This window comes from Triticum urartu, chromosome 2A (assembly GCF_056163025.1).
Source record: "Triticum urartu cultivar PI428250 chromosome 2A, HENAU_Tu73, whole genome shotgun sequence".
NCBI lineage: Eukaryota > Viridiplantae > Streptophyta > Magnoliopsida > Poales > Poaceae > Triticum > Triticum urartu.
In genome coordinates this window covers 434,528,333-434,672,511 of record NC_141874.1, presented here as the reverse complement: position 1 = coordinate 434,672,511, position 144,179 = coordinate 434,528,333, and the positions used below count along the sequence as shown (strand labels likewise).

At 47.7% G+C, this 144,179-nt stretch overlaps 1 pseudogene; it reads left to right on the top strand.

Annotated features, from left to right (window-relative positions):
• The first annotated feature begins 115,986 nt into the window (after positions 1-115,986).
• Positions 115,987-116,728, top strand: LOC147985370 (uncharacterized; annotated as a pseudogene).
• The last annotated feature ends 27,451 nt before the right edge of the window (positions 116,729-144,179 follow it).

Here is a 144,179-nt window from a genome sequence, read left to right as displayed (position 1 = left end):
AACGGAGGAAACAGACTTGTGTTGGAGCGCTACGGTCAAAACGGGGGTCCTGTTCATCGGGAGGGGTGTGGCGTACCGCAAAACGGGACTCCACGGGATACTGTTCATCTCCACCGTCGACCTCCTCCAGCCTCCACGGGCTCCTGTTCATCCAGCCTCCACCACGCGCTACTCCACCAGCTACTGTTCAACCACCCCTCCACCGTCTACTGTTCATCCAGCCCTCCACACCACGGGGGCCTGTTCAACCACCCCTCCACGGGCACCCCTCCACTGTCTACTGTTCATCCAACCCTCCACACCACGAGGTCCTGTTCAACCACCCCTCCACCATCTACTGTTCATCCAGCCCTCCACACCACGGGGTCCTGTTCATCCACCCCTCCACGGGCACCCCTCCACCATCTACTGTCCATCCAGCCCTCCACCACACCACGGGGTCCTGTTCATCCAGAGGCAACGCCACCGCTCACTGTTCATCCAACCCCCCCCCCCCCCGCAACGCTCACTGTTCATCCGATAGATCGGCTTCAGTTAGTAGCAGTAGCGAAGGAATCTCTCGATCGGGTTCAGTTAACAGCCATCGATTGATCACTCGGGTTCAGTAACGCGTAGCCTGCAGTGCAATCGCTCGGGTTCAGTTAGAGCCCAACGCCTCGCTCGGGTTCAGTTAGAGCCAACGCCTCACACACACGCGTGTATGTGTACGAGAGAAACGCGCATCGCTCGGCCCCCGACCTCCCACCGTAAACGGGAACTCCCCGAAATCCCCCCCCCCTTGCTTCTACCACGGTTTTTTCCGTCATGGACGGCCCAAAGAATGTCATGCAGCTGCGTCTCCGGCCCGCCCAGGACGAAAAGCCCATTTTCTGTCATGATTTTTTGTCATAGAAGTAGGATCCCACCACATCTATGATGATACCGGGTTTTGTCACAATTATCGCCATAGAAGTGTCATATGTATGACAAAATTTTTTTTCGTTCGGCCTAAAATGTCACGGATGTGTCTTTTTTTGTAGTGTCTTCACTGCGCGCTACGCGGCGCCAGCACACCTCGCAGTCGTGGCACTGTTGGGTGGCTCCCAAGCGCCTCCTTCAGATCACCACGTCAAGCCTTTCTTCTGTCAGATTGGGGCAACCTGCAAGTGCCCAGGGGCTCTGCCTGGTTGGGCTGCGCCGGAAGCCGACCTCACCTTCGACTCGGAAGACCACCTCGTCTCCACCGCCGGCTTAGGGACGCTCCCGATGCTCTGCATGCCCACCATCTGCAACGTGGCCGTCACCAAGACCCTCATCGACGGCGGCGCTGGCCTCAACTTGCTCTCCAGGGAAGCATTCAGCCTTCTTCATGTGCCGCTCGAACGGCTCGGCCTCAGCAAGCCCTTCACAGGAGTGGGTGGTGGAGCTGCTCACCCTCTGGGGCAGATCCGCCTCCCTGTCACCTTTGGCACGCGAGACAACTATCGCACCGAGATGGTGGACTTTGACATCGCCCGCATCGGTCTCCCGTACAATGCCATCCTCGGGTACCCGGCTCTCGCTCAGTCCATGGCGGCGACTCACCCGGCCTAAAACCTCATGAAGATGCCAGGGAGAAAGGGCGTCCTCACCATCAAGGGGGACACTAAGGAGGCCATGACAGCGCTCAGGCTCGCCTTCAAGACCGCGACAGCGGCGCAGCCAGCCGGCGCCGGTGCGCCCGAGGCCAAGGAGACCGCGCCCACCAAGAAAAAGTAGCTATTCACCCAAGACAAGGCGGGGACCAAACAGGTGCTGGTCAACGAGGATAGGTCTTCAGGAGCCACCTTCACCATAGGAACCAGCCTTGACCCGGGACAAGAAGAAGCTTTGGTGAGGTTTTTCCACGCGAACAAGGAGATGTTCGCGTGGGAGCCCAATCAACTGGTAGGGGTCCCGAGAGAGGTAATCCAGCATCATCTAAGGGTGTGCCCCAACGTATGCCCTGTGAAGCAGCGAGCAAGACGACAGTCCACTGAGAAGCATGCCTTCATCATCCAAGAGACACGCAAGCTGGAGGCGGCAGGTACCATCCGAGAAGTTCGATACCCCAAATGGCTGGCGAACCCCGTCGTAGTACCGAAGAAAGGTGGGAAGGAATGGATGTGCGTCGACTTCACCAACCTCAACAAAGCCTGCCCCCAAGATCCGTTCCCCTTCCCCGCATCATTCAAATCGTCGACTCCACCGCCGAGTGCGATTTGTTGTGTTTCCTGGATGCGTTCTCTGGATACCATCAGATCAAGATGGCGGTGGAGGATGTGGAGAAGACGGCCTTCTTGACACCATGTGGGGTGTACTGCTACACCTGCATGCCTTTCGGCCTTCGCAACACGGGCGCAACCTTTCAGCGACTGATGCACATCACCTTGGGGCGACAGCTCGGCAGGAACACAGAGGCCTACATTGATGAAATAGTGGTCAAATCTCGCGAGGCGAGGACGTTGATTCAAGACTTGGAGGAGACCTTTGAGAGTTTGCGCCGAGTGAACTTGAGGCTTAACCTGGAGAAGTGTGTGTTTGGTGTCCCCTCTGGCAAGCTGCTAGGGTTTCTCGCATCCCACGGAGGGATCGAGGCAAACCCGGAGAAGATCAAGGCCATCTAAGACATGAGCTCACCACAGACCATCAAGGAGATGCAAAAGCTGGCAGGACGGGTGACCGCGTTAGGGTGTTTCATCTCTAAGCTAGGCGAGCGCGCCTTACCCTTATTTAAGCTCATGAAGAAGAAAGGCCCCTTCGAGTGGACCCCAGAGGCCGACCGGGCCTTCCAAGACCTCAAGAAATACTCGCCAGCCCCCGGGTGATGGTGGCGCCACGGCCTCTCGAGCCTCTGGTACTCTACCTCGCTGCCACCCCGTACTCCGCCAGCGCGGCGCTGGTGGCGGTTCGGGAGGAGCGCAAAGACAAGGGTGTGCCGCACCAAGCCAGAGCTAATGCAGCGCAGGGTCAGGAAGGCACACCAGGGCCACCAGCGGTGGAAGATCAAGCCCGGTAGGGCAACGTCACAGAAATCTTGAGGATGGCCAAGTCTCAGGAAACCCTCCACCTCAAGATACGCCACAATCTCCGCAAGACCCAAGCCTCAACAGTGTGCCAGCACTCGCCGAGCACCCGGTGTACTTCGTCAGCACCGTACTGCGGGACACAAGGACACGCTACCCCATGCCGCAAAAGCTCCTGCTCACACTTTTGGTGGCCTCGCGCAAACTGTGGAACTACTTCTAGGGGCACCCATCAAGGTCGTCTCGTCTTACCCATTGGAGAGGGTACTCAGGAGCCCAAACTCAGCTGGAAGGGTCGCTGAATGGAACATCGACCTGCAAGCATTCCAGCTAGAGTTCAGCACCACCAGGGTCATCATGGGAGTCGCGCTCGCCGATTTTGTGGCAGAATGGACAGATGCCCCGACTCTTGAGTAAGGAGAAGACCAGTCCACCTCCCCAGGAAGTGAGGCGCCAAACGGCTAGGTCATGTATTTTGATGGCGCCTTTGCGCACCAGGGCGCGGGGGCTGGAGCAGTGCTCATCTCTCCCACTCAGGACAAGCTTTACTACGCCGTGCAACTATGCTTCTAGCACGGCAAGAAGGTCTCCAACAATATCACAGAATACGAAGGCCTCATAGCCGGCCTAAAGGCTGCGGCGGCTATGGGGGTGAGGCGCCTTACTGTCAAGGGTGACTCGCAGCTCCTCGTCAACTTCTCCAACAAAGTGTACGAGCCAAAGGACGAGCACAAGGAGGCCTACCTTGCGGAGGTGCGCAAAATGGAAAAGCAGTTCGCAGGCTTGGAGCTACAGCACGTGCCCCGGGGCACCAACAAGGAAGCCGACAACATCGCCAAGAGAGCATCCAAGCGGCAACCGCAAGAGCCTGGTGTCTTCGAAGAGCGGCTCTTCAAGCCGTCAGCCACACCACCTCTTCAAGCACGACTCAGCCTCGGGAGGAGTTCCCACAGCCCCCGGCCACGGGAGCCCCAGCTTGCGGCCCAACCTCAGGAGCTCGGCTACTCTTGGCGCTCGAGCCCCAGGAGTAGTGCTGGACCAAGGAGTTCAAGGAGTACCTAATGCATGGGACACTGCCGGAGAAGGAAGAAGACGCAGAGTGCGTGGTCCGACAGGCCACGACATACTGCATTCAAGACGGCGAGTTGTATAGGAAACGGCTGAACGATGTCATGCTGCGCTTCATCTCCAACGATCAAGGGAGGGAGCTGCTGATTGACATACACGGCGGGGACTGTGGACATCAGTCATCATCACGGACCCTCTTCGGGAAGGCCTTCCGCAGCAGATTCTATTGGCCCACAACACTCAACAATGCAGCCGAGCTGGTGAAGTCCTGCGAAGCTTGCCAATTCCACACCAAGCAAATCCATCAGCCTGCCCAGGGCCTCCAAACCATCCCGCTCACGTGGCCGTTCGTGGTCTGGGGGCTAGACATCCTAAGGCCGTTCCCACGAGCGCCAGGGGGCTACCATTATCTCTACGTCTCCATCGACAAGTTCACCAAGTGGGCGGAAGTGGAAACCGTCCGAACCATCCCAGCCGGCTCTGTGATCAAGTTCATCAAGGGCCTCGTTAGCCGCTTCGGGGTCCCCAACCACATCATCATAGATAATGGCTCGCAGTTTACTAGCAACCTCTTTAAAACCTACTGTGCTAACCTTGGAACGTAGATCTGCTATGCTTCGGTGGCCCACTGCAGGAGCAATGGTCAGGCTGAGCGCGCCAACGTTGAGGTCCTGAGGGGCCTCAAGACTAGGACCTTAAAGAAGAAACTGGAGGCCTGCGGCAAGGGCTGGCACGACGAGCTCCAGTCCGTGTTGTGGTCCATCCGTGCCACCGCTACCAAGCCAACGGACGAGACTCCGTTTTTCCTCGTCTACGGAGCTGAAGCAGTCCGCCCTCACGAGGTCCAGCATCGCTCCGCGCGGGTTCTGGCATTCAACGAAACGCAGCAGGACACCATGCGGGGGATGGATCTCGTGCTAGGGGAGGAACGTCGTCGCGAAGCTGCATTAAGGGCGGCAAGGTACCAGCAAGCGCTGCGGTGTTACCACTGCCGCAACATTCACTCCAGGACGCTCGAGACGAGTGACCTAGTCCTGAGGTGGGTCCTCTCTAGGGAAGGGTTGCACAAGCTTTCAACCATGTGGGAGGGCCCGTTCAGGGTCGTCCACATCTCCAAGCCTGGCGCCGTGCGCCTGGAGACGCAAGAGGGGACACCTATCCAAAACACTTGGAACATCCAGCACCTCCGGAAGTTCTACCCATGAAGCAAGGCCCAGAGCCTGTGAAGCAAGGCCCAGACCCTGTGAAGCAAGGCCCAAAGCTTGTGAAACAAGGCCAAGAGCCTGTTAAGCAAGGCCTAGAGCCTGTGAAGCAAGGCCCAGAGCCTGTGAAGAAAGGCCCAGCGCCTGTGAAGAAGGCCCGGTGCCTGTGAAGAATCGCTGCCCGTGACACTCTCACGTAATAATGAGTTGGGGCTGTACACGCCCCGGAGTCTCAGGAGCGCCGGCCTCAGGCCCTGGGGCTCCCTCCCACGCCTAGTGGACAGCACTTAGCCCCGTGCTGGTGAGAAGACTTGAAGACTAGATTAGGTGCCGGACGCGGCTTTTCATTTGCTTTCCGTAGTTGGCTTGCTTCCCCTTAATCGAGTTTGCCTTTGGCGTTCCTTGCTGATTTGGTTCCTTCGCCTTTTACCTCGTTTTTCGGCTCTAGTTTTCTCATGATCTCTCTCTCGCATACCTCGCGAGGGGGCTAGGCAGGTGCCCTCGCGAGCATTTTTCTTCTCTCTGCCTTCTCGCGAGTCACCCTCGTTCGAGCCTGGAAGCTGGCGCATCTCTCCTAATCCGTGCCCCTCGGGTACCGTGATGCAAAGCAGTGAGTCAAGGTTTGGGTGAATGGCAAATTCTCTAGCGCACCCCCTAACAAATTTTGTGCAGTTTCTGAGCAAACGCAGTCATCTCGTGAAGGAAAGGGCGTCGCGAGCGCGCCAGGTTAGGTTATCTTTGCGCAAAATAACAACACGGCATGGGAATAACACGCACGTTGCATTAACCAAGAACCACAGTTTGATACACGCCCCTCTGGGCCCATGCTGGTTTCATTTTATGATGCAGGAAAAAAAGGAAAAAAGCTAAACAAAGCGGCGTTTCAGCAATCCGCGGAGGCATGCCCTTAGCGACGCCCCGAGCCTAGCCAGACCCCTCCTCATGCTTCACGGAGGCGCGGCGACGAGATGACCCGCTGCCTCCTTCGAAGTGGGCGCGGCGGCTGGTCGTAGCCACCACTGGTGGAGCTGTCACTGGAGGAAGAGCCGCCGTAGCTGGAAGAGACGCGGTCGCCGCCGAGGGCAGGCTCGCCCTCATCCTCGTCACGACTGTCACCAAGGCCGAGCACCTCCTCACCGTCATTCGTCTCGGGGAAGCACCCGGCGCGGCGACCATCTTCCCCGAACACCCTCACATAGAGGGTCGACCCACCGTCATACTTGAAGTGGAGCGTGCACCGCCTGCCCAGGCCGCGCGCGCGGGCGAACGTCTGCCAGCCGTGGGCCAGGGCTATGTTGCCCGCGGTGGAAGTCTCGACCGTGACCCAGGAGGCCTTGCTCCAAGAACCATCCGCCTGCAACCAGAGCCCGCCTGGACCAGGGGCCTGTAGTGCATCGACAAGGAAGCGCGGAAGCTGGAGCCAGTTGCCGGCCGGGTTCTCTGACCAGACAACGAACTCTGGCGACACCTCCGTTGAATGGAAGCGTGGGCAGGGAGGCCGCGCCACCATCGCGCGCCTCCCCTCGTTAGCTGGACCGCCATGGTTGGGACGGTCCCCTCCGCGTGCCGCGGCGCCGCCTCGATGGTGGGCCACGGCGGGGGTTGCAGCGTGCTTGCATGGACGGTCGCGACCGCACTTGGGCACTGGGGAACCGGGGCCCTCGCGAGGGGCCTTTCCCTTCTCGGCGACAGAGAACTTCCTTCGTGGCGCCATCGGAAGCACTGCAAGCAATGAAGCAAAGAAGAAGCGAGCAAGCATGGAAGAGATGGGAAACGGAAGCTCCTCCCCTCTCCCAATTCATAGCAAGAGAAGGCCAACCGGCGTCTCCCACGATCACATGTAATGATGGTTTCCCTTGCATGTCACAGGGACTAGTCAAGTCGTGCAGTCGTCGAGGCAGCGTGGGGAAGCGGAGACACCCATGTCCAATCAACCGCCACGCGTCAACCGAGGCTGCAGGCTTTTGGGGCCCGTGGTGCTGCGAACTTGACCCTTGGCTTCGCCGCGAAGCCAAGCCCGTGTGCACCTTTGGCCCGAGGGCTACTATCAGCGTTCTGGGAACGGGGGTCCCCAGACTTGCCTGCCTACGGCCCGCGGCGTGGCGGAGCCGGCCGACTGTATGGCCCATCTTCATCAACAAAGCATCCAAGACCCTTGCGAGGGTCCAAGCCTCGCGAGGCGGACGATGCAAGACCTCCTCTGGAGCGGCCTGGTCAAGAAGGCTCGCGAGGAGCGGAGATATCAAGGCGAGGCAAACCTCACGAGGCTCTCATGATGTGAGCCATGATGATCGACACCAGGCCGGCGCAACGTCCTTGTTTCCTCTTTGGTGCAAAGGGGGCAAGCGCAACCGCGGAGTACCGAGGCCTCAGGCAAAGGTTTCCATTTCAGTGCAACAAGACCAAGACCATGGACTGCAAGACGGAGGTCATCGTGGAGCCCAAGACAGCGTCACTACCAGAGCTTTGTGCAGGCGAAGACTACTTTTGTCAGGATGGCTCGTACTAGCTGCCCCCTTCAAATTATCCCGCCATTGTTGGCTCCCTTCCCGCGCAATATTTGGGAAGAGGACCAGGGCCTCTATAAATAGGACTAGCCACCACCATAGTAGGAAGAGAGACCCAGAGACACACCACAAGTTCACACGCGCAAGAACACCTCAACCTCAGGAGGCTGTTCTTCCCTTGTATTGTTCAGCATCAGCCCAAGAGGCAATCCATCACCACCACACTGGAGTCACTACAAAAAAATACACTTCCGTGATGATACGTGTTTGTCACAGTAGGTCGCGTTTTTTGTCATGCATGTACATACATGACAAATTTATGACAAAATCAAGATAGTCATACTTGTGCTGTCGTAGAAGTGTTCCATGACATTACCAAAATTATCATCACGGAAGTGTCCACTTCCATGACGATAAATCGCGCGTCACAGAAGTGCTTTCGTCAAGGGTGACCGACACGTGGCATCCACCGTAACGGAATGACGTTAAGCTATCAGGTCGGGTTTTGGATCCGATAACCCATTAACAGCCCCGACCAATGGGGATTTTCCATGTGTAAAATCATCATTGGCTGGAGGAAACACGTGTCGGCTCATCATTGGGACAGATGTCATCCAATCATTGGAGAGAAGGCACCTATGGTACGTCGACATGTGGCACGGCCCAACAGAGGCCCATTCCTGTGAAAAGGCCGGCCTGTTTGACTTGGTCAAAAGGTGGCGGGCTGGCCCATGGAAAGCCTGTTAACGGCCTGTTCGGATATAGCCCATTTACAGCCCGCTAACCCAAGGCCCGTTATGCCCTATCCAAATTAGGCCTAGTAGCGTCATCTGGGCCATTCAATATGATTCCAGCCCGTTTTCACTTTTGGCCCATGTATGGCCCATGACGTCTTTCGGCCCATATGAGGCCCTATGTAACTCTTGGCCTATTAACGACCCGTGGTGAAACTGGCCCGTAATGAACAGTGTATCACTTTATACCCATTAACGGCACGTTATTCCATTGGGCCATTTCCAGCCCATGTTATCTTTCGGCCTTCTCAGAGCCCATTTATTCTTGGGCTCATTTCCAGCATTCGTTTACTTACAGCCCATTACTGTCATTTTCTACTAGTGGCCCAAATTCAGCCCGTGGTTACAGTCGGCCCGTTTGTGGTCCGTTAATACATTGGGACGTTTTCATAGTGTCATCAAATACGGTGTAACGCCCTCGATGCGGCTATATCTCCCACGTGTCGAAGCACGACTTAGAGGCATGACCGCATTGAAAGCAATGTCGCAAGTGGGGTAATCTCCACACAACCCATGTAATACATAAGGGAAAGAGATACATAGTTGGCTTACAATTGCCACTTCACCCAATTACATGAATAAAGCATTACAACAACCAAATACAATCAAGGTCCGACTACGGAACCAAAATAAAAGAAGAACCCCCAAAGCGACAAGGTCCCCGATCGACCCCAACTGGGCTCCACTACTGATCAACTAGAACGAAACAACACAAAGGACAAGATCTTCAGAGAGCTCCTCCTTGAGCTTGGTGGCGTCATCTGCTCGGTAACATCGGCACCTGCAAACTGGTTTTGGAAGTATCTATGAGTCACGGGGACTCAGCAATCTCACACCCTCACGATCAAGAATATTTAAGCTTATGGGTAAGGTAAAGGTATGAGGTGGAGCTGCAGCAAGCGACTAGCATATATGGTGGCTAACATATGCAAATGAGAGCGAGAAGAGAAGGCAAAGCACGATCGAGAAACTATGATCAAGAAGTGATCCTAGAACAACCTACGTCAAGCATAACTCCAACACCGTGTTCACTTCCCGGACCCCGCCGGAAAGAGACCATCACGGTTACACACGCGGTTGATGCATTTTAATTAAGGTCAACTTCAGGTTTTCTACAACCGGACGTTAACAAATTCCCATCTGCCCATAACCACGGGCACGGCTTTCGAAAGTTCAAATCCCTACAGGGGTGTCCCAACTTAGCCCATCACAAGCTCTCACGGTCAACGAAGGATATTCCTTCTAGCGGGAAGACCCGATCAGACTCGGAATCCCGGTTACAAGACATTTCGACAATGATAAAACAAATCCAGCAACACCGCCCGAATGTGCCGACAAATCCCGATAGGAGCTGCACATATCTCGTTCTCGGGGAACACTCAGATGAGCACTACGTACAACTAAAACCAGCCCTCGAGTTTCCTCGAGGTGGCGCTGCAAGTGGCTCTGTTTGGACCAACACTCAGAGGAGCACTGGCCCGAGGGGGGGGGTAAAATAATGATGACCCTCAGGAGCGCGACTCCCAACGGAAAAGAAAAGGCTAGGTGGTGAATGGTAAAACCAATGTTGGGCATTGCTGGAAGAGTTTTATTCAAGGCGAACTGTCAAGGGGTTCCCATTATTACCCAACCGCGTAAGGAACGCAAAAGCCGGGAACATAACACTGATATGATGGAAACTAGGGCGGCAAGAGTGGAACAAAACACTAGGCATAAGGCCGAGCCTTCCACCCTTTACCAAGTATATAGATGCATTAATTAAATAAGATATATTGTGATATCCCAACAAGTAACCAATGTTCCAACAAGGAACGAACTCCATGTTCCAACAAGGAACAAACTTCAATCTTCACCTGCAACTAACAACGCTATAAGAGGGGCTGAGCAAAGCGGTAACATAGCCAAACAACAGTTTGCTAGGACAGGTGGGTTAGAGGCTTGGCTTAACAATATGGGAGGCATGATAAGCAAGTGGTAGGTATCGCAGCATAGGAATAGCAAAAGAGCGAGCAACTAGCAAGCAAATATAGAAGTGATTTCGAGGGTATGATCATCTTGCCTGAAATCCCGCAAGGAAGAAGAACGAGTCCATGAAGAAGACAAACGGACGTAGTCGAACGGAACCTCACCAACGCGACATTATCGGAACCAACCCGAAGAAGCAACACCGAAAAGGAGCAAACAACATAGTAAACAACCACCACATAAACATGGCATGATGCACAATCAAGTATGATGCATGTCCGGTTTAATGAAGCATGGCATGGCAAAGTGCACAAGCAATCCTACAAATTAAGTGGAGCTCAATATGCAAAGGTGCATATTGACGAAACACCACGATAAGTTATTTAGTTCGATCTTGTTTATGTACCCAACAATATTAAATGTTGTTAAACATGGCAAGAGGGTGAAGCAAAGAAAACTACCTATCTAGTCAAGTTTAAATGAGGCCGGAAACAACAAACAACAATTCCGGTAAATCCCCATGTGCATATTATAGATTTGGTACTATTCTTCCCTAAACACACTTTTAGGGTTGTTAAACATGCAAAACAAGTACACCATGTTAAACTAGGCATTTTTCTACCCCATTTACATATAAAGTTTTCTGAGTTACGGTTATTTAGTTATGAATTAAACCATTTTAGCAAGTTATTTAAGCAAATTTAAACAAACAACATATTAAACATTTTAAACATGGAAGAAAAAGACATATTATGAAACTATATGAAATTCTAAGCATTTTACATGTTTAAACCATTTTAATCCGAAGCACGGTTCAAGAGTTATTAATGCATGAACATGGAGGGGGTAATCTGAAAATATGCAGACTCCTGGATAAATAGATAAATCACTCCGCAGAAAAAAACATGAGTCAGGCCAAAACTGGCCCGAACTAGGCTCTATAGGAGCAACCGAAGATGGGCTTCCTCACATTGGGCTTCACAGAGCCGGTCCTTGCTGGAGAGGCTGCTCACATGGGCCAAGGCCCGGTCGGTGGAGCTGACTGCAGGCTTGGCGGCTCGGGCTAACGAAGTGGGCGGCTTGGGCCTTGGCTGGACCGAACGAGGAGGTGGAGGGGGGGCGCAGTCAACGCTCGAGGACGAGCGTTCGCTCGATGCAGGATGCAGCTCGAAGCAGAGGAGGACGCAGGCGGCAGCAGCAGGTCCAGGAGGGGTCGCCGGGGCTCCGGTGATGCGGGAGAGGTGAGGGAGGCCAGAGTTGGGCGGATCCGGGCGAGGAAGGCCTTGGATGGGCGCAGAGCAATGGATCCAAGCGACGAGGCGGTGGTGAAACTCCAAGGCCATGGCGGCCTCCTTCGGTTCCCTGTCCAAAGCGAGACAGAGAAAGAGAGAGTTGAGAATGGGGAAGGGAAAGCAGGCAGAGAGAAGGAAGGGAAGAAGAAAGGAGCAGGGGAGGTCGGTCCTGGTAGCCGGTGGTCTGCTCTAGCGAGCTGGCCGGTGCTCGGGCGGCTGGAGCCTTGGGCGCTCGCGGCTCCAGGAGAGGGGCGACAGGCAGAGGAGCTCGGGCTCCTACAGGATTGGTGGTTGGACAGGAAGGAAAAATGAGGAGAAGGTGGAGGCTGTGGTTGGTCGGCGGCGCAAAATCAGGTCGGAGACGGGAGAGGATCTGGATCGGGTGCGGGCTCGGGTTGGTCCGATGCTGAAAACGAGGGAAGGAGAAGAGCGTGGCTGTTGGTGAGGAGGGGATCTGGGAGAATCCCAAGGAAGAAAGGGACTAGCGGCGATGGGACAAGCTCCCGAGGAATAAGGGAATGTGGGTGGCGGTGGCTGCGGGAAGTAATGGATGGATGGGATGGCCTAGGTCTAGGGTTAGGTTGGTTATATAGGTAGGTTGGATAGCTTAGGGAAAAACGGATCCTCCGATCAAAATCGAACGGTCGAGAATAAATAGGTTAGGGAGTCCAATTACGAAAACGGAGATGGTTTATAGATGTTTGAGGATGATCCGGACACGACGGTGACCACTGCTCGGGTCGGGTCCGGGACAATTTTTGGACGCGCGCGCGAGGAGGGCCGCGGGCTGACGAGAGAGGTTAGGTTGGACCTAGCGGTAGGTAGTGGGATGTGTAGACGGTCTCGAACTGAGAGAAGAGAAGAGAGGGAGGCCCGGCGACTGTTTCCGGAGACCGAAAACATCCGACGTTAGACCGGCTACACTACCGCTATAGTTATCCGTTGGGGCATCAAACGATCTCCGAATGCGATCAAACTTGACAGGCGGTCTATCTACACTATAATAAGACCACAAGTCAACTCTCATCCCATTCCGAGAACATCTTCCGGCCACTTATAAAATACTATTTCGGACATGCCGTGGGCGCGTGCAAGTGTGGTTGGGCTCAGAATGGACAAGGAAAGAACGAGGAGACCGGGATGGATGCAAGTTTTGAAAGCATGATGATGCAATGCACATGATGGCATGGTATGCAATGCATGACACGCAAGCACATGACAAGGCAACAACAGCGAATAACTGGAGGACACCTGGCACATCGGTCTCGGGACGTTACAACACTCCACCACTATGAGAGGATCTCGTCCCGAGATCTAGGATGGCACCGGAGGGACAACGAAAGAGAATGAGAAGAGGTAAAACTAAGTTGCTCCTTTGACAAACGAGTGAGACCAAAGAACCTTGAAAAGGTTAAGCCATTTCGAGGAAATAATACAATGGAGATAAATGAAGTTGAAAGCACTCCGTTGGCAAAGAGGAACCAGGAATAGCAACTTTGGGCGGCACTCTGGTAGAGAAGGGATGCAAGGCTTGATAAGGCGAAAAGAACTTGAGCAAAAAGGGCACAACACTCCGATTAAAAGGATAAGCAAAGAGAAGATCATGATCTTCATAAATCAAGATGATGACTGAAAAGAGCAACATCACAAAGCCTCTGGAAGAAAGAATAGAAGATAGATAATTGAGATAAACGAATGTAGAAGAAAATGCCAACTTCTGCGACAAAAGAGCTTGAAAAGGTATCCTTAGGAGAAGGGTCGAACGGAGTTGTTGGAAAACCAACAACGAAAAGAGTAAGCTTGATGTGGACTTATGAAAGACATCCCCAAAACTATGAGGAGAAATTCCACCACTAACGAAACTAAAAGATTTGGGTTGATATGAACACGGAGACGAGAAACTATTTCACCGGGAGGATAGATGAAGAACTTGGGTCATTTATAAGCACCATAAAGCAACAAACCTTAGGGAAGGCTTTAGGTGAAACACGACACAAGATAACTCCAACGAAGAGGTTGATGGATTTAAAATACCTCATTCTTAACAACATGTGTATCATGAAACATGAACTCAAATTATCAAAATGACATAATACCACCTCCAATAATATGGTAGAAAGAATTGCACTCTGGATTGCACGAAAAAGAATACTTGAGCTCCTTAGAAAAGAATGTTGATGAACACTTCGAGAAGGAAATTAAATCATTGATGAAACCATCATGTAGAACCTTCATGAAGAACTCCGATAACAAAAGGATAATGAGAAGAAAGAGAAGTTGAAAACAGAAGGTGAATCCTTGCAATGATTAGATGGATCTTCGCGATGAAATAAATTGAGAGAGCTTGGAACTCCGGAAAAGAAAAGATGAAACAATTGAAACCAAGAATTTTGATGAGGCTCCGGAATAAGGAATTAATCACTTGGATGAAACAAGAATAAGAATTACATTATGATTATCCTTCACCAATTAAATTGATGACAATCAACGGATTTGACATATTACTTATTCTCGTAGAAAAGATTAAGGGAGATATAACATAAACTTGGGAAGGTCTTTGACGAACCATCGGTAGGATTTGGAAAACAACGAATGAGTTGATATGATAACCATGGAATAGAATCTTGAGCAAACCACCGTAAGAATTGAAAAAGAACGAAGAAAAGATAAATAAACACGGGGAAGAATTAGAGAACGAATCAGGATACTTGAGGGAATTTGATACATGAGAACAAAAGGATCATGACTGATTAGAGAATATTTGAATGATGCACCGGTAAGATTGGAGGATGATAACTGAAAGCTGAGAAAGGAAAAAAACCCTGAAATGATGGACTCCGGCTACTCAAACTGAGAAGACTCTTGAATTGCTCCGGATGGGTGAAAAGAAATCTCACAATCAAAACCAATTATTAGAGGATGGCAGCAAACTAAAACCATGAATCTTGAAGAGAATGGAGCAAGATTAAGAGGAAAAATCTTCTTCGGTCTTCAAATGTAGAGAATGACGATGAGAAACACCACCAAGAATTGTCAAGATACTCCGGAATAAAGAAGAATGGAAAAGTTGAACCAACGATGAAAAGATTTTTAAAGATCTTGGAGAAAGGCATTTGACTAATGATAATTCATACTTACGTCAAACTTCAAAAGAATTTAGGATAGCTCCGGGAAAAATAGAAGAGTCAGCTAAGATCCTGGGAAAGACCTGTGGGTTAGGGCCCACTCAAAAGAAACACCATAGAATGATTTAAAAGAGAGAATGCAACGGTTGAATTAAATGGCTTGAATGAGGTGACATCCTCGAAAGGTCTTGAACGAAAGCAGAGTGGAAACACGAATTTTCTAAGATATCTTCGGCACTCCAAAACAAATGAATAGCGAGGAGTAGATGATTAAGAGGTGCACCGGCAAGATAAAGCATTAGAAACGAGGGAAAAAGGGATATGATCAACACCAAAAGGTTGATTTGAAACCGCCGGAGAAGAGAAGAAACGAAGAATGATAACTTGAAGCTCCGTTAGGATCTTCATGAGAATCACTGGATAAAATATTGACGGAAAAGGATGGAGAGACTTCGCAAGAATAAAAGGATACTTGATAAAGAAATCTTAGTCCTTTGAGAAAAAGGATGGGTGGGCGGGAAAACAAAGGCAAGCTTGGGGCAGATGACATGAACACCGTTGAAAAGAATTGATAATTGATCTTGCGGATGTTGAAAACAATCGGATTCACTTGAAGAGAAAACACGCCGGTTGAAAAAGGATTGACATGGCAATCTCGATTATCATGAAGGATTAGTGTTCACATTGGAGTATGAGAACACTAACGGTGTCCTGGACTAGGAGGTACTTACCACGTCATCTTCCGATCTGATAGATTGGGCCGAGAACCCCGTGGCCGTATACTCATGGGCCAGTTCGGACAACTACCGCATACAAGGAAGATTCCACAAGACTTGGCGATCAAGACAAGGACTTCTCCCCACCGGCGTATTCGGCTAGGACTCTTGTTATCCTAGGCCTCCGGTGCATTATATAAACCGAGGCCAGGCTAGTCGATAGATATACAATATATACATACAATCAGAACATAGGCTAGCTTCTAGGTTTTAGCCTCTATGATCTCGTGGTAGATCAACTCTTGTACTACCCATATCATCAATATTAATCAAGCAGGATGTAGGGTTTTACCTCCATCAAGAGGGCCCGAACCTGAGTAAAACTTTGTGTCCCCTGCCTCCTGTTACCATCGATCCTAGACGCACAGTTCGGGACCCCCTACCCGAGATCCGCCGGTTTTGACACCGACATTGGTGCTTTCATTGAGAGTTCCGCTGTGTGATCGACAAAAGGATCGATGGTTCGCCTGCAGATCAACTGCGACTTCGGCATCTTCGTCACCAGCTCGACTGGTCACCTTAGTTCGACCAGGAATTGCGCCCCGTGTTCGGATCACCATGTCCGGACGAGGGCCTTCATCAAACATCAACTCCGATCTCTATCAAGATCACGGAGGAATCATCTATGGAGCTCGGGGGCTCAACGTCAATATTGCCCTCAAGCGACCGTGCTGTTTTTCTGGACAGCGAAGTCGTATCTGCCACCACCACCTCCTCGAGTATCGCTTTGACGATCACTTTGGTAGAATTGTGCGGAATTGAGTCTACAACAACCTTGGAAAATTTCGTTGAGTTCCGATGGAGGAATCTCTGGCAATCCACGATATACCAGAGCCCTGTCAAATCTGGACGGGTATTTGGATGAGTTTAGGGCGTGGTGTCCAGCTTCTAGCTCGGACGTCCTTTGGAATATCCAACCGTTGATCGGCTGCGGAATTCCTATATCTACCACCTCTCAAAATTTCGGCTCGATCCGTCTGTCCAAACTCCGGGAACCTTCCGATTAGTGCATCACTTTTCGGATCTGTTTTTTGCGCGAAAACAAATCCGACCCGAGTTCATCTTTTTTATGAACAGGATTTCGGACATCCCTTTTGAAGGAAGTTTTGTATGGGGTATTGTGTTTTGTTCCCGAACACATCCCACTAACTGTAAGATCTTTTTGAATATGATCTTCAACATCGTGCTGGTGTCAAACCAGTCCGGCAATATTACTCCACGGCTGCCGACCTGCGCTAGACACGGCGTCACTTTGTTGAGCCGAGCTCAACTTCTTCGGATCATCATCTCGGCAAGCCGAACAAGAGCCCAACATCACGAAGGATAAATCATCACCAACATCGCCGCCCCACGGATTACACGGAGCGGGCATACCGGCATCGCCGCATGGTCGCTTCATCAAGCCGGCATCGACCACGTCACGACCTGCATCGACATGGCCGCACTATTGCTTCTTCAAGCTGGTGTCCATCACTCCGACCTACTTCGACTCATTGGCTGACATCTAGGCTTCGACATCTCGGCTGGACCAGGGGCTTCGCCATCTCTTCATCAACCTACTCCGGACACTTCGGCGTCACTAGCCGACCAGCTCCGTCACGTTAGCTGGGCCGAGGGCTTTGCCTCGGCGAGTCAACCTTACCAGCATTGCCATGCCGTCGTTTTATCGCCCATCAGGCAATGGGTGTGCGGAGCAGGTCCCAATTTTAGGAATCACCTTCCTTCGGATTGCTACAACAAATAAACCAGGTGCTATTAATCCCAGTATTTTTTGCTTGTTTGGGTTCATTTTTTCCAAGGAATTATTACTCTGGTTTGTCCGTCATATGTACACAGGTCTATCAAATGGTGGCTACATTAACGACAGTCGCATGGTGGTTCGGTCAGTTTCCGTACATAGTCCGGCGAACGCCGCACTCGGAGCTCGGACCGACCTGCGAATTCAGGCTTTGCCACGCCTTTACCGCACCACGCCGACACCCTGCATCGACTTGACTTCGGCACCAGGCCATATTTCTTTTATTAATCACTTTGCATAAATTATTTATTATGCAACAATTTTTTTTAATTATCATTATTACTATTATCTCCGGTTTGCACTATTTTTTGTGCATAGGAAAATGATCCGGGGACTTCGGCGTCACTCTGCCGGTCTGCATTGATCGTGCTATGTCACCACTTCGGTGTGTCAAGCTCTCCGCTCCACCACCTCGGGACCGGCTTGAGGGATGGAACCTTGCCCCGCATCAAGCTCGGACCGCGTCATCAATACCGAACACATTAACCAGCTAAGTCGCTTTCATGCTCAAAGCTTTAATTTCTAACTTGCGTTCGGTTCGACCAAGCATTATACTTTTTTGGAAAAAAGTTGCTTCTAAAAAATTTCCTTGTCCAAACTTTGTTTGTGACGCATAAATTCAAATACCCCGTTTACTTGGGGGCTTCCTTTATGAAGCTTTTCCTGTTGCATATGATTATACTTGTACGGCTTCGTTCCTTGTTCGTGTATTACGCCACAATATGCACCACATTGACTTAAGCGATTTGCATGCTGGGTTGCCTCGCTCCTGTGTTTACCCCTACGTTCCCGATTGTTCGGCTAGGGAGTAAAGGGAGCACCTCTGCGATTGTCATGATCGGGTCACCCGAGCCGGACCTCAGACTGGTGAAGCCGAAAGCTAGCGCTCTCATAGTTATTCAATGATGGTCGGCACACAACGGAACTCATGAGTACAAAAAATCTATTGCACAAGTCTCATAATAACAATGAGCACCGAAGAAAGGTATCGGTGGGGGTACTATTTTCTTCGAAGATGCTTCTTACTCTTTGCAGTAATATAGCATAAGTTCCCTGAGCGCGCTTTGTCTGTTACAGCCTTATGGCCTGATTGCCTGGTTATTGGAAACACCGTCGATATTCTCGACAGATGGAGTACATAACACTTTTCGGTCCTTGACCGAAGAGGGAGAAGCCGACGGTTGGTTAAGACACGTTTAAAGTTCGGTTGAACATAGATATGACATAAGTACTTCGGTACATGGAATCATTCTTTTACTCAAGTCACTTGGGGGCTCTTAAGTTTATTTGAGCCGTTTTATAATAAGTGTTCTTCTTCTTAGTCATTGCAAAGTTTTATTATTATTATTTATCACTCCTTTTTTCGACGCGAGTGTGCGGTCACTAGCCGGGGAGCCTAATTTCTCTCTCAAAGCCGCTAGAGTTTAGTTTGCTAAACTGGCCTAATGAGAAGTACTCCGCCCTCGGGATAGGAGGTTGAAGCCGTAGGCTGACCCGCTCGAAGTCTTGAGATAGGATGTATCATGTTAAAGCACGACAGAAGCACTTCTTTTTTCTAAGACCAATTTTCGGATTGGCACCGAACACTTGATCTTGTTCGGACGTCATGTTTTTACTGACGTTTCTTGGTTTTCCAAGCTTTTTGGCACTTTTAAACTATTTGTGCTTTTCCAGCATTAGTCTCGCAGTGCAACGCCGGACACCTTTAGGGATTCGGCAAAAACATTCTCAGATATTGCTATATATGCATCTATTTCGAATTGTGTCTTCGGTCAATAGTTGGGTTGCCCGGCTCCTGCACTTGCTTCCTACGTTCCGTTTTGTTCGGCTACGCGTGCAAAGGGAGAACCACTTCGATTGTGCTTCCAGCTCACATGGTTAAGCACCTCAGTGGAGAAAGCCGAAAACTGACTGTCACAATAAGCGTAAACTGGTCAGCGATCCAATGACTATGTTAAATGACGGGCCGTTCATAACATTGGCCGAAGTGTTTACGGCTTGACCCCGACTGTCGCCAAACACTACCGGGGGCTATTAACTAGCCTCCCAAACAAAATCCTCGATATTTTGCTCTTACATTAGAGCTGAGGTTTAATGATCATGCTTAGCATGACAACCCAAAGAAAGGAACCGATAGCGAGACTATTTTCTTTGGAAGACATTTCTTCTGTTAAACAGTAATATAACTCTCTGCGTACCTTTGTTTATAAAACCGTATGGCCAGATTGCCTTGTTTGTTGTAAATCTTTGCTCTCATAAAGGTTTTATAAAGTAGGACAAACACTTCTCGGCTACTGGCCAAGGAGGTGGAAGCCGATGGTCGGTCAACAAAGTTTTGTACAATGTGGATCCGAGCATTAATGACGTAAAGTACTTGGATACATAGAGTCATTACACATAATTTGTGATTTTACTATGGATATTGATCCTTATTTCGGCCACCCGTGCCCGCATTAAGGCTCGGGGGCTACTGGGCTTCGGGCTTATTATTTACAAATATTAAAGGGGCACATCGATCCACTGATCTGGTGTTGCCACCCGACCAGTGTCTCGGGGGCTACTGCATTGCTTGTCCAATGCAGAAAAATTTATGTGCAATATAGTTTCCGAGGAGATTTTGATCCTCAGGTTGGTCGGCCGCACCCAACCTGAGTCTCGAGGACTGAGCACGCCGCTTTTAGTGTCCCGAAGTATTCTACCGAGCTTGGACTTGATCCTCATGACGATTTTGCAAATCAACCTGAGTCTCAGCGGCTACTAGGATCAGCGGTCTTACGTCATCCTTCAGGTGCGTCTCGGGTTTTAGACCGATACACACCTTGTGGGCTACTGGCTATATATCTCGGCAGAGAATAAATTGCACCAACAAAAAATATTCACAAAAATCGGCCCACATTCGTGGTGGTGCACCACCTCGGAAGCAGTCCGGCATAAAGCTCGAGCGCTAGTGGCTGGCTCCGTAGAGGGCATTTCCGGTGTTAAGCTCGGCTAAACTCCTTCAAACTTTTTTGAACCAAGGTGATATGACACCTCGGATATAGTCCGACATTGGAGCCTGGACACAGTCCGGCGTTGGAGCTCGGATATATTTCGGCGTTGGAGCTCGGATATACAGTCCGGCGTTGGAGTTCGGATACATAGTCCGGCATTGGAGCTCGGATACATTCCGGCGCTAGAGCTAGGAAGCGGTCCGGCGTTGGTGCTCGGCTGCAAAAGATACCTCGAATGCAGTCCGGCGTTGGAGCTCGGACGCAAGAGGACCCTGCCTCCCAGGAACAACTTCAAACCTGAGGTGTGGCATAAAAATAAACAAGGCATTAATAAAGGCCGGAAACTTAAAGGGGCTCCTCGGATACCCGACGTGTAAACTCGTCGAATGCATTTCGGCAATCCTCAAGATCGAAGATAAAGAAGATTTGTTGAATCAGTTTTCAAGACCGGCAACCGAAGATGAAGAACAGTACGGAAGAATCGAGGAGCGTCTCTAACTTGAAGACCGGTTCAGGGGGCTACTGACGGTGTCCTGGACTAGGGGGTACTTACCACATCATCTCCCGATCTGATAGATTGGGCCGAGGACCCCCGTGGCCGTATACTCATGGGCCAGTTCGGACAACTGTCGCATACAAGGAAGATTCCACAAGACTTGGCGATCAAGACAAGGACTTCTCCCCACCGGCGTATTCGTCTAGGACTCTTGTTATCCTAGGCCTCCGGTGCATTATATAAACCGAGGCCAGGCTAGTCGATAGATATACAATATATACATACAATCAGACCATAGGCTAGCTTCTAGGGTTTAGCCTCTACGATCTCATGGTAGATCAACTCTTGTACTACCCATATCATCAATATTAATCAAGCAGGACACGGGGTTTTACCTCCATCAAGAGGGCCCGAACCTGGGTAAAACTTCGTGTCCCCTGCCTCCTGTTACCATCGATCCTAGACGCACAGTTCGGGACCCCCTACCGGAGATCCGCTGGTTTTGACACCGACAAACACCGTTTAGGAAAGGTATGGAATCACACTTGACTTCGAAGCAACTCGAATACGACAACTCAAAACAAACAAAGGATTGGCTTGCAGAATAAGCCGGAACAAACATATGATAGAGATTTCGTCCGAAGTTTTCGTGGTGGGGCCTACACGGGCTCGATCATACAACACCGTCATGTACAAGGCAGTGCACATGACATACGAAGCATCCCCGAGTCGGCATAGCCAAGGACTCTTTAAGACATAACGAGACCACCGTAAAACCAACCGTGAATAGGCGGACCACTAGACGTCGAACCCTAATTTCATATCGTACATCTGTCGGAAAGATATCCTAGGAGCTACTTGAATTCCCACTTATAAACTCCCGAAATTTTCCGGTTATGCAATCAGGTGTTGGGGATACAGGGGAAGCATAATATCTCACCCAAACTAGCAAATCCTACATCCAGCTGTATCCATCCTTTAACACATAACCAAGAAACCTTCGGAAATCGTCTACCTCAACCTTCGAAAAGCATCCGTTATACGAGTTATGGCAATACTCCCGAACTCCCGCCCCAGTACTGGGTGGCGTCGAGGTTATCTCACCAACAACTGCATAAAAGAGATTTTTGATGTCGACGAAACTAAACTCAGGTATTCCAGAACTGCAACGATAAAATTGTGATGACAACACCTCGGAGCTTAACTCCCCGGGACACTGCCACAACCCCAAAATGTCAGGAGGCACCAAGAACAATGTTCTCGTCACAAAACCATCGGAACGATTCCAAGATACCCGTGTGATCCTAAATTTTTTTTTGTGAAATTTGAGAAGAGAAGAGTCAAAACTCTACGTGAGGATGCCTCACTAGAGCGATGAAGGGACTGGGGAGTAAAAAGAATTCCTAACTCTCCAATATATATAATTCCTAAATAACTCAAAACATTTTTCTAGACTCAACAACGTCAGCTAATTCGATCAAGCAGGGGGGCTCCTAAGGTCGGGGAAGACTCTGATACCAACTTGTAACGCCCTCGATGCGGCTATATCTCCCACGTGTCGAAGCACGACTTAGAGGCATAACCACATTGAAGGCAATGTCGCAAGTGGGGTAATCTTCACACAACCCATGTAATACATAAGGGAAAGAGATACATAGTTGGCTTACAATCGCCACTTCACCCAATTACATGAATAAAGCATTGCAACAACCAAATACAATCAAGGTCCGACTACGGAACCAAAATAAAAGAAGAACCCCAAAAGCGACAAGGTCCCCGATCGACCCCAACTGGGCTCCACTACTGATCAACTAGAACGAAACAACACAAAGGACAAGATCTTCAGAGAGCTCCTCCTTGAGCTTGGTGGTGTCATCTGCTCGGTAACATCGGCACCTGCAAACTGGTTTTGGAAGTATCTGTGAGTCATGGGGACTCAGCAATCTCACACCCTCGCGATCAAGACTATATAAGCTTATGGGTAAGGTAAAGGTATGAGGTGGATCTGCAGCAAGAGACTAGCAAATATGGTGGCTAACATACGCAAATGAGAGCGAGAAGAGAAGGCAAAGCACGATCGAGAAACTATGATCAAGAAGTGATCCTAGAACAACCTACGTCAAGCATAACTCCAACACCGTGTTCACTTCCCGGACCCCGCCGGAAAGAGACCATCATGGTTACACACGCGGTTGATGCATTTTAATTAAGTTAAACTTCAGGTTTTCTACAACCGGACATTAACAAATTCCCATCTGCCCATAACCGCGGGCATGGCTTTTGAAAGTTCAAATCCTTGCAGGGGTGTCCCAACTTAGCCCATCACAAGCTCTCATGGTCAACGAAGGATATTCCTTCTAGCGGGAAGACCTGATCAGACTCGGAATCCCGGTTACAAGACATTTCGACAATGATAAAACAAATCCAGCAACACCGCCCGAATGTGCCGACAAATCCCAATAGGAGCTGCACATATCTCATTCTTAGGGCACACTCAGATGAGCACTACGTACAACTAAAACCAGCCCTCGAGTTTCCTCGAGGTGGCGCTGCAAGTGGCTCTGTTTGGACCAACACTCAGAGGAGCACTGGCCCGGGGGGGGGGGGGGGTAAAATAATGATGACCCTCAGGAGCACGACTCCCAAGGGAAAAGAAAAGGCTAGGTGGCGAATGGTAAAACCAATGTTGGGCATTGCTAGAAGATTTTTATTCAAGGCGAACTATCAAGGGGTTCCCATTATTACCCAACCGTGTAAGGAACGCAAAATCCGGGAACATAACACTGATATGAAAGAAACTAGGGCGGCAAGAGTGGAACAAAACACTAGGCATAAGGCCGAGCCTTCCACCCTTTACCAAGTATATAGATGCATTAATTAAATAAGATATATTGTGATATCCCAACAAGTAACCAATGTTCCAACAAGGAACGAACTCCATGTTCCAACAAGGAACAAACTTCAATCTTCACCTGCAACTAACAACGCTATAAGAGGGGCTGAGCAAAGCGGTAACATAGCCAAACAACGGTTTGCTAGGACAAGGTGGGTTAGAGGCTTGTCTTAACAATATGGGTGGCATGATAAGCAAGTGGTAGGTATCGCAACATAGGCATAGCAAAAGAGCGAGCAACTAGCAAGCAAAGATAGAAGTGATTTCGAGGGTATGATCATCTTGCCTGAAATCCCGCAAGGAAGAAGAACGAGTCCATGAAGAAGACAAACGGACGTAGTCGAACGGAACCTCACCAACGTGACGTTATCGGAACCAACCCGAAGAAGCAACACCGGAAAGGAGCAAACAACATAGTAAACAACCACCACATAAACATGGCATGATGCACAATCAAGTATGATGCATGTCCGGTTTAATGAAGCATGGCATGGCAAAGTGCACAAGCAATCCTACAAATTAAGTGGAGCTCAATATGCAAAGGTGCATATTGACGAAACACCATGAGAAGTTATTTAGTTTGATCTCATTTATGTACCCAACAATATTAAATGTTCTTAAACATGGCAAGAGGGTGAAGCAAAGAAAACTACCTATCTAGTCAAGTTTAAATGAGGCCGGAAACAACAAACAACAATTCCGGTAAATCCCCATATGCATATTATAGATTTGGTACTGTTCTGTCCTAAACACACTTTTAGTGTTGTTAAACATGCAAAACAAGCACACCATGTTAAACTAGGCATTTTTCTACCCCATTTACATATAAAGTTTATTAAATTCCGAGTTACGGTTATTTAGTTATGAATTAAACCATTTTAGCAAGTTATTTAAGCAAATTTAAACAAACAACATATTAAACATGGAAGAAAAAGACATATTATGAAACTATATGAAATTCTAAGCATTTTACATGTTTAAATCGTTTTAATCCGAAGCACAATTCAAGAGTTCTTAATGCATGAACATGGAGGGGGTAATCTGAAAATATGCAGACTCCTGGATAAATAGATAAATCACTCCGCGGAAAAAAACATGAGTCAGGCCAAAAACTGGCCCGAACTGGGCTCTATAGGAGAAACCAAAGATGGGCTTCCTCACATTGGGCTTCACAGAGCCGGTCCTTGCTGGAGAGGCTGCTCACATGGGCCAAGGCCCGGTCGGTGGAGCTGACTGCAGGCTTGGCGTCTCGGGCTGACGAAGTGGGCGGCTTGGGCCTTGGCTGGACCGAACGAGGAGGTGGAGGGGGAGGGCGCGGTCAACGCTCGAGGACGAGCGTTCGCTCGATGCCGGATGCGGCTTGAAGCAGAGGAGGACGCAGGCGGCAGCAGCAGGTCCAGGAGGGGTCGCCGGTGCTCCGGTGACGCGGGAGAGGCGAGGGAGGCCAGAGTTGGGCGGATCCGAGCGAGGAAGGCCTTGGACGGGCCCGGAGCAATGGATCCAGGCGACGAGGCGGTGGTGAAACTCCAAGGCCATGGCGGCCTCCTTTGGTCCCCTGTCCAAAGCGAGACAGAGAAAGAGAGAGTTGAGAACGGGGAAGGGAAAGAAGGCAGAGAGAAGGAAGGGAAGAAGAAAGGAGCAGGGGAGGTTGGTCCTGGTAGCCAATGGTCTGCTCCACCGAGCTGGCCGGTGCTGGGGCGGCTGGAGCCTTGGGCGCTCGCGGCTCCAGGAGAGGGGCGACGGGCAGAGCAGCTCGGGCTCCTACAGGATTGGTGGTTGGACAGGAAGGAAAAATGAGGAGAAGGTGGAGGCTGTGGTTGGTCGGCGGCGCAAAATCAGGTCGGAGGTGGGAGAGGATCTGGATCGGGTGCGGGCTCGGGTTGGTCCGATGCTGAAAACGAGGGAAGGAGAAGAGCATGGCTGTTGGTGAGGAGGGGATCTTGGAGAATCCCAAGGAAGAAAGGGACTAGCGACGATGGGACGAGCTCCCGAGGAATAAGGGAATGTGGGTGGCGGCGGCTGCGGAATGTAATGGATGGATGGGACGGCCTAGGTCGAGAATATATAGGTAGGTTGGATAGCTTAGGGCAAAATGGATCCTCCGATCAAAATTGAACGGTCGAGAATAAATAGGTTAGGGAGTCCAATTACGAAAACGGAGATGTTTTACAGATGTTTGAGGATGATCCGGACACGACGGTGACGACTGCTCGGGTCGGGTCCGGGGCAATTTTCGGACGCGCGCGCGAGGAGGGCCGCGGGCTGACGAGAGAGGTTAGGTTGGACCTAGCAGTAGGTAGTGGGCTGTGTAGACGGTCTCGAACTGAGAGAAGAGAAGAGAGGGAGGCACGGCGACTGTTTTCGGAGACCGAAAACGTCCGACGTTCGACCGGCTATACTGCCGCTATAGTTATCCGTTGGGGCATCAAACGATCTCCGAATGCGATGAAACTTGACAAGCGGTCTATCTACACTATAATAAGACCACACGTCAACTCTCATCCCATTCCGAGAACATCTTCCGGCCACCTATAAAATACTATTTCGGATATGCCGCGGGCGCGTGCAAGTGTGGTTGGGCTCAGAACGGACAACTGAAAGAACGAGGAGACCGGGACGGATGCAAGTTTTGAAAACATGATGATGCAATGCACATGATGGCATGGTATGCAATGCATGACACGCAAGCACGTTACAAGGCAACAACAGCGAATAACTGGAGGACACCTGGCACATCGGTCTCGGGGCGTTACATACGGCCTATTAATGATGGTCCGGTACAGTCAGCCCATGAACGGATGATTCCAACTCTAGCCCATTTACGGCCATAATGCGGCCTGTTATTGGCCCATGTTTGGCCAATCGATCATATGGCCCGTATAAGGCCCATTGATGATACGGCCCGTAGAAGGCCCATTGTTTCTACGGCCCGTAGAAGGCCTACTGTTTCTACGGCCCGTAGAAGGCCCACTGTTTCTACGGCCCGTAGGAGGCCCAGTGTCACTACAGTAAATATTAGCCCATGGTTATTGTGGCCTACTTTTAAAAAATAGGTTATTGCAGCCACTAGTTAACTGCGGAAAAAGAACTGCAATGACTACAAGCAAACAAATAAACAAGACAACAAGGAAATAAATAAGCAAGCAACTAACGCTAGGCTATCATGGCTATTACACATATTACATCCACTGGGCATCAAAGTTCGCCACTAGTGCAAATATAGGGAACAAAGCAGCATATCATATACACTGGCCGTCAAAATTGGCCACCAGTGCAAATAAACGCCGCAGCAAAACAAGAGGATAACTGAAACAACTTCAGAAGAGCTCAAGAAACGTTATCCTGGGTATCCACCATGCTGGCAATAAGCTTAGCAAGCTGATTAGCTTTGTCCTGTTTGGCGCTAAAATCCTCCAACGCTTGCTGTTGCACCAGAAAGTATGCATCTGAATGCTCCAGGGACTTTCGCAGTCCTTCCGCTTCTTGTCGCAGCACAACTGAACGATGTCTTTCAGCTTGTAGTTGAGACTCAAGAAACCGAACTGATTCAGACCGTGAGTTTGAATAGCTTGTGCAAGTGGTAGTGGCCCGTAACTCCAACACTAAACCAAGATAGGATGTGTCACTATCCTGAACCTTATCTGCATTACTTCCTTTACCATTGCTTAATAAGGCACTCTTCCCCAATATTCTGTCAGCATTCTAAAAGAAGAAACAAGCAGACACATAACAAGTTTAGCATGTACTAGTATATGAAACTCATTTCGGTGAACTAGTTCATTAGTAAGGTGGACAGGATTAAACTACCAAGTCTTCTATTGCCAAGTACTAGTACATAATAAAAGCATCAAACAAACATATATCTATGTCCTATGGTAGCAATGGAATCTTAAATTAGAAGAGTTGTTCTTCATGTTTAGGCACTTGTTCTACATGAACAGAGTACAGTAAGATGCAAGAATATAATACTTAAAAATAGCAAATGAGCTCATAGACCTTACCACATTCTTGGTTCGGGAACAGTACAGAACAAGGCGTTCCCATTCATCATCCAGTAAATGTGTCTCAGGAGAACGTAAGGGAATTTTATGAGTTTCTTTGCCGGTGAAGTACGTTTTCTTCAGGTAATTCTGATACTGCCACCAAGCATTCTTGAAGATAGCAGAGGTATTAGCACAGGTTACCTCATCCTGAGTTTGCAAATCGGTCCTTCTCTATAGAGAAAAATGGGAAAATTTGTTGTATCATAACCATCATGGAGGTAGGATGTATGGGACAAAGCAAAGTAATTGACATGAATAACATTACTTACACATAACTCCTGGACAAACACCTGCAACTGGCATTTTCCTTCATCTTTAGTATAATATTTCCAAGATGGGAAGATACGCACATACGATTTAACAACATCAAATGTGATAGATGCTAAACTATGACTAGCTGCTTGTGCTTCCTCCACAGGAATAGGCGTACTAACTGGTGGAGTTGGGGTTCGCCGTGATAGTACTGGCCCTTTGGGCACTGGAGCTTCCTTACTAACTTCTCTTGTTTGGGAGCTCTGTGGTGGAGATGGTGCTATGTCAACAGGAACTGGGTTACTATCGGCCGGGGTTTGGGTTAGATTGGGTGAAGCTGGTTCTCTGTCCATCGTAGTAGGGGTACAATCTGCGAGGGTTTGGGTTATGTGTGGTAGGGCTGGTTCTTGTGCATGTACAACTGGGGTGCTATCTCCACCAAGAGGTAGTACTGTTTTATTTGAAGACCGTGTTTTTAGTCCTCTAGATACTGGCATCACCCGCTCCAATTCAAATGGCTGATAAACAGGAAACATAGTTGAATGTACAGACATTGTATGAGAGACGGATGCAATAGATAGTGTGGAAAAAAGAGGGCATGAAATAGTTGACATGTATATTGTTTAACTAAAATGGATAGCATGACATAATTTCACATGTATGATGTCTATCTAAACTGGATAGCATATCATAACATAATTCAAAGATATGATGAATAACTAAACAGGATCGCATGACATAATTCACCTACATGTTATCTAAGTAATTAGGATCGCATCATTTAATTCACATATGTGATTTATATGCTAAACAGAGGGCATTCGATATGATGTCTGAACTAAGAACATGGTGTTGAATATTGTGTATATGATGTCTAAATTATGCAATGCAAGACACCGTGTGCATGATATGAGCAGTATAACCGTGCCAAGTTAGAGCATACACCTCAGTGGGGGAATAGGACTGGTCATCTGTTTCTGAATCCATCTCTGAGGAGCTATCGGGACCCAACAAGAGATCTGCTTCGACAGGTAGCACTGTCTGCTCTGAAGGCCTTGTTTTCACTCCAGATTTTTCCATCTCCCACCCAAATGGCTGATTCACAGGAAGAGTAGTTTAATGTACAAACATTGTCGACAAATGGAAATGTAATGAAGAAAAGGATGGGCAAGATATCATTCAAATATATGATGCCTGGTTAAACAGAATGGCATTGCACATTTCACATATATTATGGCTGGCTAAAAGACATGAGACTGCATAATTCCCATATATGATATAGAAACTAAATAGGTGGCATTACAGAACATGTCTAAACTAAGTAGATGACATATATGATGTCAAAAGTAGGCACTACAAGGCAACATATGCATGATATGACTAACATCATCATGCCAAGGTAGAGCAAACACCTTGGGCGGTAAATAGGAGTGGTCAGCGGCGTCCGAATCCGCCTCAGAACAGATATCTTCCTCTGGATTACAATCTGGAGAGGGGTGGGGAGGGTTTGCCATTGAACCCACCATGGAGCGATATCTGCATGACATTGTATTGCCGCGCAAAACTCTTCCCTTTTTCTCTACATGTTCAGCATGACTGTGTACAATATCTGACATGCATACGAAAAAAATATGGTGAGATTATGTAAGGAGAGCATGCAGAAATTTAGAGTGATGGTAACAACCAGTGGATCGATGTTTTTCTGTTGAAACAAAATAGCCCTAATGGATCGACATGAATGTATAGTAATAAGTGATGCAACAAGTGTACAACCTCTTTGCCGTAGCCGTGTCGACCTCAGCATCATTGGGTTGGTCGCTGAAGCAGTTGAGGTAGAGGTGGCTGTCGGAGGTGTGGAGGAAGATCTGAGGAATCTGTAGACGGCCTCCAGGGCACTGCTCTATTGTGATGGATCGTTCTGTCGTTGGAGCAGCTCCGGTGAGCCGTAAGACGTCAAGGATGAAGCAGCACAAGACAGACATCGTCAATCTCAAGTGGGATTCTAATAGCATCTCCAATAGATGATGTAAAATGGATGTAAAATTAACGTCACCAAAAACCACCTGACTACAACAGATGAGGTAAAAACTGTTGACTCTGAACTTAACTGTCGAAACTGAATTTTACTGTGGAATCTAAATGCTACTGTCGAAACTGAACGCAATGGTACCAGAGAGGCACTTGACATGTAGTTTAGGGAGGGCCTGCAGTTCTTCTTCAACCTGCACCCCCCTGAGCCGCCAGCCACCACCGGCCTCGCCGCCGGCCCCAGCGCCGACTCGCCGCCCCGAAACAACTCGCCACCACCGCCCCGGCCAGCCCTCTAGGCCCCCCGCCCCCACCCTGAACTCTAAGATAGATAGTGGGGTACCTCTCCGGAGAGCGCCCATCCCCGCTGCGGGTGGTTCTTCCTTAACTCCGGCGAGCCCCCCCAACCCCTGAAAATCGACTGACCCAAAAGTCGATTTAGTTGACTGAAGTGTGGCTTAATCGGAGCAGAGTAGCAGCATGAGCGAGGGGGAGAGCAGCAGCAGCTAGGCGAGCAAGCGATCGAGCGGGAGCCGGAGCAGCAACAACAGATCCGGCTGGTATGGACGCCGCCGCCGAAGGGGCTTCGCACTGGGGGAGAGCCGCCGTGGAGATGTTGCCTGCGGCGCCGGCTTCAAGGTAGCCGCTCCATGGGGGTGCGGGATGGAGCACCGTCGGCGCCGGGAGGTCGAGTTAAGGAGAAGGTGCGATGCGATGAGTGTACAACCTCTTTGGTGGCGCCGAGTAGGCCTCGGCTTCGTCCGAGGAGTCGGTGAGGATGCTGCGGTTCCGGTGGAGCAGGTTAAGGCGGCGCTGTGGGGATGGAGCAGCCGCGATAGATGAGGCGATCGTCAGAGCAGCTCCTTGGAGGTGGAGGACGGGGCGGCTGAACTGGCGGGACGACGAGATGGACGATGGATCCTCATCCGGGGAGGTGGACGAGGGACGTCCAGCAGTTGCGGTGGACGACATCGTCGGGGAAGAGGCTCCAGCTGGGCAGCGGTGACGTGGTGGATGGAGGAGGGTGGGGTTTCGCGGCTGGAGCAGAGAGGTTATGGCAGCCTGGGATTTCGAATGGCGAAAAGGGGGCGATGGGAGGGGTGAAGCATGACTTAGGAACGCGCTTGCCCAAAATGTAGGGCGTGTTACGAAAGTACCCCCCCACCGATTTGAACTAGCGGCCCTTTTGGCTCAGGATTAGAAGGGGGATTTCACGTGTCGGGATTTGGCAGCTGGAGGGAGTTTTCGCGCGTGTTGTAATTTCGGGATAGCAAGACGCGGGTTGTGAAGGAGCCAGTTTTGGGAGCACGATATCTGAATTTTCGGGATATAACAAGACGCGGGTTGAATTTTAGGGACAAGCCTAACGTGTAGTAATATTGTACTTGTACGTACGAAATCAATTCGCACTTCCCTCAACCAAAAAGAAAACGAAAAAATAAAACTATTCACACCACACAAAGAGAGAGTCTTGCCCCGTTTTACTATACAAATGCTATTCAAAGCTACTCCGTCCTTCCATCTATATAGGGCCTAATGCATTTTTCGATGCTAACTTTGACCAAATATTAGAGCAATGATATATGACATGCAACTTACACAAAGCACACCGTTAAATTCGTCTGTGAAAGGTTCTTTCAATGATATAATTTTCACATTGTGCATGTCATGTACTATTAATCTTGTCAATAGTCAAAGGCGGTCTTAAAAATCTCATTACGCCCTATATAGATGGAAGGAGGGAGTATGAATCCATATTATGTCCGATTAAATTTTTTCGCTTGATGTATAATGCATGTAACCTACTCATACCAACATTTTAGTGCATTCCAAATGTCTATACTACCGCTGCAATTCGAACTAAATTTGAATTTGTTTCTCTATTTCAATAAGAATCTACAATCATGATTGTTGCCAACTTGAACCATCATAGTTTCCTTGGTATCTGCCAGATATAAATCAGACGGCCTATAATGCAGGATGGCAGGCACACCATCATCAACAACTCCGTTTTTTATAAGAGTAGAGATAAAATATATTAAATGTAGTATACCATGTTCATAACCACACCATGTGTATCACCATTATATATATTCACACATCAGTCGGTTTGAAACACTATGATAAATCCTTCAAATATCCGAATTCGCTTTTTATAATGAAGTATATATGATCTCTATTCGTCTTTTACATCCACACAACCCTCTTATCTTTGTAGCTAGTGCTAACTTTCTCTTGTGCATGCACACGCCCGCATCCCTCTCACCCTCCCTCAGCATTCTCTAGCTCCATCGCGCAAATTCGTCTTTTCACTTTAGGTCGTTCACCCATGGTGTGTGTAGGCCCCCCAGCTCCTTCTTTACGGCATACATCGATCGATATGCCTCTCTAGCCAGGTGTGCCTAGCACAAACACAAGCTTCCCCTCTTCTCTTGTCGCCGTCCATGCCTCACTCCCACCACTCTTTTCATCGTTCTCGTACTCGCACACTCCTCCTCCTCGATATAGTATGCCTCTCGTACCACCTCCTACATGCATCCCTCTCTCTCTATCCTTCTCCTCATGCATCATTTGCTTCTAACACACACATGCATGTATACCGATCGATCTCCCAACATATACCTAGATCGACTTTAACTACCCCCCCATCGATCGACGTACCTCACAAGTTATGTCTCTCCTTTCTCTTACAAAGGGCGATTGATCTTCCTATGTAGTTACGTCTGCTTACCACAGCCACATCGTCCCCCCTCATCATTCGTGCATTCCTCCTGACCCGTCTCTCACACGCACGTGCACAGACAACAAGTAGCCATCTCCTCTCTTATTGATATTGCGGGCGTGCCCTCCGTTTGTCTAGCAAGCCTATCCCACCATTTGTTAGAAGCAACTCCACTACCACCCCCTCCAACACTCTAGCTCTGTCTCTCTCCCAACCTTATTCATCTCCTGCACATATGCATGGATGCCGATCGATCTCCCTTAATACATGAGGCAGATCGATCTCCTTAATACATGAGGTAGGCCTCTCTCCTCCTCCACACATATACCAGCCATTGTACCTCTATAGTTAATTGGGACTCCCTCTTCCCCCACCACACACCGATAGTCGAGCGCTGCAGGTAGGTATCCATGCCACAGAGACAAACTGCACATGTCCCATCTCACGTTCCAGTAGGCCAGCCACTCTATATCTTAGACGTGGGCACACACAAATTCAATGACACTCTTTATCGATCGCGCGCGCGCACACACACACACATCATCCCTCTCTTCGATTCTATGGACACCTCAAGCCGATGATACCTCCACTCTCTTCTCGTGGATCGCCCCGTCTATATATATGTTATATCCAGGACTCTATTTCACACACATTGCATATGTTAAATTTTTTGATTAACCCCCCCCCCCACAAAAAAACTCTCAAGAACCCACACACTATATCTCTCTAGGTTTGTATCTCTCTCACGCAACCCCACGTAGGTGGTGTACATATACAAGAAGAGAATAGGTCCACCGTGCACATACTCACGCTTCGTGCCCAGCCACACCCGTGCGGGTACACCGTGGAGCTCATTTCTCCATAGAAGCTGAATTTGTTTTTGAAACATCAAGTGGCCAGAGACTCAAAAACTTATTTGCCCATTAGTGACTTGTCAGGGCGGTGGATTTTAGTTTGTACGATAATGCTGCATCCACCTAAAGTAACGAAAGTTCTTACGTAAACTTCCTAGTAATCCCCTCTTCGTAGGTGCAGCATTACTCCTAACATTTGTAATATCAGTTTGAAACTTGTAATATTGCCGTGTCCTATTCCTGCATTTTCAAAATCCTGCGAATCAAACAGGTCCTGAGTTGGTGATGATGTTGTGCCTCCCATCTTTCACCAATAGCCGTCGGATCTAGATCTGACGCATACAAACCAAGCTTCTCCATTTTTTCAAAAAGATGCCCACACTTGTTCCCTATTTACAAACAACTCCTTCTCTCTCACAATCAGCCCCATCTCCTCCCCACCACATCTAGGAGTAGAAGGCCGTGGAAAAATCTGGCGCGATGGCCGCTGCCGGAGCCGTCCACCCCCAATCTTGGTGTTCCGTGCAATGCACGGGCATCTACGCATGGGAAATTATGTCGAACAGGGCTAGTTGTAAGCAGACTAGCTCTACAGCCATGATGATAGTGACTGCAGACGGTGAGGCTGACTATGGTATGCCGAAAACAGTGCCTATACTCAGGTGTCATCTCCGACGCAGGGTCTTGCCACTTCACTGTGAGGAGCAGCACATGATAATTTGACCAACGGATATTCACTATGAGGAACTGCCTTTGGGTGAATGACACGTGGCCCTAGGGGGTGGCTGGCCCACCTCTCATACAGCCAAAGGCAGGTACAGTAGGGGGTCGAGGAGTAGTACGAAATCCTACGCACCTACGCACGCTAACCTAGGGCTGAGTGATCACTCGAATCGCAACATCAGTTGACTAGAAGCTGCGCTAGACCCATGGAGGCAATGAGCGCGAGCATCAGCCGGCTGTGCCAGATGGTCCACGATACCGGCCTGCGGCCCGACACCGAGGAACGTCTCCAGGTAGTATTGCTTGAGGCCGCTAGGGCGAGTGGCCGCTTGGACGACAGCTTCGTCTCCTTGTTCGATGAGGTCCTCGTCGGTTTCCTCGACAAGTTCACCATCGTCAAGAAGCTTGCGGACGACTTTGATGTAAGCCTCCAGCTGACGCGCCCAGGCTCTGTGATGCCTGCCACCCTCAATGGCCACTATGGTAACAACCTCTTCGACGCACTGGTGGCCCTGTGACTGCCCGCCGTCGCGCCGGAGAATGTCCACCTCGAGGTCGCGCTCGCTGTGCAGCGCCTGGCGCAGCAAGACACCATCGACATAATCACCCACGTCTACGCGCAAATCGTCCACAAGGACTACTACATGCAAGAGGAGGACGATGGGACGCTGGCCTTCTTGGAGCGCAGGGCAACCTTGGACGGCATTGTTGAGAAGCACGTTGAGCTCGCCGCCAACGCTGCTGCTCCTCACACGTCGGTTGGTGACCCGGCGCACTAGGGCGTGAGGATGTCGTTGAACGTTGATAGATCCGTATGTATTTATATCTTTCTATCAAATCCATGTAGTAGTATATGATACTACAGTAATTATCTTACCTTTCGCATCAACTTCATAATTTTCGTACGTACTCCATGCATGAACAGCGCCAGAACCAAAGTTCTCATTACTCTAGGCAAAATCGTTATTTTCTATCTATCGGTCGCGCCATGGAGCAGAACCAAATTTTATAAGTTACGAGTTTAAAAGGGAAAGCCTGTCGTGTTCACGTCGCACCCCCACACGGTTGGTCCGGCACACCGCTCAAGCGGGAATGCGTGCGGTGTTGCATTTTCACTTACAAGTGGGACCGCAGTTGAGCAAACCGACTATCGGCAAACCCCCACCCCACCCACCACGCGATGGCTGAGAAAACAGGAGGGAGAAGAGATGGCTGTAGCATGGACTCCAAGAAAATTGGTGTCGGATGGGACTCGTGTGGGTGGCGTGTGCCGTACTGCTAGACTGAATGCTAGTTATGGCCCATGCCACCCCACTATATCGAGCCTATATCGAGGTACGTAGAAAAAATTTCCTGCAGTCCGTGCTCAACCCTCCTCTATCTCTCTTCTCAGCCAGCCAGCGGACGTGCGGAGCCCATCGTCTGTTTGCTCACATGCGGCCCCACATGTCAGTGAAAACGCAAGAGGACCCACTGAACCTGCACATCTTTCACCTCGACGTGCTGGTGATGAAAAAAAATCCAATAAAGATCTTCGGTGGCCGCTTTTGGAGTTACTCAAGAGCAGTAAGATTCTATTTACAGTTTAACCCAAGATGCACATCTCGTGGCTTCAACTACCACTCTATTTTCTTTCATGACATGACCTGGATGCTGGATGTCCCACGTATCGGCAAAAGGAGGAAGAACCCGACCAAATCTTCGGTTCTGCTCTCGGATTAGATTAGTGCACTTGTTGATACTCCTACTAGAATAGAGGCTAGACAAGAGACTAGATGCGAGGAAGCAACGTCTACTTGTTTACACTCGAAGAAGAAAGAAGCACGCAAGATTGAGCCTCCGCAGATCAACAATGAATGCATCGAGAAGGCACAAATCCAACTTACAGGAGTAGTAAAATGTATTCTTGTGGTTCTTGTTTTCTTTGGTCTTGCTTTTCTAGTAAAAATTATTGTTGGAGTTCGTGCAAAACGGAGGTGCGTTTGGGGTCGTGCGTTGGAGTTGGCCTTACAAGTGGGACCGCAGTTAAGGAAACCGACTATCGGCAAACCACCACCTCGCCCGCCACGCGATGGCTGAAGTTAGTGAAACGACGAGGTTGAAGAGATTGCTCTAGCACGGACTCCAAGAAATAATATGGTGTCAGATGGATGTCGTGGTGGTGGCATGTGCCGTACTCCTGGATGTGAATGCTTGTTCTGGCCCATGCCACCCTAATACTCCTACTACTTACTCCTACTAGTATATAGTATACAGTAGTATCGAGGATTCGAGGTGCTGGTTATGTACAACGAACACATTAACATATGGCTACAGTAAAAACACCCGCCCGACGCGCGAAGCATGTGAAGCTAGTACAAATTTAGAGAAGTGACTCGAAAGCCATTCATAAATTTAGTAAGTTTATCACAGGCATATCATTTTATTACATACAACAGGTCATCAACCCACATCGACAACGAGGATACATTATAAATACTAAAGTTTTCACCACACAACAAATAACAAGCCATGAAATGAACTTCAACTCAACCATTCCACGGCATTGGAAACGCTTGCTTTGAACCACAAGTGATTCTCTGGGATGGGCCATCCGTTGTCGATCTGGAGACCAACGCAGGACCGATCATCCAGGCTGAAGTGGCCTACTATATCAGTACCAGGGTAGGGAACAACCCAAATGTCTGAGGTATAGACACAGTTGCTTCACATAAATGTGTCAACATTAGTTGGATCGCCTTTCACCATCATTAGATAGTTTTGTCCAAGGAAGAGCGAGTTTTCTCCAAGATTATCAATTCTATGCCAGGGAGAAGGAGTTGGCGCTAGCACACTAGTATCCATCCCGAATACCATGCAACGGGTGTTGGAATAGGTCCGAGAGTGCGACCATGGGAGACACCTGCTTCCTTAGCAGTAACATCATCAGTGGGCTGTATACACACAAGAAGAGGTGATCCATCAGAATTAGTTGCCAGGCGCCACAGACTATATGGGCGCTGCTCGTCCTCATGCTCGTGATCATCACCATCGGCATCTCCCCCTTGGTTATAAAATTTTTCAAGTATAGGTGCTGGGATGTTCACAGGACCTTGGAAACACAAGAAGAAGGTTAATTAGTAAAGGGAAACTTACTAACCCGCATGCATGTGGATGAAACAATTATAATTACGATGGAAGACAAACGTACCGAAACTACTAGGATGCCATGCAAAAACAGTGCCACGAGTGGTGGCAGCAAACACAAGGCCCTCGTATTGAATTGCATCACAATACTCATCCGTGTACATAAACTGATTTTTGAGCAATATCCATCGAGTCGAACCACGAAGGACGGAAACAAGCTTGTCGAAGATAGCAACAACTTGATAGTTGTTGTAATTCCAAGAGCGGTTGGGAACTCGAAAAATTGCTATCTTCCATAGAAGACAGTCACCATGATCGTATTTGAACGTGCGTACATTACCGGTGTGCTCAACCTCTGGGCAGTGTGCTGTGATTTTTGGAAGTGGAACCCGGTGACGAGTGTACACATTCACAAGTTCCCACTCGCTGTTGGACCCAATGTAAACAACCCAATCTCCATTTGCGCCCGCCCAAGCCTTGCCCTCAAGCGATGGCATCTTAACATCATACATATCATTATCAAGCGGCATCAACTGGCATAGGGAGAGGCCTCCGTCGTGTCGGTGCCAGTCATCAGGGTCACGGCGAAGAAGATAGGGGAGATCAAACCGCTCCTTGACTCTTGGGTTCTTTGTAATGATGTTATTAGTTGAGTCGAGAATGGGCTTGAACGAACCTGCCATGCTAGCCGAGGTGATGACGTCGCACCGTTCAATCAGTTCCTCCACCACTTCATCTTTCCGATCGGGGCAAGAATAACGGGGTCGTTTCTGGCCTGTTCCCTCCATGGAGAAGACGATCGAACAATGGCAGAAGAAAGGGTGAAGGGCTGAAGGAAAATGGAGGAGGGAGAGGAAGAGCGTGCGATAGCAGTTCCAAATCGAGAGGGAAAGGCGAAGAGTCGGTGGATGGTTGCAAGTTTGCCACGTTTCACGAAGAGGCGCCCCGGCCTACACTTCCGTTCGGAAATACTCCTACTACTTGCCGTAGTCTCACTGATATGTTGGAATGGGACCACATGTCAACGAAACATGGTGTGTAATTTCTCGTGCAAAATGCGATCTGGCCGCGTTGGCCTGAGGTGCCGCATTAGTTATCGACCTTTATTTTTTTAATGGCGTGCCGATCAGTTTTGAAGCATGACTAATTGGTACTGTACGTGGAGAGGATGACAGCAGGGACCCGCCAAGGTCATGGCAGTACGCAAGCAAGTGCCTCCTTATTTCAAGCCAATAAAAGAAATGGCTCCTCCTAGTGGATTTCTGACATCTGGGTCCCATGCCATTGTCAACGTAGTCAATAAACGAGAGAATTGCATAATGAGCGACTGACACCAGGGACCCAGCAGCTCGCCCAATTATTTTTGTATTGGGTTAATTTGATAAATGCCACTCCAAATCTGGTGTATCTGAGAAATGCCACTACAATTTCCAAACTTTGAAAAATGCCATTTCATGCCATTTCTAGTGGCATTTTTCGAAGTCCGAAGTGGCGTTTTTCAAAGTTTGCAAACTGCAGTGGCGTTTTTCAAAGTTTGCAAAAATTGCAGTGGCATTTTTCAAAGTTTGGAAATTGTAGTGGCATTTTTATGAATCGCCATAATTGGAGTGGCATTTATCTAACTTGTTTTTGAGACGGAAGCAGGGTGTCAACTGGGCTGTGCGGGACACTCTGGCCTGTCTAGACAGCCTTTTCTTTTATGTTTACCACAGACCAGCCCAGTAGTTTTTTCTTTCTGAAAATGGCTAGCCCAGTTCTTTTGTGATTTGTCAAGTAAGTCGCTTTATCAGGCCTGTTGGGCTGCAAATCTTTCAAGACGAGGAGAGCTTCATTGGGCTGGCCGAGAAAATGGCCTATCAGTAATGAGAAATGGGTTGTACATTTTTAAAACACATAAAACCGGCAATTATTTTCAAATATCTTTTTTTCATTTCGAGATTTTAAATTGCATTGATTTTTATGCGTCAAAAATTTATTGGATTTTATATTGATATACATTTATTTTTAAAATCAGTCTGAATGTGACTCGAAATTTTGGGATTAAAAATAGTTCAGACCGCACCGACATATGCAAAATTTCGTATAATTTTTTAACCGTGGCCACAATATGGGCTGCAATGCTAACATAAAGAATATGGGCTCCAAAAAAACTCGTAAGAATTAGCAAATGGGCTGTAAATTATTTGAAATAATGGCAGATGGGTTGTATGCTGTTTTCCACAGATTTGAGGCTTTCCACAGATGGCCTGTATACTGTTGGATGTCCATCCAACGGCCGTCGTGCTTCTTCAATCTCTGCTCTTCCTGCTCCAGCTGCTCAAAAAAGCGCCAGCGGGACTGCCTGCTCCCTCGTCCCCGCGGCCGGCTGTGCTGCCGCGCAGGCCTAGCCATCCCTCTACTCACCCACACCTGCTTTTATTCTCTAGTGACGGCAGACGAACCAGTAAACCCTCGTACAGTCGTACTCCCCTCCGCGTGGGAAACAAAAACAACGGTCGGGTCTTCCCTGCTGAGGGAGTCCTGGATTAGGGGGTCTCTGGACAGCCGGACTATCTCCATTGGCCGGACTGTTAGACTATGAAGATACAAGATTGAAGACTTCGTCTCGTGTCCGGATAGGACTCTACTTGGCGTGGAAGGCAAGCTAGGCAATACGGATATGGATATCTCCTCCTTTGTAACCGACCTTGTGTAACCCTAATCCTCTCTGGTGTCTATATAAACCGAAGGGTTTTAGTCCATAGGACAACAACCACAACATACAATCATACCATAGGCTAGCTTCTAGGGTTTAGCCTCTCCGATCTAGTGCTAGATCTACTCTTGTACTACCCATATCATCAATATTAATCAAGCAGGACGTAGGGTTTTACCTCCATTAAGAGGGCCCGAACCTGGGTAAAACATTGTGTCCCCTGCCTTCTGTTACCATCCGGCCTAGACGCACAGTTCGGGACCCCCTACCCGAGATCCGCCGGTTTTGACACTGACATTGGTGCTTTCATTGAGAGTTCCTCTGTGTCGTCGCCGTTAGGCTTGATGGCTCCTACTATCATCGATAGCGATGCGGTCCAGGGTGAGACTTTTCTCCCCGGATAGATCTTCGCGCTCGACGGCTTTGCACTGCTGGCCAATTCGCTTGGCCATCTGGAACAGATGGAAAGTTACGCCCCTGGCCACCTGGTCAGGTTTGAAAGCTTAAACTACACAGCCGATATCCATGGAGATTTGATCTTCGACGGATTCGAGCCTCTGCCTTGTGCGCCACGCGGTCACGATGAGCATGACTTAGCTCTCCCATCAGATAGTGTTAAGGAGATCCACCGGCAGCCACTCGGACCCTCAATTCGAAGCCAGCCGCACCTTCCGCGGATGGGTGGATGGACCCCGCCATGAAGGCCTTACCCTCAGCGGCGATCAAGCCGAACATCGACCTTGCCTTGCACGAGAGCCGTGTTGTTAAACTGCCGGATCCTTCTCCGGCCACGGACTCCGAACCGCCTATGCCCGTTCCTATCGAATCCAATTGGGCGCCGATCATGGAGTTTACCTCCGCGACATACTGAACTCATTAAGGTCTCTCTCCTTGTCAGGAGAATCCTGGCCGAACTATGTCCGGCAGGACTAGGATGCGGACAACGAAGAAATTCGAGGCCCACCCACCACCCACCTGGTAGCCACTGTCGATGACTCAACCGACATGCTCGACTTCGACTCCGAAAACATCGACGGTATGGACGACGATGCGGGAGGCGAAGAGGAACCACCGCCCACAGGGCGCTGGACGTCCACCTCATCATATGACGTATACATGATGGACACACCAAAAGAAGACGACGACGAGGAACGGAAGGATGCAACGAAGGCTTGTCCCCTCGAGAAGCAGTCAAAGCGGCGGCGTAACCGCCGCCCCAAATCCCACATCGGCAGAAATAACGATCATACAGACCTAGCGTTGGAGCAGTGTGAACCACTGCCGGACCACGGCAATACGGAGAATCAAACCGAACAAACCAATTTTGTCAAAGATAATAGTCCGGATGACATAACGCCGGACAGGCACGCGGAGCAGCAGAATGCCCGTCAAAGGCTTGTTGCCACCGCGAGGAGTCTGAAAAAGCAGAAGCAAAGGCTCAAGGCTGCGCAGGACACACTCCAAATCAGATGGAGTAAAGTACTCAACACAGCAGCGAAGTATGGTGGTAATCGCCCCACCAAGAGCTACCCAAAGCGGAAGTTGCTACCCAAATTCAATGAGGAGGCCCTAGATCCCCCACAACCAAAAATCAAAACGGCCACCTGGCCGGATAGATGACCTCACGGCCAACATGGAGCGGCAAACAACTCCACTCACAAGCCAATAAGCGATCCACATGAGGGCTCGCACCAAAAGGATGGCGCAGCCAGATCCATCTATGGACCACGCAAGCGCGCCCCAGCATATGATGTAACACAACAAACATCAGAACAACACGGTACACCCAGATACAGGGGTGCCGCACACCCCCTATGTTTCACCGATGAGGTGCTGAATCATGAATTTCCAAAGGGATTCAAACCCGTAAACATGGAAGCATACGACGGAACAACAGACCCTGGGGTCTGGATTGAGGACTACATCCTCCATATCCATATGGCTCGAGGAGATGATCTCCAAGCCTTCAAGTACTTACCCCTCAAGCTCAAAGGGCCAGCTCGGCACTGGCTTAAAAGACTCCCCGAAAACTCCATTGGAAGCTGGGAAGAGCTCAAAGACGCTTTTCGGGCAAATTTTTAAGGGACTTATGTCCGACCCCCAGATGCGGACGATCTGAGTCATATAACTCAACAGCCCGGAGAGTCAGCCCAAAAGCTTTGGAACAGGTTTCTTATTAAGAAGAACCAAATAGTTGACTGCCCGGACGCCGAAGCCTTGGCAGCTTTTAAGCATAGCGTCTGCAACGAATGGCTTGCCAGACACCTCGGCCAAGAAAAGCCAAGAACAATGGCAGCATTAACAAGCCTCATGACCTGCTTTTGCACGGGTGAGGACAGCTGGCTAGCCAGATGCAGCACCAGCGAACCAAGCACATCCGAAGTTAGAGATGAAAACGGGAAATCCTGACGCAGCAAAAATAATAAGCGTCGGACTAAAGAAGACAGCCCGAAGAGCACGGCGGTACACACCGGATTCCAAAGCTCTCGGCTAGGTCAGCAAAAGCCGCCCTTTAAAGGCGCTAGAGATGAACTGTCTAGCCTGAAAAAAATTCTGGACCAAGTATGTCAGATCCATAGCACCCCTGGTAAACCCGCTAATCATACCCACAGAGAATGTTGGGTCTTCAAGCAGCCCGGCAAGCTCAACGACGTACACAGGGGGGAGGATACACCAAGCGAAGATGAGGATGAGCCTCTCAAGCAAGACACTGGGGAACAAAAGAAGTTTCCATCAGAAGTCAAAACAGTCAACGTATTACACGTGATCAAGGGAAGCAAAGCGGCCCTCCCAGATAAATATGCCCAAGGGCCTATCACCGCGAAACCCTGCCACTTGTCATCTCAACCGATCACTTTCAACCATCGTGATTACTTAGCAAGTATCCGGCGGGCAGGATGGGCTCCCCTAGTATTAGACCCTATAATTGACGGATACCACTTTGCACGAGTCCTGATGGACGGTGGTAGCAGTTTAAACCTGATATACCAGGATACAATCCGCAAAATGGGGATAGACCCAACGAAAATTTGCCATAGCAACACTACCTTTAAAGGAGTAACGCCAGGCCCAGGGGCTCACTGCGCGGGCTCCCTGCTACTAAAGGTTATATTCGGCTTCCCCGATAACTCCCGTAGTGAACATTTAACCTTCCACATTGCTCCATTCCAATGCGGTTATCAAGCACTACTTGGACGCGAAGCTTTTGCTCGCTTTAATGCAATACCGCATTACGCTTCCCTCACACTCAAGAGCCCAGTCCACGTGGCATCATTACAATGAACGGAAGTATTAAGCAATCTTTGCGCACTGAAGAGAATGCGACTGCCTTGGCAGCCGCACACTAAAAACGGCCTCACCAACTAAAGCATTTGATAGGTCGTCAAGATCACGGACGCGGTTAGACAAGTCCAGCGCTTCTATATGTAATTTGTACCGGATTGATGGCCACACCCTTATTACAAATACAAGGGGCTCAACGCCCGCAGACAAGTGGCAATTTCTACTCATTTCTAGTTATACATGGTTTCTTTAAAAAACCAACTTTTTGCACGACAACTTTTTCACCTAAGTTCCTCTCTTTTACAGATGACCATCGTGCTACACCCGTCCAGGATACGGCACAACGGAGACACAGGCGCAGACGTGCAGCAGGGACCCGCTCCAAGGATTCTTTTTAGATTAAGACCCTGCATAAACCTTTTTTACTGTCTCTTGTTGATACACATCCACCGAATTCTCAGCATAATTGAGAAGGATGCTGACGTCTTGGCATGTGGCCATGTCAGAATAATGCACGTACCTAGACACAAGGGGCTTCTTACAAAGGGCACTATTTAGGCCTGGTTTATACCATAAAGACCGAATACCTTAGGGAGTGTTCGGCGTCGCGAGTTTGGCCTTATATGCATCAGCTCCGAATCATTGTCTTTGGTCAAATGTTGGGTTTTCCCAGCTCCTGTGTTTTGGTGCCTTACGTTCCGCTTTATCGGCTAAGGCAGCACCAGGAGAACTACTGCGATTGTGCCCTGGTTCATCCGGACGAGCACCTCAGTAGAGAAAGCCGAAAACTGACTGTCATGATATAGCGTGAGACTGGTCAACCACTCGACGACCTATCAGAATGTTAGAATTCCTCCGCCTTAACGAAGGGCCGTTTTCCGGCCAGGCATGTACGCACCCCGAGATCGGGAGAGTGCGGAGCCACCAGGGGATATCTAGTAGCCCCACTGTCAAACTCCTATGGCTAAGTGAAAGTGTTAAAGCATTATAGTCCAGTTGCCTCGTTCGCTGCGCTATCACCTCCTTAATAGGACCAAGACGTTGGGTTAAGTGTGAACACACGTTTTTTGCGAGCACCTTCGCATTATATGCGTGGGGGCTGAAGCCGACGACTGCAATCTTTCAAGTTATACACATGTATACATAAACGGCCGCACAGGAGGCATCATATTACTTTCAGGAAAAAGTATAAACACGGCCTTATTAAATTTCGAAAAAACATTGTGTTTACAATGGGAACACATATCACTCAAACATAATATTCTTCGAGCACTAGGCCTCTATCAAATGAGCACCCTCGAGAACCTCCTCGAAATAGTGCTCGGCAGCCACTCGGCCTATGGTCGAACCCTGCGCCGCAACAGTGGTAGCGTCCATCTCTGCCCAGTATGCTTTAACACGGGCAAGGGCCATCCGCGAGCCTTCTATGCACGCCGACCTCTTCATCGCATTAATGCGCGGCACCGCACCAAGGAACTGCTGCACTAAGCTGAAATAGCTGTTCGGCTTTGGCTTTTTCGGCCATAGCTGATCCACGACAGATCTCATGGCGAGTCCGGACAACCTATTTAGTTCGGCCCATTCGACTAGCTGATCAGTCAATGGAAGCGGACGGTCTAGAACGTTGAATTGCGACCAGAACAACTTGTCCACCTCACGATCTGTTTGACCTTGGAAGTATTTGGCCGCATCGGCAGCGCTCGCCGCCAAGTCCATATATGCATCTGCCGAACTCCACAGTCGATCCAGAGGGGCATACCGTGGATCTCCGAACTTCCTCCGTAGCATGAAGGGCTTCCCAGCCGCAATATCCCCGGCTTCCCGCAGCTCCTCCATCTTCACTCTCATAGCAGAGCGGGTGTCTTTGTCCGCCATCGTGGCCTTCTCAAGGTCCGTTGCCTTCGCTCGGTTTTCTTTCTCAAGGAGCCGGCAATGGTCGGTAGTGTCTTTTAACTCTACGGCCATCTTGGCCATCTTCTCTTTGCTCTCGCAATGTGCGGCCTTCTCGGCTTTCAACTCTTCGGCCGCCTTCAAAGCAGTTGCATTACTAATCCTCGCTTGTTCCTTGGCTAGGGCAAGTTCTGCCCGCAAGGTTTCCATGGTGGCAGCTCCATATGCAGTCACAACATATTAAAGATACTGGCATCATGCTGCTCTTACTACGTGGCATTCACCAGAAAATAACACTTACCATGTGCCTCGTCAAGCCTCCTGTTAACAAGCTCGATGTCGGCGTCTACCGCATCCAGTTGCCGTTTTAATTCGGCAAACTCACTAGTCCGGCTAGCCACCGGAGCTTCCACCACCTGCACATAAAGGCAGTCTTGTTATTGCCTGGGACTATGATCCTCTATTCGCCACCGTTCTTGACGACAACCAGTCTCTCAGGGGCTACTACCTACACAGGGCACACCTAACATGTGCGATACTATCACATATTATCTCACGTACCTCAAAGCCTGTCAGTAGACTCATAAAGGCTTCATGTAATCCGCTTTCAGCGGACGAAATTCTCTCCATCACCGTACCCATCAGCGTATGGTGTTCTTCTGAGATGGCTGCTCGCCCCACCAGCTCCCTCAGAATGTCCGACCGCATACCAGATGGTGCCGAACTCTTTTGTTTGCTCTCTTCAAGAGCTGGGTGCTGGGGACTTCGGGGGTCTATGGGATTATCTTCTGGCCTCACCGGATCCGAAGAGGCCCTCCGAGATGACACTTCGGGGTCGCCCGCTTCTTGAGCGGAGGAGTCCGGGGGAGGCGTTTCGCTCTCCATCATCTCCAGAAGAAGATCCCCCGAAGACGAGCTCAGCTGAGACGGGCTAAGGCCCGAACTGCAAGATATATGCGGCGGTCATTTTCTCAGAAGAAAGATAGTATACCTTCACTATTAAAGTATTTTTTGGATCACTTACGACTCGTTGGAGGGCTGACCCCCTCGCGGACTTTGTGCGGCAAGAGCACCCCCCGAGGCGGGACCCTCTGTTGGAGACTTCTTCTCCCGTTTGGAGGCCTCGGCTTCCGGATCCTCGGAAGCAGTCCTTTTCCTCCCCCGGTTATCCTCCTTCATGGAGGCACTCATTCCCTCGGTTGGAACTGGTAGCAATGGGGGCCCGCGTCTGCCCGTATTATTTCCCCATGTATCTTCCTTCGAGGGCTCCGGGCAAGGTGCGAGCTCGAGCATCTTTTCCAATACCGGATTTTCCAAACCCTCAGGGAGGGGGGCCAAACACTGAATCATCTTCTCCTTTGTTAGCCAGTCCTGGTCAAAGAGCGAACTCTCAGAAATAACTTCATGATGAATAAAAGACGGTGTGTTCGGCTAGAGGATTTCTTACTTGTTCGGCTGCGCGGTTACTGCTCAGGCCCACGTCCTCGGTAGTATTCGGACACTCTATTTGAGGTCCGAAGAATGACTTGTACATCTCCTCGTGCGTCAGGCCGAGGAAACTTTGAATGGCACACGGTCCTTCTGGGTTGAACTTCCACAAGCGAAGGGGCCGGCGTTTGCAAGGCTGGACTTGACGAACCAGCATAACCTGCATTACCACAACCAAATTAAAATCTCCCTCGAAGAGATCTTGAATGTGGCTTTGCAGTATAGGCATGTCCTTGGCTGGACCCCAGCTCAGACCTCTGCTAATCCATGACATCAGTTGTGGTGGGGGGCCCGAGCGGAAGGTGGGGGCAGCTGCCCACTTGGCACTTCTGGGAGCCGTGACGTAAAACCACTCCCGTTGCCATAATTCGGACACCTCTGGAAAAGAACCTTTCGACCATGGAGCTCCTGCCATCTTGCCTATTGATGCGCCTCCGCACGCTGCATGTTGCCCCTCGATCATCTTCGGCTTCACTTCAAAGGTCTTGAGCCACAGGCCGAAGTGAGGGGTAATGCGAAGGAAGGCCTCACACATGACAATAAATGTCGAGATGTGGAGAAAGGAGTCCGGAGCTAGATCATGGAAATCTTGCCCGTAATAGAACATCAAACCCCTGACGAAGGGATCCAGAGTGAGGCCTAGGCCTCAGAGGAAGTGGGAGTAGAACATGACGTTCTCGTTGGGTTCGGGAGTAGGGACGACCTGCCCTCGAGCAGGCAGCCGATGCGAAACCTCGGCGGTCAGGTATCTGACCTCCCTCAACTTCTTGATATCCTCTTCCTTAACGTAGGAGGGCATCCATCGGCCTTAAAGGCTGCATCCGGACATGATTGAAGATCCGGAGCACCTGACCTGGGCCTTGGGTGTTAGAACTCGAGGCGGGGGAGGGGTTTGATTGAGCACGAGAGGGAAAAAGCAAAAACCTTGTCCCTTTATAAAGAGGATGAATATCAAGCGTCCTCTCCGTAGCTGTTTGGGACTTGCCTATAATCTAGGAGTCCTAGACACGGTTGGGTTACCCACAACCGTATTAATGAGAATCCCGTAATTGGGGGAACACGATCTCTACTTTGACAAGACGTGTCAAGAAACCGCCTCGCGTTATGTGTGGAGCTGGTTGAAGAAAAATGGTTTGAATAATCACCGGGCCATGACATAACATCATGCTGCCAAAACAAGCCAGCAAATTAGATCTGCAAAAATATTATTCTCTCTACGGTGGTATGTGGAACTTATTTTGCAGGGTCGGACACTATCCTCGTATTCAAATTCTTCTGTGATGTATTCAGAGAAGGAACCCCCCTTGCAATGCCGAAGACAATACTGCGCGCCGGACTCATAGTCATTGAAGCCTGGTTCAGGGGCTACTGAGGGAGTCCTGGATTAGGGGGTCTCCGGACAGCCAGACTATCTCCATTGGCCGGACTGTTACACTATGAAGATACAAGATTGAAGGCTTCGTCTCGTGTCCGGATAGGACTCTACTTGGCGTGGAAGGCAAGCTAGGCAATACGGATATGGATATCTCCTCCTTTGTAACCGACCTTGTGTAACCCTAACCCTCTCCGGTGTCTATATAAACCGAAGGGTTTTAGTCCGTAGGACAACAACCACAACATACAATCATAACATAGGCTAGCTTCTAGGGTTTAGCCTCTCCGATCTCGTGGTAGATCTACTCTTGTACTACCCATATCATCAATAGTAATCAAGTAGGACGTAGGGTTTTACCTCCATCAAGAGGGCCCGAACCTGGGTAAAACATCGTGTCCCCTGCCTTCTGTTACCATCCGGCCTAGATGCACAGTTCGGGACCCCCTACCTGAGATCCGCCGGTTTTGACACCGACACTTGCCTCCGTGTCGTTCCCTTCCTAGGCCTCGTGGTTGTCCACCGCCCTGGTGCTCTCGGCGTGGCGTGGTTAGCGTGGTCAACGACCGACATGCATCTGAAGTGGACTGTACGTGGAGAGGCTGAAAGCTGGGTCCACGGCCGCACACAAGGAAATGCCTCCTTATTACGCGCAAAATAATGATTTTATCCACCTGACATCTAGGACCCACCGAAACGGCCTCTGTATTTCACGAAAAAATGTTACCGCCGCTGACAGCTCAGACCCACCAGCTATATCTTCGCATGCAAGGAAGTGCCTCCTTATTACGCACAAAAAAATGAATACTCCCCCTGCTAGCTGGGACCTAGTATAGTGGGCCTACTAAGTTGACGGGGACGAAGGGCTTTGTCAACTTAGTCAATATGCACGATTCTAGCTTGACTGACCATACAATGTCCATCCAACGGCCGTACTGCTTCTTCAACCTCTGGTCTTCTTGCTCCAGCCGCCCAAAGTAGCGCCGATCGTGCCGCCTGCTCCTGCCTCCCGTGGCCGGCTGTGCTATCGCCGAGGCCTCACCGCCCCCATACTACTCCCACCGCTGGCCAGGGCATCCCTCCACTCCACTCACCCACACCCCCTGTTATTCTGCGGTGACGGCAGCGCAGCCGAACCAGTGAACCCTCGTACTCCTCTCCGCGTGGGCATCCACTGCCGCGTCTTCCCCGGCTCCGCGTCGTCCCCTTCCTAGGCCTCGCCGTCGTCCACCGCCCTGGTGCTCTCAGCGCGGCGTGGTCAACGTGGTCAAGGAACGGCTTCCATCGGACGTGGACCGTACGTGGAGAGGCTAACAGCTGGTTCCATGGCCGCAGCAAGGAAGTGCCTCCTTATTACGTGCAAAATAATTATTCCTCCACCTGACAGTGGGGACCCACCGGACGGGCCACCGTATTTCATGAAAAAAAACATTTGCCCTTGACTGCTGGGACCCACCAGCTACATTTCGCACGCAAGGAAGTGCCTGACAGTCGGGACCCACCTGGTCGAAGCGTACGTAGCGTTGTCATTCTGGTCGCGAACGTGTATGTACATATATACTGGTGGATGTAGAGGCGCGCACGTAGCATGTACACGTACGTACAGTGGCCAGGGTGCAAGAAAGAAAATACGGCCACGTATGTACATACGGGAGGGGTCTCGAACACCTACTCACGCATACGTACGGCCAGGGCTCGTGTACATGGCTGGGTCGGAACAGAGAAACAGCGTCGTCGTCGTGTTCATGCGGAGGCAACGGAATGCGTCGTGTTCATGGGGAGGCAACGGAATGCGTCGTGTTCATCGGGAGGGCTTGGACGGAACAGGCGATGGAAACGAGGCCTGGCGTACCGCAGAACGGAGGAAACGTCCTTGTGTTCGACTGGCCACGTTCGAAACGGGATCCTGTTTATCGGGAGGGGTCTGGCGTACCGCAAAATGGAGGAAACGGACCTCCTACGGTCGAAACGGGGGTCCTGTTCACCGGGAGGGGTGTGGCGTACCGCAAAATGGAGGAAACGAACTTGTGTTGGAGCGCTACAGTCGAAACGGGGGTCCTGTTCATCAGGAGGGGTGTGGCGTACCGCAAAATGGGACTCCACGGGATACTGTTCATCTCCACCGTCGACCCCCTCCAGCCACCACGAGCTACAGTTCATCCATTGTCGACCTCCTCCAGCCTCCACCGGCGACTGTTCATTGATAACCCACAAGTATAGGGGATCAATTGTAGCCTCTTTCGATAAGTAAGAGTGTCGAACCCAACGAGGAGCTAAAGGCAAAACAAATATTCCCTCAAGTTCTATCGACCACCGATACAACTCTACACACGCTTGATGTTTGCTTTACCTAGAACAAGTATGAAACTAGAAGTACTTTGTAGGTGTTGTTGGATAGGTATGCAAGATAATAAAGAGCAAGTAAATAAAAAGTAGGGGCTGTTTAGATGAAGACACAACTAAATTAGTTTTAGTAAAGAGCTTTTGTCAACAAGAAGGTTATTTGTCTATAGGCAATCGATAACTAGACCGATAATCATTATTGCAATTTTATTTGAGGGAGAGGCATAAGCTAACATACTTTCTCTACTTGGATCATATGCACTTATGATTGGAACTCTAGCAAGCATCCGCAACTACTAAAGATTCATTAAGGTAAAACCCAACCATAGCATTAAAGTATCAAGTCCCCTTTATCCCATACGCAAACAACCTACTTACTCGGGTCTGTGCTTCTGTCACTCACGCCACCCACCATAAGCAAATCATAAGCATATTGCAAACCCTACAGCGGGAACCCCTCACGCTTGCGCGACATGGAGAGCACCATAGGACAGCACCAATAATAAAACATACAACTCAAACCAATCACGATCATCAAATAGCCATTAGGACAAAACAGATCTACTCAAACATCATATGATAGCCATACATCATTGGGAAATAATATATAGCGTTGAGCACCATGTTTAAGTAGAGATTACAGAGGGTAAGAGAGAGCTTACACCACTGCATAGAGTGGGGAAGAGTTGGTGATGATGGCGGTGAAGTTGTTGGTGAAGATGGCGGTGATGATGATGGCCCCCGGTGGCACTCCGGCGCCACCGGAAGCGAGGGGGAGAGAGCCCCCCTTCTTCTTCTTCTTCCTTGACCTCCTCCCTAGACAGGGGAAGGGTTTCCCCTCTGGTCCTTGTCTCCCATGGCGTGGGAGGGGCGAGAGCCCCTCTGAGATTGAATATATCTCTCCGTCTCTCTCTGTTTCTGCGTTATGTTCTGGCTCAGTTTCATCGTTTCGTATATATATGGAGATCCGTAACTCCGATTGGCCTGAAACCTTCACCGTGATTTTTTTCTGAATATTAGCTTTCTTGCGGCAAAAGAAGAGCATCAACTGCCTTATGGTGGGCTCACGAGGGTAGGGGGCGCGCCCTAGGGGGGCGTGCCCCCCTGCCTCGTGACCACCTCGGGCACTGGTTCGCGTTGATTTTCCTTCCAAATTTTCCATATTTTCCAAAAATAAGCTCCGTCCGTTTTTATCCCGTTTGGACTCCGTTTGATATGGATATTCTGCGAAACCAAAAACATGCAACAGACAGGAACTGGCACTGGGCACTGGATCAATATGTTAGTCCCAAAACTAATATAAAAAGTTGCCAAAAAGTATATGAAAGTTGAATAATATTGACATGGAACAATCAAAAATTATAGATACGACGGAGACGTATCAGCATCCCCAAGCTTAATTCCTGCTCGTCCTCGAGTAGGTAAATGATAAAAAAATAATTTTTGATGTGGAATGCTACCTAGCATAATCTTGATCATATGTCTAATCATGGCATGAATATTAAGACACGAGTGGTTCCAAGCAATAATCTATCTTTTGACATAAAGACAATAATATTTCAAGCATACCAACCAAGCAATTATGTCTTTTCAAAATAACATGGCCAAAGAAAGTTATCCCTACAAAATCATATAGTCTGGCTATGCTCCATCTTCACCACACAAAATATTCACATCATGCACAACCCCGATGACAAGCCAAGCAATTGTTTCGTACTTTGGACATTCTCAAACATTTTCAACTTTCATGCAATACATGAGCGTGAGCCATGGACATTGCACTATTGGTGGAATAGAATGGTGGTTGTGGAGAAGACAAAAAGGAGAAGATAGTCTCACATCAACTAGGTGTATCAACGAGCTATGGAGATGCCCATCGATAGATATCAATGTGAGTGAGTAGGGATTGCCATGCAACACATGCACTAGAGCTATAAGTGTATGAAAGCTCCAACTGAAACTGAATGGGTGTGCATCCAACTTGCTTGCTCATGAAGACCTCGGGCATTTGAGGAAGCCCATCATCGGAATATACAAGCCAAGTTCTATAATGAAAATTCCCACTAGTATATGAAAGTGATAACTCAAGAGACTCTCTATATGAAGAACATGGTGCTACTTTGAAGCACAAGTGTGGTAAAAGGATAGTAACATTGCCCTTTTTTCTCTTTTTTTGCAGGCTTCTTTGGCCCCCCTTTTTTATTTAGGCTTCTTTGGCCTCTCTCTTTTTTTGGACAATGCTCTAATAATGATGATCATCACACTTTTATTTACTTACAACTCAATATTACAACTGGATATCTAGAACAAAGATATGACTCTATATGAATGCCTCCGGCGGTGTACCTGGATGTGCAATGATCTAGCGTAGCAATGACATCAAAAAACGGACAAGCCATGAAAACATCATGCTAGCTATCTTACGATCATGCAAAGCAATATGACAATAAATGCTCAAGTCATGAATATGATGATGATGGAAGTTGCATGGCAATATATCTCGGAATGGCTATGGAAATTCCATGATAGGTAGGTATGGTGGCTGTTTTGAGGAAGGTATAAGGTGGATTTATGGTACCGGCGAAAGTTGCGCAGTACTAGAGAGGCTAGCAATGGTGGAAGGTTGAGAGTGCGTATAATCCATGGACTCAACATTAGTCATAAAGAACTCACATACTTATTGCAAAAATCTATTAGTCATCGAAACAAAGTACTAAGCGCATGCTCCTAGGGGGATAGATTGGTAGGAAAAGACCATCGCTCGTCCCCGACCGCCACTCATAAGGAAGACAATCAATAAACACCTCATGCTCCGACTTCGTTACATAACGGTTCACCATACGTGCATGCTACGGGACTTGCAAACCTCAACACAAGTATTTCTCAATTTCACAATTACTCAACTAGCACGACTCTAATATCACCATCTTTATATTGCAAAACTATTGCAAGGAATCAAACATATCGTATTCAGCGATCTACAAGTTTTATGTAGGATTTTATGACTAACCATGTGAATGACCAATTCCTGTCATCTCTCTAAACAGATATAAGTGAAGCAAGAGATTTTAATTCTTTCTACAAAAGATATGCCTGTGCTATAACAAATATAAGTGAATCAAAAGAGCATACTACAAATGGCGGTTGTCTAAGTGAAGAGAAACAGGCAACCCAAACTTCAAATGATATAAGTGAAGCACATGAAGCATTCTATAAAGCCATACTCAAAAGATATAAGTGAAGTGCAAAGAGCATTCTATAAATCAACCAAGGAATATCTAATACCAGCATAGTGCATAAAATAAAAATAAAAACCTAAATGCAAAAGACGCTCCAAGACTTGCACATATCGCATGAACGAAACAAATCCGAAAACATAGCGATATTTGTTGAAGAAAGAGGGGATGCCACCCCAGCATCCCCAAGCTTAGACGCTTGAGTCTCCTTGAATATTTACTTGGGGTGCCTCGGGCATCCCCAAGCTTGAGATCTTGCCTCTCTTCCTTCTTCTCACATCGAGACCTTCTCGATCATCGACCACTTCATCCACACAAAACTTCAACAGAAAACTCGGTAAGATCCGTTAGTATAATAAAGCAAATCACCATTACAAGTACTGTTGCAAACAAATTCATATTTTGTTTTTGCATTGTTTCTACTGTAATATAACTTTTTCTTGGCTTAATCACCTTATATGAATTGATAGTTTCATCAAAACAAGCAAACTATGCATCAAAAACAGAATCTGTCTAAAACAGAACAGTCTGTAGCAATCTGAACATTCACCATACTTCTGATACTTGAAAAATTCTGCCAAAATTAAGAAAAAAATTATAGGAAGACAGTGCAAAAAGAATCAGAACCATTTGATGTTCCAGCTAAAAATGTAAAATCACACACTACAGCCAAAGTTTCTGTCCTGCACCGTACAATCCATCAAGCAAATGTAAACATCCTAAAGGCAAACCTTGGCACATTATTTTTATAATACAATGGAATTGTACAAGGGGATAATTATTTTTGTTGAAAAGTTTCTGTAATCAAGATTCACAAAGTTGCCGTGAGCATGAACAAAGTTCAAGGAGCTCTCCCACTTCAACAGTGCTTGTCTTTCTCACTTTCACTTTCACTTTCCTATTTGAAAATTTTTGGGTTCCCCTCTTTATTTTTGTTGTTTTTAAATTATATGAAATCACTCAACAGAAATAAATGACTCTCTAATACTTCCAGGTTGTCTCCCTGGCAGCGCTTTCTTTAAAGCCATTAAGCTAGGCAATAGTGCTCAAGTAGTGGATCCACCCGGATCCCAAGGTATATCAAAGCCAATTTTAATTAACAATGATTTGTAATTTAGTAGTGAGCACAAAGCAACATATATCAAGCAATGACGAAGTCTAACTCTCTTCCTATGCATCGGCATGTCATAAAAGAACAATTCATGCACACCTAGTAAAGGCCAATGCATAGTATAAACAGTTTCTTGCAATTTTATCATGTTGGAAACATAGAGAGGTGGAGATATAGTTCCTCTCTCATAATAATTTCTAGTAGGAGCAGCAAGCACATGCATATTATATTTATCGAAATCATCATGTGCAACGGTAAAAGGCAACCCATCAATGTAATCCTTAATAAGTGCAAACTTCTCCGATATAGTGTAATTGGGAGAATTCAAAAAGATAATAGGACTATCATGCGTGGGTGCAATAGCAACAATTTAATGTTTAACATAAGGAACTCTAGCAAGTTCATCTCCATAAGCATCATTCATATTGGCATATTGGCCATAAGCATAGCAAGCATCATCAAAAAGGGATATTTCAAAAGAATCATAGGGATCATAACACTCATCGTAGCAATCATCCTTCGGTAAGCACGAAGGGGAATTAAACAATGTATGAGTTGAAGAGTTACTCTCATTAGAAGGTGGGCACAGGTGATCAATCCGTTCTTCCTCCTTTTGTTCTTCGCTCTCCTCATCATCTTTTTCATCCAATGAGCTCACAGTTTCATCAATTTCTTCTTCCATAGACTCCTGCAAAATATTAGTCTCTTCTTGGACAGCGGAGTATTCCTCAATATATTGTTTAACATAGGTATTAAAAGCATAATTATCATAGCAATGTTTAAGTATAGCAAAATTTTCAGATTTGTGAAAAGTAGCATCATACTTTTCAATCAAAGAAGCAATTTCATAAGCACCCTCAAAAGCAACAAATTCTTCAATTTGTTGAACATCATAGTAATTGTAAACACCCTTACCATACGAAGATAGGATTCCATTATCACTAAACTCACATTGATAGGGAAGGTGTTTCTTAGGGTTTTTAGAACAAAAAGTAAAATCATATAATTCACATAAATTCCAAGCATAACATTGTAAACGTTGAATTTGAATCCATAATAGTTTCCCTTTTTCAGATATACGGTGTCGTACATAACAAGCATGCTCATCTAAAGATTTGCCCTCAACTAAGCTAGTTGGGGTTTCGGCATGAGCACAAAGGGATCGAAGATGATCCAAGTAATAAGCTTCAGCAGTGCGATAGATTTTGATTGGTTCTTCAACCATTGGTTCAGTAGGTGTAAGTGCATCTAGTGCCACCCCTAGTTGGTTTTGGAGAATTGACGACAAACCTAGTTGAGGGACTAATGTGTTTGTGAGAATTGTAGGATAACACAGGTAGAAGTCCCTCATTGATTCGGTTTTCCTACCAGAGATGACCCCTAAAAATGAATGAAGACATTGAAGTCAAAGGTGGTATGTGAAGACATTCACATTGAAGACTATGACAAGAGAAGACATCGCATGAAGACTATGGAGCGTGAAGACTTAGTTCTTTCATCGTTCTTTTTCTTCTTTGTTGAGTCATAGGAACCATCATACTGTTAAGTGGGGTCCAAGAGAACCAGTCAGAATGACTGAAGTGATGCTTAACCAAAATCCTATGTCTTCGAGTAAAGACTATGAGAGCAAATCTTGTCCAGAGTTGGATAAGTCAGTTTTGCTTGTAGCCCAAGTAAAGTTGCCGTGTGTGTTTGAAATCTGACCGTTGGAACACATGTCAGTTCCTTAGTGACCGAGGGTCATTTCAGACAAATCAGGTCGGGTTGCCTAGTGGCTATAAATAGCCCACCCCCTACAACCATAAACAGTTGGCTGCTCAGAGTTAGTGCACGGCTTTTGTCGTTTGAGAGCAACCCACCTCGAAGCCTTTGAGAGAGAATTCCTTGCGAGGATAAAGCCCTAAACACCAAGAGCCAAAGAGTGTTAGGCATCACTTAAGTCTTCATGTCTGTGTGATCTGAAGACTTATTACACTTGAGGACTGTGAATCCTCCAGCCGGTTAGGCGTTGCGTTCTGAGCATCCAAGAGTCATTGTGGATCGCCGGTGAACAAAGTCTGTGAAGGTTTGGAAGTCTACCTTGAAGACTTACCAGAGTGATTGGGCGAGGTCTGTGTGACCTTAGCTCACGGGGAATACGGTGAGGACTGAGTGTCCTGAGCTGCGTGTTCAGGACTGGGTGTCCGGGACTGTGTGTCCTCAGGTTTAAATACCTAGCCGCCCTAACCAGACGTACAACTGTCACCGCAGTTGGAACTGGTCTACCAAACCTTTGTCTTCACCAAGCTCATTGGTTCTGTCCTTCCCATCTCTTTATTTACAGTTGGTCCTTGTGAAGTCATTGCCTATTTGCATTGTCCATTTGTCTTCACTGTGTGACTGTTTGTTCAGATTGGTTTCATATTATCTTCCATCCTGATCCGTACTGCCTAGCTACTGTTAGTCTTTGTGCTTTCACTTCATTGAATACTTGACTATGGCTTGTCTAGGGTAGTCTACCTTCCGCTGCATGGTTATAGGTTCATTTCTATCGTTTGTCTTCAAAACTCTCATGTTTTGAAGACTTTCGTAAAAATCGCCTATTCACCCCCCTTTAGTCGATATAACGCACTTTAAATTGGTATCAGAGCAAGGTACTCCCTTGTTCTGTGTGATTCGGTTTAACCACCTGGAGTTTTAGCTATGTCGACTGCAGGGATAATTAAAGTCTCTGCTGCGTGCCCCGTCTTTGATGGAACTAAATATCCCTACTGGAAGAATAAGATGCGCATGCATCTTGAAGCCATTGATGTCGACCTATGGTATGTCGTCGAGAATGGCGTTCCCAAGGCTGGAGAAGGTGTCACTGCTGCTGATGTCAAGAAGTTTGTTCAACTGGACTCTACTGCCAAGAACATCATCTGTGGTCATATGACCAAAGGACAGTATGGCCGCGTGAGTGCATTGGAAACTTCTAAGCTAGTCTGGGACTAGCTCTCCAAGGTCAACGAAGGCGTCTCAACCCAGAGAGATCAGAGAATCAGTGTCCTTCGCAACCTCTTCAACCGCTTCAAGAGAAATGACAATGAGAATGTCCAGCTCACGTTTGATCGACTCACTGACATGACAAATGAGCTTCAAGCCCTCGGCGCTACTGAGATCACCAAGCATGAAGTCGTCAAGACACTCCTGAGATCACTTGACAGCTCGTTTGACACCCTAGCCCTGATGATTCAAGAACGTCCTGACTTCAATACACTCGATCCGTCTGACATACTTGAGAGGCTCAACACACACGAGTTTCAGCTTTCTGAGAGAAGAGACATCTACGGTCCCAACTATGGGCGAACTCGGGCCTTGAAGGCAAAAGCTGTCTCCTCATCTGAAGAAGAATCTGACAGCAGTTCTGATGATCCTGAAGACATTGGAAAGGAGCTTGCTATGCTTGTGAAGAAGTTCCAAAAATTCACCAAGAAGAAAGGCTTCAGAAATTCTTCACGATCAAGCTCAAGGAATGATGAAGCTTCTGCTCATGACTACAAGAAGAGCAAGGAGTATGACTCTGACGACAAGAAGAAGAAGAAACACTCAAAGTCTTCTTCCAAGTCTTCCTCAAAGTCTTCATCACACAAGAAGAGCTCATCTGGCAAGGCACGTGCGTTTGTTGGCAAGGAAATGGATTCAGAGGAGGAGTCCGCTTCTAAGGAGGCAGAGGTGGAGTCTGAGGAGGAGTCCGATTCTGGCATTGCGAGTCTGGCTACAGCATACGTTGCCAAGTCCATCTTCAACACTGAAGACAATGACTTCATCACCGACACCGATGCAAATGACAAGGACTACTCTACTCCTTTCTACTGCTTCATGGCACGCGGTGCCAAGGTAAACACACGCACTACTCACTATCAAACATCTAGTGACGATGACTCTGATAGTGGTTCCAAACCCAGCTACAAAACACTTGCTAAAATTGCAACTGAACAACAGAAAGCTATGGAACATATTCAAGAACTGTTAGAAAAAAGCGATGATCTGTTAGACGCTGAAATGACTCGATCTCAGTCCTTAATTCAAGACATAAAAAATCTTCACGTTAAGTATGAGGAACTTGAAAGTCGTCATGAAACGCTCTCAACAACTCATGAAAAGCTTTCCTATGATTATCTTCAAGGAAGCAAGATCTTGATAAATTGAGAGCGGCTCATGAAGATCTTCAAAAGGAAAACGAGTCACTTCGCGCCGAACAGATCAGTTCAGCTCAGGAAGGATTTGAACCACCATGTCTTAAATGCATTGAGCGTGATAACGCTACTTCTGTTGCTGAATGTTCTACTGCTGCTACTATTGCAATATCTTCAACTGTTGATGTGGTAACTAACCCCTCTGCTGAGGATACCACTCTATTGCTGATGAGAATGCTAGGTTGAAGACACTGCTTGAAACAGGGATGTACAAAAGTCTCAAAGGCCATAAGACACTATGTGATGTCCTCAAAAGGCAGATCCTGAACCGAAACCCTAGGAAAGAGGGTGTTGGGTTCGAAAGGAAAATGAATGTTGATGGCTCTTACTAGAAACCTGAGCAGTACCCCAAAACCACATGGGTTGCTGCAAAGGGACCATTAGTGGATCCATCCACTCTATCTGGCTTCACTTGTGCTAATCCCATTGTTATTGATGAATCCTTTGATGCAAACTATAAACTGTTTAAGAATCAGAATGGTGAAGTGTTTGCCAGGTATATTGGTACTAACTGCAGGAATGGGCCGCCTATGAAGAAGGTCTGGGTGCCGAAAAGGTGTTTGGAGAATCTTCCTGTGAATGTCGTCATGACACCACAAGTGAAGAAGACAAAACCCAGACCACAAGCTTCATACAGCCCAAAGGCTTCATATAGACAGAGGACTCACCTGAGTCGCACTAATGCAAATGTTTTGCATGGAAGCCATACTCAGGCCTATGAATATGAGCGCGGTTCATTAAACCGCCATGTTCATAAGACCAAGAACTATTCTGCTTATTCTTATGAGTACTATTGTCCACCTACAAGACTTTTTGCTAGGGCTCCAAAGCCGAAGTTCTCAGATGCTGCACTTAGACTCATTGCTTCGAAGCCACCCTTGAATATGTGGGTGGCTAAGACAGCTTAACTCTCTTTTGCAGGGAAAGGTCTCCAGCCGAAAACCAAAATCATCTGACGCTATTGCTGGGGACCTTAAACATCTTGTAGGGCGCAAGATCAAATGCCCAAATGGTCTTATTATGTACTTTGTTCCTGAGTCGCTTGCTACTTGCCCTATCAGTCCTAATCTCGATCTAAGCTTTCATAATCCACTGGCTTGTCAAATGTTTTTGCTTCACAATTCTCTTCGTGAAGCCTATCCCCCTAACTGCACTGTAGGGTACGACACCAGCTGCTTCAGAATGGATTATTGATAGTGGGTGTACCAATCACATGACTGGCAAGCGAAGCCTTCTCATGGACTCAACCTTATGTCCATCTGACAAAAGTCACATCACATTTGCTGACACTGGTAAAAGCAAGGTATTGGGTATAGGTAGAGTTGCAATCTCAAAGGATCAACACATGGATAAAGTCATGCTTGTTGAATCCCTTGGTTTCAACTTAATGTCTGTCTCAATGCTTTGTGATTTAAACATGATTGTGATGTTTGGAAAATATCGTTGCCTTGTTCTAATGGAATCTAACAAGTCTCTAGTGTTTGAAGGGTATCAGAAATATGATTTGTACGTGGTAGATTTCTCAGCAAGACCACAACTTGCAGTATGTCTTCTAGCAAAAGCTTCTGAATGCTGGCTCTGGCATCAGAGGCTAGGGCATGCTGGCATGAGGAACCTCCACACCCTTGCAAGGAAGAAGCATGTCATAGGAATCGAGGGTGTCAAGTTCAAGAAGGATCACTTATGCGGTGTCTGTGAAGCAGGAAAGATGACGAGGGCCAAGCATCCCTCGAAGACAATCATGACAACGACTCAACCGTTCGAACTGCTTGACATGGACCTTTTTGGTCCCACTCATTACTCAACTCTTACTACTACTACTTTTCTCTATGGCTTTGTCATTGTTGATGATTATTCAAGATATACTTGGGTGCATATAATCCTCTACAAGACCGAAGTGCAGGATGTCTTCAGACGCTTCGCCAATCGAGCAATGAACAACTATGGCATCAAGATAAAGCATATCAGAAGTGGCAATGGCACTGAATTCAAGAACACTGGCCTGGATACATATCTTGATAATTTGGGCATCACACATGAATTCTCAGCTCCGTACACGCCACAGCAGAATGGCGTCGTCGAACGCAAGAACAGAACACTTATTGAGATGGCTCGGACGATGCTTGATGAATACAAGACTCCAAGAAAATTTTGGCCTGAAGCCATTGATACCGCATGCCATATCATCAACCGTGTTTATCTTCACAAGCTTCTGAACAAGACATCCTATGTGCTCCTTACTGGCAAGAAGCCAAATGTCAGTTACTTCAGAGTATTTGGTGCCAGGTGCTGGATCAAGGATCCACATCACACTTCAAAATTTGCACCAAAAGCACATGAAGGCTTTATGCTTGGATATGGAAAGGATTCGCACTCCTACAGAGTCTTCAACCTTTTTCACTATAAAGTGGTTGAAACAGTAGATGTGCGGTTCGATGAGACTAACGACTCGCAAAGAGAGCACCTGCCAAATGTGCTAGATGAAGTTCCATCCAGTGAATCAATCAAACTTATGGGAACTGGAGAAATCATACCTTCTGAAGCTCAGCCTGAAGAGGAACTTATCATCTCCGCACCTGATCAACCTGAAGACAATGATCAACCTGAAGACAATGCTCAGCCTGAAGATATTCCTTCTAATGATGACAATGATCAGCAAGAGCAAAATCTTCGTCCTGTACATCCTCGTGTTGCAAATGAAGTACAGATTGAGAGAATAATTGATAGCATCAATGCACCAGGTCCACTCACTTGTTCAAGGGCAACACAGCTAGCAAATTTCCGTGGGCACTTCGCATTTGTCTCAATATCTGAACCCAAGAAAGTTGAAGAAGCCTTCATGGAACCTGAATGGATTCAAGCTATGAAATAAGAGCTTCAACAGTTTGAGCTGAATAATGTATGGGAACTGGTTAAGCGTCCTGATCCTCGCAAGCACAATATAATAGGCACCAAATGGATATATCACAACAAGCAAGATGAGCATGGTCAAGTTATCAGAAACAAATCTTGTCTCATTGCTCAAGGATACACTCAAGTTGAAGGGATTGACTTCGATGAAACATTTGCTCCTGTGGCTAGACTTGAAGCCATACGCATGCTGCTGGCCTATGCAAATCATCATAACATTCTTCTATATCAAATGGATGTCAAGAGCGCTTTTCTCAATGGCAAGATTGAAGAAGTGTATGTTGCACAACCGCCTGGCTTTGAAGATCCAAAACATCCTGACATGGTGTACAAGCTCAACAAGGCACTGTATGGCCTCAAACAAGCCCCTCGGGCTTGGTATGACACACTCAAAGACTTCCTGAAGAGCAAAGGCTTCAAACCTGGTTCCCTCGACCCCACTCTCTTCATGAAGACATATGATGGTGAACTATTTGTGTGCCAAATATATGTGGATGACATTATCTTCGGCTTCACCAATCAGAAATACAGTGAAGAGTTTGGATATATGATGCAAGAGCAATATCAGATGTCCATGATGGGTGAGCTGAAGTTCTTCCTTGGTCTTCAAATACGTCAGCAACGCAACGGCATCTTCATATCTCAAGAGAAGTACCTCAAAGATTGCCTGAAGAAATTTGGGATGCAAGACTGCAAAGGCTTCACGACGCCAATGCCAGCCAAACATCATCTGGGTCCCGACGACAATGGTAAAGAGTTTGATCAAAAGGTATACCGCTCCATGATTGGTTCTTTACTTTATCTATGTGCATCTAGGCCAGATATTATGCTTAGTGTTTGCATGTGTGCTCGATTCCAAGCGGCACCAAAGGAATCGCATCACTTAGCTGTGAAGCGAATTCTTCGATATTTGGCTTACACCCCAACACTAGGATTATGGTATCCAAAGGGCTCAGAGTTTGATCTGGTTGGATTCTCGGATGCTGATTATGCTGGTGACAAGGTGGATCGCAAGTCTACATCAGGCACATGTCATTTTCTGGGACGATCACTTGTATGTTGGTCTTCAAAGAAGCAGAACTGTGTATCTCTCTCGGCTGTTGAATTTGAATACATTGCTGCTGAATCTTGCTGCGCTCAGCTTCTGTGGATGAAGCAAACACTCAAAGACTATGGCATTCATCTGAAGCAAGTGCCACTCTACTGCGATAATGAAAGCGCCATCAAGATTGCCAACAACCCAGTTCAGCACTCAAAGACAAAGCACATTGAAAATTGTCATCACTTTCTCAGAGATCATGTTGTGAAGGAAGATATTGATATCATACACATCAACACTGAAGAGCAATTGGCAGATATCTTCACCAAGCCCTTGGATGAGAAGAGATTTTGCAAGTTACGGTGTGAACTAAATATCTTGGAATCCTCAAATGTCATGTGATGAGGCACACATCCTAACACTTATGCATATTGATGACTTAAATGTGCAACACACGAAGTAAAGTATATCTTCAATCAATGAAGACTTACATTCTAAGTGTGAATATATTAATGTGGAATTTGACTTCGGAGCGCCATGATAATGGTGCGCCGTGTCTGGGTCTAATACTTCCTATACGGTGGGTAACGCCACCACCAAATTCTTCTGTTTGAAGTGTTTTACCTAAGGCGTTACATTTGCTATGTCTTCACATTTTGTTTGTCTTCATTTTCAACTTGTCTTCATGATTATCGTTACTATGTTGATTTGATTGTCTTTCTCATATATATATATATATATATATATATATACATACTAGTGTTCTGTCCTCTACAGCATTCACTTATAGCTATGTCTTCTTGTTGAATCTTTTGAACTAAGTGAATGTGATCGGACCCTAACCTCTCTATGCTTTCTATCTCAAACTCTATCTGTCTAAATCATATGCATTCTCTTGAAACTGTCGAATGTCTTCCCTGCGTCCTTGTCAGCAGAAGATACAGAGACAAACATTAAGTCCATTTTCAATGCTAATTTCTTCACCTGAAACCTGGAGAAGTAGGAACGACCACCCGATAATCCAGGTGTGCGTGGGAACATGGAACAACCTCCGATATGTTGCATGATGGCCACGTGTCCTTCAGATGTGAATCGCCAGGGGCACCTGTGTAATAACACTGTGCCGTCCCTGTCCCTATAAATACACGCCTCACCACAGTCATTATCCTTTCTTCCACTCTCGCACAAACCCTAGCGCCACCGCTAGCCCTCGACGACGTCGGCGACGAAGCGCTTAGTTGTCGCGACCTCTCCGACGCCGTCTTCACGCCAGCCGCGGACATCGTCTTCTCCACCGTCGCCGTAGGTGTCCTCTGTCGCCAAGTTAGGGCACGGACGATCGAACTGCTCGACCTCCTCTTCCACTCCGTCTAGCAGTTCTTCGTGTGGTAAATAAAACTTCCTTTTTACGGCCCCTTTGATCCTATAGATTCATCACTTTCTGCCACAAGAAGTTTCTATTCACACAAGTTGGATCTATTTCATACTGCATCTCATAATATGCCTAGTATGTTCACTTATGCTTCACAAAGTAGTTAGATTCCTCACTTGTACTGATCCATGGATTCGTACAAATCTGGAACCAACTCTTTATCTATGAGTGAATGTCTTCGCACGATGAGGTCAATGTCTTCTAAACTGATTTATCTTCAAAATATTCTGAGAATGCATATGACCTCTTCCCCTTCCCTCGCACCTTAATGCTGTCACAGGTACATGTCCGTGGGAGAATCCCTTGTTTCTCATAGTCTGCATTCATTTGCAGAATTCTTACAGCATCATATAAATTCTCCCGAAGCCAGTTCCTGTTTGACCCGCAGGCGGAAGCCTTTGAAACCTTTGAACGTGTTGAAACCATTCAGTTTGAAGTTCATGGCTACAGAGAAATCTACAAGGAAGGGAGGCAGACAGCGCCGTGGAAACACTGCTAAGGACCTGCCACCAGATCTATATGAGCAATACAAGTCAGATCCAGAAGAAACCTATGGAGAACGCAAGAACCGAATCCAATGGACTCGAAGACATTGGGCAGAGGAATGGTTCAAGTACAGATTCGTCACTGACGAATATGCTGAGAAGAGTGCCATCAAGGGACCATGGGGAGATATCGCATACAAAGGTCTTCAGCCCAAATCACAGTCCGAAGCTATTGCTCAAGGCTTTTACCCATGCATGCTTCGTGGACCTCAGCCTGCTAATGCTGACCCATCCTCTCTGTTATGGTGTCGCGAAGACAATCTCTTCAAGCGCAACTATCAGTTTGCACAGAACTCTGCCAAGGAAAACAAGAAGTCATTGGGATTAGACTTCAACCCAGGCCCCTCTGCGCCACGTGCTGATGGCACACGAGAAGCTAGACCCAATCTGGTTGGGCCCTTCTACAACCTAGAAGGTCTCATCACTCATATTATGGTTCAAGGGGTAGTCATGGCTCAACCTACAGATGATGCTGAATCTGATGAAGCACCTGCACCACCGAAGCCACAGAAGCAGAAGAAGGCTAAAGCTTCAAAGTCTGCCTCAGCACCAAAAATCTTACGGGCGAAGCCACTGGCTACTGCACCTCATGAAGACAGTGTGCAGTCTGAAGATCTCTCATGTATCTCCAAGAAGACTGAGATGAGAAAGAATACTGATCAGGCACTGACTGCTGCTGCTATTCTGCGCAATGACGCCATTGATCTGTCCAGCGATGAAGAGCTTGCAGATGACGCTCTTGAGCAACTGATCAAGAGCAAGGAAGAAGCAGAGATCTTCAATGATTTGCCTCTCTTTGATGTGGCAATCATCCATAACTTCATTGATGAGTGGTTTGACACGTCCAACCTCAGCTTTGAAGATCTACAACTTCCAATTGGCCTCAGTGTCGCCTTCACTGGCGCCATTGCTTCAGAGCTAGCTCTAGCTCAGCGCATTGTTGAACTGAAGCAAAAGATCGACTTTGAGAAAGCTCAGTTCAAGAAGCACATGGCCAAGCTCAGCATGCAAGATGTGAAAAACTTCAAGATTATGTTGCACGAGCTCAAGGAAGCCTTTCTCAAGAAGCGTGAAGAAGCTAAAGGTTCTCGTGAGCGCATGAAGAGCCTGGCTGACAAGTGTGTGCAAGCCTACAACGAGGCTGAGAAGCGCAAGGCTCTTGGTCGTCCTGGCATCGACCCAAGAATGGCTCCAAAGAAGAAGAAGCCATCAATAGACCAATCTGCACCTTCAAGGCGGGAAGAGCCACGCATAGTCTTTCCATGCAGCATGACTGGCTCAAAGCCAAAGGTCCGGTCAACCGCTTCAGAACTAAAGAAGACGAGGACTGCTGAGTCTGAAGCCAGAAAAAGGAAATATCCTGATGCTTCTGATGTTGCTCCCTCCAAGAAGAAGCGCAGAACCAAGAAAGATCGGGCTGCTCCCACAGAACCTCTTGTTGTAGAACCCATCTCTGTTGCTCGCCCTGATTCCTCGCATCAAGAACGACGGATAGTAGTTCATGAGCCTGCTTCCACAGAGGCTCCTGAAGCTGAAGACATTCCAGCAGCTGACCTCACCGCTGCTGAAGACATTGGTCACCATGACAATGTTGAAGATGATGAAGTCCTTCCTCAGATCGAGCACCAACTGGTATCATCGCCTGTGCTCATGCACAGCGAACTCATCAGCATTGGTCGTCCTCTGACGCCAACCTCTTAGGATGCATCATGGGCTGATCACCCACAGAGACAAGACACTCCAAGCTCTCCCCAACCACAAGCTACCCCGACAGTGCAAGATGATGATGACTATGAGGCCCAGCACACTCCATCTCCACAAGCGTCGCCCGTGTTACGCAGGCTTCGCAAAGGATCAAGGCCCCAAGTCACTCCCACAATGCACGTATCTGAATCCGAAGCCAAAATGGCTGAAGATGTTTCGGCTGCATCAGCCGATGAAGAAGAAGCCCCAAGAGTTGCTACACCCCCGTCTCACCAAGATGTTGTTCTCGAGGAGAACGTGACCGACCCTCCAGCTTCTGCAGTGGAGGTTGAGAATCGTGAGGCTGCCACCACTGACACCACTGAAGCCAATGACGTGGTCATGGATGAAGACACTGTAGAGCCTGCACCTAACACTATGCCAGAGGCCAATGAAGCCAATGATGCACCTGCAACAGATGTGCAGCCTGACGCCTCTGTTGATGCCACTACTCCTGTTCCGCCACCAAGGCCACACACTATCGAGCAAGCATTCAACTATGGCCAACTTCTCACTGTCAAATGGCCTTTTCTGACTCCTCCACCTGCTGCTGGTCCTTAGTTTGACTATCACGTTGAGCACAGGCCTCAGGTACAGAAGCCAATGCCAAGGTTGCCCAGGTTTCCAGGTCCTGCATCGGCATCCGGATCTTTTAATATCAATGGCTTCAAAGCACACAACACCTTCTTTAATAGCGCCAAGAACCCCTACTCAAGGGCAAGAATATCTTCTGATCGGTTCTGGAGCTATCAGCAGCGCAGTTATTACTCATGCATTCTGTACAATCAAGGTCGCATTTTCCCACATATGCGTCTTGACACTGAAGGCATAACTGGTCTGCCTTGCTTGGAAGAAGCTCTGGATTGCTTCAAAGAGTCTGGATTGTTGCCGTTCGTCACCGACAAAGAGCACTGGAACGAAGAATTGCTGCTCCAATTCTATGGCACTCTTCATATTCGTGGCTACAACAGAGATCCGAAGACGTGGGTCCTTGAGTGGATGACCGACAATGTTCATCACGAAGCCAAAGCCTTTGATATCATTGAGCTCACTGGTCTGCCCACTCGAGGAGATCTTTATGAACCTAGTTGTCAGCTTCATAGTGCAGCTATGGAGAGCATTTTTCAAAAGCCTAAACCAAACATGAGTTAGATTCTTAGCATGATGAAGCCTTTGCCTCCAGATGCTGCATATCCTAAGGAGTTCTTTTTTGAAGACCTTGAGTATCTGCCACGCACTATCTATCACATTATAAGGCGAACTCTCTGGCCCATCAAAGGACATTCTCCACATGCAACGCTGGAAGGTGCAATGAAGACTTTGGTCTTCCATATTCTTCACGGCAAATACTTCAATGCACAAGACTTCTTCATCCGCCAACTTGCTGCATCAGGATCTGATCTCTTTGGCTTGAAGTTTTACGCTCCATGGATTATGCGGCTGATCAAACTACACTCAGCTGTCACCTATCAGCCCTCTGCTCGCAATCATCGGATCTTTATGCCTGACGTCGATATGTCAGTTGAAGCCATCTATCCAGAGCCTGGCAAGGAGCCCCTTAGTCTTCAAAATGCTGAGAATCAAAGCTTCTCTCAAAACATTAAAGGAGTTCAAGTAGTCACTCGTGTTTATCCTCTGGCTGGTACTACATGTGCACCTCATCGTGCCCTCACTGAAGCCACTGAAAGCACCATTGCCCAACGGCCCAAGAAGCGATCTTGTGTTCTCAACGACAGAGAACTTCTGGTTTCCCTTCATCAGAAACAGGATAAGCATCATGACTGGCTGAAGCGCCAAACGCAAAGCCTCTTGGTGGACGTAAACAGGATTCACAACCTTGCCACAAGAATGCCTTTGTTGCCCATGAAACCTGTCGGCGTACATGGAAAGGGCTGACGCTTATGTGTTCTGAAGATGATCTTCAAGAGGATGGCTTTTCTGAACGCTTCAAGTTTGACTCAACACCTCCAAGAAGGACTGTGCTGCGACATACTCCGTCTCTTGAAGACTCTGAGTTCTCCTCCTCTGTTGCAACAATGAATGCACGTGTCATCAATGATGAAGATGATGCTACTTCACCACCTTCAGCGCGAATCAACACTGCACCGAGTTCGTCTGCACCGCCAACCAACACCAAAGACCCTGCTGCTTCACCAACTCCTCACGGGGACGAGTAGGTGCTCTATGTCTTCAAACCTTTTTGGTCCTTACTGACAAAAGGGGGAGAAGCATATGAGTTTGATAGTCTTCAAGTGGGTTCATATGAGCGGTAGTTTTATATTTTGCCTAGTGTTTACAACTCTCGCGTCTTGATACATTTGGTTCTTTGAGTTGTAACACTCAAACTCGATGGTCGTCTACTACTTAGTTGCTATTCTGTGATGCGATGATAAATTCTGCATGTGCGACGATAAATTCCGCACTTAGATCATTTTGCAGACGTCCATTTTTCATTGTGCATGTCATTATCTTCACATACTTTTTATGCATGATAAATTGTCATCATAAGTTGAAGAGGATCTCCACAAGTGCAACCTGCCATGTGCATTTGCATACCAAAAGCAAATTACTTATATGCACATCTTCAGGGGGAGCCTTTGCCACTTATGAAGACAATAACCTATCCTTTACAATTTCACATATTTAATTCCCCGTTGAAAACTTCAACTAGTTTGTCATCAATCACCAAAAAGGGGGAGATTGTAAGTGCATCTAGTGCCACCCCTAGTTGGTTTTGGAGAATTGACGACAAACCTAGTTGAGGGACTAATATGTTTGTGAGAATTGCAGGATAACACAGGTAGAAGTCCCTCATTGATTCGGTTTTCCTACCAGAGATGACCCCTAAAAATGAATGAAGACATTGAAGTCAAAGGTGGTATGTGAAGACATTCACATTGAAGACTATGACAAGAGAAGACATCGCATGAAGACTATGGAGCGTGAAGACTTAGTTCTTTCATCGTTCTTTTTCTTCTTTGTTGAGTCATAGGAACCACCGTACTGTGAAGTGGGGTCCAAGTGAACCAGTCAGAATGACTGAAGTGATGCTTAACCAAAATCCTATGTCTTCGAGTGAAGACTATGAGAGCAAATCTTGTCCAGAGTTGGATAAGTCAGCTTTGCTTGTAGCCCAAGTAAAGTTAACGTGTGTGTTTGAAATCTGACCGTTGGAACACGTGTCAGTTCCTTAGAGACCGAGGGTCATTTCGGACAAATCAGGTCGGGTTGCCTAGTGGCTATAAATAGCCCACCCCCTACAACCATAAACGGTTGGCTTCTCAGAGTTAGTGCACGGCTTTTGTCGTTTCAGAGCAACCCACCTCGAAGCCTTTGAGAGAGAATTCCTTGCGAGGATAAAGCCCTAAACACCCAGAGCCAAAGAGTGTTAGGCATCACTTAAGTCTTCCTGTCTATGTGATCTGAAGACTTATTACACTTGAGGACTGTGAATCCTCCAGCCGGTTAGGCGTCGCGTTCTGAGCATCCAAGAGTCATTGTGGATCGCCGGTGAATGAAGTCTATGAAGGTTTGGAAGTCTACCTTGAAGACTTGCCAGAGTGATTGGGCGAGGTCTGTGTGACCTTAGCTCAAGGGGAATACGGTGAGGACTGAGTGTCCTGAGCTGCGTGTTCAGGACTGGGTGTCCGGGACTGTGTGTCCTCAGGTTTAAATACCTAGCCGCCCTAACCAGACGTACAACTGTCACCGCAGTTGGAACTGGTCTACCAAACCTTTGTCTTCACCAAGCTCACTGGTTCTATCCTTCCCATCTCTTTCTTTACAGTTGGTCCTCGTGAAGTCATTGCCTATTTGCATTGTCCATTTGTCTTCACTGTGTGACTGTTTGTTCAGATTGGTTTCATATTATCTTCCATCCTGATCCGTACTGCCTAGCTGTTGTTAGTCTTTGTGCTTTCACTTCATGGAATACTTGACTATGGCTTGTCTAGGGTAGTCTACCTTCCGCTGCATGGTTATAGGTTCATTTCTACCGTTTGTCTTCAAAACTCCCATGTTTTGAAGACTTACATAAAAATCGCCTATTCACCCCCCCTTTAGTCGATATAACGCACTTTCAGTAGGTACAACTAATTTTTTTGGTATTTTGCGTTTCCTACCCATAACTAAAGATAGGAAACAACTAAGAACAGCAAATAAAAATTATTTAGTGATAAAGCAAACAAGCGCACACAAGAATATTCACCCCATTCTATTGCTCCCCGGCAACGGCGCCAGAAAAAGGTCTTGATAACCCACAAGTATAGGGGATAAATTGTAGCCTCTTTCGATAAGTAAGAGTGTCGAACCCAACGAGGACCTAAAGGCAAAATAAATATTCCCTCAAGTTCTATCGACCACCGATACAACTCTACGCACGCTTGATGTTCGCTTTACCTAGAACAAGTATGAAACTAGAAGTAATTTGTAGGTGTTGTTGGATAGGTATGCAAGATAATAAAGAGCAAGTAAATAAAAAGTAGGGGCTGTTTAGATGAAGACACAACTAAATCAGTTTTAGTAAAGAGCTTTTGTCAACAAGAAGGTTATTTGTCCCTAGGCAATCGATAACTAGACCGGTAATCATTATTGCAATTTTATTTGAGGGAGAGGCATAAGCTAACATACTTTCTCTACTTGGATCATATGCACTTATGATTGGAACTCTAGCAAGCATCCGCAACTACTAAAGATTCATTAAGGTAAAACCCAACCATAGCATTAAAGTATCAAGTCCCCTTTATCCCATACGCAAACAACCTACTTACTCGGGTCTGTGCTTCTGTCACTCATGCCACCCACCATAAGAAATCATAAGCATATTGCAAACCCTACAGAGGGAATCCCTCACGCTTGTGCGACACGGAGAGCACCATAGGACAGCACCAATAATAAAACATACAACTCAAACCAATCACGATCATCAAATAGCCATTAGGACAAAATAGATCTACTCAAACATCATAGGATAGCGATACATCATTGGGAAATAATATATAGCGTTGAGCACCATGTTTAAGTAGAGATTACAGCGGGTAAGAGATAGGTTACACCGCTGCATAGAGGGGGGAAGAGTTGGTGATGATGGCGGTGAAGTTGTTGGTGAAGATGGCGGTGATGATGATGGCCCCCGGTGGCACTCCGGCGCCACCGGAAGCGAGGGGGAGAGAGCCCCCCTTCTTCTCCTTCTTCCTTGACCTCCTCCCTAGATGGGAGAAGGGTTTCCCCTCTGGTCCTTGGCTCCCATGGCGTGGGAGGGGCGAGAGCCCCTCCGAGATTGGATCTATTTGTCTGTCTCTCTCTGTTTCTGCGTTCTGTTCTGGCTCTGTTTCACCGTTTCGTATATATATAGAGATCCGTAACTCCGATTGGCCTAAAACCTTCGCCGTGATTTTTTTTCTGAATATTAGCTTTCTTGCGGCAAAAGAAGAGCACCAACCGCCTTACGGTGGGCTCACGAGGGTAGGGGGCACGCCCTAGGGGGCCCCCCTGCCTCGTGACCAACTCGGGCACTGGTTCGCATTGATTTTCCTTCCGAATTTTCCATATTTTCCAAAAATAAGCTCCATCCGTTTTTATCCCGTTTGGACTCCATTTTATATGGATATTCTGCGAAACCAAAAACATGCAACAGACTGGAACTGGCACTGGGCACTGGATCAATATGTTAGTCCCAAAAATAATATAAAAAGTTGCCAAAAAGTATATGAAAGTTGAATAATATTGGCATGGAACAATCAAAAATTATAGATACGACAGATACATATCATTCATCCACGGGCTCCTGTTCATCCAGCCTCCACCGCGCGCTACTCCACCGGCTACTGTTCAACCAGCCCTCTCCACGGGCTCCTGTTCAACCACCCCTCCACAGGCTACTGTTCATCCTGCCCTCCACCGTCTACTGTTTATCCTGCCCTCCACGGGGTGGTCCTGTTCATCCAGCCCCAACCGGCTCGATCGATCGGGGTCCTGTTCATCCAGAGGCAACACCACGGGGTCCTGCTCATCCACCCCCACCAAGAACTGTTCATCCACCCCCCCCCCCCCCGCAACGATCACTGTTCATCCAGAGGCAGCATCGATCGGCTTCAGTTAGCAGCAGTAGCGAAGGAATCGCTCGATCGGGTTCAGTTAACAGCCATCGATTGATCGCTCGGGTTTAGTAATGCATAGCCTGCAGTGCAATCGCTCGGGTTCAGTTAGAGCCCAACGCCTCACTCGGGTTTAGTTAGAGACAACGCCTCACACACACATGCGTACGTGTACGAGAGAAGCGCGCATCGCTCGGCCCCCGACCTCCCACCATAACCGGGAACTCCCCGAAATTTTCCTCCCCCTCGCTTCTACCATGGTTTTTTCCGTCATGGACAGCCCAAAGAATGTCATGCAGCTGCGTCTCCGGCCCGCCCAGGACGAAAAGCCCATTTTCTGTCATGATTTTTTGTCATAGAAGTAGGAGCCCACCACATCTATGATGATACCGGGTTTTGTCACAATTATCGTCATAGAAGTGTCATATGTATGACATAAATTTTTTTCGTTCGGCCCAAAATGTCACAGATGTGTCTTTTTTTGTAGTGAGTAGGGTATTACACCACAACGGTGGCCCAAACCAGTATAAACCCTGTGTCTTTCTGTGTTGCGAGTTTATCGAGTTCGTCCGCAAGATCTTAGCGAGCTAGAGCGTAGATCGGTAGGAGGGAAACACTTCGCACGCACCCCAGTGTTCGAACCTTAAGGGTTAGCCGGAGCCCCACATCCGACAAAGACGGCGACCCTCGGCGGGATCCTAGCCAAGGAAATCCACAAGACCCCCGGCAAGACCCTTGCCGGGGACGACTGTGTAACACCCCGGATGTAACTTTCCCAATTTGTACTCCAACTCTTGCCGTTTCCGGCATTAAGTTATATTTATTTCTTGGGTTCGGGTCTTTGTCTCCGTGTGTTGTTTTCGTTGTCATGCATCTCATATCATGTCATCATGTGCATTGCATTCGCATACGTGTTCATCTCATGCATTCGAGAATTTTCCCCGTTGTCCGTTTTGCATTCCGGTGCTTCGTTCTCCTCCGGTGGACAATTCTAGCTTTCTTTTGTGTGTGGGGATTAAACATTTCCGGATTGGACCGAGACTTGCCAAGCGGCCTTGGGTTACTACCGGTAGACCGCCTGTCAAGTTTCGTATCATTTGGACTTCGTTTGATACTCCAACAGTTAACCGAGGGACCGAAAAGGCCTCGTGTGTGTGCAGCCCAACACCTCTCCAATTTGGCCCAAAAATCCACCAAACTCTTCTCCATGTCCTAGAGCGTTCGATCGCGATCGCGTGGCCGAAAACCGCACCTCATTTGGACTCTCCTAGCGCCCCCTATGCCTATTTATACACCCTCCTCCAAAAATTCGCGGATCCCCCTTCCTCAAACCCTAAAAAAATCCTCTCTCCGCCGCACCGGACGTGTCCGGACGAGCCGGACAACGTCTGGATTCCGCCGCCGCCAATCCCGCATCGCCACGTGGCTCCCCGCCCCACATCACCGCCGAAGCCCGCCGGGCCCGAGGCCGGCCCTCCCCGCGAACCGCCCGGGCCAGAGGCGCCCCGCCCGCGCGCCTTCATCCTCCTCCTCCGCGGCGCCCGAGCCGCCGCCTTCCTCCGCCTCGACGCCGGCCAGTCGCCGGACCGCGCCGCCCATCGCCTCCGGTGGCCGCGCCGCCGCACGCCAGCGCCGCCCCACCGCGCCACCTCGCCGGCGTCCGCCTCCGCCTCGGCCGCGCCGCCCGGCCTCTCTCCGGCCACCTCCCGACGAACTCCGGCCACCACCGTCATCTCCGGCAACCTCCGTGAATAGTGAATCCGGCCGTCCTCGTAATCCGTGCCAGATCTGGATCTGGATCCCGGAGGGTTGACTTTTTCCCTCCGAACCCTAATTTTTTTGCATTCTTGCACATGCTATATCTCCGCATCCGTAGCTCCGATTCATGCATATAGCATATCAAAATGTTCGTCTCGATGAGTACATAATTTCATTCCATTGCATTATTTTCATTTGAGTTTATCCTGATGCCCGAAATGCTGTTAGAAGGAGGCTTCGTGAGTAAATTGTCAGATCTGCTAGTTCATCTTAGACTTCTGTCATTTTTGCCATGATTATTGTGTGCATGATATGCCTGTGAGTCCTTCATATGTTTTGTTAAGGATTGTGTTATCTTTCGAGAGGTGCAACCCATGCATTTTTAGGATGTGTGTGGTGACTTGGGCAAGCTTGCAAAGTGAGGCACCCGGTAAATCTGTTTTTAGGGACTTAGTAGTTTACACTAGGTCTGGTATTATTTAGTTCATGATGCCATATGTTCTTGTTGTTTCCTAGTGATCCGTGCCTCTTTTGAGGATGATCAGTAAGGGAGTTTTGTTAATATTGTAGTTCTCTATCCATCCATGTCTTTGTTTGCAATTATGGAGCACCCTAGCTTGAGTCAATCGAGCTCTACTTTTGCTTCGTTGTGAATCTGGGCAGATCATCAACTTGTTTGCGATTTTGCCGGTGTTATTGTAGTTGATCCGTGCATGCTATGCCATTGTTCTTGCCATTTATAGCTTGTATTTTGTGCCTTCTTGAAGGATGTATGCTTGTCTTACCATGACTTGCACCGTAGTGAGTGCATCGAGCTCGTAAACATGCCTTCGTGAGTTATGTTTCGGCATGTCCCAGTTTTCACTAAGTCTGAAAACTGATTATGTTTTGCTATGTTCGTGTGCTTGTTAGTATATTTTGTGATCCCTTTTGGCTCAAGGTCACTAAGGGAATTTTGTTAAGCTTGTTGAGTAGCTCCATGCCATGTCTTTCTTTGTCATGTTAAGGTCCTGTAGCATGTTGTTTTGTTGCTCCGAAGAGGGCTATATGATCTGAAATTCCAGACAAGTGTTAATTTCACTAAGTCTGAGATCTGTTTTACCATTTGCGTTTTTGCCATGCTTGTTCGAACCTCCTAATGGATGAATTGGCCGTAGCTCAGTGCTAGATTTTTGTTAAGCATCTTGTGTGCATCCCTGCCATGTTTTTTGTTGTCTTGTTTGGGTGCTGTAGCATGTTCATTTCATTGCATTTAGATGCCTACTTGCTGTAAATCGCAGACCGATGTCATTTTTGAAACGCTTGCAATTTCCAAACCGTAACTCCGATTCCGGCGTTCTTTATATCGTTTTCAAGCGATTTCATCTCATATTTCCAGTGGCACCCTTGGAATTCCCAGTTGAGGCCAGATTCATGCATTTCCTGTCATATCTTGCATTTTGCAACCCGCATCGCATCCCGCATAGCATATCATCATTTCATCATATTGCTTGGTCTTGCACGTGGTTGATTGTATCCTTGTTGCTTGTTTGTCTTGTTTGGGTAGATCCGGAGACGAGTTCGCTAACGAGGAGCCCATTGAGTTTGCTCTTGAGGATCCAGTCAACTCTGACAACTGTGCAGGCAAGATGATCATACCCTCGAAATCACTACTATCTTTGCTATGCTAGTTTGCTCGCTCTTTTGCTATGCCATTGCTACGATGCCTAACTTTTGCTTGTCAGCCTCCCAATTGCCATGTCAAACCTCTAACCCACCATTGTCCTAGCAAACCGTTGATTGGCTATGTTACCGCTTTGCTCAGCCCCTCTTATAGTGTTGCTAGTTGCAGGTGAAGATTGGAGGCCGTTCCTTCTTGGAACATCTTTTATTTAATTGTTGGGATATCATTATATTGCTATGTTATCTTAAATGCATCTATAGACTTGGTAAAGGGTGGAAGGCTCGGCCTCTCGCCTAGTGTTTTGTTCCACTCTTGCCGCCCTAGTTTCCGTCATATCGGTGTTATGTTCCCGGATTTTGCGTTCCTTACGCGGTTGGGTTATAATGGGAACCCCTTGATAGTTCGCCTTGATTAAAGCTTTTCCAGCAATGCCCAACCTTGGTTTTACCATTCGCCACCTAGCCTCTTTTTCCCTTGGGTTACCGGAGCCCAAGGGTCATCTTATTTTAACCACCCCCCCGGGCCAGTGCTCCCTCTGAGTGTTGGTCCGAACTGAGCTGCCTGCGGGGCCACCTCGGGGAAACTTGAGGGTTGGTTTTACTCGTAGCTAGTCTCATCTGAGTGTGCCCTGAGAACGAGATATGTGCAGCTCCTATCGGGATTTGTCGGCACATTCGGGCAGTGTTGCTGGTCTTGTTTTAACCTGTCGAAGTGTCTTGAGTTACCGAGATACCGAGTCTGATCGGAACGTCTTGGGAGGAGGTCTATTCCTTCGTTGACCGTGAGAGCTTGTCATGGGCTAAGTTGGGACTCCCCTGCAGGGATTGAACTTTCGAAAGTCGTGCCCGCGGTTATGGGCAGATGGGAATTTGTTAATGTCCGGTTGTAGATAACTTGAACCTTAATTAATTAAAATGAATCAACTGAGTGTGTTACCATGATGGCCTCTTCTCGGCGGAGTCCGGGAAGTGGACACGGTGTTGGAGTAATTTTTGCGCAGGTTGCTCTTTAGTTTCTCGCTCACGCTTTGCCTCCTCTTCCCGCTCTCTTTTGCGAATAAGTTAGCCACCATACTTGCTTGTCACTTGCTGCAGCTCCACTCATATTTTACGTTGCGATACCTATAAGCTTGAATAGTCTTGATCGCGAGGGTGCGAGATTGCTGAGTCCCTGTGGCTCATAGATTACTATTACACCAGGTGCAGGGCCTGATGATTCCGCTCCAGGAGACGCGTACGAGCTCAAGTGGGAGTTCGACGAAGACTCTCAACGATACTATGTTTCCTTTCCCGATGATCAGTAGTGGTGCCCAGTTGGGGGTGATTGGGACCGTGTCGCATGTTGGGTTCTCTTTTCTTTTGGCGCCGTAGTCGGGCCATGAGTGTTTGGATGATGTACTGTTATTTATGTACTTGATTGACGTGGTGAGTGTAAGCCAACTATGTTTTCTCCCCTTTATTATTTTCATTACATGGGATGTTGTGAAGATTGCCTAACTTGCGACATATGCCTTCAATGCGATTATATCTCTAAGTCGTGCCTCTACACGTGGGAGCTATAGTCGCATCGAGGGTGTTACAGACTGCAACGCCATGACAATACCCTTTCCGGGCCTCTGGCAAGACCCTTATCGAGGACATCAGCAGGGCACTGCCAGGCCCGCGCTAGCCAAGACTCCACCATCGTCCCCGAGCAGCTACTAGCTCAACCAGTTGGGCAGGCACCTACGTGGCGACGGACGGCCTCTACACCGACTCAGCAAGCACCTCCGTGGAGGCATGCGACCCTTCATGAAGGTTCCACCACCGCGCCAACCCAGCAGCCAGCCAACGTTGCGCCGCGATGCCTCATCAGCTCGGACACGTGTCGAGGCCAGGCGAGGCGGCGACGGCTGGGACGTGCTTCCCTGGCGTCCCCGATAAAGCAAGGGGGGCACGTCGGCAGCGCATTAAATGCGTTTGTCCGACGGTCCCAAAGGATAGGCTTATCGAGTGTAGACCTTTCCACCTCCTGTGTGCCACTGTGGCAGCCCCTTTTCCTATAAAAGGAGACCCAAGGCGACCAGGAGGGGGATTTGGCTCTTTTGGGCAAGTTGCACCCCGTAGCTAGCTCAAGAACACAAGAACACTCAAATACATCCACCAAAGCAGGACTAGGGTATTACGCATCTTCGCGGCCCGAAGCTGGGTAAATGATCCATGTGCTTCCTGTCAGACCCGCTCTTTGCACAACCTCGCGCTCGCCAACCGTAGAAGGGATCCCAGTGACCCCATAGGTGTCGTTTCCACTGACATCCTTGGCGCGCCAGGTAGGGGCGCAGTTGTGAAAATCCGGTCTGGCAGTTAGCCTAGCGGTTCTTCATCGTCATGGCTCCCAAGAAGAAGAAGGCCACGGCGGTCGGTTCATCGGGTGCCAGACGGCCCGTACCGATGCGGGCGAGCAGTGAGCCAGTCACGGACAGGACCCGAGGTGCGGCCCGCGAGCACGAAAATCGCTCTGGCAGTTAGAGCCTGGCGAGCGGCGTTGTTCGTGCGCAAGGCGACGGGCCACACGTGATACGTCTCCATCGTATCTACTTTTCCAAACACTTTTGCCCTTGTTTTGGTACGTCACCAATTTCATGATGCTCACCGTTGTGCATGAGTAATTTCATTGTAGGCTTGCTAGACGGTGATGGGTTGGATGAGATTTATCATGTAATCGAGTTAGTTTTGTTAGGGTTGGATCCCTAGTATCCACTATGTTCTGAGATTGATGTTGTTATGACTTTCCTATGCTTAATGCTTGTCACTAGGGCCCGAGTGCAATGATTTCTGATATGAACCTATTATGTTTTCATCAATATATGAGAGTTCTTGATCCTATCTTGCAAATCTATAGTCACCTACTATGTGTTATGATCCGGCAACCCCGAAGTGACAATAATTGGGACCACTCCCGGTGATGACCGTAGTTTGAGGAGTTCATGTATTCACTATGTGTTAATGCTTTGGTCCGGTACTCTATGAAAAGGAGGCCTTAATATCCCTTAGTTTCCACTAGGACCCCGCTGCCACGGGAGGGTAGGACAAAAGATGTCATGCACGTTCTTTTCCATAAGCACGTATGACTATATTCGGAATACATGCCTACATTACATTGATGAATTGGAGCTAGTTCTTTTTCACCCTAGGTTATGACTGTTACATGATGAACCGCATCCTGCATAATTCTCTATCACCGATCCATTGCCTACGAGCTTTCCATATATTGTTCTCCGCTTACTTACTTTTTCGTTGCTATTGCTATCATCACTACAAAATACCAAAAACACTACTTTTGCTACCATTACCTTTTGCTATCATTACCACTACTATCATATTACTTTGCTACTAAATACTTTGCTGCATATATTAAGTTTCCAGGTGTAGTTGAATTGACAACTCATCTTCTAATACTTGATAATATTCTTTGGCTCCCCTTGTGTTGAATCAATAAAGTTGGGTTGAATACTCTACCCTCGAAAACTGTTCAATCCCCTATACTTGTGGGTTATCAAGACTATTTTCTGGCGCCATTGTCGGGGAGCATAGCTCTATTCTTTGAGTCACTTGGGATTTATATCTGCTTATCATTATCAAGAACTTGAGAGATCCAAAAACCAAGATTTATCCCTCAACTACGAGGGGAGGTAAGGAACTACTGTCGGTGTCAAAACCGGCGGATCTCGGGTAGGGGGTCCCGAACTGTGCGTCTAGGTTGGATGGTAACAGGAGGTAAGGGACACGAAGTTTTACCTAGGTTCGGGCCCTCTCGATGGAGGTAAAACCCTATGTCCTGCTTGATTAATATTGATGATATGGGTAGTACAAGAGTAGATCTACCACGAGATCGGAGAGGCTAAACCCTATGGTATGATTGTTGTTGTGTATGTTGTCCTACGAACTAAAACCCTCCGGTTTATATAGACACCGGAGAGGGTTAGGGTTACACAAAGTCGGTTACAATGGTAGGAGATCTGCATATCCGTATCGCCAAGCTTGCCTTCCACGCCAAGGAAAGTCCCTTCCGGACACGGGACGAAGTCTTCAATCTCGTATCTTCATAGTCCAGGAGTCCGGCTGAAGGTATAGTCCGGCTATCCGAACACCCCCTAATCCAGGACTCCCTCAGTAGCCCCTGAACCAGGCTTCAATGATGACGAGTCCGGCGCGGAGATTGTCTTCGGCATTGCAAGGCGGGTTCCTCCTCCAAGTACTTCATAGAAGATTTTGAACACAAAGATAGTGTCCGGCTCTGCAAAATAAGTTTCCACATATTGCCATAGAGAGAATAATATTTACAGAAATCTAATCTGCTGACGTACTCCGTAGTGTGACATCACACTATGGCCAAGCTTTTATTCGAACCGTTTTACTGTCCCATCTTAGCGCGTTATGCGAGGCGGTTTCCTTGGCACGTCTTGTTAAAGCAGAGATTGTGTCCCCTTATTTCGGGATTCTCATCAATACGGGCGTGGGTAACCCAACCGCGCCATTGATTACGGCGCTTGGAGATAAGCGAGTTTTACCAGGCTGGTGGGGACACGTAGTTGCGTCCAGCCATATAAGGGGATAAGGATCCACCTTTTCACCTACGCCTTCTTCCTCCCTTGCTTATCCATTCTCGCACACTCGAGCTCCAGTGCCCAAGTCCGCACTCCCCACCTCAACCTTCTCCAGCCATGTCCGGAGCGGGAGGCAAGTGGATGGTCTCCTCCGTCACGGAGGGACACATCAAAAAACTGAGGAAGGCCGGATACTTGTCTAACGACATTGCGTACCGGCTTCCCGAAAAGGGGTAGCTCATCCCGACCCCTAGGCCCCGTGAGAGGGTGGTGTTCCTCCCCCATTTCCTCCGCGGAATGGGCTTCCCTCTTCACCCATTTGTCCGGGGGCTCATGTTCTACTATGGCCTAGATTTCCATGATCTGGCCCCGAACTTTGTCCTCAACATCTCGGCGTTTATCGTCGTGTGCGAGGCTTTCCTCCGCATCCGCCCCCATTTCAGCCTATGGCTCAAGACTTTCAATGTCAAGCCGAATGTGGTGCGCGGCAACCAGGCGGAGTGCGGAGGAGCCATGGTAGGCAAGATGGCCAATGTCTTATGGCTCGAGGGCTCCTTTGTGGAGACCCTGAAGGGGTGGCAATCGGGGTGGTTTTACATCACCGAGCCGCGCAACCCCGAATGGGTCGCAGCCCCCGAGTTTCGATCCGGACCCCCTACGCGGCTCACCTCCTGGAAGGAGACGGGCCTGTCGTGGGGTAAAAAAGGAGAGCTGACCAGACTCCAAACATGCGTCCAAACCCTGGTGGACAAGAAGCTCAAACTTGTCAACGTAGTCCAGGTTATGCTCATCCGCCTGATCCTCCCGTGTCAACAACGGGCTTTCAACCTCTCGGAGTTCGACCCGGCACGGCACCAAACTCTGAGCAGGCTCTTCGACACGATGTACGAAGATGCCTGGAAGGTCCTTTTCAAGGGTGCCGAGGCTCCCGCATCCGCCACCGAGGATCGCGGATTCAGCGTGCAGCGTCATGCTAGCGCGGTAAGTTGTTTGTACCTTTTACAGGGTACTACTTTTCCATAGTTTAACTCAATGTGGGATCTAAGCTCCCTTACCCTTGATAGAGTTGGAAGGCGAAGTTCGGACAGATCAACTGTCCGGCTCCTTTGCCCGAAGACCCAGCCGATGCCCATTTGGCGAATCTGCTGGTTCCGGCACCCTATGTGGTGCCGGAGAAGAAGGTCGCGAAGAAGGCCGCGGGGACTCGAAAGAGTGCCTGGCGCCAGGAGGTGTCGGGTTCACCATCCGACGGCTCCGAGGTGCATTCCTCCCGTGAAGATGAGGAGGAAGAAGAAGAGACCTCTCCCCCTCCAGCGGGAGGAGAGAAGAAAAGGAAGGCCGCCCTCTCTGGGGAGGCCGGAGAGTCCAAGAAGGGGAGAACCCTTCTCCCGGACTACTCCACCGACGCCGACGACGGCGGAGAAGAGTGGCCGCTCAGGGCTAAGCCCCTGGCGAAATCGTATGTATCCGGATACCCGAGTAATTCATAGTATTCCTTTATTGCACAGCTTTCCCTTATGTCGAATATGATTATGCAGCCCACCCAAAGACCGGCTCGACGCATCGTCGAGCGGTTCACTGGACTCGTCAGATGTGAATTCGCTTCCGACAGCTTCCTCCCCCCGCCCTACGGACGACGCCGAAGTGTTGTCCCAACAGGTTCCAAGCCGGGAGGAGGTGGTCCTGGAGGCACCGCAAGGCGACCTCCCGGACTCCAGGAGTAAAGGGGATAAAACCCCCCAGGGCTCCAAGTCCGGCTCTAGGCCGGACACCGCTCCGGAACCTTCAAAGGTTCCAGAGTCCGGCAGGGGACCTCCTTCCAAGAGGAGCAAGCCCACCGTGCCGGTGACCCCTGTCCAACCGGAGGCACCGGACAATATGTTGGAGGCGCTCCAAGGCGCCTCCACCGACGAGGAGCACCGCACCATTATGAGTGCGGTGGTCCAGAAGGTTCAGTCCGCCAAAAGCGGACTGACTGAAGCTTGTACTAGCCTTTTAACAGGCTTTGAGGTAAGTAAAGAATGTGTGAATAATATTACCGCATAGACAGTAGCCCCTGATGCTCTGTTTGGCGTTCAGGAAGAAAAGCCGAATAGAGGATCAAATAAAATTCGCAGGAGTCTAACAAAAAGGAGTCAATATGCATATGCAGGCTTCTCTACTTGTGTCCACCGCAGTGACTGCGGAAGTGGACACGCTAAAGCAGAACCTCGAGCGGTCCGAGCAAGAGCTCGGGCGTGCCAAGAAGCAGCTCAAGGACAATGAAGGTAAGAAATACCTTGTTTAAATATATATAAAAAGGTGCAATTGCAAAAAATGACAGGATTATCATGGCTATTGTAGGGGCCACGTCTGAGGTGGCGACCCTTAAGCAAGCGCTGCTCGAGGCCGAGAAGAAGGCGGCCACGGAGCGCACCGAGCGGGAGAAGTATGAGGCCCGGGTTGGCAAGGTGCGGCAAGAGCTCCAGGTTCTCATGAAAAAACATGAGAGTTTGGAGCTTGACTCAAAGACGCGAGCGTCCGAGCTCGCGGCGGCTATTGAAAATGCCAAGTCTGCCAAGGCCGAATCCCAGAAGACCCTCCAGGAGTTGGATTAGGTGAAGAAGATAGCGGCGGGTAAGGCATTCTTTATGCAAAGCAAACACATAAACGTGAGTTACTTGTTACTTACCCGAATCCGGAGCTCTCCAGGAGCGTTCGCAGATCTTCCCCGGAGTGTGTCCGATGCCGCCGCATTCTATCGAGCCAAGGAGGGCAGCTCGACAGAGAAGGTGTTCTGGTCTCAGTATGCTGAGGCCGGACACCCCGTGCCCCTGAGCGACCAGCTGAAGCAACCGGTCGAGCTCCACAAGGCGGCCGAACAGGCCATGAAGGGCCTCCTAGTTCGGCTATGGCCTGGAGAGGCTCTGCCTGGGAGCTATTTCGGGCTGGTGCGGCGGCTAGTGGAGGCCTGTCCAAGGCTCGAAGTCATCAAGCGCTCCGTCTGCATTGAAGGTGCCCGTAGGGCTCTTGCCCGTGCTAAGGTGCACTGGGGCAAGCTGGATGCTGAGAAGCTTGTGAAGGACGGGCCACCGCCGGGGAAAGAGCATCGCAAGCCTGAGAATTACTATAAGGATGTTCTGAAGGGTGCCTGCCTTGTGGCGGATGAATGTTCCAAGGATGTATTTTTTGAGTAAAACTCGCTCGTTTTGTCCTGTGCGCTGAAAATTTGTTCATATGTGCTAAGCAATGCTGTTGGAATTTAAAATATTACCTTCTGTTTGGCTGTTTATCAATTCTGAGAGATGGCGAGTCACCGGCGTCTGCCCCCGTGCCGCTAGTGCTGGGGTGTTCGGGGATAAACCTGAGCGCTCTTTTTCCCATGTTTGGGTCCTTCGAGGGAGGCGCTCAGCCCAACGAACAAGGCAATCGGACTATAATGCGTGAACAATCTCACTTAGCCATAGAATTCTATAATTTTAAATTTCGGCGAAGCCCCTGGTATTCGGAAGACCGAGTTCGGGGCGCTATCCATGCCTTGGCCGAACAGAGCCGACTCCTCGCTCTAAGCGGCATAAGTCTTTAGGGACTCGAAAAACCTCTCGAACAGCAACCAGCTCTCGCTTCATCATGACAGTCAGTTTTAGCTTTCTCCACTGAGGTGCTCGACCCAGCTCAACTGGGGCACAATCGCAGTGGTTCTCCTAGTGCTACCTTAGCCGATATAGCGGAACGTAAGGCACCAAAACATAGGAGCCGGGCAAACCCAACTATTGACCCAAGACATGATTCGGAGCCGATGCATATAATGCTATAAGTTCGGGGTGCCGCACTTGTTAAAGTGTTCGGACTTCTCACACCATATTGAGGGGCACTAAAGCCCCTGGCGTATTTTGGCCGTACCAATGTGTACGGGTGCAACATGTCGTTAAGGAACATATATATATATATATAAAGAAAAAAAGTAATGCAAAAATAGACAAAAGCTATGCACTATTTATTAAAGAGGGCTGTGATCAAAGCAGAATGATACAAATAATGCGATAAGCAAAAGGTTGGACTATGTAACATGTCCATTCCAGGGGCAAGCTACGGAATAGTATGCAAAACAGGTATACTGCTCGTGATAGAGACCACCTGGGAGTTCCGTAATGCGGCGTGGCTTGTCTGCTTCCCTGGTTCTTGCATCGTTTGTGCGGCAATTGAACTGCTGAACAGGCCTTTCGAAGAGTGGAGTCCTGAAAGTAAGAGAACATTAAAAAATCGGCAGCCCCTGGTGCAGTTTAAGCCGTGTTTCGGGAATGCCGTGATGGTGCCCCTCCCCCTGTACCCATGGTATTTCTAGAGCGTAGTTATGTACGCGAAGTACTGGTGTCGCATTTTTGTGAGGGCTGGGGTTGGGGCCGCATTGCTACGCCTGCTCGGATCGTGCCAGGCGGTCTTGTTGTAGGTTACTCCGAGCGCGCTTGACGGTGTCCAGTTGTTTAATGGCCGGACTGGAGAACTGCCTGGAGAGGCTGCTTTGTACTTCCGCTGCAAGGGCCTCCGTGTGCTCCTCCGTTCGGAGGGAGCGTTCGGTGTTTCCATTGACCGTAATTACTCCTCGAGGGCCTGGCATCTTGAGCTTAAGGTATGCATAGTGCGGTACCGCATTGAACTTGGCGAATGCGGTTCGCCCGAGCGGTGCATGATAGTCACTGCGGAATGGGACTATGTCAAAGATTAACTCCTCGCTTCGGAAATTATCCGGAGATCCGAAGACCACTTCAAGTGTGACTGAGCCTGTACAGTTGGCCTCTACACCTGGTATTACGCCTTTAAAGGTCGTTTTGGTGGGGCTTAATCCTCGAGGGATCTATGCCCATTTTCCGTCCTGTATCTTGGTAAAGCAGGTTCAGGCTACTGCCACCATCCATAAGGACTCTAGTGAGATGAAATCCATCAATAATTGGGTCTAGAACCAATGCGGCGAATCTGCCATGACGGGTGCTAGTGGGATGGTCCCTTCGATCAAAGGTGATCGGGCAGGAGGACCATGGGTTGAACTTTGGGGCGACTGGCTCTACCGCGTATATGTCCCTTAACGCACGCTTCCACTCCCTTTTGGGACGTGGGTTGCGTATATCATGTTCATCGTCCGCACTTGTGGGGGGAAACCCTTCTGTCCACTGTTGTTCGGCGGCCGGGGCTCCTCGTCGTCATCGCTATGCAGCCGCTTGTCTTCATTTTCGGCATTTAACTTGCCTGCCTGCTTGAACACCCAACAATCCCTGTTGGTGTGATTGGCGGGCTTTTCGGGGGTGCCATGTATCTGGCACAAGCGGTCGAGTATTCGGTCCAAACTGGACGGGCCCCTAGGATTCCTTTTGAATGGCTTTTTCCGCTGACCGGATTTAGAGCCTCTGAATCCGGCATTAACTGCCGTATCCTCAGCATTGTCGCCGTTAATGCGGCGCTTCTGCTTGTTGCGACGCGATCTGCCACTACTGTCCCTGGTATCCGAATTACCAGGGTTCTTGGTCATATTGTTGCTACGAGCAAGCCAGCTGTCTTCTCCCGCGCAAAAGAGGGTCATGAGTGTCGTGAGTGCTGCCATAGACTTCGGCTTTTCCTGTCCAAGGTGCCGGGCAAGCCACTCGTCATGGATATTGTGCTTGAAGGCTGCTAGGGCCTCAGCGTCCGGACAGTCGACTATTTGATTTTTCTTTGTTAGGAACCGTGTCCCGAATTGCCTGGCCGATTCCTCTGGCTGCTGAATTACGTGACTTAGGTCATCGGCGTCTGGGGGTCGCACATAAGTGCCCTAGAAATTGTCGAGGAATGCGGCTTCCAGGCCCTTCCAACAACTGATTGATCCTGTTGGCAAGCTGTTAAGCCAATGCCGAGCTGGTCCTTTAAGCTTGAGTGGGAGGTATTTGATGGCGTGGAAATCATCGCCGCGGGCCATGTGGATATGAAGGAGATAATCCTCGATCCATACCGCAGGATCTGTTGTGCCATCATATGATTCAATATTTACGGGTTTGAAACCCTCAGGGATTTGATGATCCATTATTTCGTCTGTGAAGCATAGTGGGTGTGTGGCGCCTCTGTACTGGGCTATATCACGACGTAGCTCCAATGATCTTTGTCTAATGTGTTCGGCCCTGCCGAATTTGTGGCCTGCGTGACGGTTACCGTCTCGAGCCGTGGGGCGCCCACGCGATCCGTAGATCGATCTTGTTGGCCTTGCCTTGTCCTCCAACATATCTCGTAAGTCTGGCGCATATTCCCGTGCCTTGGTACGGGGTGCGGCTTGAGTGGAGGGCCGAGAGGCCTCTCTGTCGCGGCCACGAGGTGGCCGGTCGGCCGCATCAAGTGCTTCCTCCTCTAATCGGGGTAGCAACCTGTGCTTTGGGTAGCTCTTGGAGGGGCGTTCGAGTTTATGCTCTTCGGCCGCAAGGACTTTAGTCCATCTGTCGACTAGCAAATCTTGATCAGTTCTAAGCTGTTGCTGTTTTTTCTTGAGGCTTCTTGCCGTGGCCATAAGCCTGCGTTGAAAACGCTCTTGCTCGACGGGATCCTCTGGCACGACGAATTCGTTGTCGTCGAGGCTTGCCTCGTCTTCGGACGGAGGCATATAATTATCGTCCTCGACCTCTCTGTCTACCGCTCTCTCATGAGGGCTGGTTTCTCCATCCTCCTGTGCTAAATCTTGCTGGAGGGGGTTTTCTTTAGCACTTTCCGGAGTTTTATTATCTCCCGTGCTGGAATCACCGTATTTGTTTTGGCGGGATTTTGAGTGGCGCCGCTGACGCCGGCGCTTAGGCTGTTTCTTGGAGGGGTCATCCTCCGCTGTTCCATCGCCATCTCCTTCTTTTGGGGTGTCCACCATGTATATGTCATATGATGAGGTGGCTTTCCAGGGCCTGATAGGCGCTGGTTCTTCATCGTCTCCTTCATCGGCGTCCATACCGTCGATGTCTACGGAGTCGAAGTCGAGCATGTCGGTTAAGTCGTTGATAGTGGCTACAAAGTGGGTGGTGGGTGGGCTTTGAATTTCTTCATCGTTCGAATCCCAACCTTTCTGACCGTAGTCCGGCTAGGGCTCTCCTGATAAAGAGAGAGACTTCAGTGTCTTCAGAATATCGCCGGAAGGCGAGTGCTGAAAGATGTCCGCGGCAGTAAACTCCATAATCGGCGCCCAATCGGATTTGATCGGCAGGGGCGTGGAGGGTTCGGAGTCCGGAGAGGAGTCCGGCTCCTTGGAGTCACGAGTCTCGCGGAGTGCGGGGCTGGTGTTCGGCTCGATCGCCGTTGGACGCAGCCCCCGAGGCGGCGTCCAACCACCCATCCTCGATCGGCGCAGTTGGCTCCGAATTAAGGGTCGAAGCTGATGCGGGTGCGGCCTCCAGGGCACTGTTCGGCGGCAGAGCTAGATCATGCTCGTCGTGACAGTGCGGCACGCTTGGCAGTGGCTCAAATCCGTCGAAGATCAAGTCCCCGCGGATGTCAGCCATGTAGTTTAAACTTCCAAATCTGACCTGACGGCCAGGGGCATAGCTTTTGATCTGCTCCGGATGGCCATGTGAATTGGCCCGCAGTGCGAAGCCACCGAAGACGAAGATCTGTCCGAGGAGGAAGGTCTCACCCTAGACTGCATCGCCATTGATGATCGTAGGAGCCATCGAGCCTGACGGCGACGACACAGAGGAACTCTCAATGAAAGCACCAATGTCGGTGTCAAAACCGGCGGATCTCGGGTAGGGGGTCCCGAACTATGCGTCTAGGCCGGATGGTAATAGGAGGTAAGGGACACGAAGTTTTACCCAGGTTCGGGCCCTCTCGATGGAGGTAAAACCCTATGTCCTGCCTGATTAATATTGATGATATGGGCAGTACAAGAGTAGATCTACCATGTGATCGGAGAGGCTAAACCCTAAAAGCTAGCCTATGGTATGATTGTTGTTGTGTATGTTATCCTACGGACTAAAACCCTCCGGTTTATATAGACACCGGAGAGGGTTAGGGTTACACAAAGTCGGTTAAAATGGTAGGAGATCTGCATATCCGTATCGCCAAGCTTGCCTTCCACGCCAAGGAAAGTCCCTTCCGGACACGGGACGAAGTCTTCAATCTCGTATCTTCATAGTCCAGGAGTCTGGCTGAAGGTATAGTCCGGCTATTCAAACACCCCTAATCCAGGACTCCCTCAACTGCCATCTAGCTCTGCACTTGATTCACCTTCTGTTTTGAGTAAGCTTGCGACACCTAAACCCGCTTCTACTATTCATTCTGATATGTCGCATGTTATTGATGATGCCACTTCTGCTATGCATGATACTTATGATGGAACTACTTCTACGCTTGATACTACTATGCCACTTGGTGAATTTCTTGATGAACAACTTGCTAGGGTTAGAGAGAATGAAATTACTGAAACTGATAATATTGACGAAAGTGATGATGAAGACTCTCCCCCTAATAAATATGAATTCATGTTGTTCCTGAGGGTTATGTTCTGGATGAAGAATCTGCTAGAGCTATTTTAGCTTGCAATGATAGATATGATCTAAAGAGGTTATTAGCTAAATGGAAGCAACAATCCCTTAATGCTAGAATGAAACCTGACCTTGCTTTTGCTACTTCACCTATCTGTGTTACTGATAAGGATTATGAATTCTCTGTTGATCCTAATATAATTAATTTGGTTGAATCTGATCCTTTTTATGTCTATGAATCTGGAACTGTTGTGGCACATCTTACTAAATTAAATGATATAGCTACCCTGTTCACTAATGATGAGAGAACTCGTTACTTTTATATCCTTAAAATATTCATGTTCTCATTAAAGGGTGATGCTAAGATATGGTTTAGTTCTCTTGATCCTGGTTGTGTGCGTAGTCCCCAGGATATGATTTATTACTTCTCTGCTAAATATTTCCCTGCTCATAAGAAACAAGCTTCCTTAATGGATATATATAATTTTGTGCAAATTGAAGAAGAGAGTCTCCCACAAGCTTGGGGGAGGCTTCTCCAATTACTTAATGCTTTGCCTGATCATCCCCTTAAGAAAAATGAAATACTTGATATCTTTTATAATGGACTAACAGATGCCTCCAGAGATTACCTGGATAGCTATGCTGGTTCTGTTTTCAGGGAAAGAACACCGGATGAAGCTAAAATTCTATTGAATAATATGTTCACAAATGAAATTAACTGGACACTTCCTGAGCCAACTCCTAAGCCTATTCCTAAACCAACTCCGAAGAAAAGAGGTGTTCTATTTCTCAGTCCTGAAGATATGCAAGAGGCAAAGAAATCCATCAAAGAAAAGGGTATTAAAGCTGAATATGTTAAGAATTTACCTCCTATTGAAGAAATACATGGTCTTAATTTGCCGCCAGTTGAAGAAATATATGGTTTTAATCCATCACCTATTGAAGAAACACATGGTCTTGATAACTCGACACAGGTAGTAAAGGTAAATTCTCTCTATAGATATGATAAAGCTGAAATCCCATTTACTAAGTTTGCTAGCCCATGCTTAGGTGAGTTTGATAAACTTATGGTTAAGAAAGAAGACTTCAATGCTTATTTTGGTAGAGAATTAAAACGCAGTGTTGGTATGCTTGAACACTTGGGTGATTATATGGCTAATGTCAAAGGTGAACTTAAACTTATCAGCAAACATGCTTCTTTGGTTACCACTCAAGTAGAACAAGTACTTAACGCTCAAAATGATTTGCTCAATGAACTGAATAGTAAGAATAATGATAATGTTGTTAAAGTTATGACTAGAGGTGGTAAAATGACCCAGGAACCTTTGTATCCTGAAGGCCATCCTAAGAGAATTGAGCAACATTCTCAGAGAAATAATATAGATGCACCTAGTCCTTCTAAAAGGAAGAAAAATAAAAATGATAGGACTTTGCATGCTTCTAGTGAACTTGTTATTGATACACATGAGAATCCAAATGATATTTCTATTTATGATGCTGAAACACAATATGGTAATGAACCTGAAACTGGTGATAATGTTAATGATAATGTTCATGTTGATGCTCAACCTAGCAATGATAATGATATAGAAATTGAACCTGTTGTTGATCTTGATAACCCACAGTCAAAGAATCAACGTTATGATAGGAGAGACTTTGTTGCTAGGAAACACGATAAAGAAAGAGAACCATGGGTTCAAAAACCCATGCCTTTTCCTCCCAAACCATCCAGGAAAAAGGATGATGAGGATTTTGAGCGCTTTGCTGAAATGATTAGACCTATCTTTTTGCGTATGCGATTAACTGATATGCTCAAAATGAATCCTTATGCTAAGTATATGAAAGAAATTGTTAGTAATAAAAGAAAGATACCGGAAGCTGAAATTTCCACCATGCTTGCTAATTATACTTTTAAGGGTGGAATACCAAAGAAACTTGGGGATCCAGGAGTACCCACTATAGCATGCTCCATTAAAAGAAACTATGTTAAAACTGCTTTATGTTATCTTGGAGCCGGTGTTAGTGTTATGCCTCTCTCTTTATATCATAGACTTGATTTGAATAAGTTGACACCTACTGAAATATCTTTGCAAATGGCTGATAAATCAACTGCTATACCTGTCGGTATTTGTGAGGATATGCCTGTTGTGGTTGCAAACGTTACTATTTTAACGGACTTTGTTATTCTTGATATTCCCGAGGATGATAGTATGTCTATTATTCTTGGAAGACCCTTTTTGAATACTGCAGGGGCTGTTATTGGTTGCAACAAAGGCAATGTCACTTTTCATGTTAATGGTAATGAGCATACGGTACACTTTCCGAGGAAACAACCTCAAGTCAATAGTATCAATTCTATTGGAAAAATTCCATCGATTATTTTTGGAGGTTTTGAATTTCCTCTTCCTACTATCAAGAAGAAATATGATATTCTTATTGTTGGGGATGTGCATATCCCCGTTGAGGTAACCTAGTGTTATTCGAAGATTCTCCGGTTCCATGTTATTCGGAATGAGTTTGTTAACAAGACTTGATCAACCTTGTTAATGGGTTCCTTTTGATGATCATGAAATGGATGAATTTAGAAAACACAACTCTCTGTACCCTCCTTTTACTTTATGTTATTTATATTAAATAAAAGAAAAATAAGTATTTTCCGTCTATTATTTGAATTATCCGTGCAATATAAAATTACCCCGAAAATAAAATTTCTCCAAATGCCCTGAAATTTAAATATGATTTTTTCTGGAATATTTGAGAATATTTGGCACTGAGAACACATCAGGGGGGCATCCACCTGGCCACGAGGGTGGAGGGCGCGCCCTACCCCCCTAGGCGCGCCCCCTGCCTCGTGGGCCCACGGTGGCCCTCCTCCACTTATTCTTGCACCCACACACTCGTTCTTCCTCCCACAAACACGATTATCCAGTTCAAACCCGAGTCCAAGCTCATTTTGCTGCCATTTTCGATCTCCTTGCTCAAAGCACCTCTCACAAAACTGCTTAGGGGGATTGTTCCTTGGTATGTGACTCCTCCATTGGTCCAATTAGTTTTTGTTCTAGTGCTTTATTCATTGCAAATTTGTGCTGCCTAGGTGACCCTGTTCTTGAGCTTGCATGTCAAATTTATGTGGTTTCAAGTAGTTTTGATGCATGATATAGGCTCTAGGCACTTGTAGGAGTAGTTGCTATAAATTTTGTTGAGTTTGGTTTACTTTTATTTGAAGTTACTTAAAATTTCAGAAATTTTTCAGAGGAAGAAATATGTTTAGGAAAATGTACCAAGGTGGCTCTTCAAGGAAACAAGAGCCCAGGCTTGCAATGCGTGATGCTGATGATGAGCCACCAAGGGACGCTCCAGTGCAGCCCTATGAATGGCCTTTAGATGACTTTATGGATCGAGCGGAAATCAAGGAAGAATTTAACGCATATTTGCGTAACACTGATCTTGTGAGCTTCGAGGAGGAAAAGTGCCGCCAATACCACTATCTCACTAGTTCCTTTGTGAGGAGGTTTGAATTTTCATCTTCACGCAATTCTCCAACTGTCTCGTTTGATCTTTATGAAAAATCTTATACGATGGAGTTAGAGGATTTTTACACTGCTTGCAAACTTCCACAATGGGGTAGTGTTAGGGAACCTCACAAATCTGAATTTAGAGATTTTCTTGCTAGTATAACTGTGGGGGAATCTAGAGTTATAACACAAGCTACCATAGGGAGCATTCACTTTCCTGCTATACATTATTTTGCTCTCTTCATAGGTAGATGCATTAATGGTAAAGATGAGGCATGTCACATGTGTGTCTCTGACCTCAGTATTCTTAGGAGTGCTGTGTTAGGTGATAAATCTTATAATTTGGGAGCCATTGTTGCACGTAGGTTGCATCTTAATAGATTTAATGGAGATTTCTTTGGTGGAATTTATGCAACCCGCATAGCTAATTTTCTTCGTATAACCATACGTGAAGACGATATTGAGTTGCCTCCTGCTTATTTGCATTATGAGGCTATGGTTCATCATCAGTTTGTTGAGAGGAACAATCAATTCCTCCAGTACCGACTAATCTTTGACAGACGACGCACCTATCACGCCGCTCTCCCTGCTTCTACTTTCTTTGACTTTCAGGTAAAAAGGGGATATTTTATAACCAGAGAGGAGGGGGAAGAGTATAAGAGGAGAGCTAAGATAGCTCGCCTCGAAGCCCAACCCACGATGCAATGACTGCTGCATCGTAGTACGACCCCAACTATTACTATGGATATCCGCCAGGCCAACCGTGGCCATAGACCAACTTAGGCCAAAAGCCTAAGCTTGGTGGAGTATGTATTTCTCACCGACATTATATTCATGTCCACACACTCATTGCTAGATGTCGGTGCTCATACTTTTTCATTGTATCATCCATGCTAGTTTATTTCCTTTTTATGCTTTCTTCTTGTGTGTTTAATAAACCTTAAGAAAAACCAAAAAATTAGTTGTAGCTTTTAGCTAGTTTTAATTTCCATGCTTGTAGTAGTAATTAAAAAGAAAACCCAAAAAGATTTCCTGTTCTTCTTTTGCTTGTTGGGAGCTTTCCCGTGTAAATAGTTTTATTTCTTTTCTTTTCTTTGGGTGTCGATAGGAGAAGACCATGATTAAATTGTTGAAGTGACTCCTATATGCATTATTGTTGATCTGACAAAAGAGCCCATATTGCCTTGTCTTCTCTTGTTTATTGAATGCTTGCAGATTCAGCTTAGTCCAATGCACGTGCACTATTATTATTATCCACATCGTTCGGTCGTGCAAGTGAAAGGCAATTATGACGATATATGATGGACTGACTGAGATGAGAAAAGCTGGTATGAACTCGACCTCTCTTGTTTTTGTAAATATGATTAGGTCATCGTTCCTGATTCAGCCTATTATGAATAAACATATTTGCAATGACAACTAGAGATCATAGTTTCTTGTGCCATGCTTGATTAGCTAGGAGCTTATAATGGTTTACCTTGCGTGCCAACATGCTATTAAAATGGTTGTGATGTGGTATGATAGGATGGTATCCTCCTCTGAATGATTTAAGTGACTTGACTTGGCACATGTTCACGCATGTAGTTGAGACAAAATCAACATAGGCTTCACGATATTTATGTTCATGGTGAATTATATCCTACTCATGCTTGCATTCGGTGTTGATTAATTTTAATGCATGTTCATGACTGTTGTCGCTCTCTAGCTGGTCGCTTCCCAGTTTTTTTCTAGCCTTCACCTGTACTAAGCGGGAATACTGCTTGTGCATCCAATCCCATAAACCCCAAAGTTATTCCATATGAGTCCACCATACCTACCTATTTACGGTATCTACTTGCCGTTCCAAGTAAATTTGTATGTGCCAAACTCTAAACCTTCAAATAAATATCCTGTTTTGTATGCTCGAATAGCTCATGTATCAACTAGGGCTGTCCGTATCTTCCATGTTAGGCGGGTTATTCTCAAGAGGAGTGGACTCCGCTCCTCACTCACGAGAAAATGGTTGGTCACCGGGATGCCCAGTCCCATGCTTTATGCAAATCTAATCAAAATAATTGCAAACAAAACTCCCCCTGGGACTCTTGTTAGTTGGAGGCACTCGTTGTTTCAAGAAAGCCATGGATTGATGCTTGTTGGTGGAGGGGGAGTATAAACTTTACCATTCTGTTTGGCAACCGCCTATAATGTGTGTAGCATGGAAGATATAGCCATCTCTTGGTTGTTATGTTGACAATGAAAGTATACCGCTCAAAATATTATTCACCTCTATTTCAAAACCGAGCTCTGACACCTCTACAAATCTCTGCTTCCCTCTGCGAAGGGCCTATCTATTTACTTTCATGTTGAGTCATCATCCTCTTATTAAAAAGCACCAGTTGGAGAGCACTGTTGTCATTTGCATTCATTACTATTAGTTTACATTGAGTATGACTTGACTGGATCTCTTTTACCATGAATTACAATGTCTAGTCAGTCCTTGATATTTAAAGGTGCTCTGCATTTATTTTTGCGGTCTCAGAAAGGGCTAGCGAGATACCATCTTGTTATATCATATTAGGATTGTTTTGAGAAAGTGTTGTCATCCAAGATTTATTATTATTGCTCGCTAGTTGATTATGGCATTGATTTGAGTAAACATGAGACCTAAACGTTATTGTGAATATGGTTAGTTTATAATCTTTACTGAAAACTTGAATGCTGGCTTTACATATTTACAACAACAAGAGCAAACAGAGTTTGTAATAGTTTTTGTTTATCACTTTTAGTTTGTCAACTGAATTGCTTGAGGACAAGCAAAGATTTAAGCTTGGGGGAGTTGATACGTCTCCGTCATATCTACTTTTCCAAACACTTTTGCCCTTGTTTTGGACTCTAACTTGCATGGTTTGAATGGAACTAACCCGGACTGATGCTATTTTCAGCAGAATTGCCATGGTGTTATTTATCTGCAGAAACAAAAGTTCTTGGAATGACCTGAAACTTCACGGAACATCTTTTTGGAAATAATAAAAAATCCTTGCAAAAGATGAAGACCAGGGGGCCCACACCCTAGCCACGAGGGTGGGGGGCGCAACCCCTACCCCGTGGGCACCCTAGAGCTCCTCCGACCTCAAATCCAACTCTATATATTTGCTTTCATGGAGAAAAAATAAGGGAGAAGGATCCATCGTGTTTTACAATACGGAGCCACCGCCAAGCCCTAAAACCTCTCGGGAGGGCTGATCCGGAGTCTGTTTGGGGCTCCGGAGAGGGGAATCCGTCGCCATGGTCATCATCAACCATCCTCCATCACCAATTTCATGATGCTCACCGCCGTGCGTGAGTAATTTCATTGTAGGCTTGTTGGACGGTGATGGGTTGGATGAGATTTATCATGTAATCGAGTTAGTTTTGCTAGGGTTTGATCCCTAGTATCCACTATGTTCTGAGATTGATGTTGCTATGACTTTGCTATGCTTAATGCTTGTCACTAGGGCCCGAGTGCCATGATTTCATATCTGAACCTATTATGTTTTCATCAATATATGAGATTTCTTGATCCTATCTTGCAAGTCTATAGTCACCTACTATGTGTTATGATCCGGCAACCCGGAGGTGAAAATAATCGGGACCACTCCCGGTGATGACCGTAGTTTGAGGAGTTCATGTATTCACTATGTGTTAATGCTTTGGTCCGGTACTCTATTAAAAGGAGGCCTTAATATCCCTTAGTTTCCACTAGGACCCCGCTACCACGGGAGGGTAGGACAAAAGATGTCATGCAAGTTCTTTCCCATCAGCACGTATGACTATATTGGGAATACATGCCTACATTACATTGATGAATTGGAGCTAGTTCTTTGTCACCCTAGGTTATGACTGTTACATGAGTAACCGCATCCAGCATAATTCTCTATCACCGATCCATTGCCTACGAGCTTTCCATATATTGTTCTCCGCTTATTGACTTTCCGTTGCTATTGCTATCATCACTACAAAATACCAAAACACTACTTTTTCTACCATTACCTTTTGCTATCATTACCACTACTATCATATTACTTTGCTACTAAATACTTTGCTGCAGATATTAAGTTTCCAGGTGTGGTTGAATTGACAACTCAGCTGCTAATACTTGAGAATATTCTTTGGCTCCCCTTGTGTCGAATCAATAAATTTGGGTTGAATACTCTACCCTCGAAAACTGTTGGGATCCCCTATACTTGTGGGTTATCAAGACTATTTTCTGGCGCCATTGTCAGGGAGCATAGCTCTATTCTTTGAGTCACTTGGGATTTATATCTGCTTATCATTATGAAGAACTTGAGAGATCCAAAAACCAAGATTTATCCCTCAACTACGAGGGGAGGTAAGGAAATGCCATCTAGCTCTGCACTTGATTCACCTTCTGTTTTGAGTAAGCTTGCGACACCTAAACCTGCTTCTGCTATTCATTCTGATATGTCGCATGTTATTGATGATGCCACTTCTGCTATGCATGATACTTATGATGAAACTACTTCTACGCTTGATACTACTATGCCACTTGGTGAATTTCTTGATGAACAACTTGCTAGGGTTAGAGAGAATGAAATTATTGAAACTGATAATATTGACGAAAGTGATGATGAAGACTCTCCCCCTAATAAATATGAATTGTTTGTTGTTCCTAAGGGTTATGTTCTAGATGAAGAATCTGCTAGAGCTATTTTAGCTTGCAATGATAGATATGATCTAAAGAGGTTATTAGCAAAATGGAAGCAGCAATCCCTAAATGCTAGAATGAAACATGACCTTGCTTTTGCTACTTCACCTATCTGTGTTACTGATAAGGATTATGAATTCTCTGTTGATCCTGATATAATTACTTTGGTTGAATCTGATCCTTTTTATGGCTATGAATCTGAAACTGTTGTGGCACATCTTACTAAATTAAATGATATAGCTACCCTGTTCACTAATGATGAGAGAACTCGTTACTTTTATATCCTTAAAATATTCCCGTTCTCATTAAAGGGTGATGCTAAGATATGGTTTAATTCTCTTAATCCTGGTTGTGTGCATAGTCCCCAGGATATGATTTATTACTTCTCTGCTAAATATTTCCCTGCTCATAAGAAAGAAGCTGCCTTAAGGGATATATATATATAATTTTGTGCAAGTTGAAGAAGAGAGTCTCCCGCAAGCTTGGGGGAGGCTTCTCCAATTACTTAATGCTTTGCCTGATCATCCTCTTAAGAAAAATGAAATACTTAATATCTTTTATAATGGACTAACCGATGCCTCCAGAGATTACCTGGATAGTTGTGCTGGTTCTGTTTTTAGGGAAAGAACACCGGATGAAGCTGAAATTCTATTGAATAATATGTTGACAAATGAAAATAATTGGAAACTTCATAAGCCTATTCCTAAACCAACTCCGAAGAAAAGAGGTGTTCTATTTCTCAGTCCTGAAGATATGCAAGAGGCAAAGAAATCCATGAAAGAAAAGGGTATTAAAGCTGAAGATTTTAAGAATTTACCTCCTATTGAAGAAATACATGGTCTTAATTTGCCGCCTGTTGAAGAAATATATGGTTTTAATCCATCACCTATTGAAGAAACACATGGTCTTGATAACCCGACACAGGTAGTAAAGGTAAATTCTCTCTATAGATATGATAAAGCTGAAATCCCATTTACTAAGTTTGCTAGCCCATGCTTAGATCAGTTTGATAAATTTATGGTTAAGCAAGAAGACTTCAATGCTTATTTTGGTAGAGAATTAAAACACAGTGCTGGTATGCTTGAACACTTGTGTGATTATATGGCTAATGCCAGCGATGGAGGGGCCAGAGGCGCCGCGGCCACGGTGCACTCTCCTCCTGCACGCCAGCCACCACAGATGTCGGTCCGTCGTGATGACGCTTGTGATAACATTTCCACAGTGTCGTCCGATCCAGGGACCCGCCGCGACCAACGCCAGGTTCTTTGGGAGAGAGCCCATGAAGACGCTCGAACCACCATCGAGCGCCGGCGCGATACATGCCACCAGTCAGATAGGCGGGCGGGGCCCGCCATGGACCACCCAGTGCCGGGAGGCTCTGGCGGCCTACCTTACGAGGTGGGTTGCCTCGCCTTTACCCGTGAGCTGCGGCAGTTCCAATGGCCGTCCCACCGCACATTCAAGCCCGATGTCGGCGAGAAATATAATGGCAAGACTCACCCGTCGGAGTTCCTCAGCATCTACACCATCGCGATGCAAGCTGCTGGGGCCCGCAATGTTAAGGTTCTTGCCAATTACTTCCCGTTGGCCCTGAAATCCAATGTCATGTCTTGGTTGATGCACTTGCCGGCGGATTCCATTTCTTGTTGGTCGGACCTGTGTCATGAGTTCGTTGGTGCCTTCACTGGAGGCCACCAAGCTCATGGCCAGGCGAGTGATTTGCATATCATTCCCTAGAAGGAAGGTGAAAACCTGCTCAAGTACATACAGAGGTTCAGCCGAGTGCAATACAACATCCCAGATGTTCACCCTGCCACCGTGATCAGCGCATTCCATCAGAATGTGCGCAGCCGCAAGATGCGTGAAGAGCTGGCAATGAACAAGGTCAAGGATGTGACCGAACTTTATGTTTTGGCCGATAGATGCGCCCGGGCAGAAGAGGTGAGGAAACCGACTCTACCGACGAAGATACCGCCACCCCGACGAAGAAGGGTCGGTGTCGCAACAGGAAGCGCAAGGGCAAGACCGTGCTTGCCGTCGAGGGATCCGATGACACCGGTGCCGCCAAGAAGGCCAAGGCAGACGACCCCGGCAAGGAGATTGCCGGGTGCGCCGCTTGCCGGGCCTTGGCGGCTGCCGACAAGCCAGGGGGCTCCGACAAGCAGTACTGCAAGATCCACTGCACCAAAGGCCACGACCTCCCGAACTGCCGACAAGTCGAGCTACTTGCTGAAAAGCAAAAAGCCAAGTATGAGATACGGGACAAGGAGAAGGGCCGAGATGGCGTTGAAGGATCCGGCAAGAAGCGTGGCGGCCAAGGAGGTCGCCGTGGCAAGGGTAACTAGCAAGAGAGGCCCGCTCGGGGCCGCGACAAGAAGCAGGAAGACGATGATCATGACGAGGACGACGAGTCTGGCGAGCATGAGTTCCAGAAGGCTACAGAGGCCATGTGCGTCGATGGTGGCGCCTCGCTGCATACTTCTCATCGCCAGCTCAAATAGTGGGCTCATGAGATCACAACAGCGGAGTCCTCGTTCGACGCTCAGAAGCCACTGAAGTGGTCCAGCGTGCCCCTCATCTTTGACGCCAAGGACCGCCCTGACCGCACAACTGCGGTCGGGTCTTTGCCGTTGTTGGTCTCACCAACGATACGCAACCTCAAGGTGAACAAGATGCTGGTTGACGGCGGGGCCGGTCTGAACTTGATCTCACCCGTTGTGATCAAAATGCTGCAAATTCCTGATGGAGACCTCGAGGAAATGGGCACGTTTCAAGGGGTCAACCCGGGAAGGAGCCAGCCGAAGGGGAAGGTCACATTTCCTGTGACGTTTGGAGGCGAGTTGAACTACAGGACGGTGAGGATTGTCTTCGATGTAGCCGAGATCCCCTTGCCCTACAATGGGATCCTCGGCCGCCCGGCACTAGCCAAGTTCATGGTGGCGTCGCACTATGCCTACAACACGCTGAAGATGCCTGGGCCGATGACCATCATTACCGTCCCCTCCGACAAGAAGGACGCACTGATCTGCGCTGACCAACTCTACTGAGAAGCAATTGCAGCAGCTGCCGCCAAGGCACTTGCTCCTACCACTGAAGCCCCGGGAGGGAAGAAGAAGACCGGCAAGACCTCTCGCACCTCTTCGGAGTGTTGTGCTACCGTCGAGGACGTGCCAAGAACTCCACTGGTAAGAGCAAGAAATCCAGAGCTGCACTACCAGAGACCAAGAGGGTGTTCGTCAAGGAGGATGGCACGGGAGGGGCTTTCACCATAAGCTCCACCCTCGACAGCAAATAGGAAAGCGCGCTCGTCACTTTCCTGCGGGCGAATGTCGATGTGTTTGCATGTCAAGCATCCGACATCCCCGGCGTCCCCAGGGAAGTGATTGAGCACCATCTCGTTGTCTGTCCCCATGCACGACCCGTCAGGCAGAAGGTCAGGAAGCAAGCTTTGGAACGATAGGAATTCATCACAGAGGAGATCAGGAAGTTGGAAGCGGCAGGCTTGGTGAGAGGAGTGCTCCATCCAACGTGGTTGGCCAATCCGGTGGTGGTGCGCAAGGTGAACGGGAAGTGGAGGCTGTGTATTGATTACACAGATATCAATAAGGCTTGTTCTAAGGACCCCTTCCTATTGCCACGCATTGACCAGATTGTTAACTCCACGGCCGGGTGTGATCTGTTATCATTCCTCGATGCCTACTCGGGCTACCACTAGATATTCATGGCAAAGGAAGACGAAGAGAAGACAACATTCATCACCCCATGTGATACGTATTGCTTTTTATGGAGGCCTTTCGGGTTGAAGAGTGCTGGCTCGACATTCACAAGGGCAGTCCAAATTGGTTTTGAGCCCCAGCTACATAGAAATATGGAAGCCTATATGGATGACATAGTGGACAAAACCAAGGACGAGGCAGCCCTTGTACAAGACTTAGAAGAGACGTTTGCTAACCTACGCAAGATCAACCTCAAGCTGAACCCTGAGAAGTGTGTCTTCGGCGTTCTGTCCGGAAAACTTCTCAGGTTCTTTGTGTCGCAGCGTGGATCGAGGTAAACCCGGAGAAGATCAAGGCTATCGAGAAGATTGAGGCACCCAAATGGATCAAGGATGTGCGTCGGCTCACTGGCTGCGTTGCCGCCATGAGCAGATTCATCTCCAAGTCCGCTGAGCGTGCCCTTCCCTTTTTCAAGATCTTGAAGAAGGCGGGCCCAATGGAGTGGACCCCAGAGGCCGAGGTAGCGTTGCATGATCTAAATAAATACCTTTCCTCTACACCAATATTGGTTGCGCCTAAACCACAACAGCCATTGCTGCTGTATCTGGCGGCGACGAATCAAGTGGTCAGTGCCGCGCTAGTGGCGCAGAGGGAGGTCGGTAAAGAGGCAGTGGCAATGGCGGGACTGGCGGATGGCAAGCCAGAGATTCCCCCAGCAGGGCCCGATGCCGGCAAGGCAAGGCCCCCAGCGGAGTCTAACGCCATCAGGACAGGCCCCATGCAATCAAATGAGGTGGTGTAGAAGAAGATGATGCAGCACCCGGTTTACTTTGTTAACTCCCTCCTGCAGGGGGCTAGGTCGAGGTACTCTGGAGTGCATAAATTGCTCTTCAGCCTCCTTATGGCCTCGAGGAAGCTGCGTCACTACATCCAAGCAAATGAAATCACCGTCGTCACCAGCCTCCCGTTACAACGGATACTGCACAACCCATACGCGACCAGAAGGATTGTGGAGTGGGCCTTGGAGCTTTCGAGCTTTGGTTTGAAGTTTGAAAGTACTTCGACAATCCAGAGCAGAGTCTTGGCAGAGTTCATTGCAGAATGGGCCTCAACGCCTGACGAGGAAATCCCGGAGACCACCCTCCCCGGCAAGGAAACAAGTCACAACTGGATCATGTACTTTGACGGGGCTTTCCCACTGCAAGGCGCTGGTGCTGGTGTGTTGCTCGTCGCACCCACCGGAGAGCACCTCAAGTATGTAATCTAGATGCACTTTCCCAGGGAGATGTCCACCACCAACACTGTTGAGTACGAGGGGTTGCTTGCCGGCCTCAGGATCGCGGCGGACCTCGGGGTCAAGAAGCTCATCGTCAGGGGTGATTCACAGCTTGTCGTCAGACAAGTTAACAAAGATTGTCAGAGCCCGTTGATGGAGGCCTACGTAGATGAGGTGAGGAAGCTGGAGGAGCGCTTTGACGCTATACAAGCCGAGCACGTTCCTCGAGCAGAGAACGACATCGCCGATTACCTGTCAAAGCGCGGTGCATTCAAGCTACCCGTGGAACCAAGTACTTTTTTTCTTCGGTTAACTAGACCATCTATCGAACCATGAACGGAGGAGAACAAATGGAGGAAATCAGGCCCCGACAAGTACTTTCCCGTTGAGCCCCCAAGGGCCGCCGGCAAGGGTGTTGCCGCGGATTCTGAGCCTACCGAGGAGCGACTGAATCCGGCGGGCCGTCAAGCCCTGGCCGTAGAGACGGCCGCTCCCATGGCAGAAGAAATGCCTTTGGTCCTTGCCGTTGAGCCCCAGGCTCCGGCATGGGCACAATATACCGCCCGATTCCTCCAAAGAGGGGAGCTTCCTGAGGAGCAGGAAGAAGCAAAGAAAGTAGCCCGTCGGTCTGCCATGTATCAGTTTGTCGATGATGTCCTGTACAGGAAGAGACCGAACGGTGTGAAATTGAAGTGCATTCCCCGGGAGGAAGGACTGGAGCTGTTGGCGGAGAAACACGGAGGCATATGTGGCTCCCACATAGGGTCGAGGGCCTTTGCTGACAAGGCATTCTGGCAGGGTTTCTTCTGGCCCACTGCCCTCTAGGATGCAACGGCACTAGTAACCAAGTGTGAAGCGTGTTAGTTCCATTCAAAGAAGCTTCATCAACCAGCTCAAGCCCTTCAAAGAATTCCTCTTTCCTAGCCATTCTCGGTCTGGGGGCTCGACATCCTAGGCTCTTTATCCCGCACTGTCGGGGGCTTTGAGTACTTGTACGTTGCGATCGACAAGTTCACAAAGTGGCCAGAGGTGGAAGCAGTGAGGAAGGTGACATCACAGTCAGCCGTCAAGTTCTTCAAGGGGCTAGTGTGCTGTTTTGGTGTGCCAAACAAAGTCATCACCACAACGGCACGCAGTTCACAAGCCACACCTTCATGCAATACACCCAAGACCTCGGCAGCAGGGTCTGTTTCTCTTCCGTGGCACACCCACGGAGCAACGGCCAGGCTGAGAGGGCAAATGCTGAAGTGTTGCGAGGCCCGAGGACAAAGACTTTTGACAGGCTGCACAAGAGCGGAAAGCGCTGGATTGGTGAGTTGCCGGCGGTTCTTTGGTCGATCAAAACGACACCAAATCGAGCCACCATCTAGACACCCTTTGCCCTAGTATACGGGGCAGAAGCAGTTCTCCCCACGGAACTCATATACGGGTCACCTCGAGTGCTCACTTACGACAAGCTTAAGCAAGAGCAATTGCGGCAAGATGACGCAACGCTCCTTGAGGAAGATCATCTTTGGGCGGCTGTGAGAGCAGCACGCTACCAGCAAGCCTAGCGCCGCTACCATAGCCGCAAGGTTCATGCCCGAAGCCTTGAGGAAGGCGACCTTGTTCTTCGGCGCGTTCAGTCAGCCAAGAATTCCAACAAGTTGATGCTGTAGTGGGAAGGCCCTTATCGGGTAATACGAGTCACCAGGCCTGGCACAGTCCGCCTGGAGACCGAAGATGTTGTTCCAGTGAGCAACTCCTGGAACATTGAACATCTTCGCAAGTTTTACCCATAAGGTGCGGTTGCCGGGCCCCCCCGCAACCCACCTTTTGTACAAGCCTTGCCGGCAAGGCATGTAACCCTCTGTACAAAGCTAGGTGTAGACCTTGAGCATAAATAAATGAAGCGCTGGCACCCTAAGTTTTAGCATGCATGCTAGGTTAAGTCTCTCCCTCAGTTAGGGTTGATAGTGCATAGCGGCGACTAACCCCTAGCCTAGAGGCCGAGTATGCATCTTTCTGTCTTCTTTGGTTCGCAGGGCACGTGGACACTTCTGCTGAGCCGCTTGGGAGAAAGAGAACGAATCGGCGCTCCGGCCCCGGTGTGACGCCCCCGACTCAATCGTACACTAATCATACACGCAAACGTGTACGATCAAGATCAGGGACTCACGGGAAGATATCACAACACAACTCTACAAATAAAATAAGTCATACAAGCATCATATTACAAGCCAGGGGCCTCGAGGGCTCGAATACAAGAGCTCGATCATAGACGAGTCAGCGGAAGCAACAATATATGAGTACAGACATATGTTAAACAAGTTTGCCTTAAGAAGGCTAGCACAAACTGGGATACAGATCGAAAGAGGCGCAGGCCTCCTGCCTGGGATCCTCCTAACTACTCCTGGTCGTCGTCAGCGGGCATCACGTAGTAGTAGGCACCTCCGGTGCAGTAGGAGTCGTCGTCGACGGTGGCGTCTGGCTCTTGGGCTCCAACATCTGGTTGCGACAACCAGGTAGAAGGGATAGAGGGAAAGAAGGAGAAAGCAACCGTGAGTACTCATCCAAAGTACTCGCAAGCAAGAAGCTACACTACATATGCATGGGTAAATGTGTAAAGGGCCATATCGGTGGACTGAACTGCAGAAAGCCAGAATAAGAGGGGGATAGCTAATCCTTTCGAAGACTACGCTTCTGGCAGCCTCCGTCTTGCAGCATGTAGAAGGGAGTAGACTGAAGACCTCCAAGTAGCATCGCATAGCATAACCCTAACCGATGATCCTCCCCTCGTCGCCCTGTGAGAGAGCGACCACCGGTTGTATCTGGCACTTGGAAGGGTGTGTTTTATTAAGTATCCGGTTCTAGTTGTCATAAGGTCAAAGTACAACTCCAAGTCGTCCTGTTACCGAAGATCACGGCTATTCGAATAGATTAACTTCCCCGCAGGGGTGCACCACATACCCCAACACGCTTGATCCCATTTGGCCGGACACACTTTCCTGGGTCATGTCCGGCCTCGGAAGATCAACACGTCGCAGCCCCACCTAGGCACAACAGAGAGGTCAGCACGCCGGTCTAAACCTAAGCGCACAGGGGTCTGGGCCCATCGCCCTTAGCACACCTGCACGTTGCGTACGCGGCCGGAAGCAGAACTAGCCCCCTTAATACAAGAGCAGGCTTACGTTCCAATCCGGCGCGCGCCACTCAGTCGCTGACGTCACGAAGGCTTCGGCTGATACCACGACGCCGGGATACCCATAACTACTCCCGCGTAGATGGTTAGTGCGTATAGACCAAATGGCCAAACTCAGATCAAATACCCAGATCTCGTTAAGCGTGTTAGGTATCCGCGAACGTCGACCAGGGCCAGGCCCACCTCTCTCCTAGGTGGTCGGAACCTGCCCTGTCGCTCCGCCTCAAAGATCCACTCGCGGGTGCTCCTCAAGCCGACCCGTCTTTAGTCAACACATGTATCATGTATAAAGTATATAGTATATACCTGTGATCAACTCCCGAGTGATCACGGCCCGATAGTATAGCATGGCAGACGGACAAGGATGTAGGGCCACTGATGATAAACTAGCATCCTATACTAAGCATTAGGATTGCAGGTAAGGTAACAACAGTAGTAGCAAGGACAGGCTATGCATCAGTATAGGATTAACGGGAAGCAGTAACATGCTACACTACTCTAATGCAAGCAGTATAGAGAAGAGTAGGCGATATCTGGTGATCAAAGGGGGGGCTTGCCTGGTTGCTCTGGCAAGAGAGAGGGATCGTCAACTCCGTAGTCGTACTGGGTAGCAGCGGCGTCGGTCCCGGTGTCTAGCGAGAGAAGAGGGGGGAGAAACAATAAATATTTAAGCAAGCATATGCATAGTGATGCATGACATGACAAGTAGCGGTGCTAGGGGTGCCCTATCGCGGTATGAGGTGATACCGGTGAAGGGGGGAAACATCCGGGAAAGTATCCCCGGTGTTTCGCGTTTTCGGACAGATGAAACAGAGGGGGAAAGTTGCGCGTTCGCTATGCTAGGGATGCGTGGCGGATAAACGGGCTGCGTAATCAAATTCGCCTCGTCGTTCTGAGCAACTTTCATGTTGAAAATATTTTAATCCGAGTTACGGATTAAAAGATATGATTTTCTAAAGATTTTATTAATTTCTGAGATTTAATTAATTCAAAAATGATTTAATGACATCAGCATGATGTCATGCTGACATCAGCAGTCAACAGAGTTGACTTAGTCAACCTGACATGTGGGTCCAGGGGGGACCCACCTGTCATCCTCTAATTAGGTTAATTAGGGTTTAGGTTAATCTAATTACAGTTTAATTAAACTTAACTAGTTAATTAAATTAATTAAACCGGATTAATTAACTTAATTAATTTCTTAATTAATTAATTAATTAATAATTAATTTAATTAAATCATTTTTATTTTTATTAATTATATTTATTTTATTTTAATTAATTTTTTTTTATTATTCCTTTTTTTTAATAAAACGTTCTGGGGCTGGGGCCCCCATGTCAGTGGCCCCAGGGGGCCTAGCGGGTTCGGGCGCTAGCGGGCGCGGTTGCTGGGGCGAAGCCCCCGTGAGCGTGCGGGCACCCGTATGGGAACCCGGGGCGCAGGCGGAGGCCACCGGGTCGCCCGTATGGGAAGGGCCGGCCAGCTCCGGCGAGCGGCGGGGCCGCGCCGACCACGCGATAGGGGAAGAGGCCACGGGCGCGGCCATGGCCAGCCGGCGCGAGGGGGGGGCAAGCGGGCACGGCCTGGGCGTCACGGGGAGGCCGGAGATGGCGATGCGGGGCGAGGGGGCGAGGCCATGCGAGCGGTGGCCGGCGCGGGCGGGTGCAAGAGAGCGCGGGGCCGCGGCGGGCACTAGCCGGTCGGGAACGTGGCGCGGGCGCGGCCAGAGGTCGCCGGGCGTGCGGTCGGGCGCGCGCACGCGGGTGGAGCTCGACCGCGTCGACGGGGACGAGGGGGAGGAAGAGGCCGGGGGCCTCACCGGGAGCCTGTAGGGAAGTGGCAGCGGGGGTTTGAGGAGGAAGACGGTGACGACGAGCGTGGCGGGGTGCGGTGATGAAGAGGACGGCAGCGGCGGCGGGGTGGCTCCGGGCGGCGAGGAACGAGGTCGGGGGCGCGGCGCTGGAACGGCGGCCTCGGCACGGGGCGAGGAGGAGGCCGAGGCACGCGGGGCGATGGCGGCGTCCACGGAGAGGCGGCGGGGTCGGGATGAGGCCGACGGGGCGGCAGCGTTGTGGGGGGGGGGCGCGGGGCGTCGGCCCGATCCCGATCCAGAACTGGATCGGGGGGAGGGGGAGGGAGCGAGTGGGGCGAGCGGGGACGACGTCGACGTGGGGGAGCAGGCCGGTGGGGAAGGGCGCCGGCGAGGTCCAGGCGGGGAAGGGGAGGCGACGGCGTTCGGCGGCGATGAGGGCGAGGCGGCGGCGTCGAGCCCGATCCGATCTGGATCGGGGGAGAAGGGGGCGCGTCGTGGGGGGGGGAAGTGGGTGGTGGCCGATTAGGGTTTCCCCCCTGGTGGGGGTTATGGAGGGGGTAGCGGGCCGGCCGGCTGGGCCTGGGGGTTGGCCCAGTTGGGCCACGGCCCAGGGGGGTTTCTCTTTTTTTTTGGTTTTGTTTCCTGTTTTCCTTTTCTTTATTTCCTCTTCTGTTTTAAATCATTTTAAATTATTTAGGCATTTTATAAAAATGTGTTTGCTTCATTATAATTACCCTGGCATTTAACTGCACACTCCGAACATTTTAGTTTAATATTTTGAAACTTTTATAATTTAACTTTATTTTAAAGTTTGAATTTGACTCGGTTTTGGCCTAACGGTAGATTATCAATAGTAACCGGGGTGACGTGGCATGATTATCGTTGGATTACTGTAGCTTGATTACCCGGGCGTTACACTCGGCAAGCCAGGACTGCGGATTTAGATAAGTCCTTCATCCCCTGTTGTGCATTTCCGTATGGAACTGGGACAAATGAAACCTCGTTTTGCTCCAAGACCATCATGCTCCCCCTTCTTCTTGTACCCAAGTCCCTGGGACAAAACCGGGTCGCAGACACAGTGGCAAGGAAATAAACAAAGGGCCAAACTCTACTTCGCCCCTGCCTCCGCCAAAGGCATGAGAATGGTCGACTGAAGTCAGGGGATGGCAAGGCTTGTTTCCGGGCGACAATGTTTATCTTAAAAATAACAAGGATCCGTTCCTTGGCATGTGCCCCGCTCACGCACAAAGAACCCGACAAGCACCCTTTTTCATTAAAAACATCCCATATAAGTACAGTTCATATGAAATTAAAAACATGAGCAAGGGGATTACAAGTCTTAAAATTAACAAGTGCCCGCAGGCTTACAAACTAAAAAGAGATAAGATGCCCGTAATCCCTTTCTTGTCCCTCTCCTTAGGAGGTGGAACAAGATAGAAAGAGGGAAAAAAGAGCGCCTAGGCGAGGTGCGAGGAGCAGAAGGCACCAAGAGAACGTCCCGGTGCCGGGAGGGGAGATGGAAGATGAGGCAGCGGGCCGGCAATACGCGACGAAGGTGTCGGTGCCCGCGTACTCCGACTTGACGGCCGCCACCCGCCTTCTTCGCCTTCTCCAACCCTCCTACGCCAGCCTCCCAAGAAGGTGACGGGGGACGCGCCAATGGAGAGCTTGACGAGGAAGGCCCTCGGCTGGCCCCATGACATAGGGCGGGGCGACGCAGTTAGTCAGAGACGAGGTCAATGTGACCTTGCTCGACGCTCTCGTCATCGCTGTCACTACCCTCCTCATCACTCCCGGTTGAAGAGGAATCTTCATCGTCGGAGGAGCTCTCCACGCAGCACTTTAGGCGAGTTCCATGAACTCCAGAGACCTTGATGGAGAGCAGGCCGCCCTCCATTAATTTGAAGTAAAGGACAAGCCCCGCTGTCAGGCTATGGATGCGAGTGAACGTCTTCCATCCACGATGGAGGTACATGACGTGAGGAGTGGGAAAGTTGGCGTTGACCCGCGTGCCTCCGTTCCCGCAGCCCCTCATGTGCAACCTTAGGGTCTGGAGTGGATCGAGCTCCATCTCCCGAGCAAATGGGAGACGGAGGCGGCGACGCGGTGGCCGGTGCAGCCTGATGAAGAACTCGCGGGGATGGTCCCCGACGTGGCCCTCCATCGGGGGAGGCATCGCTGGCGGAGGCGAGGCCGGTTCGCCGCCTCGTCCCCCTCTCCCCCGAGTGCCACGGCGACCTCGGCCTTGCCCCTCCCCTTCCTCTCGTGGCCGGCTCTGCCGCCACGAGCTCTTAGGAAGAAGGGACGCGTTGTCGAGCAGCAACCCTCGCCGCCATAGTTGAAGGGACGACGCCTCCTCTCGCCATGGCAGATGGAAGAAAGGAGCCGAAGTGAATGGAGGTGGATGACGAAAGGATGTGGGATGCCATCCCCCTCCCCCTTCTTATAAAAGGGGCGGGGTCAGGGCTCGGCCGCCCCACTGTGCCAATCCGGCCATCGGGGGCGCAGGTGATCAAGACCGACCCGTTGCCCCAATCGCGAACAAGAAGAATTGAGGGGACGGGTGAGGCGATTGTTCCCCACCCCGTGATCATGGGGGACTGACGCCTTGAAGACCATGACCCTAGTCCGCCCAAGTAAATGAGCCGCGCCTCTGCGCCTCCCTCTTTTTATGGGGAAGGCGCGGGCCGCCTCTTTACCACGATGTGATTCATGCGTGCGGAAACCGCCCCACGCATGATCCCCACGTCACACACGACCCTCCACGCTGCGCATTCAACGCAGGTCGTGGGGAAGCCCAGCGGGCGAGAAGTTACTGCGGTAAAATCCGCCCACCTACACGCGCACCGTTCTGGGCCTAGCCCAACAATGTGGCACGCTTATGTGTGGCCCAGGCCCGGGGGCTCCTGTCTGTGTACAAAAGGAGGGGCTCTTCTTTTGACCCCTTTACTTGTGCACGGGCAGTCAGAGCTGCACGCCACGACCACACTTAGTAGAGCAGAGGAGGGAAGCCGGAGAGAAGCCGAAGCACGAGACAACCAAGGCAACGCCAAGACCAGAAACGCAGGAGAGCAAGAGGGCGAGGTGGACTCCCTCGGCAAGATCCTTGCCGAGGCAGCCTCCGCAGCCCCGGCAAGAGCCTTGCCGGGGCAACTTGCCCGATGCCAGTGGAGCAAGCCACCCTTGAGCCCACATGCTCCAGCCCAACCAACCACATTGGAACCAAGGCTCGGGAGGCGCCTCTGTGGTGGCATGCAAATCTTCGTCAAGATCATAAAACATGTGAGATCAGATGAGGACCAGAAGACGGCGACCCTCGGCGGGATCCTAGCCGAGGAAATCCACAAGACCCCCAGCAAGACCCTTGCCGGGGACGACTGCAACGCCACGGCAATACCCTTGTCGGGCCTCCGGCAAGACCCTTAGCGAGGGCATCAGCAGGGCCACTACCAGGCCCGCGCTAGCCAAGACTCCACCACCGTCCCCAAGCAGCTGCTTGCTCAACCAGCTAGGCAAGCACGTGCGTGGCGATGGGAGGCCTCTACACCGACTCAGCAAGCACCTGCGTGGTGGCATGCGACCCTTCATGAAGGCTCCACCACTGCGCCAACCCAGCAGCCAGCCAACATGGCGCCGCGATGCCTCATTAGCACGGACGCGTATCGAGGCAGGCGAGGCGGCGACGGCTGGGACGTGCTTCCCTGGCTTCCCCGATAAAGCAAGGGGGGCACGTCGGCAGTGCATTAAATGCATTTGTTCGACTGTCCCAGAGGATAGGCTTATCGACTGTAGACCTTTCCACCTCCTGTGTGCCACTGTGGTAGTCCCTTTTTCTTATAAAAGGAGACCCGAGGCGACCATGAGGGGGATTCGGCTCTTTTGGGAAAGTTGCACCCCGTAGCTAGCTCAAGAACACAAGAACACTCAAATACATCCACCAAAGCAGGACTAGGGTATTACGCATCTTCGTGGCCCGAACCTGGGTAAACGATCCGTGTGCTTCTTGTCAGACCCGCTCTTTGCACAACCTCGCGCTCGCCAACTATAGAAGGGATCCCAGTGACCCCATAGGTGTCGTTTCCACCGACAACGATCGAGTATGCGGTCCAGGCTGGAAGGGCCCTGATTATTTCTTTTATATGGCTTCTTTCGCTGACCGGACTTGGAGCCACTGATTCCGGCATTGACCGCCGTATCATCGGTATTGTCACCGTTGCTTCGACGCTTGTGTCTGTTGCGTCGGGGCTTGCCGTTGCTATTTCTGCCTTCCGAGGTGCCAGGTTCGCTTGCATTGTTATTGCTATAAGCTAGCCAGCTATCTTCGCCCGCGCAAAAGCGGGTCATAAGCGCCGTGAGGGCTGCCATGGACTTAGGCTTTTCTTGGCCGAGGTGTCGGGCGGGCCATTCGTCCCGGATGCTATGTTTAAAGGCCGCTAGGGCTTCGGCATCCATACAGTCGATGATCTGGTTCTTTTTGGTTAAGAACCTAGTCCGGAATTTCCTGGCTGACTCTCCGGGCTGTTGAATTGTGTGACTTAAGTCGTCGGCAACCGAAGGTCGAAAATATGTACCTTGGAAGTTGTCAAGGAAGGCTTCTTCCAAGTCCTCCCAGCTGCCAATGGAGTTTTCAGGCAGGCTGTTCAGCCAGTGCCGGGCTGGCCCCTAGAGTTTTAGGAGGAGGTATTGGATGGCATGAAGATCATCGCCGCGGGCCATATGAATATGGAGAATAAAGTCTTCAATCCATACCGCGGGATCTGTGGTTCCATCATATGATTTGATATTCACAGGTTTGAACCCTTCTGGGAATTCATGTTCCATTACTTCAACAGTAAAGCAGAGGGGGTGTGCGGAGCCTCTATATCGGACTAGATTGTGATGTAGTTCAGATGGAGTCCGTCTGCGATTTTTGGCTCGGACATAATTGTGCTTGCCATGTTCGGCTTGATAGCCAACGTCGCGCGTCGGGGCACACCCCCGTGATCCGTAGATTGATCTGGTCAGACCTGCTTTATTCTTCAGGCCCTGCCACAGGTCATACGTGTATCCCTGAGCAGTTTTGTCTCTGCCTTTACGGCGAGGTAGGACGGGCCAGTGTTCGGCTTGAGTTGCCATTTTGTCCCGGCCGCGTGGTGGTCGATCAGTCACATTACGCGCTGATGGTACGGGATCAGGTGCCTCATCATCGAATTGAGGTAGCAGTTTACGCTTCGGGTAACTTTTAGTTGGGCGCTCGAGGCCATATTCTTCTGCTGCCAGGACATCAGTCCATCTATCATTGAGCAGATCTTGATCAGCTTGAAGCTGCTACTTCTTCTTTTTCAGGCTTCTTACAGTGGCCATTAGCCGTTGCTTAAAGCGTTCCTGCTCAAGCGGTTCCTCAGGCACGATAAAGTCTTCGTCGCTAAGGCTCACCTCATCCTCGGAGGGTGGAAGATAATTACTGTCCTCCGAGTCTTCGTTTGCATCCTGTTCATCAGGGCTGACTCGCCCATCCTCCTGACCGTCTTGTTCGGAGTATTGCTCGACGGGATATTCTTGGTCTTCTGCATCATCCGGAGTGTTGTTGTCTCTCGTGCCGGTATTGCTGTCTTTGCTGCGGCATGATTTAGAGCGGCGTCGTCGGCGCTTTTGTTGTATCTCGGGAGGTTTATCCTCTACTGGATTTTTCTCTTTATCGCTGTCACCCTCCTTGGGTGCGTCCACCATATACACGTCATACGAAGAGGTGGCTGTCCAGCATCCGATAAACAGCGGGTTTTCGGCTTGCTCCTCTCCGGCATCATCGTCCATACCGTCGATGTCTTCGGAGTAATAATCGAGCATGTCAGTTAAGTCCACAACTATGGCGATGAAGTGGGTGGTGGGTGGGACGTAAAATTCCCCTCTCTCAGCCCCTAGTTCGGGCTGGGTGTAGTTCGGACATTGCTCCTCCGTAATCGCGAGGGATCGCATCAAGTCCAGAGCCTCGCTTAAAGGCGAGTTTGGTTGAGGGAGAAAAGAATTCATGGAGTATGGCAGGAAAGGAATTCCTTGGCCGACCTCACACGATGCTAGCTCTGAGAGTTCAGAGCCGACGTCCAGGGAAGAGTCCGGCTTGGTGATGGACGTCGGTGACACTGCTTCCTCCGGCTCTGCCATACTGGGCCTAGTGGCCATAGATAGTCCAGCGGGTTTGGAAATCTCGTCTTCGATAATGGCGTGGCGCTCCGGCTCTAAGGCCAGAGCGGAGGTTGGGATCGTGAATCCTTGGATGATCAAGTCTCCTCGGATATCAGCGACATAATCTAGGTTTCCAAAACTAATCTGGCGACCTGGGGCGTAGCTGTCGATCTGCTCCAAATGGCCAAGCGAGTTGGCCCGTAGTGCGAAGCCGCCGAATACGAAGATCTGGCCGGGGAGAAAAACCTCCCCTGGTGCAGCATCGTTACAGATGATGGATGAATCCATCGAACCTTCTTGTGGCGACACAGTGGAACTCTCAATGAAAGCACCAATGTCGGTGTCAAAACCGTGGATCTTGGGTAGGGGGTCCCGAACTGTGCGTCGGAGGTTGATGGTAACAGGAGACAAGGGACACGAAGTTTTACCCAGGTTCGGGCCCTCTTGATGGAGGTAATACCCTACATCCTGCTTGATTAATATTGATGAGTATGGGGATTACAAGAGTTGATCTACCACGAGATCGTAATGGCTAAAACCCTAGAAGTCTAGCCTATCTGATTATGATTGCCTCTACGGACTAACCCTCCGGTTTATATAGACACTGGAGGGGACTAGGGTTGTACAAAGTCGGTTACAGCGAAAGGAATCTTCATATCTGAACGCCAAGCTTGCCATCCACGCCAAGGAGAGTCCCATCCAGACACGGGTGAGAGAATCTTTAATCTTGTATCTTCATGGCCCAACAGTCCAGCCCATCTCCAACAGGCCGTACGCTCGAGGACCCCTTTGTCCAGGACTCCCTCAGCGACGATGCTGCAATGCCAGGCGTCAAGTACTGTGTCCTCCCGCTCACTCCCTGCCTCTGTACAAACGCTACAGCCAGGCCCTCCTGCTCGCTACAGCTAGGACCTCCAGATCGCTAACCCACACTTCTCGAGGTGGGATGGTGACTCACGGTCGCCGCCTAGCACTGGCGATCCGGCCTACCCTGTCCTCACCGGCGTCATACTTCAAGGCGGGGGTTCTAGTGGATCTCGGTTCTCGTGCCTCGGTTTGGATTATGGTTCTCTCGATGAGGAGGGCAGGCCGGCCATTGGGATTAGGATGACGATGGATGTGCTAGCCGATGATGAGGCATCTACAGAGTGGACCCCGACGGTTCACCGGAGAAGGAAGACGGAGGCCGAGATTGTGCAGGAATTTTGGGAGGATGCCGGGTTTCCATCTCCGGCGTCGCGGTTCTGGGAGAGACGACCGTCCTCACCGTCGGAGACTACCTCAGGCCACACAGGTATGGAGTTGATGTCTTGCAGGGTTCAGATCGATGCCATGGAAGATGGGACGAAGGATCAGTCAAGGGATACACTACCGATTGGATCAAGACGATTGCACCGCCATGACAGAGTACTCCATACTCGGTGTCTGGCTTGAGGGTGTCACGCGCTCCTCGAATGGGCGCATGGAGAGGCCCCTTGCCGCCGTGCCGGATCACGCTGCCGCCCGTGTTGGGCCAGTTCTTGGTTGCGGCCAAGCATGTGCCCGCAGTGGTTTGCGGTGGCTCTCCAGCGCCGGTTCCATCGCCTAGATCAATGGGATTGACGGAGACGCGATCAACGCCTATTCAAAATGCTGCCGAGTCAATGGGTGGGCCCATATTGCATGATTTTACATGGGCCTATCTACGTCGGCATATGAAGGCCTTATGGTCATGCTATCCTGATTCATCTGCATCAATTGTGTGTTCGTCATCTCCTTCATGTGAGCCGCTAGTTTCCTCCAACTCGACAGCGACCTCATCGTCAACGCCCCCTGCCAGCGACATCTTCAACTCCTGCTGCCGGCGAAGTCCGCTCCTTCGTGGCAGTTGCGGCGTCTCCGCCATGCCCAATGGCGACCCTGCCCAGATCGACGGGATTAACGGAGACGCGATCGGTGCCGATTCAAAATCCTGTTGAGTCAAGGGTGGACCCATAGTGCATGATTTTACATGGGCCTATCTACGTCGGCGTATGAAGACCTTGTAGTCGGGCTACCCAATGGCGTCTCGGTCGCGAGAGGAGACGAAGGATCGGACACACATACATGCAACTGGACGGATGCCAACCATGAAGTACGAGCTGATGGGTAATACAAAGGACGTGCATGTCCAGCCATCTCACATGCATGCACTACGTTCGGTGCCACTCTAGCCGATCAAGTAGCTGGGCAACACCCAGCCATCCCACATGCAAGCACTCGGGCCGATGCCATTCCATCCAACCGAGCAGTTGGGCAGCACGCAGGTTGCACCCACCCAGCCGACAAACGTCCAGGTGGCGGACACGGCAGGTGGTCTGGAAGGTCCGGACCTGGGAGGCTGCGTCCCCGACCCGACCGTTCCTGTTCAGGAGCTGGTGGAGCCATGCAGAGCCGCTTCATCGTCGACGACGACGACCCCTTCTACACCGACCGCTACGACACCAACATTCACGTCTTCGATGGTTGCTGTTGGAGAGGCGATTTCCACACCACCATCACCCCCTCCGTCGGCAACCACACACACAACAACAACCATCGTCCGAGGTAACGTCGATCCCTAACACGCTTCTGACGGCGGCCTCGTCGCTAGATCCGGCGGTTGAGGCTGTCAGGGAGGGGGTTGCTACTTCACCATCATCCCCTCCTTCGGCAGTAGAGCCGGCACCCCGACCACAATTAGGGTTGACTCCTACACACCGAAGTTGTCGGCAAACGGTTGCCGAAGATGGTTCTACGGACACAGATGATGACTCCTTGGCCAAGGCTATGCGGCGTAAAGTAGCAGACAGCCTCGACAATCAAGGTATTATGTCATCATAAAAATCCCTTTTAGCCTTTTCCAATACCGCTATCATTTCTAAGTTGAATATTATGGGTTTTAGTATTGAAAGAATCAGAAGGAGATTTCTATTTCGACTAACGCTTTGAAACATTTGGAATACGACTGATTAAAAGTTACTCCACGTGTTTCTAGTAAGTCTTATGTCTCCCATACTGACGAGGAGGAGCTGCATGCCACATCAGATGGTCAACTACTCTCTCATTTAGTAGGGGCGGTTTCGGACGTGGGTCTAGATGAACCCGGGCTTAGTTCACTGATTGAGCTTACAGCATCACGACATAAATCAAAGACCGCACGTTCGAAAAAAGATAGTAAGTCCCATAAGAGGGCAAAGTGTTCTAAATCTCCTATTGTTTCCTCATGAATTGAATGTTTTTTAATAGCAGAGGTCTTCATGACTTGGCTAAACATTTATTCGTTGTGGAATGTAACAAGGAATACAATTTAGATTTTTTGGCTATCTGAAACATGGAGACGTGATTTCTCAGTAAGTCTGCTTAACCGTCTTTCTGGCGGGATAGACTTTACTTGGGTTTCACGACCGCCTAGAGGTCGTTCTGGGGGCATTTTACTTGGTGTAAATACAGGGACTATGTGTTGGAAATATGCCCTAGAGGCAATAATAAAAGCATTATTATTATATTTCCTTGTTCATGATAATTGTCTTTATTCATGCTATAATTGTGTTATCCGGAAATCGTAATACATGTGTGAATAATAGACACCAACATGTCCCAAGTAAGCCTCTAGTTGACTAGCTCATTGATCAACAGATAGTCATGGTTTCCTGACTATGCACATTTGATGTCATTGATAACGAGATCACATCATTAGGAGAATGATGTGATGGACAAGACCCAATCCTAAACATAGCACAACATCGTATAGTTCGTTTGCTAGAGTTTTCCAATGTCAAGTATCTTTTCCTTAGACCATGAGATCGTGTAACTCCCGGATACCGTAGGAGTGCTTTGGGTGTACCAAACGTCACAACGTAACTGGGTGACTATAAAGGTATACTACGGGTATCTCCGAAAGTGTCTGTTGGGTTGACACGGATCAAGACTGAGATTTGTCACTCCGTATGACGGAGAGGTATCACTGGGCCCACTCGGTAATGCATCATCATAATGAGCTCAAAGTGACCAAGTGTCTGGTCACGGGATCATGCATTACGGTACGAGTAAAGTGACTTGCCGGTAACGAGATTGAACGAGGTATTGGGATACCGACGATCGAATCTCGGGCAAGTAACATACCGATTAACGAAGGGAATTGTATACGGGGTTGCTTGAATCCTCGACATCGTGGTTCATCCGATGAGATCATCGAGGAGCATGTGGGAGCCAACATGGGTATCCAGATCCCGCTGTTGGTTATTGACCGTAGAGCAATCTCGGTCATGTCTACGTGTCTCCCGAACCCGTAGGGTCTGCACACTTAAGGTTCGGTGATGCTAGGGTTATAGGGATATGTATATGCAGTAACCCGAATGTTGTTCGGAGTCCCGGATGAGATCCCGGATGTCACGAGGAGTTTCGGAATGGTTCGGAGGTAAAGAATTATATATAGGAAGTGCTATTTCGGCCGTCGGGACAAGTTTTGGGGTCACCGGTATTGTACCGGGACCACCGGAAGGGTCCCGGGGGTCCACCGGGTGGGGCCACCTATCTCGGAGGGCCCCATGGGCTGAAGAGGGAAGGGATCCAGCCCAAAGTGGGCTGGGGCGCCACTTCCCCTAGGGCCCATGCGCCTAGGGTGGGGAAACCCTAAAGGGGGGCGCCCCCTTGCTTGGGGGGCAAGCCCCCCACCCCTTGGCCGCCGCCCCCTTAGGAGATTGCATCTCCTAGGGCCGGCGCCCCCCCCCTAGGCCCCCCTATATATAGTGGGGGGATGGAGGGCCTCTTACCTTTGCCTTTGGTGCCTCCCTCTCCCTCTCCAACACATCCTCCTCCTCCATAGAGCTTGGCGAAGCCCTACCGGAGTACTGCAGCTCCATCACCACCACCTCGTCGTGCTGCTGCTGGAGCCATCTTCCTGAACCTCTCCTTCCCCCTTGCTGGATCAAGAAGGAGGAGACGTTACGCTGACCGTACGTGTGTTGAACGCGGAGGTGCCGTCCCTTCGGCGCTAGGATCTCCGGTGATTTGGATCACGTCCAGTATGACTTCCTCATCCCCGTTCTTTGAACGCTTCCGCGCGTGATCTACGAAGGTATGTAGATGCAATCCAATCACTCGTTGCTAGATGAACTCCTAGATGGATCTTGGTGAAACCGTAGGAAATTTTTTTGTTTTCTGCAACGTTCCCCAACAGTGGCATCATGAGCTAGGTCTATGCGTAGTTCTCTATGCACGAGTAGAACACAATTTGTTGTGGGCGTTGATGTTGTCAACTTTCTTGCCGCTACTAGTCTTATCTTGCTTCAACGGTATTGTGGGATGAAGCGGCCCAGACCAACCTTACACGTACGCTTACGTGAGACCGGTTCCACCGACTGACATGCACTAGTTGCATAAGGTGGCCGGCGGGTGTCTGTCTCTCCCACTTTAGTTGGAGCGGATTCGATGAAGAGGGTCCTTATGAAGGGTAAATAGAAGTTGACAAATCACATTGTGGCTTTAACGTAGGTAAGAAAACGTTCTTGCTAGAACCCTATTGCAGCCACGTAAAACATGCAACAACAATTAGAGGACGTCTAACTTGTTTTTGCAGCAAGTGCTTTGTGATATGATATGGCCAAAGTTGTGATGAATGATGAATGATATATATGTGATGTATGAGATGTTCATGCTATTGTAATAGGAATCACGACTTGCATGTCGATGAGTATGACAACCGGCAGGAGCCATAGGAGTTGTCTTTATTTTTTGTATGACCTGCGTGTCATTGAGAAATGCCATGTAAATTACTTTACTTTATTGCTAAACGCATTAGCCTTAGTAGTAGAAGTAATAGTTGGCGAGCAACTTCATGGAGACACGATGATGGAGATCATGGTGTCATGCCGGTGACAAGATGATCATGTTGGGGAACATAGCAATAATTCAAAATTTTCTACGTATCACCAAGATCAATCTATGGAGTCATCTAGCAACGAGGGAGGAGTGGATCTACATACCCTTGTAGATCGCGCGCGGAAGCGTTCAAGAGAACGGGGTTGATGGAGTCGTACTCGTCGTGATCCAAATCATCGATGATCCTAGCGCCGAACGGACGGCACCTCCGCGTTCAACACATGTACAGAGCAGCGACGTCTTCTCCTTCTTGATCCAGCAAGGGGGAAGGAGAGGTTGATGGAGATCCAGCAGCACGACGGCGTGGTGGAAGTAGCGGGATTCCAACAGGGCTTCGCCAAGCGCTGCGGGAGGAGGGAGATGTGTCATGGGAGGGAGAGGGAGGCGCCAGGGCTTAGGTGTTGCTGCCCTCCATTCCCCCCACTATATATAGGGCCAAGGGAGAGGGGGGGCGCAGCCTTGGCCCTTCCTCCAAGGAAGGGTGCGGCGAGGGAGGAGTCCATCCTCCCCAAGGCACCTCGGAGGTGCCTTCCCCCTTTAGGACTCTTTCTTTCCCTTATCTCTTGGCGCATGGGCCTCTTGGGGCTGGTGCCCTTGGCCCATACAGTCCAAGGCGCACCCCCTACAGCCCATGTGGCCCCCCGGGGCAGGTGGCCCCACCCGATGGACCCCCGGGACCCTTCCGGTGGTCCCGGTACAATACCGGTGACCCCGAAACTTGTCCCGATAGCCGAAATAGCACTTCCTATATATAATTCTTTACCTCCGGACCATTCCGGAACTCCTCGTGACGTCCGGGATCTCATCCGGGACTCCGAACAACTTTCGGGTTACCGCATACTTATATCTATATAACCCTAGCATCACCGAACCTTAAGTGTGTAGACCCTACGGGTTCAGGAGACATGCAGACATGACCGAGATGACTCTCCGGTTAATAACCAACAGCGGGATCTGGATACCCATGTTGGCTCCCACATGTTCCACGATGATCTCATTGGATGAACCACGATGTCAAGGACTTAATCAATCCCGTATACAATTCCCTTTGTCTAGCGGTACGATACTTGCCCGAGATTCGATCGTCGGTATCCCGATACCTTGTTCAATCTCGTTACCGGTAGGTCCCTTTACTCGTTTCGTAACACATCATCCCGTGATCAACTCCTTGATCACATTGTGCACATTATGATGATGTCCTACCGAGTGGGCCCAGAGATACCTCTCCGTCACACGGAGTGACAAATCCCAGTCTCGATTTGTGCCAACCCAATAGACACTTTCGGAGATACCTGTAGTGTACCTTTATAGCCACCCAGTTACGTTGTGACGTTTGGCACACCCAAAGCACTCCTACGGTATCTGGGAGTTGCACAATCTCATGGTCTAAGGAAATGATACTTGACATTAGAAAACCTTTAGCATACGAACTACATGATCTTGTGCTAGGCTTAGGATTGGGTCTTGTCCATCACATCATTCTCCTAATGATGTGATCCCGTTATCAACGACATCCAATGTCCATGGTCAGGAAACCGTAACCATCTATTGATCAACGAGCTAGTCAACTAGAGGCTTACTAGGGACATGGTGTTGTCTATGTATCCACACATGTATCTGTGTTTCCTATCAATACAATTCTAGCATGGATAATAAACGATTATCATGAACAAGGAAATATAATAATAACTAATTTATTATTGCCTCTAGGGCATATTTCCAACAGTCTCCCACTTGCGCTAGAGTCAATAATCCAGTTCACATCGATATGTGATTAACACTCAAGGTCACATCCCCATGTGACTAACACCCAAAGAGTTTACTAGAGTCAATAATCTAATTCACATTACCATGTGATTAACACTCGATGAGTTCTTGGTTTGATCATGTTATGCTTGTGAGAGATGTTATAGTCAACGGGTCTGAATCTTTCAGATCCGTATGTACTTCGCAAATCTCTATGTCATCTTGTAGATGCAGCTACTACGCTATATTTGGAGCCATTTCAAATAACTGTTCTACTTGGAGCTATTCTAAATTGTTGCTCCATTATACGTATCCGGTATCTCTACTCAGAGCTATCCGGATAGGTGTTAAGCTTGCATCGACGTAACTCTTTACGTCGAACTCTTTATCACCTCCATTACCGAGAAACATATCCTTATTCCTCTAAGGATAATTAAGACCGCTATCTGGTGATCTACTCCTAGATTACCTTTGTACCCTCTTGCCAGATATGTGGCAAGGCACACATCAGGTGCGGTACTTAGCATGGCATACCGTATAGAGCCTATGACAAAAGCATAGGGGACGACATTCGTCCTTTCTCTTTCTTCTGCCGTGGTCGAGCTTTAAGTCTTAACTTCGTACCTTACAACTCAGGCAAGTACTCCTTCTTTGACTGATCCATCTTGAACCCCTTCAAGATCATGTCAAGGTATGTGCTCATTTGAAAGTACCATTAAGCGTTTTGATCTATCCTTATAGATCTTGATGCTCAATGTTCAAGTAGCTTAATCCAGGCTTTCCATTGAAAAACACCTTTCAAATGACCCTATATGCTTTCTAGAAATTCTACATCATTTCTGATCAACAATATGTCAACAACATATACTCATCAGAAATTCTATAGTGCTCCCACTCACTTCTTTGGAAATACAAGTTTCTCATAAACTTTGTATAAACCCAAAAATCTTTGATCATCATCAAAGCATACATTCCAACTCTGAGATGCTCACTCCAGTCCTTAGAAGGATTGCTGGAGCTTTGCATACTTATTAGCATCTTTCAGGATTGACAAAACCTTCCGGTTGTATCACATACAACCTTTCTTCAAGAAAAGCGTCGAGGAAACAATGTTTTTGACATCCTATCTGCAAGATTTCATAAATAATGCAGTAATCGCTAATATAATTCCAACAGACTCTTAGCATCGTTACGAGTGAGAAAGTCTCATCATAGTCAACTCCTTGAACTGGTCGGAAAACATCTTAACGACAAGTCGAGCTTTCTTAATGGTGATACTTACCATCATTGTCTGTCTTCCTTTTAAAATCCATATGTACCTAACAGCCTTACGACCATCAAGTAGTTCTTCCAAAGTCTACACTTTGTTTTCATACATGGATCCTATCTCGGATTTTATGGCCTCGAGCCATTTATCGGAATCCGGGCCCACCGTCGCTTCTCCATGGCTCGTAGGTTCATTGTTGTCTAGCAACATGACTTCCAAGACAGGATCACGTACCACTCTGAAGTAGTATGCATCCTTGTCATCCCACGAGGTTTGGTAGTGACTTGAAGTTTCATGATCACTATCATAAGCTTCCACTTCAATTGTTGTAGGTGCTGCAGGAACAACTTCATGTGCCCTGCCACACACTAATTGAAGAGACGGTTCAATAACCTCATCAAGTCTCCACCATCTTCCCACTCAATTCTTTCGAGAGAAACTTTTCCTCGAGAAAGGACCCAATTCTAGAAACAATCCCACCGGCATCACAAAAGGTATATGTGATATACATGTAATTGATGTGTACCTTACCAGTACTCGTAGTAGCTCTTGGGTATTTGATACCGGTGCAGTTGCTCACATTTGTAACTCAAAGCAGGAGCTGCGGAATAAGCGGAGACTGGCGAAGGACGAGGTGACGATGCGCGTCGGGAATGGTTCCAAGGTCGATGTGATCGCTGTCCGCACGCTGCCTCTTCATTTACCTATGGGATTAGTTTTGAACCTCAATAATTGTTATTTAGTGCCAAGTTTGAGCATGAACATTGTATCAGGATCTCGTTTGATACGAGATGGCTACTCATTTAAATCCGAGAATAATGGTTGTTCTATTTATATGAGAGATATGTTTTATGGTCATGCTCCGATGGTGAATGGTTTATTCTTAATGAATCTCGAGCGTAATGCTACACATATTCATAGTGTGAATACCAAAAGATGTAAGGTTGATAATGATAGTACCACATACTTGTGGCACTGCCGCCTTGGTCACATAGGTGTCAAACGCATGAAGAAGCTCCATGCAGATGGACTTTTAGAGTCTCTTGATTACGAATCATTTGACACGTGCGAACCATGCCTCATGGGTAAAATGACCAAGACACCGTTCTCAGGAACAATGGAGCGAGCAACCAACTTATTGGAAATCATACATACTGATGTGTGCGGTCCAATGAGTGTTGAGGCTCGTGGTGGCTATCGTTATGTTCTCACCCTCACTGATGACTTGAGTAGATATGGGTATGTCTATTTAATGAAACACAAGTCTGAGACCTTTGAAAAGTTCAAGGAATTTCAGAGTGAGGTTGAAAATCAACGTGACAGGAAAATCAAGTTCCTGCGATCAGATCATGGAGGAGAATACTTGAGTCACGAATTTGGCACACACTTAAGAAAATGTGGAATAGTTTCACAACTCACGCCGCCTAGAACACCTCAGCGTAATGGTGTGTCCGAACGTCGTAATCGCACTCTATTAGATATGGTGCGATCTATGATGTCTCTTACCGATTTACCGCTATCATTTTGGGGCTATGCTTTAGAGACTGCCGCATTCACTTTAAATAGGGCTCCGTCGAAATCCGTTGAGACGACACCGTATGAATTATGGTTTGGGAAGAAACCTAAGCTGTCGTTTCTAAAAGTTTGGGGATGTGATGCTTATGTCAAGAAACTTCAACCTGAAAAGCTCGAACCCAAGTCGGAAAAATGCGTCTTCATAGGATACCCTAAAGAAACTATTGGGTATACCTTCTACCTCAGATCCGAAGGCAAGATCTTTGTTGCCAAGAATGGATCCTTTCTAGAGAAAGAGTTTCTCTCAAAAGAAGTAAGTGGGAGGAAAGTAGAACTTTATGAAGTATTACCTCTTGAACCGGAAAAAGGCGCAACTCAATAAAATGTTCCTGAGGTGCCTGCACCGACTAGAGAGGAAGTTAATGATGATGATCAAGATACTTCTGATCAAGCTCCTACTGAAATTCATAGGTCCACAAGGACACGTTCCGCACCAGAGTGGTACGGCAACCCTGTCTTGGAAATCATGTTGTTAGACAACAGTGAACCTTCGAACTATGAAGAAGCGATGGCGGGCCCGGATTCCGACAAATGGCTAGAAGCCATGAAATCCGAGATAGGATCCATGTATGAAAACGAAGTATGGACTTTGACTGACTTGCCCGTTGAGCGGCGAGCCATAGAAAATAAATGGATCTTTAAGAAGAAGACAGACGTGGATGGTAATGTGACCATCTATAAAGCTCGGCTTGTCGCTAAGGGTTATCGGCAAGTTCAAGGGGTTGACTACGATGAGACTTTCTCACAGGTAGCGAAGCTAAAGTCCGTCCTAATCATGTTAACAATTGCCTCATTCTACGATTATGAGATATGGCAAATGGACGTCAAAACGACATTCCTTAATGGTTTCCTTAAGGAAGAATTGTATATGATGCAGCCAGAAGGTTTTGTCGATCCTAAGAATGCTAACAAGGTGTGCAAGCTCCAACGCTCGATTTATGGGCTGGTGCAAGCATCTCGGAGTTGGAACATTCGCTTTGATGAGATGATCAAAGCGTTTGGGTTTACACAGACTTATGGAGAAGCCTGCGTTTACAAGAAAGTGAGTGGGAGCTCTGTAGCATTTCTCATATTATATGTAGATGACATACTTTTGATGGGAAATGATATAGAACTCTTGGACAACATTTAGGCCTACTTGAATAAGAGTTTTTCAATGAAGGACCTTGGAGAAGCTGCTTATATATTAGGCATCAAGATCTATAGAGATAGATCGAGACACCTCATAGGTATTTCACAAAGCACATACCTTGATAAGATATTGAAGAAGTTCAATATGGATCAGTCTAAGAAGGGGTTCTTACCTATGTTACAAGGTGTGAAATTGAGCTCAGCTCAATGTCCGACCACGGCAGAAGATATAGAAGAGATGAGTGTCATCCCCTATGCCTCAGCCATAGGTTCTATTATGTATGCCATGCTGTGTACCAGACCTGATGTAAACCTTGCCGTAAGTTTGGTAGGAAGATACCAAAGTAATCCCGGCAAGGAACACTGGACAGCGGTCAAGAATATCCTGAAGTACCTGAAAAGGACTAAGGAAATGTTTCTCGTTTATGGAGGTGACGAAGAGCTCGTCGTAAAGGGTTACGTCGACGCTAGCTTCGACACAGATCTGGATGACTCTAAGTCACAAACCGGATACGTGTATATTTTGAATGGTGGGGCAGTAAGCTAGTGCAGTTGCAAGCAGAGCGTCGTGGCGGGATCTACATGTGAAGCGGAGTACATGGCAGCCTCGGAGGCAGCACATGAAGCAATTTGGGTGAAGGAGTTCATCACTGACCTAGGAGTCATACCCAATGCGTCGGGGCCGATCAAGCTCTTCTGTGACAACACTGGAGCTATTGCACTTGCCAAGGAGCCCAGGTTTCACAAGAAGACAAGGCACATCAAGCGTCGCTTCAACTCCATTCGTGAAAATTTTCAAGATGGAAACATAGATATTTGTAAAGTACATACGGACCTGAATGTAGCAGATCCATTGACTAAACCTCTCCCTAGAGCAAAACATGATCAACACCAGAATTCCATGGGTGTTCGATTCATCACAATGTAACTAGATTATTGACTCTAGTGCAAGTGGGAGACTGTTGGAAATATGCCCTAGAGGCAATAATAAAAGCATTATTATTATATTTCCTTGTTCATGATAATTGTCTTTATTCATGCTATAATTGTGTTATCCGGAAATCGTAATACATGTGTGAATAATAGACACCAACATGTCCCTAGTAAGCCTCTAGTTGACTAGCTCGTTGATCAACAGATGGTCATGGTTTCCTGACTATGGACATTTGATGTCATTGATAACGAGATCACATCATTAGGAGAATGATGTGATGGACAAGACCCAATCCTAAACATAGCACAAGATCGTATAGTTCGTTTGCTAGAGTTTTCCAATGTCAAGTATCTTTCCCTTAGACCATGAGATCGTGTAACTCCCGGATACCGTAGGAGTGCTTTGGGTGTACCAAAAGTCACAACGTAACTGGGTGACTATAAAGGTATACTACGGGTATCTCCGAAAGTGTCTGTTGGGTTGACACGGATCAAGACTAGGATTTGTCACTCCGTATGATGGAGAGGTATCACTGGGCCCACTCGGTAATGCATCATCATAATGAGCTCAAAGTGAACAAGTGTCTGGTCACGGGATCATGCATTACGGTATGAGTAAAGTGACTTGCCGGTAACGAGATTGAACGAGGTATTGGGATACCGACGATCGAATCTCGGGCAAGTAACATACCGATTGACGAAGGGAATTGTATACGGGGTTGCTTGAATCCTCGACATCGTGGTTCATCCGATGAGATCATCGAGGAGCATGTGGGAGCCAACATGGGTATCCAGATCCCGCTGTTGGTTATTGACCGTAGAGCAATCTCGGTCACGTCTACGTGTCTCCCGAACCCGTAGGGTCTGCACACTTAAGGTTCGGTGACGCTAGGGTTGTAGGGATATGTATATGCAGTAACCCGAATGTTGTTCGGAGTCCCGGATGAGATCCCGGACGTCACGAGGAGTTTCGGAATGGTCCGGAGGTAAAGAATTATATATAGGAAGTGCTATTTCGGCCGTCGGGACAAGTTTCGGGGTCACCGGTATTGTACCGGGACCACCGGAAGGGTCCCGGGGCTCCACCGGGTGGGGCCACCTATCCCGGAGGGCCCCATGGGCTGAAGAGGGAAGGGATCCAGCCCAAAGTGGGCTGCGGCACCACTTCCCCTAGGGCCCATGCGCCTAGGGTGGGGAAACCCTAAAGGGGGGGGGGGCCTTGCTTGGGGGGCAAGCCCCCCACCCCTTGGCCGCCGCCCCCCTAGGAGATTGCATCTCCTAGGGCCGCCGCCCCCCCAGGCCCCCCTATATATAGTGGGGGGGATGGAGGGCCTCTTACCTTTGCCTTTGGTGCCTCCCTCTCCCTCTCCAACACATCCTCCTCCTCCATAGAGCTTGGCGAAGCCCTGCCGGAGTACTGCAGCTCCATCACCACCACGCCGTCGTGCTGCTGCTGGAGCCATCTTCCTCAACCTCTCCTTCCCCCTTGCTGGATCAAGAAGGAGGATACGTTACGCTGACCGTCCGTTCGGCGCTAGGATCTCCGGTGATTTGGATCACGTCCAGTACGACTTCCTCATCCCCGTTCTTTGAACGCTTCCGCGCATGATCTACAAAGGTATGTAGATGCAATCCAATCACTCGTTGCTAGATGAACTCCTAGATGGATCTTGGTGAAACCGTAGGAAATTTTTTTGTTTTCTGCAACGTTCCCCAACACTATGGATGTTTTGGCTAGTTTGAATTGTGAGTTTCACGTTAAACTCCATATCCGCAACAAGTCTGACAACTTCACATGGACCCTCGTAGCCATGTATGGGGCAGCCTAGGATGAGTTCAAGGCCAATTTTCTCCATGAATTGGTTAATCTGGTGAAAGATAATCCCTATCCCATTCTTATAGGTGGGGATTTCAACTTGCTTCAATTTCCAAATGAGAAAAGCCATGGTATGTTCGATAATCATTGGCCTTTCCTTTTCAATGATGTCATCGACAATCTAGATTTGTGATAGATTTGTATAATTGGAAGACAATTCAAATGGGTGAACAGTCTTTGGGAACCGACATATGAAAAACTAGATCGCGTTTTAATGGATACCGACTGGGAATCAAAATTTCCTATGGTTTCTGTTCGTGCTCTACCCCGTATCGAGGCTATATCAGACCATGCACCCAATATTCTAACTACCAGGTTGCCACGGCCACAACATAGATACAAGTTCAAGTTCGAACTTGGGTGGTTGCTTAGGGATGGCTTCCATGACATGGTCAAGGAGATGTGGGAGAAACCGGTTGCCGGGCTTACCCCAATACACAGATGGAATAACAAAATGCGTGCATTACGTAAATTCCTTGGTGGTTCGGCCAGGCATACAATGGGTATCCTCAAAAAGGAGAAGCTTTGTCTTTCGTCTATCATTGATGAATTAGAAGCTTTGGAAGAGGTTAGACCTCTATCTGAGCATGAAATCAAGATCAAGAATCATTCGAATGCACAGATAGCTAACATGCTGCGTCAAGAGGAACTCAAATGGTACCAACATTCTAACTCTCAATTTCTCCTTAAAGGTGATTCGAATACTAGATATTTCCATGGAGTTACCAATGGCATACATCGGAAGAAAACCATTCATTCCTTAAAACAGGATGAGGGAGTGACTGAGGAGTATGAGCAACTTAAATCTTATATCACTAATTATTATAAAAATCTGTTCGGAGGCCTAGAGGAAGGAAATTTTTCGATGGATGCGACCCGAACAGATGACATCCCTCGGGTCTCTGACGAGGAAAACAACCTTCTAACAGCCCCATACTCCGAGGAGGAATTTAGAAAGGCGGTTTTCCTAATGGACCATAACAAAGCTCCGGGTCCGGATGGTTTTCCCGATGAGTTCTATCAGATATTCTGGGAAGTCATCAAACCGGATCTCCTACTTTTGTTTACCGACCTACATGCTGACCAACTAGAATTGTTTCGCTTAAACTTCGGTGAGATTATTTTATTAATTAGCTAAGGTTAATGAGGCTGAACGGATACAAAAATATAGACCTATTTGCCTCCTTAATGTTAGTTTTAAAATATTCATGAAGGTTTTGACTATTAGGCTAAATTCGGTTGCTGAACATGTGGTTCGACCTTCACATACAACTTTTATGCAAGGCAGACACATCCTAGATGGAGTTGTTATCCTTCATGAAACAGTCCATGAATTACACCGGAAAAAGTTGAATAGGGTGGTACTCAAAATAGACTTTTAAAATGCTTATGACAAAGTCAAGTGGCCTTTTCTTCAACAGACTCTTAGAATGAAAGGATTTTCTGTAGAGTGGCGCACTGATACGTCTCCAACGTATCTATAATTTTTGATTGTTACATGCTATTATATTATCAACCTTGGATGTTTTATATGCATTTATATGTTATTTTATATGATTTTTGGGACTAACCTATTAACCTAGAGCCCAGTGCCAGTTTCTATTCTTTCCTTGTTTTAGAGTATCGCAGAAAAGGAAAATCAAACGGAGTCCAATTGACCTGAAACTTCACGGAACTTATTTTTGGAAGGAAAGCAACCCGGGAGACTTGGAGTCCATGTAAGGGAGGCAACAAGGAGACCATGAGGCAGGGGGGCGCGCCCACCCTCCTGGGCGTGCCCTCCACCCTCGTGGGCCCCTCATGCCCCCCCTGGCATACTTCTTTCTGCCTATATATCTCCATATACCCTAAAAACATCCGAGAGCACAATAGATCGGGAGTTCCGCCGCCAGAAGCCTCCGTAGCCACCGAAAGCCAATCTAGACCCGTTCCGGCACCCTGTCGGAGGGGGCAATCCCTCTCCGGTGGACATCTTCATCATCCCGGTGCTCTCCATGATGATGAGGGAGTAGTTCTCCCTCGGGGCTGAGGGTATGTACCAGTAGCTATGTGTTTGATCTCTCTCTCGTGTTCTTAATTTGGCACGATCTTGATGTACCGCGAGCTTTGCTATTATAGTTGGATCTTATGTTTCTCCTCCCCCTCTACTCTCTTGTAATGGATTGAGTTTCCCCTTTGAAGTTATCTTATCGGATTGAGTCTTTAAAGATTTGAGAACACTTGATGTATGTCTTGCCGTGCATATCTATGCTGACAATGGGATATCACGTGATTCACTTGATGTATGTTTTGGTGATCAACTTGCGGGTTCCGCCCATGAACCTATGCATAGGGGTTGGCACACGTTTTCGTCATGATTCTTCGGTAGAAACTTTGGGGCACTCTTTGAGGTTCTATGTCTTGGTTGAATAGATGAATCTAAGATTGTGTGATGCATATCGTATAATCATACCCACGGATACTTGAGGTGACATTGGAGTATCTAGGTGACATTAGGGTTTTGGTTGATTTGTGTCTTAAGGTGTTATTCTAGTACGAACTCTAGGGCTGTTTGTGACACTTATAGGAATAGCCCAACGGATTGATTGGAAAGAATAACTTTGAGGTGGTTTCGTACCCTACCATAATCTCTTCGTTTGTTCTCCGCTATTAGTGACTTTGGAGTGACTCTTCGTTGCATGTTGAGGGATAGTTATGTGATCCAATTATGCTATTATTGTTGAGAGGACTTACACTAGTGAAAGTATGAACCCTAGTGTTGCCACACGAACACGTCACGTGTACCCTCGATGCCGGGGGTGATGCACCGCAGCTCACGTCGAAGGAGACCCGACCGACAGCGCGATACGCAAGATAGTCGACGGGCGCTTTTGCAGACCCGAAAACCCCACACCCCCGGGAGGGACCCCATCAGGGAGTGCGGTGGCTATGGGCTACCCTAGGTCGATTCGCTCGCCCCTAGAGCCTCGGGATTCGCAGCTCTCAAACACGAAGAACAGCGAAGAACGAGAGAGAAAAATGGTGGAGAGATAAAACGTAGATGAAAAAGTAGTATATTGATTTGTTCGATTGTGTGTTGTTCAATCGGCCATCACCCCCAACATATATAAGAGGCGGCTGGACTTCCCGTACAAGCAAAGGATTAATCTAGGCTTTCCTTACAAAAAATTACATCAATTCACGTCCTAGAGTCCTAGTTCTATTCCAAATCAGATTTAGTCTGAATCTGGCCCAACATCTATCTTCCTCCTTGCGCGGGCTGTCGAGCTTGCATATGACCTCTGAGAAAGACGGCCCAAATATGAAACTTGTGCGCCTCGACGAGATGAACAATCCTTATGTTGAACACTTATCCAAATAAGACCATCTTGAATATTCTACGAAGCCATCTTTAATATCCAGTCGGACTCGGTCATGTAACGGACTGGATTGTCCGAGTCTCGTAGTGAACTTACAGGCCGTATACTATCTCATATGATAATGACTCCAAAACTAAAGTTCACCGTTTTGACGATGCGCACAACTTCCGTGTTGATCACTTTTCCATTCGAGGTCATCTGGATTACCTTTCAGGCACATCTTCAGTTTCACTCGGATATTAGAGTTTTTCGTCCGACTGGACCTTTTCACTCGGATGTTAGAGTCTTTCACTCAGAAGACAATCTTTCACTCGGATGACTATAATTTCACTCGGAAGACAATCTTTCACTCGGATGACTATATTTTGCTCGGAAAGCAATATCTTACTCGAACGTCAAGTTTTCATTCCGATGGTAATCTTTTCACTCGGAATAACTTCACTCGGATGATAATTTCACTCGGATTACTATATTTTCACTCGGAAACCAATATTTTACTCGATCGATAAGTTTTTCACTCGACCTTTTACTCGATCGGTAGGTTTTCACTCGGATGATAAACTTTTCACTCAGATTTCCCAACTGAAAACACAGCCTGATCTTGATTTGTCTCTCCAGGTTGCATACGAGCTCGGATTGAGACAAGTTTTATATGAAAAACGATCGGCTCGACGAGACAAAACTTTTTCGTGTTTAAGGTTTTTCGATTCAAGGCCGTCTTGATGGCCGAATTACTTGCGCAACCTATCAGACAAGTGTGTGGCACCTCGCGCCATATTTCCGTTGAGATTCGGTCTGCAGTGTATTGCCTCTAACTTTTGCATATGAACTCGGATTGAGATGATTTATATATCAAAATCAATTGCCTCGACGAGACAAAGACAATTCCTTAAGAGTGCTCCTTCATCCGAGGTCATCTTGAAGATGTGATTGGCCAAAAACCACTCGGAACATTGAATTATGCCACTCGGAGTATAGTTTCGGTCCGTAAGATAAAGTCGAATGAATATAACCGAAACATCAAAGTGGTTCCACTCGGAGACGTGAATCTTTTCATGCTGAAACCCCGTTCACTCGAGACCATCTTCATTGCAATTTGTATCTTGCCAAAATTAGGTGTCAACACATGCCCCCCTGTTTTTCGGCAAAGCTTGCACGCCGAAAAATAATATGCATAGTGTTTGTTCTAAGGACGATATCAACACTCCATCGACCATTTATTTTTCTCAGGATGATAATTATGTATCGGCCATGTTTGTGCTAAGGGTGATAATCGTATATCATCCATTGCCTACTTAGGCTTCCTGCCACACACTCGGGTGGTACTTCTTCAAATATTTGCCATTGAGAGCTCGAGGTAACAATGCCCCTTGTATTGATTCCACCAAATATGAATTTCCGGGAACAACTCTTGTAACTCTAAAAGGACCTTCCCAACTTGGAGACCACTTCCTGAATTTTCTATCTCTTGAACCAATCGGCAGAATCACTTTCCAGACGAGATCACCAACTTGAAAATTCTTCAACTTAACTTTCTTATTGTAAGCTCTTGCAACCCTCAACTTGTCTCTCTCTATGGACTTCAAAGCAACCAAACGTTTATCGGCAACCTCATCAATATTGTCCATCATCAAGTTACAAAAGTCTACTGCCGATAAATCATTTTGTTTGGCTATTCTCAAAGCATTCAAATTTACTTCCACTGGTAAAACGGCCTCTTGACCATATACTAGCTCATATGGGGTCACCTTCGTAGCACCATGCCTTGAAATTCTATGTGCCCACAAAGCTTCAGACAACAACTCATGTCATCTCCTTGGATTATCTTCAATCTTTTTCTTGATGAGTTTGATTAAAATTTTATTGCTAGACTCAGCTTGTCCATTAGCTTGGGCATAATATGGAGAGGAATTGAGCAACTTTATGTTATAAGATCCGGCAAACTCTCTGACTTGGTGTGACATGAAAGATGAACCTTGATCTGTTGTTAATGTTTGAGGAATAGCGAATCTATGAATAGTGTGCTCGGTTATGAATTGAATTACCTCTGTATGTGTCATGTTCTAGAGAGGTACTGCTTCAGACCATTTAGTGAAACAATCAGTTGCCACCAATACGAACCGATGCCCCTTTGAGGAAGATGGATGGATTTGCCCAATAAAGTCACCCCATCCTCTGAAAGGCCACGGCTTGATAATAGGATGCAACATAGCAGCAGGAGCCAATTGAATATCACCAAATTTTTGACAAGCTTTGCACCCTTTATAATATCTGAAGCAATCATTATTCATAGTCGGCCAATAAAACCCAGTACGTCGCAATAACCATTTCATCTTGGGAGCCGACTGGTGAGTGCCACAAATGCCTTCATGTACCTCTCCCATAGCAGCTCTTGCCTGGTCCTCATCCAAACACTTTAGAAGAACATCATCGACTGTTCAGCGATAAAGACCATCATCTCTCATTGTATACTTGAAAGCCATACGCCGAATAGCCCTGTCCACCCTTTCACTCGGATTGCACAAGTAATCAACAATGGGCTTCCTCCAGTCGAGATTGTCACCTACACTAGACTTTTTGTTAATGGCCGAATCAGTGGGTTCAAGTTCGGCCTCTCCCATATTGGCAAGACAGGACATCGGTCTTTGAGAGATATGAAACATGCCATGATCAACATGATATCCGGATGCTTGTTGTGCCAATTTATTTGCTTTCCAATTGTCATGTCTAGATATATGAGCAATGCTAAAGCAATCCAAAGTAGAAATTATATCTAGACATTTATCAAGATAAACATTAAGTGATTCGTCCAAACACTGAAAGACTTTGGATATTTGCTGCACCACTAGTAACGAATCACCATAAGCCTTAATATGTGTAACACCTATAGCAAGTAACATCTCTAGGCCGAATAATAATGCTTCATATTTGGCTTGATTGTTTGTACAAAAATATTCTAAGCGGCATGAGGCTTCAAAAACAGCACCATGAGGAGATATGTGAACAATACCAACACCTTGGCCATTGGTACAAACTAAACCATCAAAATATAATCTCCATGGTACTATTGAGACAAGGTTTATATCAACATCATGCTTGTCATCAATCCGATGTTCAACAATAAAATTAGCAACGATTTGGCCTTTCATGGGTTTTAGAGATTCATAGGCCAAATCATATTCAATCAAAGTATAAGCCCACTTGCCAATTCTACCACTAATAATTGGTCTGTGCAACATGTATTTAATGACGTTGGTCTGACAAGCTACTATGCAAGCACTCGGTACTAAATAATGTCTCAATTTTGTGCAAGCATAATATAAACATAGACATAATTTTTCAATAAATGTATACCTTGTCTCTGCGTCCAATAGGCGGCGGCTCAAATAAGTGATGGCATGCTCTTTTCCTTCGGCCTCTTGAGTTAGAACAACACCAATAACTCCTTCCTCTGCTGCAATGTAAAGTCTGAAGGGTTCCCTATGCTTGGATGCTTTCATCACCGGAGGAGTGCACAAATAATTCTTGATCATATCAAATGCTTCTTGCTATTTTTGCCCCCCCCCCAAGTGAAATCAGCATCATTCTTTAACCGAAGGATAGGAGTAAATGCATCAACTTTCCCTGATAGATTAGCTATGAACCTTCTCAAATAATTGACCTTGCCAAGAAACTTTTGCATATCTCTCTTGCATGTTGGAGCCTCCACTTTATGTATGGCCTTTATCTTTTTGGGATCAATCTCTATGCCATCTTCATGAATAATAAAACCCAAAAACTTGCCAGCTGATACACCGAATGCACACTTTAAAGGATTCATCTTCAGTCCATACTTTTTCATTCTTTCGAAAGCTAAACGCAAATCGGCCAAGTGAGATTCAAAAGCATCCGATTTGACAACAATATCATCAATATAAACTTCAAGTATGACACCGAGTAAATCATGAAAAATTAAATTCATAGCCCTTCGAAACGTGGCTCCAGCATTTTTTAATCCGAATGTCATCACTGTCCACTCGAATAAACCAAGGAAACCAGGACATCGGAAAGCCGTTTTGTACATGTCCTCTTCGGCCATAAAAATTTGATTGTATCTGGCATTACCATCTAGAAAGCTAATAACCTTATGTCTAGAAGCATCATTAATAAGCATATCGGCTACTGGCATAGGATACTCATCTTTGGGTGTAGCCCTATTCAAATCTCTGAAATCAATGCACACCCTCAACTTGCCAGATCCTTTCTTCTCTACTGGGACAATGTTAGAAATCCACTCGGCATACCTGCAAGGTCGAATGAAATTAGCTTCAAGTAGTCGACCGATCTCTTCCTTGATCCGGTCATATGTTTTCGGATTAAATTTTCTGGCCGACTGTTTATAAGGTCTAAAACCGGCCTTTATAGGCAACCGATGTTCCACTAGCTCTCGTCTTAACCCTGGCATCTCATGATATTCCCATGCAAAGCAACAAACATATTCTTTCAATAGCTCGATTAACTTAGCCTTACAATCGGCTTTCAAATTTTTGTTTATAAATGTCGGTCGAGTGACTGAACCACCTCCAATATCTACCTCTTCTAACAGATCGGCTGATGTAAAACCTTGTCCAAGTTTATCCATGTCATCCAACTCCTCTATAGACTCATACATATCGTTCTCATTGGACCGATACTTTACAAGACGTTTTTGTAACCACTCAGAATTAGGATCCATTTAAACATATCATACCTTGGAGCCGATTGCATTCACTCGGCTTTAAAGAGATGGGCACAAAACCATTCTTGGTCGCGCTGAGAAAATCAAATTCTGATAAGTCACGTCCCATCAAGCAAGTAGCATTGGGATGTTGCCAATCCACCGATGCATCGGCCAAAGCAACACAGGCCGAGTTATCCGCATGAATAACTTCCACTTCATCATCAACCCACTGAATCAAAAACTGGTGCATAGTGGATGGCACACACTGGTTTGCATGAACCCAATCGCGGCCTAGTATGATGTTGTAGTTACCTTGCACCTCAGCGACAAAGAATGCAGTAGCCAAAGTTTTCTTCCGACTATAAGCTCCACATACATCACACCTTTGGCTTCAGTTTTCTCTTTGCCTTCAAATCCGTTGAGCACCATATTGGTCTTGATCAATTCTACATCAGGTAAGCCCAATTTCTTGAAGACCGAATAGGGCATAAGATTTACCACAGCACCACCATCAACAAGCATCCGAGTGAGCGGTGACCCATTGATATGACCTCTGAGATATAATGGTTTAAGATGTGTTACTGGTTCTTTTGGCTTCTCGAATATTGCATTTTTAGGGCCAAAATCCAGCTGAGCCACCTCCCCTTCTTCATCTACAGCACGAAACTCAGCAGGTAAGTAATACACCATATTGATATCCATACCTTCATGAACCGGCGTAGACTCATAGTCCAACATATCGGCCTCCCCCTCGAGTGCATCCACAAATTCTGAAATTTGTCCGAGTGAAGGAGAAGTAAGAAGTGTCGCAAACGATGTCATATATGTTGCATCGTCCTCCTTTGGTGATTTTGGTATTGCTGTGACAGATGTAGAAGTTGCTATATCTTGTATTTGTTTAGGCCTCCACACTTGTTTTGGTGGAACCATGGGTCGAGTGTCATTGAACAACTTATCCCTTTGTTTCTCGGCCTCCTGTTCTGCCATCTCTTGACTCCTTAACCTCTGTAGTTTCCTCTTTTGTGTCTTTGTTAGCCCTAGAGGACACCACTTTGGCTGAGTGTATTTAGGATCTCTCGTTTTTACCTGGCTGGTGCTTGCCTCATGGTCATTAGCCGAGTGCTTTGGCGCGATAGAAAGTATCGGCTCAGTCGGATTGCTATGCACAATCGGCTGCTGTATGACGAATGTTTTGGTGCCCAAGATAAGTGAGTCGACATCCATTTTCTCCTTGCCTTTTCCCGACTCAACTGCTGCAACACTTGGTGATTTAACACGCCATTCTTTTCGACTTTCCAGATGCATGAAATTTCCACTCGGGCGCACCTTTTTACTCTGATGGAATCCACTCGGATGGATATCACTCGGATGGAATTCAGTCGGATGGAATCTACTTGGCCACATTTTTTCACTCGGATAGCTTCCAACTGGGTGCATTCTTACACTCGGATAATTTCCATCCGGTCGCATGTTTTGACCAGCCGACCGATAGTTACCGATGTTCAGTCGGCCGATATATGAGTATTCAAGTCGACCCCAAACAGTTTGCCTTTGCTCTTCTGGAAAGAACGCCTTTGGTCCACTCAGTTTCATATATTGACTGAACATATCATCTGATGGTGACCTTGGTCGCTTCAAGTATGATGGCCGGTTAGAGCTGGGACCAGCCGACTGATTAGCAATCGTTAGTAGCATGAGAAAAAGAATTATGATACTTGCAATAAGCACGCCGTTTTAGCTCTTCAAACGGCGGTAAAGTATGAGATATTCTAATAATCTTAGCCTGCAGCAAAGCATCAAATATTCTATCACACTTAGCAATGTTAAAAGTAAACCTCATCTCTTCATCACGATTCTCATGAATCGGTTTCAGATCATTGCAAGTAAAGGGTTTGGCCTTAGATGGCCAAACAAATTCAGTAGCAAAAACATCACCCTCATCGTCCAAGTGATCACTATCATATTCCACCATATTCATCTTTGGACGATCGGCTTTGTATCTATGCACTTCTTTGAGATCTTTGCTTCAGCTTTCCTGAGCCAAAGCCCTTTGTAAGACTTGGTTGATATTTAAGAACTCATAACCTTCTAGCTTTTCTCTAATGGGAGTTCTCAAACCACTCAGCACTAGGTCTGCCAAGTCTCTCTTGGTTATCACCAAACTAAAACACCGGTTTTTTGTTTCTCTGAATCTCTTGACGTAATCGAAGACCGATTCATCATGCTTCTGTTTAACCGATGTTAGATGTGATAACTTGAGTTCATTGTCGCCGCTATAAAAGTGATCATGAAATTTCTGCTCTAGCTGCGACCAAACCCGAATGGAACCATGTGGTAAAGAAGAAAACCATGAAAATGCAGTACCAGTTAAAGATAAAGGAAACAAACGCACTTTCAACTCATTTAGTGAGCCTGCTTCACCTGGTTGTGCTAAGTATTGACTAACATGCTCCCATGTGGTTTTTGTGCCCTCTCCATTGAACTTAACAAAATCTGGAATCTTATATCCCAGAGGGCACTGGATGGCATCAAAGTACACAGGGTACGGCTTTTGGTAAATCTGATTCCGAGGTAACTCAACTCCAAAATTCTCTCTAAGCATCTTAGCCATCTCCTCTCTAAGATTAGCTAGACCATCATCCGTAGTGGATGATGAAGCTTGTGGCAGTGACATAGGAAGAGTATGGTTACTAGCTGTAGGTAGGAATTGTGGCATGTATGTCGACCCATAATTTGGTAGTGGTCGAGTGGTTGTAGCTGTAGGTAGAGTTTGGTTCGGCATTGCCACCGAACCTGTCATGCTCATAATAGGATTAATGGGTGTAGCCACAATCTGATTTGTTTGGGTAGGATAATAAGTCATCGACACGGGAGGCGCCGATGCAATAGGTAAAGCCAGATTAGGGTTTTGCACACTAGCAGCTACACCATTATTACCACTAGACGATTGAGATATATTCTTCTGAGCATTAGTATTTTCTATAAAAGTTTGATAGACTAGATTGTTACCATCAGCAATACGAGTTTCAATCTTAGCCCACTGCTCAAGAGAAAAGGCAGTACTTATAGAGGGTTTAACCTGTTCAGTTTGAAGAGGAGGGAACTTGATTTCTTCAATCGGAGTGATGTTGCCTTGGCGATCTTTCTTGAATTTTGCAAGGAACTCCTGCAGGTCCTTCTCCTCGCGCGCCTTCTTGTACTCCTCATAGACTTGGCGATGATCGGCCGATATCTCATCAAGACTGGGCTTAATGATGTTATCGGCGTCTACCTCAGATGGGTTGGGAAGATCAGACATGGTGGATGATGATGATTGACCTTCGATCCCCAGCGGAGTCGCCAGAAAGTGTGTTGACACACGAACACGTCACGTGTACCCTTGACGCCGGGGGTGATGCACCGCAGCTCACGTCGAAGGAGACCCGACCGACAGCGCGATACGCAAGACAGTCGACGGGCGCTTTTGCAGACCCGAAAACCCCACACCCCCGGGAGGGACCCTGTCAGGGAGTGCGGTGGCTATGGGCTGCCCTAGGACGATTTGCTCACCCCTAGAGCCTCGGGATTCGCAGCTCTCAAACATGAAGAACAGCGAAGAACGAGAGAGGAAAACGGTGGAGAGATAAAACGTAGATGAAAAAGTAGTATATTGATTTGTTCGATTGTGTGTTGTTCAATATGCCATCACCCCAAACATATATAAGAGGCGGCTGGACTTCCCGTACAAGCAAAGGATTCATCTAGGCTTTCCTTACAAAAAATTACATCAATTCACGTCCTAGAGTCCTAGTTCTATTCCAACTCAGATTTAGTCTGAATCTGGCCCAACTTCTATCTTCCTCCTTGCGCGGGCCGCCGAGCTCGCATATGACCTCCGAGAAAGACGGCCCAAATATGAAACTTGTGCGCCTCGATGAGACGAACAATCCTTATGTTGAACATTTTTCCAAATAAGACCATCTTGAATATTCTACGAAGCCATCTTTAATATCCAGTCGGACTTGGTCATGTAACGGACTGGATTGTCCGAGTCTCGTAGTGAACTTACAGGCCGTACACTATCTCATATGATAATGACTCCAAAACCAAAGTTCACCATTTTGACGATGCGCACAACTTCCATGTTGATCACTTTTCCATCCGAGATCATCTGAATTACCTTTCGGGCACATCTTCAGTTTCACTCGGATCCGAGCTCATCCACTCGGATATTAGAGTTTTTCGTCCGACTGGACCTTTTCACTCGGATGTTAGAGTCTTTCACTCGGAAGACAATCTTTAACTCGGATGACTATAATTTCACTCGGAAGACAATCTTTCACTCGGATGACTATATTTTGCTCGGAAAGCAATATCTTACTCGAACGTCAAGTTTTCATTCCGATGGTAATCTTTTCACTCGGAATAACTTCACTCGGATGATAATTTCACTCGGATTACTATATTTTCACTCGGAAACCAATCTTTTACTCAATCGATAAGTTTTTCACTCGACCTTTTACTCGATCGGTAGATTTTCACTCGGATGGTAAACTTTTCACTCGGATTTCCCGACTGAAAACATAGCCTGATCTTAATTTGCCTCTCCAGGTTGCATACGACCTCGGATTGAGACAAGTTTTATATGAAAAACGATCGGCTCGACGAGACAAAACTTTTTCGTGTTGAAGGTTTTTCGATTAAAGGCCGTATTGATGGCCGAATTACTCGTGCAACCTATCAGACAAGTGTGTGGCACCTCGCGCCATATTTCCGTTGAGATTCGGTCTGCAGTGTATTGCCTCTAACTTTTGCATATGAACTCGGATTGAGATGATTTATATATCAAAATCGATTGCCTCGATGAGACGAAGACAATTCCTTAAGAGTTCTCCTTCATCCGAGGTCATCTTGAAGACGTGATTGGCCAAAAACCACTCAGAATATTGAATTATGCCACTCGGAGTATAGTTTCGGTCCGTAAGATAAAGTTGAATGAATATAACCGAAACATCAAAGTGGTTCCACTCGGCGACGTGAATCTTTTCATGCTGAAACCCCGTTCACTCGAGACCATCTTCATTGCAATCTGTATCTTGCCAAAATCAGGTGTCAACACCTAGGCCTTATTTCAACGCATTGCAATACCGTTTGTGCTCACTTTTATCATTAGTTACCTTGCTGTTTTTATATTTTTAGATCACAAAAACCTATATCTACTATCCATATACCACATGTATCACCATCTCTTCGCCGAACTAGTACACCTATACAATTTACCATTGTATTGGGTGTGTTGGGGACACAAGAGACTCTTTGTTATTTGGTTGCACAGTTGCTTGAGAGAGACCATCTTCATCCTACGCCTCCTACGGATTGATAAACCTTAGGTCATCCACTTGAGGGAAATTTGCTACTGTCCTACAAACCTCTGCACTTGGAGTCCCAACAACATCTACAAGAAGAAGGTTGTGTAGTAGACATCAAGCTCTTTTCTGGCACCGTTGCCGGGGAGGTTAGTGCTTGAAGAAATATCTTTAAATCTTGCAATCGAGTCTTTTAGTTTCTTGTTTTATCACTAGTTTAGTCTATAAAAGAAAACTATATAAAAATAGAATTGAGTCTACCTCATACGCTTCATATTTTTAATATCTTTCGTGAGTATGATGAAAAGGGAAATTGTGCCAAAGTGTTAGAAGAAGAATGCATTAAAATGTTTGGCACTAAATATTTGAATGATGAGCATGATTGCAATGTTGTTAGTATGAATTCCTTGAATATCCATGATGCTAATGATATGCAAAACCACAAGCTTGGGGAAGCTATGTTTGATGAAGATGATATTTTTAGTCCCCCAAGTTTTGATGAGCAAATTTATTATGATGAAAGCATGCCTCCTATCTATGATGATTATTGTGATGACACATATGCTTTAAATAATAATAAAACTTGTCATCTTGATTTCCATTTTCAATCCCATGATAGCTATTTTGTTGAGTTTGCTCCCACTACTATTCATGAGAATAAATTCGCTTATGTGGAGAGTAGTAAAATTTCTATGCAAGTAGATCATGAAAAGAATGTTGTATGTGATGGTTATATTGTTGAATTCGTTCATGATGCTACTGAAAATTATTATGAGGGAGGAATATATGCTTGCAGGAGTTGCAATAATATCAAGTTCCCTCTCTATGTGCTTAAAGTTTTAAAGTTATGCTTGTTTTGCCTTCCTATGCTAGTTGATTATTGTTCCCACAAGTTGTTTGCTCACAAAATACCTATACATAGGAAGTGGGTTAGACTTAAATGTGCTAGTTATATTCTTCATGATGCTCTTTTTATGTTACAATTCTTATCTTTTATGTGAGCATCATTGAAATCATCATGCCTGGCTAGGGGCGTTAAACGATAGCGCTTGTTGGGAGGCAACCCAATTTTATTTTTATTCATTGCTTTTTGCTCATGTTTAGTAATAAGTAATTTATCCAGCCTCTTTTTTGATTAAGTTTTTATGTTTTAATTAGTGTTTGTGCCAAGTAGAACCGTTGGGAAGACTTGGGGAAAGTCTTGTTGATCTTGCTGTAAAAAACAGAAACTTTGGCGCTCACGAGAATTGCTGCCATTTTTATTTGGAAAGTGGTATTGAGTTAATTATTTTTGAAGATGATTAATAGACAAATTACTCACGTCAAGAAATTTATTTGAGAATTTTATGAGTTCCATAAGTATACGTTTGATCCAGATTACTACAGACTGTTCTGTTTTTGACAGATTCTGTTTTTCGTGTGTTGTTTGCTTATTTTGATGAATCTATGGCTACTAATAGAGTTTATGAACCATAGAAAAGTTGGAATACAGTAGGTTTAACACCAATATAAATAAAGAATGAGTTCATTACAGTACCTTGAAGTGGTGATTTATTTTCTTATACTAACGGAGCTTACGAGTTTTTTGTTAAGTTTTGTGTTGTGAAGTTTTCAAGTTTGGGTAAAGATTCGATGGATTATGGAATAAGGAGTGGAAAGAGCCTAAGATTGGGGATTCCCAAGGCACCCCAAGGTAATATTCAAGGATAACCAAGAGCCTAAGCTTGGGGATGCCCCGGAAGGCATCCCCTCTTTCGGCTTCGTTCATCGGTAACTTTACTTGGAGCTATATTTTTATTCACCACATGATATGTGTTTTGCTTGGAGCGTCAATTTATTTTTTTAGGATTTGCTTGCTGTTATTTAGAACAATGTTTTGCATATTTTATTTCAATAAAAGTGGCATTGATAGCCTTTACTATGCCTATTTTACAAGTCCACATGTTGCTGTTTGAAAACAGAAAGTTTACCGCTGTTGCAATAATTCCCTAGAAAATTCAGAATGTGATAAAATGTTGAAACCTTTTTCATATTAAGCTCTGATAAATTTACTACAGTGGGAATTTTCTTTCATAATTTTTGAAGTTAGGGAAGTATGGATCTTGCTGCACTCTTTACAGACTGTCCTGTTTAGGCAGATTGCTGTTATGTTTGCATTGTTTGCATATGTTTGCTTCTTTAATGATTCTATTTGAGGATAGGACTATTAAATATGCAGATGCATTTAGTATGCAATGTTGAATAATAATTTTAGTGATTTGCTACAGTAGAGTATGATAAGGTTTTTGCAATGGTTTATACTAACTTATCTCACGAGTCCTTGTTGAGTTTTGTGTGGATGAAGCTTTTGAGATTTAGGGAGACCGTGATATGAGAGGAATTAAGGAGACACAAAATCTCAAGCTTGGGGATGCCCAAGGCACCCCAAGATAATATTTCAAGAAGTCTCAAGCGTCTAAGCTTGGGGATGCCCCGGTTGGC